At 48.0% G+C, this 144,179-nt stretch overlaps 2 protein-coding genes and 2 pseudogenes across 2 annotated transcripts; 1 reads left to right on the forward strand and 3 right to left on the reverse strand.

Annotated features, from left to right (window-relative positions):
* Window positions 1–6,615: 6,615 nt before the first annotated feature.
* On the forward strand, window positions 6,616–12,537 carry LOC149356733 (uncharacterized; annotated as a pseudogene).
* Window positions 12,538–40,808: 28,271 nt separating this feature from the next.
* Window positions 40,809–42,324, reverse strand: LOC149356734 (uncharacterized). Its single transcript, XM_089584294.1, has 3 exons — window positions 42,171–42,324; window positions 41,748–41,919; window positions 40,809–41,229 (listed from the first exon to the last, which is right to left on the reverse strand). The coding sequence occupies exons 1-3, from the start codon at window positions 42,322–42,324 to the stop codon at window positions 40,809–40,811; spliced, it is 747 nt and encodes a 248-aa protein (XP_089440420.1).
* Window positions 42,325–49,676: 7,352 nt separating this feature from the next.
* LOC149356735 (neprilysin-2-like) lies at window positions 49,677–88,106 on the reverse strand. Its single transcript, XM_089576423.1, has 5 exons — window positions 88,077–88,106; window positions 85,825–85,941; window positions 84,943–85,218; window positions 58,312–58,503; window positions 49,677–50,033 (listed from the first exon to the last, which is right to left on the reverse strand). The coding sequence occupies exons 1-5, from the start codon at window positions 88,104–88,106 to the stop codon at window positions 49,677–49,679; spliced, it is 972 nt and encodes a 323-aa protein (XP_089432549.1).
* Window positions 88,107–95,149: 7,043 nt separating this feature from the next.
* LOC149356736 (uncharacterized) lies at window positions 95,150–108,705 on the reverse strand (annotated as a pseudogene).
* Window positions 108,706–144,179: the final 35,474 nt, after the last annotated feature.

Genomic DNA, 144,179 nt, shown 5'->3' on the forward strand with positions numbered 1-144,179 from the left:
CGCGTAGGCAGGCTCGAGAGTGGTCCTCGGAAAAAGACCAGAGTTGACAGTTAGGCAATAAGTTTGTTGCTTTTATTTCATTTTTCCTGGCTTGGTCGCGCAGACACGGAACAGCGGTGTCCAGCGGTGCCGCGGCTTCAGCAGAATAAATGTGTACTGATAAGCGGCCGCTATAGTGGGCATTCCAGTACATTTCGACGCGTTGACCTCGTTACTAGGAGCACCATACAGCTCCGCATATGCGGTATTTGTCAGTAGAAAATGCTTGTGGCTCATGCCGTTATCATATTTATTTTACAGCCAAGTGTTTCATTCTGCTCATGTCATTGTGCAGGTTTGACCGTCTCGTAGAGCTGATAAGACCCCTGATCGAACCTCGTAGAAGTGCGGTAGTCAGTTTGTCGGCCGGAGAGAAGCTGGCATTCACATTAAGGTGGGCTAACGTTACATTTTTTTCATCATTTTGTACAGTGCCGTGAAGTATCGTGCCATGAACTGTGGATACTGTGTAGTGAAATCTTAAGACGAAATGCACATGTCGGGCCTTTCCTGTAGTGTACCACATGTAGGGAGTGACATGTTATTGTCAGTTTTTGGTCTGACAGTTTACAGTACACAATTTAATGTGTAAAATGCTTTGTCCTGCCTATGTGCTATATACACCTTGTGGTGTAGCCTTTCAATGACAGCCAGTATATGCTTAATAACTGCAGCTTTTTAAAACTTTTGCGATGTAAAAGTGCTCACAGTGTGATTCTAAACGGTCATGATTAGCTCCTGTGAGCTGCCCAAGTGTGCTCATTCTTTCAGCCTTCCAACGGCTTCAGCTCACAGCTAAGACTGCAGTAATGCTGTTTTCAATCGACTGCTTTCGTTTTATCTTATTTGCAAAGCAGTTCCTCGACTACTTTGCTTGCTGGTGCATTCCTAAGTGACATCATGTGAGGTGCAACATGTGGCTTCCTTTTCTTCACGTCTGCGGGTTGTATCTGCTTCAGTCAGGACACCTTATCGTCAGACACCTTAACCGAGACGAGATCTACTCTTTTTTTACGGAATATCGTTCTGCCTCCTTTACAAAAGACAACAGGGTGTATTATTTCCTTTTCAGTTTTTCTTTTTGATGTACTAAACACTGAAAAAGCTTATTGTAAGTGTACTGTGCCCAGCTCCCATTCCGGGCAGTCTTGGAATTCATGTCAGCCAAGTATTCTGTACGGAACTGAACCAATACCGAAATTGATGTTACAATCTTTAAAATTCTTCCACCAGTTCAAGCTAATGACAGAAAAAGTTGCTTTCACTGCATTTGTCTGGCACTTGGGTGGCATAACGCAAACACATCATGAAGCTGCTTTTTTAGTGCCTGCGGGTATTGCAGCAAGTCTGCCAGGATTTGTCTTCGCTTGAATGCATAGAGACATTTGTAGTATGAGTGGCCCTCACACTCAGGCTACCTGTGGGCAGAAGCAGGTACCACCTAGAGACAAGGGTATTGAACCTTGTGCGGCAAATCTAACTGCCAAACCTTGCTGGGTCCTCATACTCGACTGCTGAGCCCTTCTGCTCACTGGTTTGTACAACATACAACAGCAGACCACTTCTGTGATGTGAGGGAAGTGAAGCGGACAGAAGTGAGTTGCAAGAAGCCCAACAGATCAGTCCTATTACTGCAGCTCGTAAGAATGCTGAAGAAGTAGTCTGGTGAATACAAGAATAATGCTGTTGAAGGTCTATTTTATGCTCACTTGACCTGTTTCAGTCTGCACTGAAGGGTGGCACCATGCATGTGCTTGCATTTCTTGCTTATACCCTTCAACAACATAGACTGTGCTTGTTTATTCACTCAGTGACATTATTTGGGCTTCAGTGTGTGTTTAATATAGGTTCAGTGTTTTCGATTCATCCTTCTCACTAGGCTTTTTGTACTTGCAGGTACCTGGCACATGGTTCCACGATGAGGATCATAGCAAAGTCTTATAGGATCTCCGATAGCATGGCTGGTCGTATAGTGAGGCAAACCTGCCTTGCCTTGCGTCAAGTTCTCGAGCCCTTGTACCTTCCACACCCAACAGCTGCCGACTGGAGACGTATAGCTGCCGAGTTTGAAAGCCTGTGGAACTTCCCAAACTGTATTGGAGCAATTGATGGCAAACACATTGATATAGAGGCTCCTGCTAACTCTGGAAGTCTGTTCCATAACTACAAGGGCACCTTTAGCATAGTCTTACTTGCTGTGTGTGATGCCAAATATCGGTTCACTTTAGTCGATATTGGGGAGTGCGGTTCCCGTGGGGACACTGGCTTATTCAATGACTCTGACTTCGGGAAGAAGTTAAAAGCAGGCCGCCTGTCCATACCAGAGCCACGACTGCTCCCAGGCACTTCTATAACACTTCCCTATGTCATGGTCGGAGATGAGGCTTTCCCACTCTCTGAAAATCTCATGAGGCCTTTCCCAGGAGCAAACCTAAATTCAGAAAAAAGGATATTTAACTACAGGCTTTGTCGAGCAAGGCGAATTGTAGAGAACGCATTTGGTATTTTAGCTTACCGGTGGAGGATCCTTCGTCAAGACATCAGGGCATCTACAATATCATTGGATGCTATAGTGTATGCCGTTGTAGTTTTGCACAACTACCTGAGGACACTGGACGACGAAGAGGACACCATATTTCAGTACTGCTGTCCAGCTGATGTTGACAGGGTGGCGGAGGATGGGCAAGTGATTGATGGCCAGTGGAGAGCTGATGCAAACACAGGTCCCTCCTTTTCAGATCTCCGGCAGTGCAGCAGCAACAACTACACAGTTCGTCTTGAATAAACAGCGCGAACGAAGACGAGCACAAAAGACAAGAAAATGGACGACACAGCGCTGTGTCGTCCATTTTCTTGTCTTTTGTGCTCGTCTTCGTTCGCGCTGTTTATTCAAGATGCTTAACCAACTAGCCCGCCAAAACGTGTTTACACAGTTCGGGCAAAAGCAGTGCGAGAACAGTTCATGCGGTACTTTCTCAGTGGTCATGGGCGTGTACCATGGCAGGACAAAGTACTCGAATCTGGCTTTCTACGTCCTAAGTAGAAGGCTACATTTCCCTGGAACATGAACTCTGTGTTGCCTTTGCCATGTTCCGGCTTGCGGCTGGTTCAACGGGCCCTTTCAGAGGTCCTCGGATGGCCCAGGTTCAGACCGTTCGGCCACATTCAGTGCCCTGGCCTGGCTGCGCAGCTCGCACTGCATTGTAAATAACCATCTGCCTCTGTTCTGTGCGCTGCATTTAGGAATTCAAGCAATGTCTGGCTTGCAGTGGCAGCACAGCGCTAGGACGCTACATGTGTTGCGCACTTGTAGGCTGGGTTCCCATTTCTTGAATACTTAACGGTGTTGTCGTTCTGCTGCCGCTACCAGTTCTCGGCCTGGGCCTGGTTCAACGGGCCCTTTCAGAGGTCATCGGATGGCCCAGGTTCAGACCGTTCGGCCACATTGAGTGCCCTGGCATGGCTGCGCAGCTCGCATCACATGTACATGTGCATGTCATTCTGTTGTGTGAACGTTGCCTGTAGGTTTTCATCTTTTGCGTGTGCCATGTGCCTGATGACGTTTCATTTTTTTCGTTCCTTTGTCTCTTTGTGCCTGCGCCTGTCTGTCTGTGGCTTTGTTTCTTTTCAGGCTTGTGGCAAAGGTTGCTGTGAAGCTGTATGGAGGTGTTGCAGCCCACAGTGCGGTCGTGTGCATATCCTTTTCCGAGATTGTTGAATGTGTATGTGCCACTCCATGTGTTCTCTGGACTGTGTCGAGTATCACCTTGGCCAGCACCATTGTTTGTGTGCCCTGATTATGTGTTTGTGTGCTTCACGTTTCCACCTTGCTATCCTTTCAACGGCTGGGGAACCAGACCATGCAGTGGCACTCTCGGCAGAACCTGCCTGCTAGAGAGCGCGGTCCCCAGGTGGCGGATAGGGGGCCTGCTGTAGTGCAGTGCAGTGATAAGCACAGCCTACAGTAGTGGTGCTTGCACCTCGCGGACCAACAGGCAGATGCAGTTTCGCTGAGGAGCACCGCGGGCAACCGTCTAGTGGATTCCTTTCTTCTTACAAACTGAATAAACATGCAGTTTGAAACAACTATTGCTCATGTTGCAGATTGTTCATTCCTTATGCATGCAGCCTCATGCCGTGGTGCGCTTTACTGACATCCATGTAGTGTCATATGTCCATAAAAGCTCTGGAACACTTTGCATAGCAAAGGTTACTTATAATGGATATACAGGACAAACCAATTCAAGAGAACCTCACCAATGCAGGGCAACAAGCTGAACACTCCTGTGAGTGTATACTTAACAGAACATGTGTTCCAAGGTGCTGTGTTGTGGACTGGGCATTTTTGGCTTGAGCAGCACATTAACTTTTCAGTAACTTTGTTCTGACAGAACTGCTCGAGGCGATACTTGACAGTTGCATTCTAGGTGTACATAAAAGCATTGCAGTGACTTTGCACGATGCACATTTTCAAATGATGCCATGCTGCATGTGCTGCTGAACAGTAACACTACTTTGCTTTAGTTGCAGCACATTTCCAGCAATGCTGATTACGTGAAGTTATTTTAGTACAAAGGGATTTTGACACTCTATAGCATGAAGCTTCGTAGGCTGTTAATTTGTGCAACTGTAGGATCATGCCCTCCAAGCTGGGTGCTTTTGAAACCTACACTACACCCCTTCCCGATTTGTTGACAGTGCATCTTACAATAACGGAAAGTTGGGCTGGTTGGATTGAACTATACACCATAGTGCTAAACAACTAAGACAATGGAGAAGAGGCTTCTCTGGTGTTTGCGTTGTTTAGCGCTATGATGTATAGTTTACAGTGCATATTGAAAATAAATTGGCTTTGGTCTTAGTTGTCTCCACGCATGTATGAGGGTCACACTGATCAAATGAATGTTAACACAGTGGAAAGAAGAGGCGCATACAATATAAGTAGTTTTAAATTTGAGAGCAGCTTTAGCGTATGTCGACTGAAAGAGGTGGCTTGAGCACTGTAGTGAGCCTTGGGCCTTCCGTCCCATCATGTTGACATTGTGCAGACCGGTTCTGTTGCAACTGGGAATGAGTCGGCTGATTCTCATCCCCCTGTGCACCTCTTTGAGGTACAATTTGTACGTGGTATATGCACATGGTGCTTCCCTGCCCGTTTGGTGCAATTATTTTTGTATAAACTGAGTAAATGCTCATTAGCATCAATACAAGTGGGGGCATATTTGCCTGAAAGAAAAGGCTACACAGCGGTAGAGCTTTTGTTTGTAACATTAAGGCTGCACTTGGGTGGATGATTATGAGAAATTCATCTGTTATTACAAATGTACTCCACCGTGGGGGGATTCCCCTGAAACACTGCACAAATAATGGTTAGTATCATAATATTTCAAGCTGTTGACAATTGTACATAGGCTCATGTTGTCTTCTGGTTAGCATTATTACTGACTTCCTCAATGTGACGACTTAAACCTAGGCATGCCTACAGTTTTCGGCACATGCCTGCGTACGCTGCTTTATTTCAGGATCTGCATAGTGGTCTTGTCGGAACAGAGTTACAATTTGAGTGAGGAGGGGAGAAAAATAGCGGCAGCCCGCATGAGAAGTGCGCTGAGCTCCGTTACAGATGACAAATGACAGAGGATGAGAAACGCTTATACAAATGCAGTGAGTCAGTTATTTACTGTAACATAACATATAAAAAAATCACCTATAGTGTGCTCAGTCGAGCAAAACATGTGGAAGTAAATGTAATGAAACGATATGCAGGTAAGCATCAAGGAGCAATAAAAAACAGGAAAATGCACTACAGGGCAGCACAGGATATATTAACAATAACTGAAATGAACAATAGCACTTTGGAGAGATGACATACTAATATCAGGAAAGCTCTCCTTACGTGGAGTAAAACTATTCAGGAAAATCTGTGACTGGACTCCCAGCCTTTTCATGGCCGTGGTTACTTGTTGTCATGGGTGAAATTCAGTGTGGTTTGTAGAGGGACAGATATAGGGCCACTGAGTTTGATGCCAGTGATGAAATTGCATGTGCGGAAAATGTTGTCATCTTTGACCGCCGCCATTCATGGAGGCTACTCCTGCTAGCGAGGTTTCTCTCTGCACGGGATCCCCTCGAACAGCGAACGGCGAGAACAGCGGTAGAATCTGACATATTTCGGTCGGTTGCTTTTCTCCCGTTCGAGTGACAGTCTTGCTGCTGGCGAGTCTGACAGTGCAGTTACAGCCACATAACCGTGGCTGCGAACCATAAACTATCTCTGCGAACATAATCCCCGGGGTCCCAGATTTTCCAAACTCCCATGCCCGTTTCCTTGCGGAATTCGAAACCAGAACTAGAAGCAAACGTAGCGTGAACAAAATACAAAAGTCACAATAATAGCGAAGTTCGAGCCTTAGACAGATGCACTTTATAATAGTATTTTATTTTATTGTGGATAGTATGCACGCTACATATGCTCTAGTTTTTGAGTGCGTTGCTAGCGATGGTTGTCACGTGGTGTTTACGCTTGTGCGCGCGGGGGTTTTGTCTGCGCGGCAGGGTGAAGTGCCACACGTCGCCATGTCTTCCGCGTTGCACGGCGCTCATTGGCGACAGCCAAGTGAAATTTCTGAACGACACAAGAATGTATGTGCCGTGTAACGTGTGCACATTCAGTTTCGGCGGCGCCGACGCTCGGATCCTCCTGGACATAATCAGGAGGATGCCTTTGAAGCCGCTGGACTTCCTAGCAATTTATGTCGGCGGCAACGACCTCTGCACCCAACGGTCGCCGGAGGACATAGCCGATGATATAAAGGTATGTGATCATGAGGAGCTTGGGACTGTTGTGAGTAGCGGCTACGCGTGCGAAATGTGGTTTTCGCGGCAGGGAGCACGTGCTTCGCGCATAACAAACTGCGCGACAGATGTCACGATTGTAGCTCGTTTTCCTTGCTTTTTTCCATGGGTCGGTATAGAAAAGCCAATACCACAATAAGTATCCGGCATTGACGTGTGAAGCCTCGGTTTGCAGGAGGCAAAGACGCAGAAAAATTGCCCCTCAACTTCCAAGGGAGGAGAGAGGGAGTAGAAAGAAAGAGTGGGTGACTGATGACGAAAGGGACCACGCGTTCGCCTATCAGAATAGAGCAGTGGGGAGGGTGTACGTTATACTGTGATTACTTAGTGCATAGTCTGCCGCATGAATTGTCTCTGGCGTTTTTTTTCTTTTTTTCTGCACGTCAGATTTCCTCAATGTGCACATGTCTGCATGGTGCTTACAAAGTGCCAGAATGGCATGTAAGCTTGCAGATTTCTTGTTTCATCGTGCAGACAGAGAAGTTTGATGGATATATTGCTCTCATGTCTGCGACAGTCGCATACTTGGCCACTTTCCCCTCACATTGCTGTTTTGTATGCCACATTTATTAATGCTGCTTGTTTCTTCCATGCAGAAGGTGGTGCAGCAGGCAGCCTCTGTGGCCAGGAAAATATTTCTTTTCAGGCTGCCACCACGGCTGTCGGAGACCGAGGGGCAGAGGAAAAGGAGGAAAAGGGTTGACACTCTAATCATCAGAAGCCTCGCAGCCTCAGAGGATGTGGTGCTAGTCGGCGTGCAGGTAAAAATTCCGCACGCAGAGAGTCTTGCATGTGAGCAGTGCAGTTGCGATGAAACGATTGGGCACCTACTCTGTAACTGCCCTCGTTTTGAGCGAGAGTGCGCCTTCCTGGCTGCTACTCTCTACCGCTTGGACTCGCGCCCTCTAACAAAGCCCAAGGTTCTGGGGCCCTAGACACAACCTTCCTCACAAAGGAAAGCAGTGAAAGCGCTCCTGAGGTTCTTAAAGGACTCTGGGTTGTGTTTTCGTCTACAAGCTTTAAGCTTTCAGTGTGTGCCCTTTGTCCCCTTGACATAGTGGTCGATGGACACTTGGAAAACTCATCTCGTTGCCGCTAGTTTTGCTTTTTCCCCCTTTGTTCCCCTCCCCACATGTAGGGTAGCCTGCTGGGCATCGCCTGGTTTACCTCCCTGCCTTTCCGTCCTTCTTTGTCTATCTTTCTGATTTAAGCTTGTACTACGTTGTGTTACATCATAAATGACTAGTACGAATCCATGGACTTTCTGTTTCATCAAGGCAAGCAAAAGTATATGACGTGAAGAGAACAAAGTTGTATATAACTTGGAATACCACCTTGGCGCGGTCATGAAGTGGTAAATGTACCGGAAAGGCACTGCATGCATATCGGCCCTCTAACCTGGAATGCTGAAGTGACTGCGATTGAAATATAGTTTATATGGCCCGTGTCCTGTGTCTTCTTTTTCTTTGTGCCTTGTTTACTTTGCGACCACATATTTCCATCATGAAGTACACTTTGGTTGTTTGCGCATTTTGACTGTGTCGCATTATGTGAGACATTGCTGTAGTGTCCATATTATTCGTGCATTTGCAGGGGCGGTTTGTTGCAAAGGGACAAGCAAAACGTGCCCTGTACGCCGCAGATGGCTACCACGTCTCCCGAGGCTGTGGGGTGAAAGCCATGGCTAAATCGCTGTCACTAGCCCTGAGAACGACATTCAGGAACCACTGCGATTTCATGCCGCCACATCGCCACCACCGGCAGGTGTGGAAAGTATTGCAGTGTGAAGAATGTAGGGCGAAGGGCCATTCCAACGGCCATTGTCGCCAGTTCATGGCATGAAGGTATGATAGAGGCACTGCAGATGCGGTGTTTGTCTGTCGTAAACGATCTTTTTTTTTTTTGCTGTGTAGCGAGCAATTGGAAACAGAGGAATTTCATTGCTGTCATAATTGCTGCAGTGGAGGACAAAAAAAAACTGATGAAAAGTGGCAATTTGGGTTAGTTGGTTCAGAAGAGAAAACCAAAGCAGTGCAGTTTTTTCTCTGTTGTAGTTTGTTTGCCCTGCTTTGATTTTTCATATAAACCTAACTTCTATTTTCCACAAAATTTCATACTTCCTTCATCCCTCAAGCATGCTTATGCACACCATGGTTATAACACTGTACATGGCATTGCTTCAATTGACATTTCATGGTCTGATGAAGCCTCATTATGCATCATATTATTACGTGGCCCGAAGTCTATGTCGACACAAGGACGACCGGAGCACAGGGTACAGATCACAGTTTGGCCCGGGCGGCAAGCGCGCACACACCGGGAACTTCCTCTACGCCGTCTTCACGGAGATTATCCGTTGCAATATTTTGAATGCAGGGGCAATCTTTCACTAGACAATATCATTTGACTGAAGCCTGCGTTGCACTACTTGCACTAATGTTGTCCTGTATCATTCTATAGGTCATAATATGCAAGACAGCCCGGCAATGGTGGACCATCATCATCATCATCAGCCTGACTACGCCCACTGCAGGTCAAAGGCCTCTCCCATGTCTCTCCACTTAACCCTGTCCTTTGCGGCCACCATATCTCCGCAAACTTCTTAATCTCATCCACTCATCCGACTTTATGCCGCCCCCTGCTACACTTGCCGTCTCTTGGAATCCACTCCGTTACCCTTCAAGACCACCGGTTATCTCGCCTTCGCATTACACGCCCTGCCCAAGCCCATTTCTTCCTCTTGTTTTTGACTAAAATATCATTAACCCACGTTTGTTTCCTCACCCACTCCGTCCGCTTCCGATCTCTTAACGTTAAACCCACCATTTTTCTTTCCACAGCTCGCTGTGTTGTCTAAGTTAATGTGAACCCTCTGTTAACCTCCACGTTTCTGCCCCATAGGTGAGCACCAGTAACATACAGCTGTTGCATACTTTTCACTTGAAGGATAATGGTAAACTGCCATTCATGACTTTATAGAACCTGCCATATGTGCTCCACCCCATTCTTATTCTTCTAGTTATTTCCCTCTCATGATCTGGATCAGCTGTCACTACCTGCCCTAAATAGACATATTCTCTTACTACTTCCAGCACCTCGCTACCAATTGCAAACTGCTGCTCCCTTGCTAGACTGTTGAATGTTACTTTGGTTTTCTGCATGTTAATTTTTAGCCCCACCGTTCTGCTCTGCCGGTCTAACTCATTGATCATGCTTTGCAGTTCATGTCCTGAATGACTTTGCAAGGCAATGTCATCAGTGAATCGCAAATTACTTAGATATTCTCTATTAACTCTTATCCCCAACTGTTCCCATTTCAGGCCCTGGAACACCTCCTGTAAACAGGCAGTGAATAGCATAGGCGAGATCGTGTCTCCCTGCCTGACACATTTCCTTATTTCAATTTTATTGCTTACTTTACGTAGAACTATGGTAGCTGTGCAAGCGTTATAAATATCTTCCAAAATTTTCACATACATTCTTCTACACCCTGATTCCACGATGCCTGCATGACTGCTGAGGTTTCTACTGAGTCGAATGCTTTCTCGTAATCAATGAACGCTATATATAGGGGCTGGTTATATTCTGCGCATTTCTCTATCACCTGACTGATAGCGTGAATATGGTCTATTGTCAAGTACTTTTTACGAAAGTCTGCCTGATCATTTGATTGATTGAAGTCTAAGGTTGTCCTGACCCTCTTAGCGATTACCTTAATAAATACCTTATAGGCAACAGACAATAAGCTGATCAGTCTGCAATTCTTCGAAGTCCTTGACGTCTCCTTTCTTATGAATTAAGACAATGTTAGCATTTTTCCAAGCTCTAGGTGCGCTTGAGATCACAAGGCATTGCGTATACAGGGTGGCTCGAGCACAATCTCTCCTCCATCCTTAAACAAATCTGCTGTTATCGGATCCTCACCAGCTGCTTTCTCCCTTCTGCATTGCTCTTAAGGCTTTCTTTACTTCCTCCTTCGTAACTTGCGGGATGTCCCATTGCTGCGCTCTACTGCCTCTCTCAGTAACATTCCGATCGCAATCACTACAGTGTAGATTTGTGTAAAACTCTTTGGCAAGTTTAACTATCTTATCCATATTGCTAATGACATTGCCCTCTTTGTCTCTTATCGCATACATCTGGTTGTTACCTATGCCCTGTTTTCTATTCACTGCTTTTCGGCTACCTCCGCACTTTAGAGCATGCTCGATTTTCTCTATGTTAAACTTCCTGATGTCGGCTACCTTGCGCTTATTTATTAACTTCGACAGCTCTACTAGCTCTATTCTGTCTATGGAGTTAGACATCCTCATCCTTTACAGTTTCTTAATCAGATCTTTAGTCTCCTGAGATAACTTCCTAGTATCCTATCGAACCATCCTACCGCCTACTTCTACGGCGCACTCTGTAATGGTTTGATTGAAACAACGCAAGGCCGAAGGCCAAAGAAGAGAGCGGAAGAAAGGAAGCGGACAACACAGCGCTGAACTAACAACTGACATTTATTTGGCACGCTGCGCATATAAATACAATTAGGCACCAAAATAGGAAAACAACGCATAGAGCTCTATTTTCTATTTTGGTGACTAAATGTATTTATACCCGCAGTGTGCCAAATAAATGTCAGTTGTTAGTTCAGCGCTGTGTTGTCAGTTTCCTTTTTTCTTCCGCTCTCTTCTTTGGCCTTCGGCCTTGCGCTGTTACAATCATACCATGCACAACCAACTCGCCCATCAGTTCGTGCTTTCAAGACTCTGTAATGATATCTGTGAGACGATCGTTCATTGTTTCAACATTACGGTCGTCATTGCAGAATAAATTTTTTTCCACCGCCATTTATTTTGTATCTCTATCATTCCTAGCATTGACACATTACTCAATTATGAAACCTGATATTTTGATGCTCAGGAATACCTTCTCTTCAAAAACAAGCCAAGAGGATCACTGTAGCATTCAGCTTTCAGGAATTACCAAACATTCCACACACACCACGGGACTGTACAGAAACTGCATGACACACAGGGCTAGGATCATTACAGTGCTTTTATGTGCACCTAGAATGCAACTGTCAAGTATCGCCTCGAGCAGTTCTGTCAGAACAAAGTTACTGAAAAGTTAATGTGCTGCTCAAGCCAAAAATGCCCAGTCCACAACACAGCACCTTGGAACACATGTTCTGTTAAGTATACACTCACAGGAGTGTTCAGCTTGTTGCCCTGCATTGGTGAGGTTCTCTTGAATTGGTTTGTCCTGTATATCCATTATAAGTAACCTTTGCTATGCAAAGTGTTCCAGAGCTTTTATGGACATATGACACTACATGGATGTCAGTAAAGCGCACCACGGCATGAGGCTGCATGCATAAGGAATGAACAATCTGCAACATGAGCAATAGTTGTTTCAAACTGCATGTTTATTCAGTTTGTAAGAAGAAAGGAATCCACTAGACGGTTGCCCGCGGTGCTCCTCAGCGAAACTGCATCTGCCTGTTGGTCCGCGAGGTGCAAGCACCACTACTGTAGGCTGTGCTTATCACTGCACTGCACTACAGCAGGCCCCCTATCCGCCACCTGGGGACCGCGCTCTCTAGCAGGCAGGTTCTGCCGAGAGTGCCACTGCATGGTCTGGTTCCCCAGCCGTTGAAAGGATAGCAAGGTGGAAACGTGAAGCACACAAACACATAATCAGGGCACACAAACAATGGTGCTGGCCAAGGTGATACTCGACACAGTCCAGAAAACACATGGAGTGGCACATACACATTCAACAATCTCGGAAAAGGATATGCATACGACCGCACTGTGGGCTGCAACACCTCCATACAGCTTCACAGCAACCTTTGCCACAAGCCTGAAAAGAAACAAAGCCACAGACAGACAGGCGCAGGCACAAAGAGACAAAGGAACGAAAAAAATGAAACGTCATCAGGCACATGGCACACGCAAAAGATGAAAACCTACAGGCAACGTTCACACAACAGAATGACATGCACATGTACATGTGATGCGAGCTGCGCAGCCATGCCAGGGCACTCAATGTGGCCGAACGGTCTGAACCTGGGCCATCCGAGGACCTCTGAAAGGGCCCGTTGAACCAGGCCCAGGCCGAGAACTGGTAGCGGCAGCAGAACGACAACACCGTTAAGGATTCAAGAAATGGGAACCCAGCCTACAAGTGCGCAACACATGTAGCGTCCTAGCGCTGTGCTGCCACTGCAAGCCAGACATTGCTTGAATTCCTAAATGCAGCGCACAGAACAGAGGCAGATGGTTATTTACAATGCAGTGCGAGCTGCGCAGCCAGGCCAGGGCACTGAATGTGGCCGAACGGTCTGAACCTGGGCCATCCGAGGACCTCTGAAAGGGCCCGTTGAACCAGGCCCAGGCCGAGAACTGGTAGCGGCAGCAGAACGACAACACCGTTAAGTATTCAAGAAATTGGAACCCAGCGTACAAGTGCGCAACACATGTAGCGTCCTAGCGCTGTGCTGCCACTGCAAGCCAGACATTGCTTGAATTCCTAAATGCAGCGCACAGAACAGAGGCAGATGGTTATTTACAATGCAGTGCGAGCTGCGCACCCAGGCCAGGGCACTGAATGTGGCCGAACGGTCTGAACCTGGGCCATCCGAGGACCTCTGAAAGGGCCCGTTCAACCAGGCTCAGGCCAAAACCTGGTACAGGCAGTTTAACTACAGCACTGTTGCCTTTCATTCTGGTCCGTCCTGGTGGTCGGCAATGTCTTGCATGAACCGGGCCAAAAGCTGTGCGTGCCTCCTCTCCGTAACATTCTTCATTAGGTGGGCTGCATTTAACAAAATCAATTCAAGGTGATTAAGGTGAGAAATGCGCCTTTTCGTGCACATTTGTCTGTTTTGCTCTGTCTCTTGCACCATCTGCTTTGCACACAAGGCAAGCAGCATTTCTCCCTGGGTGGGCTCAGTGGTGTGCCGCTTCCTTTTTGGGACTCGCCGTCCAGGTGGACCACCTCCGGGTGGCAGCCTCCTTCCACCTTGTGGTGAGTTGGAGGGGCCATCGTCTGCCTCCAAGTGGTCCTGCTGAAAGTTATTGAATTACTTGGGCTCTTGGTTTTGGAGCAGGGTATGAATATACGGGCATGATTAAGAATACAGGTAACGAAACGCAGTATGTTATCCTGATGGCAGAGTTTCAATGAATAAAAGATTACTTATTAGTGGTTCTGTTACGCTTTTCTTTATGCAGGTGCTCACGATCCCCCAGCCCAACAGTTCTATCTCTTTCGTATTACTATTGCAGAGCTTTATATACAGAGAGGCAAATGTTTGTACATGCTGAATCAAATCTACTTACCGGTTCCTCCATGCAGTCTAAAGTGAGGTTACCCAAGTCATGGTCATCGCAGGTGACCTCTTGTTGGTTGTCGAAGCTGTTGTCCTCTTGTGGCTGGTCACTGCTGCAGTTGAGCTGTGAGGTATCCTGGCTCGACGGTTCACAGTCTGTGACCATGCCATGGAGAATAGCTGCAGAACAGTTAGAATAATATGCAAGCCTCACTAACAATGCAAACAAACATTGCATTGATACGTTGAGATTTGTAGGAAGGAAGCAATACATTACCTTCAGCACTGTGAATCATTTCTCCTGCTGAGGAAGCACTGAGGTCCACAGGGGCATGCCGCATGCTGCTTTCATACAAATCTCTCCTGAACGAAACGTGAGGTGGCCATGTTAGCTGTCTTTGGAGTGCAGAACTGACTTGTGCAACAGGTGCTATTATCATGCTGCATTTATATTCTGTGTATGATGTAGACACTAACACACAACTGCCTAAAAATGACAACCGCATTGCTATGAGCATGGTACAGACATTGCCAAAGGAACCAGGCTGCACGGCTGAATTGCTTCTCAGTCATATATTAAAGCTATTACGCCAGGCCTCAAGCTCTAAATCTCTGTATGGTAAGGAGAACCCCTGTCCTTAATTTGAAAGAAGTTTTTCATCTTCAGGGACGCTGTGAGGGCTGTACAATACGAATGAGAAGCAAACCATGCAGCCTGGTTACTTTTGGCAAAGACTGTACATGTTGTATACGCAGGGATATGTTTGTATTGTGTGTATGCGTCATTTTTTTCTGAGCTGTCACTAAATAAAGATTACCTAGAAATGTTAGACGCCATGCCGCTTTTACTTACGTACCTCCGACCCGTGGCGTGGTCAAGCAGAAAAGACATGAGCTGGAGGTATGCCCAGCACTTTGTCGAACTGCCACCAGCTGAGCCACTCTTCGGCTTTTTGTTTGCAACTTTTAGAAACTTGTCCCGCAGATAAGTTCACTTCCTTTTGCACACATCACCTAAAAAGAAGGCAGCAGAAAAAATACACGATTAATAAATCCAAGATTCTTGTCTTTCCCTGCACCCAGCTGTCACGCGCGAAGATAAAGCAATAGCTGGCGCTGCGCGTAGGTATGTTAATGCTAGTGTTTTGTTTGAAACATGTGTCAAACAGAACACTACCTACTTGATTTACCACGCTGCGTAACAAAGTTCGGCCGAAGCGCCTCGCGAAACGCATGGCTATAGTATGGCTGTGTTCCATCCAAGCCGGCAGCCCTTGCGTTTTTTTTTTTTTCGCTGACACAAACCCCGCGAATTTGAAAGCGGCTACATGAAAGGTCGCCCGAATGTGACGCAGTGACATCGCGTGCAACTTCAGTACCCCCGAAAAATATTAATGTGGTGCTTTTTGCACTTTCTAGGATAGATGAGCTGCGATGCAAAAGCGCATGTGGCTGGCAAGGGCGCGCGCTCCGCGAGGCAACAGAACGTTCAGCTGGCCCAAATGTGCCCAAAGGATGGGTGTATTGGGTCTTTTTTTGAAGCGAAAAGCTTCACTAGGCTAGTCAACACAGGGTCTGCCATGCGCCGTGATCAATTTTAGCCACATCTGCGCGTGCGCGAGTTCGCCGCGTCAGGTCACTGGAGAGGCGCAAGTGGTCGGCGGAGCTACTGCCGAGCGCGGCTTCGTCGGTCGACCTTCGCCGTCGTACATGACGCTCGCCGAAGCTTTTCGCTGATATCCAGGCTGAACCTAAGCTAAGCCATAGCCAGTTTTTTTTTCTACCGAATCACGGCATGTATCAGCTTAGATGGCTAGCAAAGAATAATGTGCAGCGTTATTGTGAAGGTATGCACACGACGTGTAGATGTGCTCCCGCATTCGTTGCCGTGCTGGACATGTCATCGCCTGTAGGGCAAATATTTTGCTGTCAGCAGCGTGCCGGAGACGTACGGCACAATTGCAGAAGCACCATGCGAAGACAGACTGCAAGCACTTAAACACGTGGCGACTGCCGCAATTAAAGCACGTGGGATACCTTTTCCATACCAAGGCTATATCTTTTCCACGTCTCCTGTACGTTACCTGAGTTGTTCACAGAAAAGGGTCAGGTGCGATGGGTAGCTGTGCATCTGGCCGACAGTTATCCGAGGTTTTCAGTTACCTAATCTCATCAGAGAATGACTAAAGAAAGGACCAAAAAATGAACTTACCGTCGATGCTCAATTCATTTCCAATCGCAGCCCACATGAGTATCCTCTTCCCCTTGTCCTTGTACTAGGGAAGTGTCATATCGTACAGCGCAGGGTTGGCCTGAACAAGGCCAATTAATCTCTCAATCTCGTCGTCTGACCACACGTGGGAGTCGGTCAGCGAAGAGGATTGACTACCGCCAGCCATGTCGATATCACCTTGCAGATGCAAGAGAGTTGCACGTGCTTGGTCGGTCCTATATATACAGAAGGTTGTGTTGTGGGGTGTGTAATCCTCTCCCTCGCGAGCTCACCCCCCTCCCCCTCCCCTCCCCCCGCCTCAGCGCGGCGCAGCGACCATGACCTCATCAGAGAGAGATTATTGCTTCCCTTCGTCCCCCTTTCTCCCGTCGTCACCAAGAACCTCATTTCCGCACGTACAGTACCGCTAAAAAATTCGTCTGCTATACAGGCAGCCGTTGGAGAACATGCGCAGGCGCTGCTGCGTATGGCACGAAGGCGCTGCGATTTGCGTTTTTGAGATCACAAGCGCGAAAAGACAACCACATATTTAACAAAAACCACACTTTCTCCGGCAACAGGACGAAGAACTTTGCACACGCAAAGGTGACGCCACGCGGCGAACCACGGAGATGCGAACCGGTTTCAAAGCGAATCGTCTCGTGGGTTGATGCCTTGATTCCCCGCTGTGCCCGCGCATTGAGCCGCTGCGAAAGAGCTTCCGTACTACTGGGGCACGAGATGGAGGGCGAAGAAACGGGCGCATGTACAGTATGGTAGCACTCGAAATTAAGGCAGGCTGTGGCCTCTACATTTCCGCGTGAGCGAATTCGGAAGGACATAGTTGCGGAATCTGTAACGCGTACCAATCCCACGGATGCCGGGATGGATGCGCGCAATGTCAAGACCGCATACTAGGGGTATTTAAAATGAAGGATGTCAAACTTTCAGAAAGGAATGCTGCGACGGTCAACAATGACAAAGGATAACAAATTAACTGACAAAAGAGATTATGAAGTCTGCATTTATTGGGAGAAGCCCAAAAAACAACTAAGACAGGTGGAAAATGACATTATGGAGGAATATGTACCAGTGAACAGCCTCAAGAGGGAACAGTTATTGATGGATGAACTGAGGGGGCTAATTAGAAGCACTGTCCCCATAATGGGACAGAGGTGTGAAAAGGCCAAGGGAAAGTACCTGAAGGCATTCCTGAGGTTATAATTGAAAAGCAGGATTAATGATAGCCATCACGGGTGAACTGCTGACACCTACTGGGAATTCTTGTATGCAGTGCTGTACAGTTGGATACTAATTACCGCACATGCATTTGAGCATTGATCTTGTATAGTGATGGAAATGGGGCAATAGCTGCTGGGTGGTAACTGGCAAAGGCCAGCATTCTGAAGTAAGAAACAGTACGTGCAGCATGCACTCTATACATGCGTAGACACAGTGGTTCCTGTACTCTGTCGTCTGTTGCCACAAAATTGTTGCATAGGGTTCTCTGTGCTGCTGAATGATAGCAGTGATGTCGGGTGAATATAGCTGTTATTATTTTCAACTGGTAACCGTCTGTGCAATCAAACACATGCTTTTAGTGAGTTTCCATTGTTTGCAGAAGCAAACCGACATCCTGAGTGGAGTACTTTAACACAGACGTTGGCTGCCTACCTACTACATAACTGCAAGTAAAAAAATAATGGTGCATTTCATGACAATGGTTTGCTGGATTTGAGGATGGTGACCTTGTGGAACACACATCAAACATCTGAACAAGATGAAATCGCTGTGACTGAAATTTTATGATTCTGGTTCACATACCGCGTACCTCATGTATAGTAGGATAAAACTTAAAAGAAACAGCACTTGTTAGCACTCGGTCATGGCCCGAGGCATCCTGTATTACTCCACTAACCAATAACAGTAAAAAGAATAAGTTGTTCGATGTTTGACTTTATTAATCCATCCAGGTATCAGAATTCTAGAGCTTATCATTTTTTCTTGTAATAAGCTTCTTATGGTAGTATACAATAAAAGTTTTAACAGCGGACTACTTTTTTTGGCGCGGAAGAATTCTCTGCGGCGGTCCAGATGGCAGAGCTTCACTGCAGACTTAAATTGAATCTGACTATAGTGTTCGGTGATAACATGTTCTGACAGCCAAAAACCAAAACTGAACATTGGTTGTTGGCTGAGCTTAGATGCCAATTCAATGCAAACAAAAATATTTGTTGTAGGAATAGATACGCATAGTTAACATGAAACAAAAAGAGACAACCGGCAACAAACACCTCACTGATACTGCCAACTGTCCAAAGCGATATCACGAACAGTGTACGCTGGACTGTCCTACACAAGAGGTGACGTAGAGCAGATGCCTCTGTGTGCTCTTAGATAAAAGGGAATAGTACTGAGGCTTAGTCCATGCTACTGCTTCTGACGTCAAGGTGACCTTGACAAGATTAGTTGTTGCATCTGTAGAGAGGGCATCTGCTGCTGCTGATGTGGACTGCTTGTTCACAGCCTTTAACAATGCTCTGTCATAGCACGTTAAAGAACCCCAGGTGGTCGAAATTTCCGGAGCCCTCCACTACGGCGTCTCTCATAGCCTGAGTCGCTTTGGGACGTTAAACCCCATAAACCAAACCAGATCATTTTTGCCCAGCTTGGTTCTTCAGCTGTGGGAAATCCACCATCACCTGTATAACATTCTTTTTGTGTCCCTGTTCACTCCCGCCGCACTTCAACTCTATCCACATCATAGTATGTGTGGTCAAATGACATCAAACACGCCACTGTCTCTTATTAAAGAAAAGGTGTATGTGTATGTGTGTATTATGCATGCATGAAAAAATCAGCATATTTTAGCATGTTACCATCAGATATGAATGCATCTATACGTGAGGAAATTACCATGTTCCCAACCTTTACTAATATGGAAGATCAGTGTTAACTGCAGGTGTTTACAATATCACAGAAAAATGACGACGCAATAATACTGATTTCTTTTCTGATTTTTTTTCGTCATGTTTTTCACACAATTACGAAAATCGAAATAGAAATACCACTCAGTGGCTTCAAAGCGGATATGGTGCGCATCACTGTACTAAAGTGCACGCTTTTGTTCTGCAGTGACAGTGGGCAGGCCGCTTCCTTTTACCAGTGCTTCCTGAGGTGACATTGCAGTGAACATTGTGCAAACCAGTATGCAGCATAGTAAACAAGTGTTGAAAGTTCTGTTCAGGGCCAATCAATGTTGACATGCACAGAAACAAGGTGGCGTATTGTGCGTATGACCACAAAGCATTCTTAACTGTCCCATGAATTTAAAACAAAGTGGTTGCTCCGTATTTCAGAACAGTATACCTGTGCCATCCCCATTAATCCATACATAATTAGATAAGGGAGTAAGTACACTGGCCTAGAGGTTAAGTAAATGCAAGAACCGATTTGGAAAGTTTACATAGCAAATATTGGCGGAGACTAGGATAGAATGCTTTGTATAGTCAAGGGAACGGGAACTGCTTCATATTTTGCAGTTACCTCAAACAAACACAATCATATGAAGCATAATGCAAAAAAGTTAATTTTCAGAAATAAGAGCTACGATGTCTCAGGACAGAATGAATTGAAAAATAAGCCATTGAAGTATGTGTGGGTCATAGATGCTTAAGTTCTCCAGTAAAGCTCTATTGAAGGTACGTCCTTTCTGATCAGTAAAAAATGATATGAGAAATTTTAAGGGCAACTCTGATTCCAAAAAGCAGCAAGCAAAAGAGAGAATCTGTATTTGTTAATCGATATCCGCACCACTTGTTATATGTAGAATAATGTCGTACTAGTTACTAACTACCAATTTCTTAGCAAAATAACCTTATTCCACTGCCAGTCTGGGTTGCAAGGAAACGAATTAACTGAGCCATCACTAGTCATAAGGAAGTTGGAAAAAAACCAAGTTGAAGTCAGGCCGAAGGATGACGAAGAAAAACAGAAAGGCAGTGATGACTTTTGTCTTTTATATCTATCTCTTTGCTGCAATCTGATGATGAGAGCTTTTAAGCTGAACCAATTGCCCAGTTAATACTATCCTTAGTACATGTGACTATATACAAGTTACATGCATAAGCATACACATGTAGAATTCTCACTAAGCCACATCATGAAGTCAGTGTGTTGCTCAGCTGAGCAGAACAGACAAGCACAAAGAGAAGCCTGGCCAACAACAGGTTGGTGCACTAATGCATGTTTAGCTTTGCAGTGAGCGAATGTAGGTAGCTAGAGCTAGCTTGTGCAAAGTTAGCCCAAATGCTACTATTGTGTAAATCTGCCCCGATATAGTTTGAAATAAATTATGAACAAAGTTCTCAATGAACACGTTATGCATAAGAGAGCATTGTACTGGTTTGCCGAGGTGACCGAGTGACTGAGCACTATATCAGATCTATTTGTTTTCATATTTATCACACCTCAGTGGTCCTAAATGACGTTAGTTTAGTAGCGAGCTTTAAAATGGTGTGCCAGGTAGGAGCTCAGTGAGTTCGTAATTTATAGCATGATTTCTGTAGTAACCACTTCGATGGACAGTAAGATACACAGCCTTGTGGGATGCAAGACCGTTACAGCCTTCTGTGGCACGAACAAAAACGAATCTTGAAATTCAGTGGCATATGAGCTAAATGAGGCACAAGAGTGTTAATGCACCTAGTGCACGAGAGACTACAAGTTGGGACTGATTAGTTGGGGACGTGTTGGTAAGGAGCAAAAAAAAACCTGCATAAGATGAAGACATTCAAATATGCACTTTCAGTGCTGTCACATTGGACCTTCAAAACTGGCCTGAGAAAATAAAACAAGCGGCTCAGGACTGAACTAATTCAAGGATTCTAGTTAAATTAGATTTGTCCCATGTGCCATTAGAATACCCAAGTTGATGACACACAGAGGAATTGAATGCAAGTAACTTGGAAGACGGTGATACTAACAACACGTCATGGTGTAAATATCCTAGGTTGTGGGTGGGTTTATGAGGATTATTAGGTATTTGAACCAGTATACAGTGAATATACCTTTATCGGAAGGCCTTATAAGTTGGCAAAATGTAATGCTGACAATAAAAAACAATATTACTGCATTCTTAGTAACATTAGCAAACAGGACAATCCAGGGCATGCTAATTGTTGTTTTGAACAACTGAAATGCTGGTATTGATTGCAATATGGCACACCCCATATGGCTGTCAGTGAAGGCATATGACAAAACACTGAAGGGACAGTAATAATGCAAGTAATGAAAAGCTGAGGCCCAAAGGAGTGCCTTGGCGGACGTCCGAGATTGCAGGAAAAGGCAAGATACATAAGAATTGGCAAGGGAAATCTGCCGAAGGCTGGCTGTTTAAGCTTGGATCCAGTTTAGAGCTATTGGATGCAAGTTAAAGCACGAGAAAACCAGCCTCACATAAATAGGGGAATCGCATGCTTTTTCAAAGCAAAGAACAAAAGCATCATAGGGGGATGTTGCGGTCAAGGTGCATGTCGTGAAGAACAAGAAAAAGTTGGCTATTGCAGAAATGTCTTCTAAAAGCCTGCCGATTTGAATCAAACAACTTAATGGGCCAAAACAATCTAGCAGGGTGAAGAGTATGAAATGTGTTTGGTGATTTGCAGCACATGCCAATAACACAAATAAGGCCATAGGTGCTGGGTGATGAAGGGTTAAAAACAGAGAGGCCAGGCTATAATAAGGCAGGAAGCTATCTGCACAGCATGCACTAGATATACCTATACAACCTACTTCCTCTCCCGTTGTTGCTTTCTGTAAATTTCACAGAACTTGACCACAGCGTACTGTGGGGTGCACCGGTGGCAAGTTGGCATGTCGAAACTGTGCTAAGGGACGACAACAGAGCAAGAATTGCTACCCTGTGCAGTGATGTTGTTACCATCGTCTTTGTTCCTAGCGTAGCTTTACCAGCTCCACAGGGCTTATTTTGCAGTCTGCAAGTAGTCATGTCTGTAGCAAGCAGTCACAGGCAAATGAAGGTGGTAGCAGACAGACATATGCAAGTGCATCGACGAGATCTTCTCAAAGCTTCGAGAATGGCTTGTTAAACAAAGTGCTGCGGCTGACCCAGGAAGCGCCGCTGAACAACCGCTTAACACCAATAAGGCCGATTTGGCGAGCAGCTCTGCAACAATAGCATTGCTTAGTGCAACAATAGCATTGCTTAATTGCTTAGCGAGGGCCTCGGTTCTGGCAGCCTTGACTCCATAGGAAGCATAAGAGGGTTCTCACGCAGCTTCCACCCTCTCCATTCGATGACGTTCTACGTCACTACCTGCGGTAACTCAGGACGTTCTACGTCCGCCGCTTATGAACGTGGGTGGCGCTGATGAACACTCTCAAGGTTAGGTTACTTGTAAACATAAATACCCCCGAAAGCAGAAGATTTGACAGCCGTCGCCGTAGCTCAGAGGTAGAGCACCGGACGCGTAATTCGGAGGTCGTGGGTTCGGATCCCACCGGCGGCAGTGGTTGTTTTTTCTTCTGCTTTTCTAATCAATTAGGTTTAAGCGATAACATGTTTAGTAATATTCTAAATTGATCAACACCACAAAATAAATAAATTAATTTTTAAAAAAATCCCCTGTGCCACTTGGTTTCTGTGGCTGTTGGCTTCTTTCATATTTATAACGAGCCCCTCATTCCCCTTCCCTTGTTTGCTTAATTGCTTAGCGAGGGCCTCGGTTCTGGCAGCCTTGACTCCATAGGAAGCATAAGAGGGTTCTCACGCAGCTTCCACCCTCTCCGTTCGATGACGTTCTACGTCACTACCTGCGGTAACTCAGGACGTTCTACGTCCGCCGCTTATGAACGTGGGTGGCGCTCATGAACACTCTCAAGGTTAGGTTACTTGCTTGTAAACATAAATACCCCCGAAAGCAGAAGATTTGACAGCCGTCGCCGTAGCTCAGAGGTAGAGCACCGGACGCGTAATTCGGAGGTCGTGGGTTCGGATCCCACCGGCGGCAGTGGTTGTTTTTCTTCTGCTTTTCTAATCAATTAGGTTTAAGCGATAACATGTTTAGTAATATTGTAAATTGATCAACACCACAAAATAAATAAATTAATTTAAAAAAAAATCCCCTGTGCCCCTTGGTTTCTGTGGCTGTTGGCTTCTTTTGTATCCAGTTTGCATCATTGGGTTGCTTATTCCCTCCAGAATTTTCCATCGCGTGCTGAAATGTATAACTTTCTTGCCTTGCGTCGATTTGGATCAAAGATTGAAGAAGTGCGCCCGCGTATGTGTGTGTGTGCATGCGTGCGTGTCCACGCGCGCGTACCTGGAAACTGTAGGAACAGCTGCTATTTTCACACCGTCTATTGTCAGGAAACTATAGCCTCGTTTACATGAACCCGACTTCGGCGGGTCGAGCCAGGAGATCGAGTTGAGCAAGGTCAGCCCAACTTGACTGCATGTTTACATGAACTCGATTTTAGCGAGTCGCGACCGGTTCAACAGCAGCGGCACCAAGCGTCGAACAGCGCAGCGGGAAAGGGAAGATTGCGGGCCGGGAAGATTGCCGGGAGGATTGCCGGGGAAGGCAGCCGGGAAGATTGCGGCATGCACGGCTGCCTCGCAGGCGCTACGGCGCAAGCGAATAACAGTTTCGCATTTATCACCTCTCCTTCCACTAACCCGACTCAGACCGGTTTACGTGCTATCTGCTGTTGGGGTCGAGTGAGTCAACCCACCCCCTGCAGCGGAGTTGACTGGACCCGCTCCCTCGACTCCCGGACCCGACTCGTTTACATGAACCCAGTAACCGGTTTTCAGCTCAAATCCTCCACTCAACCCGTCATGTAAACACCGCTTATAACGTGCTTGTAATCATTTTCCGAGAATTCCTTTTCCTGCGGCGCTAGTCTACCCCGCCTTCAGGAGGGGCGCGCAGCAAGGGGAGGGGGCGGTCCTTTGTGCCAGTTCCCGAAAAGGGGACTTCTCAGCACTATAGTCGGTTACAACAAAAGAACGAAGCGGCACACGCAACTCAGAGGGAGCTCTCCAGCCAATCACGTCGATTTGTGTGGCTGTGCATGCAGCCAAGCCTGCGAAAGAGAACGAAGGAGTCGGCGCTTTGTCCCCGTGTTGCCGACGGTGGATGTCCTTTGTTCGGGATAAGACTAAAAGAATAATAACGCAAAAAGAAAGGACAAGATTTTGCTGCCCCGGCATCCGCTATCGTCTCTAGGAGCACCTGAGCTGGAGCAGGGGAAAAGACAGGGAGAAAGGCGAAGGTACTAGTAGGTGTGGTGCCCCCGTTTATTGTCTCAGCTGCACTGGCCACTAAAGGGGGAGGGGGGGGGAGAGGGCTGGGCTGCTCACCTTTCGCATAGATCCGCGTGAGAGCGTCTTTTTCGAAAAAGCGCTGAATGTTACAGGTGGGGTCATATTCGGCAACAGACGGTCGTGGCAGCTTCAGTCTCCACTGCTGTCGCGGCGCACCTGTGGAGACCGAACAGAAAACTGCTCGGTCGACGCGCTTGGCTGGCCGGTCTCCTTTGATGGGCATGTGCTGCTTCGTTCTTGAGTTGTACCCGACTTATATACCACATAGATTCATTTCAGCGGTGGAACATGGCGCCCTCTGAACCACGGCATTCGTTTGAAAGAAGTGCGAGTCTAGTTCAGGAAAACTGCACCTGCTCCATGGTTAGTGCTGAAATAGTGCAGCTGCAGCCGCCCTGGAAGCAGATGATGGTTTGCGGGTTGTGATAAACGGCGGAGACTCAAGTAACTTTCACTCGTCGACAAGCTAGAACGCTGCTCGAGTTCTCCAAAGAAACGGATCGAGGCTGGTTCATGGCAGCATGTTATTGTGATGTGCTGTTTGCACATTTCTTCATGAGGTACGAGAGGTTGGCTGCCGCTGATGTAGGCTGTAAACAGCTTACTGCAATTCATTGGCATCGCAAAGGCTAGCGACGACCAGGCCTGCACTCGACCATCCGTTTTGGAAGCAGACAGTGCCAAACTGCGCTCAAAGTGCCGGAACTAGCGGTACACACCCGCCGCACCGCCGCAGAACTTTGCCGAACTGGTGCATTGAGTGCAGGCGAATCGAGCGCTCTCCAACTTCCCCTCCACAGCGCTAGCCGGAACAACGAACAACCGGCAGCACGAAGCGAAGGCCTGTCTCTTTCCTTTCCTGTCGCTTTAGCAATGCCAAAGCTGTCCTCGAAAAATAATACGACGCCCAGAATGCGTTTCGTAGCGTCAGGTGAAAAAAATTGGCAGTGGCTTAGCTCTGCTATGCCTGGATATACGTAGCGTAAAGTGCTCCGGTGTTTCGGCCGCACGTTTCGCCTTGGCTGCTCGACGGCGAACTGCCAGGCGACAACCTCGGGATCGGAAGAATTTACATTTTCCAGTCTTCTGCGCCGTTTGGCAGCGGCTCGACTCTCCTTAGCTTACCAGAGCTTACATGTTGAGCGCGACCGTCATTTCTCCGCGCACCCTCCTCGCGCATGCGCAGTAGCGCGCGGCGCAACTGTTGTAAACACGAGGTCACGCGTCGGAGAGGAGCGCACGCCGGCGGCGCCGGCAGCGAGGAGCTCGCACCGGCTGTGGCGAGGAGGCGACGCACCTGCGGACCTGCGCCTCTCGTGATGTCACGCGGTTCTCGCGCATGCGCATAACAGGCGGCGCACACTCGCGCAAAACTCGGCTCTGACCCGCGTAGTGTGGCTTTACTAGCTTTACGCTACAAAACAATCCAGCAAAGCAATATGGCGGAAATCTGCTTAGAAGTTCGAATAGGTCAAAATCGAGGGAAACGTGCAAACATCGTAGAGGTATCGTTCCTTCTCGTGAACACCTCCTGATTGTAAATGTTTAGCAGCGCCACACTCGTTATTTTTTTGAACTGTGATTATTTAGTACATGTGCATGTGTGTAGATGGCGCTACTTACTACATTTATCTACATTTATCGCATGTCGCTGCGTTATTGCTATTATTGTTTGTATTCTGTGGACTTTGTTCTTGGCAATTGTTACAAGTTGATTAAAAGAATGAGAGACCGACATTTTAAGAGTATATTTGCCAGAAAAAAAGAAGCCGCGGAACGTTTCAAGAGCTTGTGTCCTTCATGAGGAGAACAAAAAAGGTAGCTAAAATCAACTAGACATTGCGAATTCCTCAAAAGCCGTAGAGTAAAGGCGATGCTTAGCCGCGTAGAGCGAAGTATTAAATTTCTTCACGCAAAATGTCAAAACTGCCACGCGCTGGTTACCTGAACAGTATTGCATTCCGTTTCTAACTATTTCGAAAAAACGCTAACTTTGATCAGGAATAACTTTTAAACTAAACAAGGCAGACGGATGAAATTTTCAGAATGGAAGCGCGATTAGACGATCTCAAACTGTACAAAAAGGCGCCGCAGTGCAATGCATATCCCAAAAGTTATTGCAGATTACATTGTTCTGTTTTCTATGCTTTTCAAACATGCGTGGCTAATAAACTAATCTATACACGTACTTCTAAATGCTTAAATATGTTCACTAGCATCCGATCTGAAAGTATCTCGAAAGATATTTCTCTAGGTGCAAGAGGTTTTTCACAATTTTGCATTTCCTGAGACAAGTTGAGCTCAACTGCCAGTTTTCATCTTTGCGTTTTCTTTTACAGTTGAAACAAATTTGCAGCTACCGTTAAACAAAATGCATCTTTTGAAACCAGAGAAACGTAGCTTTTCGGAAATATTATAACCATATTTATGAAGCGAACGAGCGAGGTGCAGTCGACGTACAAATATCACCAAAAATGGTTCCCGCTCACCGTCAGAGTGGGACCGCCACCTTAAAGGTGAACTGCCAACTAACCCAAGAAATAGCGTTGTTGCTTTTGCAGGCGATTTGCCTCTGTGTGTCTCCCAGAAAGCTCGGAGTAACCGCAGTCATAGTCATGCTGAGCGCACGCGCAGCCCGTGCGAGGTATGCAGCTGATACTGCGGTTTGATGCGCGCTTCATCACGAGAGACAGTCGCTCGCGCAGAGCACATGCGACAACCGCGCAAGGCGCGCAACTGCTGCTGCAGCACAGTGCGCGCTTCGCACTAGGGTGTGCAGTACGCTGGCTCGAACGACAGACAGTGTAGGCAAAGTAGTTGAAGAAACAGGCAAAAGATTTGTTGGTGCATACAATGCATTTTTTTCCTGTTTAGCTACTTACCAGCGGTTCCATCGAGGCCCATCCCCTTGGCGACAGCCGTCCAGCTTGCATATCGCCGGTCGATATCCTTCTACAAGGGGAAGCCGCCGCGGTGGCTCAGTGGCTATGGTGCTCGGCTGCTGGCCCGAAAGACGCGGGTTCGATCCCGGCCGCGGCGGTTGAATTTCTTTGGAGGAGAAATTCGAGGCCCGTGTACTGTGCGATGTCAGTGCACGTTAAAGAACCCCAGGTGGTCGAAATTTCCGGAGCCCTTCACTACGGCGTCTCTCATAGCTTTAGTTGCTTTGGGACGTTAAACCCCTTAAACCAAACCAACCAAACCTTCTACAAGGAGCTCCTCTGATCCCAAATCGCTGGATGCCTTCGCACCAGCGATATTAACAATTCATTCTCGTTTATGCGGGACTGTTTAAATCCATTCATGGTGGCAATTGGCACGAACTCGCGTTTCACAGAGATGGCACGGCTTATCAGGTCGGCAGTCACTGATAAACAGGCTACCACCATGTTAGTGTTAGCGAAGCTGACATCATCATGACGCTGCCGCTCTCCGCACTCTTATTGGCTGCCGCTTCCCGTCGTTGCGTTCGCCGCAAGCGGCCCGTCGTTGACATCCAGCAGGTTGGACGCATGCGACGAGCTGCGAGCGGTCGTTGCGACGACGGTCGCAACGACGCGCCGCAGCGAATCGCACGCACTTTTCGCACATGTGTCCCCGCCTTAAGACTGGGCTCCATGTACGCGAAAAAGTAAGCGACGCGACGAAGAAGAGTCACATTATTTGCAAGGATTAAAACTTTGAACAAAAAAAATGCAAAATAAAATGTATGTACAGCTTTTCATTGAATATAAACTGTTTAACTGACCGCTTACGTAAACTTTCGGTACTCGGTTGTGGAGTTTTGGTTTTGGCGCTTTTCCCCGTGCGCTCTTCTCCCGCGCATTTCCCCCGCGCTTTTCCCCGTCCGTAATGGAGCGGCAGCAGAAACTCGCAGGTCTGCGGTTGCGTTTGATTTTAAAGAGAAAGCAGGCTCTTGCCCGTAAGTGGTGGGTGCGGCCAGTCTGGAAGCGGCGCGCTGAGGACAGCGAATTCTTCACAGCGGTAAGTTGTTCCTGGCGAAGAAATGAAAGCAGCGCAACTGCATATGCTTCAACGCATTCTTGCAGATGAAGGTGATGCAAAACGGCGATCCATCGCTGTTCCACAAGTTTTACCGGATGTCGCCGGAGACATTTCACTCCCTGCACGCAATGGTAGAAAGTCGTCTCACGAAAGAGTGGCTGTGCAGAGAGCCCATATCGTCTGGCGAGCGCCTCGCCCTGACGCTGCGGTAAGGACGTACAGGCGCGGCCATAAGTAAACGGAGCATGCTATTGCGTTCGGAGTGCAATCACGCTTTCTCCATTGGTAATGAAGAAGCGTTGTTTGTCTACAAGAAAGCCCACCAACCTCCGCTGCCAGCATGCGCGCACCACTGCTGGTAATTCCAATTAGGTGGCGCGTGAAAAATATTCGAAGACAGTTGCGTGCTCCGTTTACTTTTGTCCGCGCCTGTACATACTGTTTCTGGGGGGACGCTGTGTGGCTACTGCGGTTTAAGAATTTATGGCCGACAAGTGGCTCTGAGGAGCCGACGCTTGTCTGGGGACATTGTACTGGATATTTCTTGGCTGTAATAATCCACAGAGTAGCACAGCGCGCGCGCGTGTGCGTGCGTTTTGGAATTTAATGAAATTCTTGTTATTGTCCATATTTTCAGGTACCTTTCATCAGGAATGCTGATTAAAGATGCCGCAATGGCGTTCAGGGTGGGGATCAATTGAAACAGCCAGACGGGCAATCCATCTGACATGCATGGTGCTCTGGGAGGTGCTGGCTCCAATTTACATGAAGGTGCGTCAACACTACCCTCTGGTACAGTGCTTTTCATTACGCACTAGTCGTCTGTATTGCAGGCTCCAACAGAGGATGAGTGGAAGGAGATTGCTTCAGACTTTTGGACCCTGTGGCAATTTGCTAACTGCCTGGGAGCGGTGGATGGCAAACACATCGAAATAAAATGCCCCAAGAATGCTGGAAGCCTTTATTTCAACTATAAGGTATGAAAGCAAAGCATTTGTATGTTGTGATGTAAAAAAGAGAGTAATCCATTTGTTGCACTGCTGCCAAGGCCCAACGAGCATTGTGTAAAGGGCCACATATGACTGTGAACATATGACTGTGAAACAGTCACACTGAGCTAGTGCAAGAAAAACAGGACCTTAACAGGTACGAAAACATCAGTTATGGAAATGTGACATGAAGAACGTGCTTGAACAGACAAGGGTAGAGAAATTAGGGGTTTGTTATGACATGCATTTTAAGGAAGCCTGCAATAGCTGAAACCACGGATAGCATAGGCGAATAGCAGAATGTTGAGCTGGGCGAGGTGATAAAGATTCATAATGATTGAAGAGGGGAAAAAAAACTACAGACCCAAAGAAAGGTCGACACAGGACAAACGCTGTCCTGTTTCAATATATATTTTCAATGTGTGGTATTGATAAGTGGGAAATTAGTAGTGTAATCATGTTATGACAGAAAGATAATTGTTTTGGAAGTTTTGCAACCTTGAGGAGGGAAGGCAGTTGTGCTTTTTTGTGTGTGTGTGTTTAGGCAAGAGGCCTACAGCCCCTGAAACTGTTGGAAATAAAAGTTTTATAATCCAAATCAGTGCGTGTGAAAAAAGAAAAAAATTGTGCAGTAGTGGGAAACGCCAAATTCCAAACTTAACGCTACAGTGCAATGAATTTGTGAATGGTCTGAACTGGTGTTTTGTGTGGCATGATTGCAAGTGTGTATTCTGAGGAGGCAAAGCAGTTTCCTTTTTTTGCAAAAACCACTAGGTTACAATAATTGTAACGCACTGCAAGAACAAAGTTCATGACACTCCAGCACTACGGGGGGGGGGGGGGGGCGGAGCGTTGCCAACTGCTGTGGGTACAGAGCGAGCATTAGGACGTTGTAGAGGGTAGGATGACACGCCAGGTCACTGCATTGGGTACTGTTCGCTGTAGTGACACCTGTGGACTCCAGCCTTCAGTGTTTGTATTCGCACTTATTTCCAGGGTACCCATTCCATCGTGCTGCTGGCCGTTATAGACAGCAGGTACCTTTTTCGGCTGGTCGACGTGGGTGCACCTGGGAGGCTCAGTGATGGGGGCATCTTTAAGGATTCCCCCATTGGCCAACGTCTGCATCAGGGCAAGCTTAATCTGCCTCGTGCAGCTCGACTGCCAAAGTCAGAGGTGTGCCCTCATGTATTCGTTGGCGATGAGGCCTTCCAGTTGCGCCCAGATTTCATGAGGCCACTGCCAGGGAGCCGCACAGATGCCAGAGAGGTGGTGTTCAACTACCACCTCAGCCGTGCACGGTATGTATCACTGAAGTGAGAACTTAACAGTAAATTTAACTGTGCTTCAGGTCACTCAGTTGGCACAGACTTGCAGGCATACGATATATTATAAGTGCTAGAACCAGTGTATTGAGTCACAAAAGGGCATTGCTTGGTGTGAAAAGAGTGACACACACATCAGTTTTGCAAGCAAAATTGTGATTGTTTCTTTTACAGAAGATGCGTTGAAATTGCATTTGGCATCTTGATATCTCGATGGCGCATTTTTGAACGGCAAATCAACCTGGAGCCGAAAAACGTCGACAACATAGTGAAGGCAACATGCGTGCTGCACAACTTCTTTTGCAAGCAGAGCAGCTCAGCTAGCCACTACTGCCCTCCTGGCTACGCTGACTGCACAGACACATTCGGAAATGTTCGGGAGGGCTCCTGGCGAGAGGCAGCGTCTAGCCCTGCAATGTTCCAACTGCAGAGGACGGGGGCACGCGACTGTGCACAGAATGCCACTGTTGTGCGAAGCACATTTTTGGATTTTTTTAGCGCTGAAGGGCAAGTCCACTGGCAGTGGAGCCTGCCTGGTGTCAGTACGCCATAAGGTTTGGGCAGTGGCTCAACTATGTGTGCGTTGAGCACAGACCGCTAATTGTAGTTGCTCGTTTCCCTCTCATCCATTATATTAGACGACAACCTATCGTCATCTTGAATTAAGTTTTATGGTTTTATGAGGGTTGAAAGGGGTAGAGACACCAAATTTTTGTGTTGTACCTCTGGGTTGTAAATAATGCGTAGCGATTCAGTGAGCATGTAACACCATCTTAGAAGCATTAACTCGCATTAAATAATTAATAATCGCATTATTTGTACCCAGCAGTTTCGGTTTCGGTTCGTAGTTGCCAGGTTTTGCCAGGCTCTTGCATGACGTCAAAAACCAGACAATGCATGTGTTGTCACGTGGGTCCGGAAAGCCGTGACGTCGTGTAGGCATGTCGTCTACTTGACACGCACGTGGTGCGCGTAAAAACGAAGAGCCGGGCAGAGGGCAAGTCGCAATGCCGAATAGCTCCGAGTCGGAAAGAAAAGTTTTATTTCGGCGAAGGCACCGATTATGAGGAATCGCGGGATGACGCAGACGAGGAAGGAGACGCCGCGGTTCGAACCCCGACAACCACTTCATTTTTGATCCGCTGGCCAGCGATTCCGAAGAGGAGGCAGGCGTCAGGCCCGACGTAGCTCAGATTGTGCCAGCGAACGCCGAGCGTGTAGGCAACGTCAAATGGTAAAGGCGCGTTCACACTAGGCCGACGATCGGCCGATTTCAGTCTGGCGATGGTCGGCGGCAGCGAATTTCGTGCCGTCGACGCGTCTGTCACACTGCGCAGACGCCGGCCGAGCGCCGGTCGTCGCCCGACCCGTGTGTCACACTCTGCCGACAATAGCGCCGACCTCACGCCGACGTTGTCCTATCCCGACAGCTCGACGCTGCTGCTTCGTGCGCGCTGCTCGTCTGCTAGCTCCGTTGATGAAGGCGTCGTGGAAATCGAACTTATCTTCTATTATGGTACGAGTTCGCACTACAGCGATGTGAAGAGTAGGCCTTTTATTATAGCACAGTCGACTTCCAAACGGCGTCAACTGCTGCTTCGAAGCGAAATCACCTAGGCCTAGCGACGACTAGGGCAGCCTGGGACCAGCGCGCAGTTCAGGCGCGTTCACACTAGGCCGACGGGACTCCGATGCCGACGGTCGCGTCGGCCAACCTGGTCGTTCCCCGACTAGCCAGTCACACTGCACCGACGACGACGACGACGCCTCCAACGACCAAGCGTCGTCCTAGTGTGACAACGTCGCCGAGCAAAGATGCCGACGAGACCCGTCGGCCGACGCGTCTTGGGCAGATCGGTGGCCGAGCGAAAACATTCGCCGACCAAAAGCGAGTGCCGAGTTCAGAGCGCAAAATCCAATCATTATGTAGACAAATAATGCACGCGCAGCAACATTCAAACCATATGGCCACTTGGCCGACGCGCCGCACCGATCGTCGCTTACGAACTGCCGTCCCACTGCAAGCAGGCACACACGGAGCGGTGAGCATCGCTGCGCCGCTGTACCCAAGCTCTGCCCACAATCGGTGTCGCACTTCGCCGCCGTGCAGCAGTGCCTGAGCGCTGCTTGGGATGGTGTACAAATGTCACAAGAAAAGACAAGATCGCCTTGTTATCAGAAAGACTGCTCGAGCAGCGATAAAGCATGCCTGCTTATGTTTCGAGCTTTCGGCAACGGCACCGCTCGCGGGCGCTCCGGGCGGCGAGCTCTGCTGCTGCCTGGCTGCCGTGGTCGTCGGTAGGCCTACAGCCTCTGTCGCATTAGAGCCGCAGCGGCCGGCGTTTCGGAAGTCGCCTTAGCTATAATAAGAGGCCTACTCTACACATCGATTTACTGTCAACAGCATCATCTCACAATAAAATAATAGTATGGTAAATCTCCGCGATGCCTTCAGTAGCGAAGCGAGCGGGCGCCAGGCGAGTCGGACCCGAACGTCGGGCCAGCGGCAGCTGCGAGGCGGTTGTGGCAAGAAGTTTGCTCGTATCACAGTCGTTACCTTTGCCAGCAGCTCAGTATTGGTTAGCGATCCTCAAGAATGACACATTTTTCACATTTCATATCCCAGGGTTTATCATTTACGTCAAGAACACACGTTAGCTCGTTGTTATGACGCCGGCAGACGGGATCCAGGCTGGCCAGCCGGCCGGCATGGTCGGCGTACTTCACGTTCGCACAAGAAAATACATAACACCCATGATACCAGAGAATGCTTCCTAGTTTAGAGCACCGGCAATATTCCTCTGCAAAAGTGGATCTTTCGGCAACGACATCGCCTGCGACAACGCCAGGCGTAAAGCACCATCGCACTCGCGAGCGTGCAGAAAAAGACTCGTGAGCACTCGTAACCAAGGTTGCTAGGCCGCGAAACCGCAAAACTTGGTCCCGTACGTCAGAAAACTGTGCAATGACGTAGAAAATACTTGCTTGTGTTTTCTTCTCTGTTCCTACGTCACATTGATGCAATAGCGATGGCTCAGACTTCAAGAGCGAGCATTTTCACAAACTTTAAAATGAAATTAAAATATGTTCTAGACATCCCTTAAATTTAATTCTTCGCTCTGCTGGTCCTCACATACAAAGGAAACGTATGGTAGTCTTTTGTACAACCTTGGAATTTGATGTCTCTACCCCTTTAACATCCCAAAGCGACTCAGGCTCTGAGGGACGCCGTAGTGAAGAGCTGCAGATAATTTCGACCACCTGGGGTTATTCAACGTGCACTGGCATCGCACAGTATGCGAGCCTCTAGAATTTTGCCTCAATTGAGATTCGATCGCCACGGCCGGGATCGAGCCCTCGTCTTTCGGGTCGGCAGCCGAGTGTCATAACCACTCAGCCACTGCAGCGGCCTTTCTTCCATTAGGTGATGATCAGGATGCCAATGTTAGATTATCGAACTGTACAGTAACTGCAGGAATATATTGGTTTTTCAGGTTCACTAAAACAAATCCCTTTTGGCATTAACCATGCTAAATAAATAAGTACCTCGGAAACTTGCGACAAATTGTGCAAGTTTGCCATTAATGCTTGAAAATGGGTTTTCAGAAAAGGAGATGGCACAGTAACTGTCTCACATATATCGGTGGACATCCGAATTGCGCCGTAAGGGAAGGGATAAAGGGGGGAGTGAAAGAAGAAACAGAGAAAGAGGTGCTGTAGTGGAGGCCTCAGGAATAAATTCGACCACCTGGGGATCTTTAGCGTGCACTGACATCACAGGGGCGCCTATTACATTTTGCTTCCATCGAAATGTGGCCGCTACGGGCAGGTTCGAACCCAGGTACTCCGGCTCGGTAGATGAGAGCCTTAACCACTAAGCCACTGCGAAGGGTATCACTAGTGCTTTCAGGGTTTGATCTGCCATAATCTGCAATTATTTTTCTAGAAGGTGGTCTCCTTTTCATTGATAATGAAATAGAGATGTGGAGGAGGTCGTTATCGCTGATGCCAGGTATCAGACTTATACTTACTACATTATCAGGGGTTGATGTCAACAGGAGGGCCATATCATTATCCCTTGAAGGTAGTGATCCTGTTCTAGGCTCAAAAATTGTCTGTATTGTGCTCATGTACTGCACAGGCAAAAGGGAGAAGGTGATAGGGTAACTGAAGTCACCGCAGAAGATGGGTACCAGTGCCATGCACCAATGCACCTGCATTCTCTGTACTGGACGCCTTTTTTTTTCTTTAGCGCACCTGTTCGATGTCAATAATTTACAGCCTCAAGTGCGTGTTTGTGTGAATATCTCAAATTTGTTTTGTTGCCTTTGAAGACTTTCTTTTATTTTCCATGTGAGCTTCTACATTCAGATTAATGTACATTTACTTCATATGAATATGTCCTTGGGTATTTAATTTTCGTACTGTAAAAGCTCTGCATATTTTATTCTTTGCATTGTCATGTACTGTGCGGTGGATTGTGCCTTGATTTTTCAGCCAATTCTGCCAATTATCATCAGCCATTATATCTTCCAACTTCAGTAGTCAGGGGATTTGAAAGCAGTAACTTGCAAGACACCATGACTAGCCAAGCTGCTGTTGGAGCATTTTGCTTCGCCTCGTATTTCTGATAGAAATAAATGAATTTGTAAGCAGGCTGTCTCTTTGTGATTGTGACTGGTCACTGTATTCACAGACTAAAATGAGAAACTTTAAAGAAGCCTTCTATTTCACAGAAATGCAGACATGTAAGCATTGAAAACGATCATTGCAGCTGCAATGTGTACAGTGGCAAAGCTGGCTGTAAAATAAAAAAAGCATAAAGGAACGTAACCTTGATTATTGCACAAAAGTGTAAAAGTTGCAGCATTCAGAGTTATCACAGTATCACTCTAGTCGGATATCACTAATCACAGACTGTAATGAGAAAACTTAGACACCTCTTACTTCACAAAAATGCAGACACTTGAGTAATCAAAACGATCACTACAGTTGCAATGTCAAAGTTGACTGTAAAATAAAAATATGCATTCAGGAACCTAACATTGATTATTGCACAAAAGTGTAAAAAATGCTGTGTTCAAAGTTATCACAGAATCACTATAGTCGGATATCACTAATCACAGACTGTAATGAGAAAACTTAGACACCTCTTACTTCACAAAAAAGCAGGCACCTGAGTATTCAAAACAATCACTGCAGCTGCAGTGTCAAAGTTCAGGAACCTAACATTGATTATTGCACAAAAGTGTAAAAGCTGCTGCATTCAGAGTTATCACAGCATCACTATGGTCGGATACCACTAATCACAGACTATAATGAGAAACACCTCTTACTTCACAAAAATTCACGCACCCGAGTATTCAAAACAATCACTGCAGCTGCGATGTTAAAGGGGTGGAGACACCAAATTTGTGGTTCACGCGTTCTTAGTTTCAAACGCTTCTTATGGCTCCAGGAAGCATGATACACACTCAAATATTCATATATTCATAGTGAATAACTTATTATCGCATTTTTAGGTGAACAATTTTCGGTTTCGGTTTCGGAACGCCGAGTTGTACAGTGACGTCACAGAGGGGGAAGATCAACTACTTCGCCTGGTCACGTGGGCCCACTAAAGTTTTGACGCACCTACTGCTGCATCGTCTGCTTTCTCACACACGTGCTGACCAGCGCATGAAAAAAACAACGGATGGCTAGCAGCTCGGATTCTGACGGATCTGATTCAAATGAGTGAGGACATCGACTTTTTTTTTTATCACACGCTAATATCGCCTTCGCGGGTTCGCGTGAGGATGCGAAAAACTTTGCAAAATGCCAGTAAGCATCGCTGCGCCGCTCTACCCAAGCTGCGCCCACAACCGGTGTCACACTTCACCGCCGTGCAGCAGTATCTGAGCGCTGCTTGGGATGGTGTACAACTAAGTATCACAAGAAAAGACAAGATCACCTTGTTATCAGAACTGCCAGCTATACTCGAGCAGCGACAAAGCATGCCTGCTTATGTTGGGAGCTTTCGGCAACGGCACCGCTCGCGGGCGCTCCGGGCGACGAGCTCTGCTGCTGCCTGGCTGCCGTGGTCGTCGCTAGGCCTATAGCCTGTTTCGCAAGCGGCCGGCGCTTCGGAAGAGGCCTACTTTTCACAAATAGCTTTAGTGTCAACAGCATCATCTCACAATAAAAATAATAGTATGGTCAATCTCCTCGACGCCTTCGGCAGCAGAGCTAGCGGGCGCCAGGCGAGCCGGACCCGAACGTCGGGCCAGCGGCAGCTGCGAGGCGGTTGTGGCAAGAAATTTGCTCATATCACAGTTGTTACCTCTACCAGCAGCTTATTAGTCAGCGATCCTCAAAAATGACACTTTTTTCACATTTCTTGTCCCATGGTTTATTATTTACGTCAAGAACACTCTTTAGCTCGCTTTTATGACGTCGGCAGATGGTATCCAGGCTGGCCGACCGGCCGGCAGGCTCGGCGTACTTCACGTCCGCACAAGAAAATACAAAACGGCCATGCTACCAGAAAGGATGCTTCCTAGATTCGAGATACGACAGCATGACTGTGCTAAAAGTGGATCTTTCGGCAACGACACTGCCTGCGGCAACGCCGGGCGACGACCTGCGCGCTGGTCCCAGACTGCCCTAGTCGTCGCTAGGCCTAGATGATTTCGCATCGACTCCGCAGCTGAGGGCGCTTCGGGACTGGCCAGCGCTCAGAAACGTGCTCCGCTCGGCACCCCTTTACTGTGAACTCGTCCCATAATAAAAGATATGTTCGATTTCCACGATGTCTTCAGCAACGCAACTAGCAGACGGCAGGCGAACCGCACCAGGTAGCAGCAGCACAAAACCGGCTATGGGATGAAATTTGCTTGCATCGCAGTCATCACTTCTACCAGGAACTCGGTATTTGCCAACGATCGTCAGAAACGATGCATTTTTGATATTCATATATCCCAGGGTTTGCTATGAACGTGAACAAACAATTGTGAAGTTCCGTGCGCGAAATACCAGGGCCCATATCTTCGGCGGAATCTTCTCTGTGCTCAACCGTCCTACTCCCTTGTCTCCCCTTAAACGGTCCGCGTTCGGCGGCGCCGCCTAGACGGAGCCCCCAGCGGCGGCAAAGCCACTGAAGGGGTACGGTCCGCGTTCGGCGGCGCCGCGTTGACGGAGCCCCCAGCGGCAGCAAGCCACTGAAGGGGTACAATGGTACAAAGGCGCCGGCGGGAGGGATAGCCAGCCCAATTAGGCTGCCTGGCCGTACAAGGACACAGGAGAGGCTGACAACCCGACAAGAGAAGAAAGCTGCCGGCGGGAGACAAACGACATTCCAACGAGGGAGGTCGGGGGTGCCGCGGCGCCGCCGTGGAAAGGAGGAAGAAAGAAACAATCCAGCCGGGGAGACAGGAGATCGGGCGTGGCCGGCGGAGCAGATATAGCTGGCGAGTGCGGACGAAAGGCACGCGGAGGACGACATCGTTCACAAAAAGGGTCCTTGAGCGCCGAAGCTGGACGGCGCGCGGTTTCTGCCAGCCACCGACGGATCGCAACTCCGGTGGAGCCCCTCCATCGCCCCCATGACGGCGTCACCACGTAAGCTCGGACACCCCAGCCTCTGATGTACCATGTATAATTATTGATTACATCATTTTGTTTAAACTGAGCCATACGGTGTCTTCTTGCCTCTCCGTCCCGTGTGGACCTGCGCATTATGTGGGGTCGTCACACAATACTATCGCGTTCTTCAGATGCCGGCGGTCGGCACGAAGACTGGCGCAGGCCGCCCGGCTCCAAGGAGTGCGCCCTATGTCATCATGACGCTGCCGCTCTCCGCGCTCGCATTGGCTGCCGCTTCCCGACGTTGCGTTTGCCGCGAGCGGCCCGCCGTTGACATCTAGCAGGCCGGACGCAGGCAGCGAGCTGCAATCGGACGTTGCGACGCTGTTCGCAACGGCGCGCCGCAAACCGAGCGAGGGGCGGTTAGCAGCAAATGCGGCTCGCTGGTGCGTCGACTGCGCTCACGCGGCTGTGCCCCGCTCATCGTACGTCACTGTATTTTGGTATGACGTCACTGAAACTTTAATTTTTCTTCCCACCTTGTGACGACAGCGTTGATGGCGCTAGCGATGGGTCTAGATCGTGAGAGTGAGCATTTAGGTAATCTTTGGAACCGAATTAAAATATTTTTTAAACGTTTGTTGTGTCCAACACCTGGCTGTGAGTGCCCTTTCATACATAGGAATCCCATAGCAGGCTTTATATAGCTTCAAAATTTGGTGTCTCCACCCCTTTAAAGTTGACTGTAAAATAAAGATATGCAAGGAATGTAACCTCGATTATTCCACAATAATGTGCATACTGCAGGATCATCATTATCACAGCATCACTATAGTTGGATACAACTCAAGAATATAGCGGCTGCGTGGTTTGCTTCTCATGCGTATAGTAGAACCTCCATGGCGTCCCTAAACACCAAAAAGTTCTCGGAAGGTGAGGACAGGGGTTCTCCTTACCATACAGAGATTTAGAGCTTGAAGACTGGCATGATAGCGTTGTAATGCTCAACAGTCTAGCAAGGAACAGCGGTTTGCAATTGGTAGCAAGGTGCTGGAAGTAGTAAGAAAATATGTCTACTTAGGGCAGGTAGTGACCACTGATCCGAATCATGAGAGGGAAATAACTAGAAGAATAAGAATGGCATGGAGCGCATATGGCAGGTTCTCTCAGATCATGAATGGCAGTTTGCCAATATAAGAGAAAAGTCTACAACAGCTGTATTTTACCGGCACTCTCCTATGGGGCAAAAACATGGAGGCTAACAAAGAGGGTTCAGCTTAAGTTAAGGACAACGCAGCAAGCTATGGAAAGAAAAATGATAGGTGTAACATTAAGAGATCGGAAGCGGGCAGAGTGGGTGAGGGAACAAACACGGGTTAATGACATCCTAGTCGAAATCAAGAAGAAGAAATGGGCTTGGGCGGGGCATGTAATGCGAAGGCAAGATAACCGGTGGTCCTTAAGGGTAACGCACTGGATTCCAAGAGAAGGCGAACGTAGCAGGGTGTGGCAGAAAGTTAGGTGGGCGGATGAGAAGTTTGTGGGTATACGGTGGCCGCAACTGGCAGAGGACAGGGTTAATTGGAGAGACATGGAAGAGGCCTTTGCCCTACAGTGGGCGTAGTCAGGTTGATGATGATGATGACCGAGAAGCAAACCGTGCAGCCTGGTTACTTTTGGCAAAGACTGCACAGCTAGAAGCAATATAAGAGGAAGCATTGGAGCATGTGTCCTCCTCTCTTCGCAAAGTGCCGCGACGGACAGAAGACGAGAATCATCAGTTTAAGGCGCATGCAAAGTAAGCATGGCCGACTACTCTTCCCAAGCATGACCCTGATGCTACCTGTTCTCGTCTATTGGGGGGAGAGAGAAACAACTTTATTGCCATAGATTGGCGGGATTTAGGCCAAGCCCACCTGCCCTAAATCCCGCCAATCTATGGCAATATAGTTGTTTCTCTCTCCCCCCAATAGACGAGAACGGGTAGCATCAGGGTAATGCTTGGGAAGAGTAGTCGGCCATGCTTACTTTGCATGCGCCTTACACTGATGATTCACTTTGCGAAGCACGGAGACCTTATGCTCCTGTGTTCCCTCTCATACTGCTTCTAGCAGTTCTAGCAGTTCTAGTAGTGCTTCTAGCAAATAAATCATTTTTCTGGTATAAATCCTACTACATCCTGCAGCACCTTTATCTGCATCGCACTCTGCAGGCTTTCTGGCACTTCCCGCATCTTCTCCACAAGAAATGCCCCAAAGTGATCCAGGGCATCTTGCTTCTTCTGTAGTATTTCCCCTAGCATATCGATTTCTTTATCATATTTATCTGTTTTGCTTCTTTTGCGTGGACCTGCGCTGGGCGTTTCAGGTGCAGGCTCAACTGTGGCATTTGGGGCTGGAGCTGAGCTTTGCGTAGGACTGGACGGCGAGGCATACTCATTGCAGTACGTCTGCTCGAAAAGCTGCTCAGCACTTTCTTGTGCCGTGTCGTCACAGTTGTATTCGGGCAGGGGCACAATATACGCAGGTTCCGCAGGGTTGTGCGGCAGTGCCTCCGCGTTGCCAGAGGTCCTACAGTAAGGTAAAAGATAAGTAAGTACCTCTAGTTTCAATCAGGGAAATGAGGCCCTTGAAAGTTTAAATGCACTTGAAGACAATGGCCTGCTCGAATTATTTAAAACGCAGTAAATACAAATAATTCGCAACAATAATTTTCAACATGGCAGACAAGAAATAACCAATATCGGGCCCTGGTTTTCTTGTTCTGTGAAAAAAAAATCTGTAAATCGTAGAGGACTGCCGAAACCGCACATGGTTTGGTTTATGGGGGTTTAAGTGTCCCAAAGTGAAGGCCTCCTGAAATTTCGACCACCTGGGGTTTTAATGTGCGTGCACTGACGTCACTCAGTACACGGGCCTCTAGCATTTCGCCTCCATCGAAATGCGACCGCCGCGGCCGCGATCGAACCCGTGTCTCGTTCGGGTCAGCAGCCAAGCGCCATACCCACTGAGCCACCACGGCGGCGCGAAACTGCACATGACAGCATACCTTTAAGTGAAATGCAATGATAACCTCCAAATGGACTTACGGTCTACTGCGAATTGTGTCCCGCAGGAAGAGCAGCCTTTCGTAGAAAGGCCAGGTTGACGTCTCTTCAATTTCTTCCGCTCCAGCACCGCTCTTGCTCGCCTGCATGCGCCCTTTGAACACCCTCCATAATGTGTCGCGCAGATTCTTCCATCTGCTTTTTACATCAGGAACTGCGTAGGCATGAAAATCGCAGTAAATTGGTTATCAGGTGAAAGCCTGCATCGAAATTAATCATGCATTTGGCATGCAAATCTGCTGCCCGGCGGAGCGCATATTCTAGCGAACGATTACGATCGCTCGACGTTACACAGCTTGCCACGTCCTAAAACACAGCACTTGCGAAAAGCCGCACTCGGCGTACGGTCAGCATTTCGTATAGTCAATGGCACCAACTGAGTTCTTTGTTTACAAAACCACTCACCTGTTGCACCGACGGCTGCGGCTACTCGGCGCCACGCCGCTTCTGACACGTTGCGCGCTTTGTAGTTTTTTTGTTGTAGGTCCCAAAGAACCCGCTCGCACTCCACGGCGTCGATGAGCGTCTCGTTGAAGACTTCGGCTTGAGCGTGTGCCATGGTAGTGCGAAGAACCTTGCCAACGCAAAATGCAGCACTTTCGAGAAAGCGCGCGAAATTACCGGCAGTGACGTACGCTGCCGGATTAGCTGCTATTGGCTAATCGCGTAGGCAACTTCCGGGCGACGAGCGAAATTTTCTGTCAGCGCAGATCCGAGCGACACGCCAAGCGACACGGGCATTTCGCTTCGCGCGACGGCGTCGCTCGTCGCTTGCCGCTGTCGCGTTCGCGTTCGCGTGAGTTTTCGTGTACATGGAGTTCAGCCTTTAATGTGGCAATAGGCCAAAGCAAGTGGTGTGATCTTCAACGCTTGACCGACGTTTCATGTAAAAGGTCTATTTCTGCCAGGAGAGCCTTAACCGTTTGTCACACTAGTGAGTTGTTTAGACGACAGCTGCTCTCTATGGCATTGCGTCTATATGAATATGGCTAAGCACAGGGAAGGAGCTTGCGCAAGAACGGACTCGACATAGGCAGTACAACAAACAAGCAAGGACACACGCAAAATTTTTAGTACAATATGCAAGGCATCAGGTCAGAAATAATAAGTTCAAGAAAAGATTCAAATCAACAATGCAGATCATCATAAAGCTACTTAACGAACGATGAGACCTACGGCAAATAACGTCACGGATGGATGTGTTGTGATTCTCTTTTCTTTATTTCCACAAACAATATTATAGAAGGTTGCAAGGAGGAATTAGAAAAAGCTTCTCAAGACAACCTGAGGGGCCCCAGGCTCCCAGCATCCATTTAAGTGGTTGTAGCAGGACGGAACACTTTAATACAAAAGTATGATACCAGAAGACAGCGCCACGGCAAAATAACGAATAACGCGTTTTGCAATTCTAGCGCAGAATGAAGATCTTGGCTTTAATTTTCTCCCATTTGATCACACCGTTTGCTGACAGACTACCGAGGCAAGCCAAACATGGGGAATGAAGATTTTGGATGCACTTTTTGCGTGATCAATGTGTTCGGTCCAATCAATGGCTGTAGTTTGAAAGCTCTGAGATTCTCATTTTCAAACCAATAATAAGGCGGATTTTTTACCAAGGTATTTTCCCGGATACTATTTGGAAGTTATCAGACACGCATCCGCCAGGCGTCACACCAGGCGATGACTTTCTAGATAGCCCCATTCAGAATTAACTGATCTGACGTATTTTTAATGTCTGTATAAAGGACACAATCAACCTATAGAAAGCTGTGTGATGTGATATTAGCTGTCGGTTACGCAAATCATTCAAAACAGTCATATTCCTGGTTATTCATGTCTAGAGCGGTTTCACTTCGGTTTCACTTGGGAGGATTTCTGTGTATATAGTCTAGTTGCCAGTCTACCCGCCCTGCTCCCAGAAATTAAGTTTTGAAAGTTTGGAGGATACGTTCAGCTTCATGGAAGGATCCGGATTGGAACCTAGATTTGTGGCCTCACCAAACACTGGCAAATCGCTACTTTCGTTGCGCCAGTCTCCTTCAACTACGTCTCCGTTCCAAGTTTCCGCGTCCACTAGAGTTGAAGGGCAGTAGTACCACTGATCCTCATTGCGGCCGATGAGAAAATTATGCAACGCAATGCTTGCAATGACATATGTGTTAACATTTTCATCGCTAGCTTTAAATCTTCTCCGCAAGATGCGCCATCGGCTTGTAAGAATGCCAAAAGCATTTTCAATGACGCGTCTTCCTCGTGAAAGCTCGTAGTTAAATATTCCTCTGCGTCTGTTTTCAAAAACCGTTTTGCATAAGGCCGCATTAGATACGGCTTCAAAGGGAACGCCTCGTCTCCAAGAATTACGTACGGTGTAATATTACCCCCTGGAAGTACGGCAGGCTCGGGAACACCCAAGAGCCCAGGTTCAAGGGCTCGGTATAGCTGCGACCTCCCAAATACGCCACCGTCGCTCTCTCCTCCACACCGGCCAACATCAACATACAAAAATCTATATGCTGAATCGCACATTGCTTGAAGAATCTTACTAAAGGTTCCTTGTAATTGAAGTTTTCTGACCCAGAGTTACTAGGAGCCTCCACGGTAACGCGCTTCCCGTAATGGAGATAAATTATTCTTTGCCCGCCGTATCTAAAAACAATACGCAGCCTTTTCTCCGCGGATGCTTGAAAACAACTGTATTGCCGAGATCTCGTCACATTATATTTGTCATTTCTTATTAGGTGCACACATGCTTACATGCACACCCAAACACCCCGAAATTTCCCATGACATTTTCCCGTAGCACTGCAACCTAAGACACTCCAAATCAGGAAAAGCCTGGGAGGTTGAAACGGTGAGGAACATGTGGCTCAACAGTTCAGAGGCGAGCCATAAGGTAGAAAAAACCTTGAAAAAAAAAAAACACGGCCCGTGGGCCATGACGAACAGAGGGAGTTCGGGAGGGTAACGAAGTGGGGGACGGAAAGGCTGTTGCCACGATGGTTCCAAGGGGAACCATCCAGGTGAAGAACGGAGAAAGGGGCGAGAGAGGTAACTGCGGAGATAACGAAAAGAGCAGAAAAACACTCAAATAAAGAACAAAACATAAAAACAAGGAAAGAAAAGAGGAGCAAGAAAGCATAACAAGGGAAGAGGGGAAAACAACGGAATAACGAAAAAGCCTATCAAAAGAATAACATTGGAAGAAGGCCGCCACCAACCCGCCGATGTGACGCTCCCTGCAATAAAAGCTGCAATGAAATTCCGTTCACCCGTTGCTAGCTCTCTTGAGGCCTCATTGTTTTTATGAGCCGGTACTGGTAAAAAAATTGTTTAAATTGTTTCGTTAGCTTAATTCTTGAATGGCTGTATAAAGACCAATCTCGCAAGCCATTGATAACAGAGTTCATTACCATCCTACATATGTTCAATTTCGTGCATATTGGCCTGAATACTGTGACTGCAGCACTCATTCCTGCAGCGGCTTTAAAAGTAGCTCGTTTTATTCATATATATTTGTTTTGGTGCTTTACGCGTGGTGTTTTGCTGCAAAAACTCGGGGGTTGCGTAGAGTTATTAAACTAACTTCAAACTTTTTCCACCGCTTGCGAGATCGCATCGTTTTTTTTTTTCTGCGATAAGAGAACAGTCGGCATATCCTTCGGACACCGCCGAGCAGCGTTTTTTTTTTTTTTTTTCGAGCGGAAGAAAAAAAGGCACTGACGTAGAGTCACGTGGGAGCAGCGAGCGCCCGCCCAAACTGGTTTGCCGGTGTCCGGTGCCTCTTTCGATGAAAACACCACTCCGTTCCGTTGCGGCCGAGGTTTCTCGCCTCCGTCGACGCCGCGCCTAGAGTTACTGTATATGCTACCAAAGCATATACAGTAACTCTAGCCGCGCCGTAGAGGAGACCGGGGTATAGCACTATAACCGGGGGTTGAGCAGCGTGGCCGTCGGTGTAACCGAGCGCGAGGGCAGGGCAGTAGAGCAAGCGCGCTTCCTACGATACCGGTTGCGCCGAGCGAGCTAAAGTACCACCGCTCGCTCATAGATGGCGCCAGAGCAGTTTACAACACAGTTAATTAAAAATAAAGAAAAAAAAGCTGAGCATGGTGGCAACTGCGCATCACCGCGTTTCAAAGGGAACTCTCCTATCTTACATCCGTCTGTGCGCGCAGTCGTCCATCATATTCACCATTGCATGTGCGGAGGTAGCTGGCTAGGGGCGTTGAGGTTTTTCTGCTTCGGCACGCGCACCCACGCGCTGCCTCCTCGAAGTCACACCACGATCCGCTCCATTGCAGGGCGGTGCTGTGGAATGCGCTGCACGCGACAGATTGTCCGCGCCGCCCACGCCACGCACAGCGTCGTTTTCCCAGTATAAACTGTGTACTTATGGGTGCAGTAGGTTGAACATAACTCCATCGATTTCTCGGACCTCCGAGGAACCATGAAAATCAAAGTATGGGAGAGGATTTTTACTCGAAGAAAGAGTGTCCGTTGAAAATACAGTGGTTTGTGACTGTACACCTATTTACCTCGATATATAGCAAAATCAAAGCACCTGCAGAGATGCGCTCAAATTATACATTAGGGAGTATTATAATGGTTCTGAGAATTTTGAGCTGTTTGTGTTCCGGGCGACTATATTACTCCGTTTCATGTAAGTAATTTGTAGGCCAGTTAATGCTGGCTTCAATACGATTTTTAGTGCCCTTTGTATGACTATTTTTTTTTGTTAGTGTACCTTATTGGCATTTTAGTGCCCTCCCAGGTACGCGCTAGTGTGTGTGTATGTACAGGGCGTTTCGCCTAAGACTTGACGCAATTTTAAAAAATAGGTTTTTTGAGTTATAAGAGCGCTTTTTGGGGGCATAGCATATCAGTGGTGTAGAACATCAGAAAACAACAAAGACGTGCTAACTACCAAGCTGGTTACCTAAATTGAATAGTTAACTTTTTAAATATTACTGAACTCGCATGGCAGTTTTCGCAGCTAGCCGAGAAGCTTGAGGTCTTGCTATTTCCCTCCTTTCATTTTCTCTCCGCTTTGTCTTCTTTCCCCCTTGGCTATATTTCATGTACAGCGCGACGAACGGGGCATAGAAGGAGGAAGCAGTCAGGGACACAACACAGCGCTTACTCACAACTGAAATCTTTATTGGCTGACCAGCCGGAATAAGTACCCAAAGTGGTGGCCAGAAATGGAAAGTAATGCACAAAAGTCATGCAGCGGAAACAAAAAGTATATAAAAGTAAAGCAGACACATGTCAACATTCGCATTCGAGGTAACATGTTTCTTTTTGGACAGCAATACACAGTGTGCGCTAATACGTTCTTCCGGGATCCTTGCTATCATGTGTGCTTCTATGATTTCTCTTGCCAGCGAGTCGCGGTTCCAGCCTATCACTATGTGCTCGTTGTACAATGGCTCACAGACATTGCTATCGTTTTCATCTTCGTCGCTTTTGCACTTTCTGCAGTGTTTCGCCACATGACCTGTGATGGATGCACGTATGGCATTATAATCACGCTCTTTTAATCTTTCGTTGATACACCGGCCAGTTTAGCCGATGTATTGCTTCCCACACGCAAAGCGTAGATTACTGCCTCCTGGCAGGAGACAAATTTTCGCTTGCCTTTTCAAGCAGCCGCTTGGTTCACTGTTTTGCAGAAATAACTTTCATCAGGCTGGACAATCGGTTAGGCACCGAAAATACAACGTCGAACCCCGCATGCATTCTAATTCTCTTCAGGCTCTGCGAACCCTGATGCAGGTATGGCACCACGGCAACCTTTTTTTCTTTTTCTTAGTTTCGCAGTTGACATCAGACCTCAACATTTGAAGCGAAAAGCTACGCTACGCTAGTCAACACCACGCTTCGCGTGAGCCGGCGTATGTCGAAGCACGAGTGACGTCACGCACGGCGCAGGCTACTGCGCATGTGCGCCGCCGCTTCTCCTCCTCGCCACTGTTGACCTTTCGCCGCAGCCGTGCGCAGTGCGCATTTGAAAGGAGGGGTATATAAGGCGCGCTTGCCCATAGAACAGCGAGTTATGCGTCATCGTTTGACGTTCGCCGTAAGCGCGTGCTTATCGCGGATCACCGCCGCTTTTCGCTTCGAGATATCCAGGCTGGAACCTTAGCTAAGCCCCAGCCAATTTTGTTCTGCAGTTTTTCAGCGACAGTTCTGAAGGGTAACTGGCCTGTCTCAAACGATCTACTTGGTTGTGGAAACTTTGCTCAAACCTGTGCTAGCATTTTTCTTTACAACACGGTCAAAAACAGAATGCACACTCGCTTTTCACAAGCTTCGAATGGGCTGGTGAGTATCGCAGAATGGGTTTTTGACCACGTGGCTCAAAAGCGCAACATACATGGGATGGGAAGTGAAGTGAGAGATCTAAAAACCTGATAAAATCATTAAGCGGTACTTGGTGTGCTAAAAGCATCGGTTATATATTCTGCCTGCCAATGTCATGACGGAAGCAATACGTCGGACAAACTGGATGACATATCAAAGAAAGATTAAAAGAGCATGATTATAATGCCACACGTGGCCCCCTCGCAGTTCATGTAGCGAAACACTGCAGAAACTGCAGAAGTGATGAAGACGAAGATGACATCAATGCCTGCGGGCCATTGTAAAGCGAGTGCATAGTGATAAGAACGGCGACTCGCTGGCAAGGGAAACTATAGAAGTACATAGAAGTACCCATGAGAGCAATGATCCCGGAAGAATGTATTAGCGCACCCTCTATATCGCTGTCAGAAAAAGAAAAATGTTACCTCGAATGCGAATGTTGACAGGTGTCTGCTTCACTCAGCCCATAAAGATTTCAGTTCAGTCAGCGCTGTGTTCTGTCCCTGCGTGTTCTTTTTCCTGTGTCCCGTTCGACGCCCTGCAGTCATGGAATATCGTCACCAACTCGCCCAACAACTCACCTTGTCCCTTGGCCACCTATCTTCTTTTTTGGCTTCGCTCTCCTTTCTCTTTTATCTCTCATTTCAATCTTTCGGTTGGAAACAACGTCTCTCTCCCCATATTTCTTCCCTTCATTCTCTCTTTGCCGCCCCTCCATTCGTTATCTCATCTTTCTCTACTCTCCACTTCGATCGGTGACCTCGTATATGGGCTTCATCTTAGCGACGGCTCGGGTTGGGCTCCGAATAATGGCTCACGCCATAAATACATATGGATGCACAAAGCAAAGCGACGAAGCGCTACCCGTGTTAACATTTCGCCCTATCAACCCGGAAATCATTCGCACTGCCATCATCAGCCTGACTACGCCCATTGCAGGACAAAGGCTAATGCCGCATCTCCCCAATTAATGTCCTATGTCATCCGCGGCCACGTTGTCCCCGCAGAATAAAGTACACCTAAGCCGACAAGGTGGCTCAGTGGTTATGGTGCTCGGCTGCTGACCCGAAAGACGTGGTTTCGATCCTGGCCGCGACGGTCGAATTTCGATCGAGGCGAAATTCTAGAGGCCCGTGTACTGTGTGATGTGAGCGCACATTAAAGAATCCCCGGTGGTCGAAATTTCGGGAGTCCTTCACTACGGCGTCCCTCATAGCCTGAGTCTCTTTAGCACGTTAAACCCTTAAACCAAACCACTATACTACATCTTAAAGATAGCCTGGACAGCACAGCCATGTGTTCGAACGTTGTTTTCTTGGGCGGGAATCAAAGCGCTGAAGAGAAGTATACAATTCGCATCATCTAAGAACAATGTCGCGCTGTCACAGCGTCCAACAAAAAAAAAATGCGCGCTGCCGTTCACGGTGGCTTATTTAGGCAGCAGAGAGTTCCAGCGGTGATAAACAACGGCCACGCGCCAGCACCACTGCTCATATACGCTTCCGCGCGAACGCTTCGATCGTCACATCTTGTAGCGTAAGAGCGGAATCAGTGGAAGTTGCAGCGCATTATGGGGTTCATAGGCGCACCCTGGGCGCATCTGAAAGCGGCACCAAAGTCGCGCGTGTTCATCACGGGCGTGTTGCAGCGCAGGAATGCCGGAGGGTACACGGCTTCCCGATCGAACCTATAGCCCTGGAAGGCGCAGAACGAGAAGCAGCCGCTAACGAAGAACAGCTGCTCGGCCGTGTAGCCCAGCGAGCTTGCGGGCCCGCCGCTCAGTTGCGGGTCGGATTGGAGAAGCGCCCGGAAGGCTAGGTAGGCCTTCTGGAGGCCCGCGTTGTCTGCGAACGCCTCGGAGATGGTGTTATAGCCCAGCGTGTCGCTTCCCGAACCGTCGTTGACCTGCCAACATGCAATTCGAACCTGAAGACACACACACAACCACGACCTAGAATTCATATAGTTTGAAGAAAAATAGCAGACATGTATTCGCTGGTGTTAAGAATATGTTCAACAAAAGTATAAGTTTGGCGGGCGATGAAACAATACATCTTTTCAAAATGCCTTATTCTTATGGTGATATACTTTTTTCATTTCAAGCGCTAAATAAATGACCGAGAACTTGAATGTAATGCGGCACAAAATGCACGCGGTATTGTTATACCTATTGAAAACTATTGCGTTGCTGTATTGGTGAGCATTGGTAGGATACATGACATCCATGAAAAGTAACATCCGTCAGTGATACTTTCGCTGCCATTGGTCAGTCCCGAAATCGGTAGCAGAGCCAAAGGCTGGCCTTGCATGCTGATTATTAGATTTAACGTAACGGGTGACAGCCATCAGTGACAAAAGCCCAGAAGGAGTAAATCGAGACTACACAGTAAATCAACTTGCATCCTTAAAGGGACCCTGAGAAGATTTGGATGGTAATACTCTAGTGCAATAGATCTGTCGAGGTGGTCTTAATGAGCATTCGCGTCAAAATTAAAGACTTTACATAGACTCTATAATTTGCACACACCTTTTAATAATGGCTGCTCGCATTCGCTCGCAACCGATTAGGGCGGCTCCTCTAAGCGCGTTCTTAGCCGCTCTTAGCCCAATGACGCCAGCAGGCAATCTGGGCAAGCCTTCTCAATGGGCGTGCCCAAGTAGCGTGGACGGGATTGGGCTAGATGGGGCATGGACGGGTGCAGTCCCGACCTGTTTTTTTTTTCTGGCGCGTCGGCGTGTATGAGTTGAGGAGGTGAGGAGGAGCATTATTTTTAATTGGCTATATCTTCAGTCTTAATGAAGGTAGCTTAAAAATTCGTGTGACGTGGTGACGAATGATGGAATACCGGTAGCTCGTGTGCTTTTCCTAACCTCAGTAAATATCATTTCATGGCCTCTTTAAGTGCAGAATGTCATCTATACCACCCTTACAACACCCATGATTTCCGTGAAAAGGGTATTGTCATAAGGTAACTCACACTTCGCAGTCCGCATTATATCTTGGGTGCTAAATAGGGAGGTTTACTTAAATATACCCCCAAAAATCGAAGGGGCGCAAGGCTGTAATTCTTTCATCTGTGCCAACAATAAATATTGCAGCCGCTTAAGCTCACGTTACAAACAGTTAATGATGATTTAAGGATTTAACGATGAGTTAATGATTTACACAATGATGATGCCGACCATCACTGTTAGGCACTGTCAGTGACCTCCTCCACCGCTTCTCTTTAACTGCCTCAGAACAAGCACATATAGGCGATGTGTACTCTCCACGTCTTGAATGGTCTGGGTTAGGGCCTGTGATTCAGATTCAGTTGCCCAAGATTGCCGGCGAGAAAACACCTGGGTATACCCTCCATCCGGCAGCTTTGTATGTGTGTACTGGGCTGCGCTGGGCCCTTTTCTTTTCAAAATATATGTGAATGATATAACGCAGGTAGACAAGGAAACGAAACTGGTTATATATGAAGACATCACTTTACTTTTTGCCGCCTCATGCGCTTCCAACATGATTATCGGAGCATATTTAACCTTTAGGCAACTTGAGAAGTCCAAAGTTTTGGAAGTGTTAAAATTAACACTTACGAAACAAAAGGCATTATTTACCGTCCAAAAATCAAGGATGCGAACGTTAATGATCATATTATGCTTTATAATCTGAAAGCAAAAATAGTGAATTCTTTTGAAGTACTGGGTGTGTTTTTCAATGAGAAAATGAATTGGGATAATCACACAAATTGCATAGCATCTAAGCTGTCACGAATCATTGGATTGATATACGCTCGTAAACAAATGCTCCCTATAAAAGTTAAAATACGGCTTCACAATTCATTGTTCTGTTCACAGCTGCACTTGGTATGGGGAAAAAACATCACTCGCAAACCTGCGGAAATTACACATCCAAGAGAAAAGAGTACTTAGAATAATATACAATGTAGCGTATGACCATCCTTCTGAACCACTTTTTGAGAAAGACACCATAATCAGAAATCATAATATGTACATATACCGCTTAGCTTCAAAATATATAACCGAGCTGAATAACTATAGCTCGTTCATTGCACAAATGGCTTCGCTACGCAGAAGAAACAACACGTATTATCAGCGTCAATTGAAACGCGAACAAGCCAATTGAAACGCGAACAGCACAACTCGCAGATATTATACTAGGGAGGCAAAATACATGAGCAGTTGATTTTCCCATCGAAGCCGAAAAGATCGCTCTTCTGAAGTGCTAATAGGCCGCGCCTGTATTTCATCTCCAGCCTCTAATATGCTTGATTTTTTGTGCTCGTGTTTCAGGTGTTTTGTTCGCATTTCATTTGACGCTGATAGTACACATCCAGGAACACTGATATTTGGCTCATGCACTCATTCGGAACAGGTTATGAACAACATATGCTTAGACACACTCTTTCACACGTTCGCAACCTCTGCCAAAGTCACATTTTCTTTCTCGAACGCATACGACAAAGCCCCGCCGCGGTGGGTCAGTGGTTACGGCGCTCGGCTGCTGACCCGAAAGACGTGGGTTCGATCCCGGCCGCGGCGGCTGAATTTCAATGAAGGCGAAATTCTAGAGGCCCGTGTACTGTGCGATGTCAGTGCAGGTTACAGAACCCCAGGTGGCCGAAATTTCCGGAGCCCTTAACTACGGCGTCTCTCATAGCCTGAGTCGCTTTGGGACGTTAAACCCCAATAAACCAAACCAAGCATACGACAAAGAGATTTGCGCCATTTTGTCGGAGTTGTGTTTTTTATCAGTTATACATAAGCGAGTATAGCATACTGTGTGAAATGTGTATAATTATATCATGACTATTGTTTTTTTTTTGTTACGAAAATCTATATTTCTGCAAAAATTGATGTTTTTTCTGCAAGGTTATTTTCTTTCATTGTTCTGGTACTGAATTTTTGCTGCTGTGCTTATGCTGTTAGCCTTTTTTTTGACGTATCATGTAGTTTTGTTTCGCGGAGACGAGAGATTGTCAAGCTAGAATCCTATAGCTTTTTCTCTCCGCCTCCCACATCCTTGTGATAGTAGTAGTATGTGTTAATCAATGGTGCCGCTAGGTGTGGGAAGGCGTTTGTCTTTAACATGCACCACCACAAAGTGGATGCCACTAGTGATGGGTCGTATGTCAACGCAACATCGCATGAGCCCCCGTTAAAGCCGCCGTCCCACTGGGTGGAGTAACCGTGCGCTCTGCTTTCAAGCTGACCACGACACGAGATCATGGCATAGGCACCAGTCACCTAAATACATTTACAGTTGCCTATGTGCCATAAAACCAAACACAACACACCTAAAAAATTACGAGGAACTTTAGCGGCTCAAGTGGTGAAAGGCGAAAGCCTGAGTGCTGCATTCTGCTTCGCGATTGTTCACTTCACATTCTGTTGGTGCATTAATTAACTGCCAATTAATGACGCTTAAGCTTCGCCTTTAGGAGTGGAACGCGACAGCGTGTTGTAGCGCTGCCAGGCGGTCCACGGAACGCCACCACCCGTTCGGCGCGATGAGTTGCCCTTTGAATGCAAAGCTTTTTGAGGAAAGGTTATACGCAAAGGAAATGTATCTGTATCTCATATCTCGGTGGACACCTAAACCTCGCCGTAACGGGAAGGGAGGAAGATGGAAGTGAACGAAGACACCGTATTCACTAGACGCGCCTTTGTTCATTCCAAACCATCGAGCTGGCATGGCGGAGTGGTAGCGTGCTCGTCTCGCACACCGGAGACCGGGGTTCGGTTCCCGAGCTCGGCCAATTTCCTACTCTGTTTTATTTATTTATCTGGTCTGACTAGAAAGGTTAATTAGGTTAATTGGTTAAGTAAGTCCCACTAACATGGAGCATCACTATACGATCCCTTTAATTGGTTGCATGGTTAGTAGCCAAAGTACAATTGGCCCCGTTTGAAATTCGCGCACTGTGAGGTCACGACCATTTCGACCAATTGAAAACCGTGACATTTCTGTCGACAACTTCTGCTTACAACGATGAGGCATTAAAGGCTTCCGCCTTAATACATTTACTTATGCGTTCCGCTATGTTAAATGCGTCATCGACAAGGTCAGTCAGTATGATGTCCACCTAAATGCTGTACTGCGTCAACAAACGTTTGCGCGCCATAACCAACAGCTACCTCGTGGTGTTTGGCGGTAGCAACGTAATCCTAAGTGGGGAGATCTGCACTGGCTACTTCGAGCCCGTCAGGATTCAGGACTCAGCGGTGGCAGCGGCTGAAGAGGGAGCAACGCGGAAAAGCCGCTAAGATCCAACGCTGCGAGCAGCAGAAGTTAAACGAAGGCGTAGAAAACGCGAAGCGCAAACGGAGGCGAGGTAGTTGACACCCTCCTGTTGCAGGTTTGTTCCATTACATTGGGGCGATCACCTATGAAGTTTTTCATCGTCATCTCGTCTCATGAACTGTACTGGGATAAACTCAAAAACGCAACGACTTTTCCCTGTCAAAGGACCACTTCCCGCCAATGAATCCCGGCCGCGGCAGTCGAATTTCAATCGAGGCGAAATTCTAGAGGCCCGTGTACTGTGTGATGTGAGCGCACGTTAAAGAACCCCAGGTGGTCGAAATTTCTGGAGCCCTTCACTACGGCGTCCCTCATAGCCTGAGTTGCTTTCGGACGTTAAACCCCAATAAACCAACCAAACCCATGGATTCAGAAATTTTTCCTGAAAAAAAAATGAAAACAGCAAAAGTCTCTGTTTTCGACAAAGAAGGTGCTGTGAATGATGTGGGTAATTAGAGGCCTACATCAATTCTACCACGCTTTCCCAAAAATGGTAGAGAAAGCTACTAACAGAATTACTGAGCGTCTAAATAATCATCTTGCATATATGAGCACCGATATGGAGATCAAAAAGGTAAATGGTCTGTGTCTGCACTGCTAAAGATTTGAGAAAGACTGTCAAAAAAATTGAGCAACTATACAATATTGCCATCTTTTTAGACTTCAAAAAGGGGTTTTATTCGATAAAGCATGAAATTTTATCCGTCAGATTGCCTTAATACGGCATAAGAGGCCTTCAGCTTAAACTATTGCGCAGTTATTTATCGAATCGTACACAGTTTGTCGCAGTAAATAACACCGTCTCAGATGCAGGTTCAATAAAATTCGGTGTTCCAAAAGGCTCAATTTTCGGTCCTATAATATTCCTTTATATAAAAAAACATTGTCTTTTTATATAATACTCAGGACATCATCCTTAACGCAGACGATACGAATGATTTTTTCTTCTTCCGATGACTTATCATCCCTGTTCGCAGCCGGAAATCCGTGGCTCTAGAATCTATCCCGCTGGATTAATGCTGCTGATGATGATGCTTCGTTTTTTTGGTGCCAGGACACCTAAGACCAAAGAGCACCAAACACAATGTTTGAGGCTCCGGCTCAAATATGTGAAACGTGTTAAAATCAACACCAGGTGTATAGGGTCTAGCAGTAGTGAGTATGTGAATGATTATAGTGGGTCAAGGCGGTGCATAAGTTAGGTGGAAGGGCCTAAAGGGGTGTATAGCGACTACAAACTGTGTTAGGAATTGTTACATATAAAAGAAGCCAGGTAGCCTCAACCTCAGCCCTTGCTTGAGCAAGAAGGTCGGGGCATCTGGCATCTACGGCTAAGCTCAGCCTTCTCCTCAGCAATGAGGAGGGCTGAGGTTACTTGGAATAAGAGATATCTTGTAAAAAGCCGACATGAGTTAAAACTTTAAAAAGCCCTATATGGAGTTGGTATTCCGCGAGTATATCATATATGTCATCCAGGTTCTTAAGAAGCCTTCGGCAGTTCCAGTGGATAATGCTCTCGACAGCCATAGTTCTTAGTGAGGAAGCGAAGATTAGTGGGAGTTATTCAAATATCGCCGCCTTTATCAGGCGGCTTCACTGGCAGATGTGTTTTCGGTTTTGGGCGGTCTAAGAAACTCCGCCTCTCTTAGGGGGACTCCCTCATCGTCTCTGACGCTGGCAATCCCGGGGTCACTTCCACTGCTTCCGGTGGAGACGTAGAAGAAGATGAGGATTTGACAATAGGGAGAGACTCCCTCTCACTGGTCTGTGCTTTCCCAGATGTCTGTGCAAAGTTGACCTCTGGGACATGGAATGATGGTGCATCCCCTGGCTGCTTGCCGCGGGGCCGAGATGGGCGCTTTTAGCGATGCTGCACTGCGTGCCCATCGTGACGAGACGCCGCCCGGCCCCCCGGCGGGCTGCGTCAGCGTAGGATCTTCCAGAGAAAAATGAGAACTTCGTACGGGCTTCAGAGAACGTTATGTTCTCTATAACTTTACTTTTAATTTTTTTCTTATTCTGGAACATCTGACGTGTTAGGGAGTATGCAGCGTGTGGCGCGTGGGAGTTGGGACATTCTCTTTGAGTGGCACTGCAGTTTTCAGTTCGGTGCTCATGGACACCGCACTTTGCACGGGTGAGTTTTCCGTGAAATGTTTTGGAACCATGCCCGTACTTCTGGCAGTTAAATCATCTTCTCGGGTTGGGGACATATGGACGGACTTTGCAGTGGATGAATTCTGCTTTCACAGCTTGCAGGACAATGTTGGGAGTCACCACCTCTTCATCGTTCCGCCTTACGGTAATAAGGCGGAGGGCAGTGACACCTTGATCTCGGAAGCCTTCAAGGAGTTCCCAGGCGGTCGAAATTTCCAGAGCCCTTCACTACGGCGTCCCTCATAGCCTGAGTTGCTTTGGGACGTTAAACCCCAATAAACCAAACCATACTTCTTGAAACCTTTGATTAGAATGAGTCACGGTCTGCAACTACTTAACTGCCGAATTCCTACCTGTCTATCAGTGTTCTCAGCTTTAAATGAAATCTGATGTCCTCCCTCCCTGCTTTCTTTCAAGAAAAAGGCTAAGGCTTATTATCTGCATAACATGAAACATTGCCAAACATTTTGTTCCATGGCGGCACATGTCATAATATCCCACAAGGGATCATTGAGGAATAAGAAACAAATAAATAAATTTTTATCAGAATGTCATCTCATAAATTTGTTCGTTTATGCATCGTTAATTTCTAGTGTGTGAAATGTTCCCAATGATTGTTTTGTTATCTTCAAGGCCATATTGTTAATATCAACTGAATACGGGCTGTTATATCATTGTATAATTAGAATAATTTGTGCTGCTTCTGATGTTGCTTATTTTTATTTCCGTAAACGGTACCGATTCACCCTTTCATGTTGAATTTTGCGTTATATGCAGTGTTTTTTAGCTTAAGGTCCGCAGTTAGCTCTGAAGAATATGTCCACGGTTCAATGTATAATCAACTTGATACTTTTGAGGAATCATGTCCGCATGTGATGCCCTTTCTGCTTTCTTGTTCTTGCTAAATGTAGACGTTCAGTCTGCTGTGTAAGTGTCGCTGCCTGCTTGTGCTGCAAGTTTTTGCTGGGACAAGGGCCTAATCAGGCGATCACTATTATCGCCTTTTGCGTCTACCCCATGACAGTACTTTTGTAATGTCTAAAGTACAATAAACAAATAAAATGGATACTGCATCAAGTTCCGGGGCACGGCTGGCTCTTGTACACCGCCTGGCTACAATTATAACTTTTCGCAGTCCTTTTCAGTGCGAAAGCAGTACTTCTCTAGAAATCCTGAAAAATTCGATGGGTCTCTGAAGCTTCGACCTTTGACTCTTGTCTCCTCACCCTTGATCTTTGACCTTTGGGATGAAATGACTAGGGTACGGTGTGGCTAGGGGAAAGTCAGGTAGCAAGAAAGTTCAAAATAAATTATCTTGGAGAACAATGTAAGGCAATCTCTAAGCAAGTCAAACGAAGCGAAGCTAATTCGAAACCAAGTTCTTTCGCGCGTCATACTCGGTGTCACGGCGTTAAAACTCTCAGTTTTTTAGGCTACAGAATCTTGAATCTCACCTTTAAGGGTGTTAGTTGTTAATAAAACTTTCCAGCCGCAGGTGTAGGCAAGCGAACAGTTTTTGTTTTTTAGTACAGGTATCATCCTCTGTTCATTTTAGGTGCGATGCATCTGCCGAAGAAACCTATTAGCTAAAATTTCCCGTTCTTTTGGAAGATGATGCGCCCTAATGATGAAGAAGAAACTAGAGCCACGCTGCTGTGGTTCGCCACGGTGCCTGAACCATCAAAGCGCCCTTCAGCACCTGCGCCATCGCACCTGTTTGACGAGGCAGGCGAGGCGGGCGAGCAACTCCTTCCGCGAGGCTGCGCTGTACAGCGTGGACGGCTGCGCGTGCTGATCGATGGAGGAGGCTCCCAGGTCGAACGCGTGCGACAGCTCGTGGCCGATGACCCGACCCAGGCTGCCGAAATTTATGGCCGGCACATCCACGTCCAACACGAAAGGGGCCTGCGTCGTTGGAGGAAAGGCTGAAAAGATTCTGTCCACTGAAACTAGTCGGGGCTGCAGCGCTAGGTTTGTATTGCGGCCTACACAGTGCACCAAAACTTCAGGGCCGTCCTTTTAGAAGGGCAGCGTCTTTAAGGTAGGCAGAAAGTTATTTTAAAAGGGCTTTATGCTCAGCTGAACAATGCAATTGGCTTCTTCCAGGGTTCACCGCAATGGTCCCTGTCGCTGAAGGCACCGCTCGCGCGACCGTCAGCCTCTGGTAATGTTTGATGAGGAAAGGCAGGCAGTGCTTTCTAAAACGTTTAGCGGTACCAGCTTCCTAAATTCATGACTACTAGCGGCTTAAAAGACATACATGGCAGTAGCGTTGCCCTCTCTCTGTGTGTCTCACGTTGGTGTCTTAATCCTCTAGTAATCATGAATTTAGCAAGAGGCATAAAGGGGGTTGATTACCATCCACCCAAGCGGCTAAAATGGAAAGAGCGTTTGCAGTTGAAGAGGCGAGGTTTGAACTGCCGTCGGTCCGATGCCTAAGCGGAGGCAGGCCTGGGTTTATGCTCAGGTTGGACCCACGAAATCTGGCACGGAAGGCATGTCCAAAATGAAAAAGGTTTTCAAATACATGCTACTTCCCTCCGCACGCGGGGGCGTGCAGGTCTGACTGCGGACGCGCCGGTTTCTGGTTCCGGAGAAACCAGGTCCGCGCGGGTAAGTAGCCAGGCTCTAAAACGACACCTCGGGGAAACGGCCTCACGGCCGGCCGCGGGGCTGTAATGGCCATTGCGGGATGCCGAGGTAGGGGGGGGGGGGGGGGGGGGGGGAACTACGACTTTGAAACGTCCAGTGAAAACCGTCGATGTTGTGCAGTACCGGCATAGTAGGCCCGGGTCATCTCACCCAAAGCCACGTTCTTGGTTTATGGCCTGGTCAGCCCAGCCATGAACACTCCCTCCTCAGTAGGAGAGGAGCAAGCTAGGGGAGAAAATAAGTGCTTGGTTGGTTGGAAGCACAGGTGGGTGTCCACATAGGTTGGGTCATGGTGCCGAGGGCCGGTGGGTCAATAGGCTGATGACTTTAATTTCTATTGGCAGTATCACACCACACATACTTCCGGAGTATGAAAAACCGCGAAAAGCCCTCGACGGACCGTGCTGGCTGGTCGGAAACAAACCCCATGTAGTGGAGGGGCCCCAAGTAGCCCTGACCCCGTGTTAGGTTCTCCTTTCTCCGGCGGTAGGAGCCCGTTGCGTTTGGTGGGTGGTCGGGCATCCCGTGAGCGGGGCCGCAATCTCGATGCTTTCCCTGTCCTGGCCAGGCAGGCCAGAAATGAAGTCGAGATAAATGAAGGATCAGATAAAACAACTCGCTATCCCCATTCCCACCGTAAATCCCATAACCCATTCCATGACAACCATTTACCCCATCCATTTTGCCCATCCTTTCCGCTACTTCCCAGGGGAGATCAGGGGAGTCTCCCCGGGCCCGCACCCCTGGGTGTGGGTCGCTACAGTAACTAACCCCTCCCCCCCATTTTTTTCCTTTTTTCCCACCCACGGGTGGTAAAGTTAACATTGCCCTCGGGCCTTTTCTTTTATCTTCAAATTGGATTAAGCCTTTTGTACGTATGTGGTGCAGGCAGGGGCTTATTATTTTTATTTCTTTTAAGGTTGCCCCAACGTAATGTATATCCGCCACTGCACCAACTGGTATGGCGAGGTCGAATCGAACAACTCGAAGGCGCAGTAACTGTCTCGAACTCTCGAACCGCGCTGCGAGCCAACATATAAAGGAGGAATCGAAATGAGCTGGAAGGCTCTGGATAAACCACTTGCGCACTGAAATATCCGTTCTATGCATTGCGCGTTCATTTAGTATATGCGATCCGCGCGCGCAGAAATTTAGGAGCGGTAGCAGGTGGCCTCTCCTTGCCGCACCTGTGTTTCAATTTGAACGATGTCCCCATTCTGAACAATCCGGACCGCTCGTGGACAAGTGTGTTGCGATGTACTACAGTTTCGGAGTGCTTTTTACGCCAGCCGCATGAGGAAATATCTTTAAAGTTCTCACGAAGGCCGTCAACACGGAGCGATCGTGCAAGCTTGTCGTCCAAGGTGGCGTCCTGTTACCCCACTGACCCTGCTCAGCAGCGGCAGTGTTCTCGCGGTGTCGCAGCATTGACACTTGGCTCTCAAGTTAAAGTGGCAGCTTCATGCGAAAATATGACGTCCAGTCGTCTTATTTCAGTGCGGACAAAGATGATCGATCCTCCCAATCCGGACTATCGAGAGGTGCCCGTTTGTAACCTTAGTTTCCGCCGTTGCCGAGGAGATTCACTGCTTTCAGGGCCTCTCTGAAGGTACCGGACATGTTCTGGGTGGTTCAGTAACACCAGCTGAGTAGCGGACCTAGTTATCGGCAAGATTACCCGGCGTCCACTTTTGCACTGCACTGCCGAGTATAGGCCAAAGCGCTGCGCATGAGCAATTGACATTTTTTTTCCTTCTGACCAGAAAGTTTACCATGAAGAGGTGTGCAACTCTGAACACTCATTGTTGGCGTAGAACGCACAAAACGTATATTCTAGATTCTTTATTGTCTTATTTTTGGAGTGGATATGTCTTTTTTTTTAGTTTTCTGCGAGTGTCTCAAATTTTGCAAAAGAGTGCTTCAAGCAACTTATACTGCTTTCATCTTTGTATCATTGAACGGGAAATTCTATCAGCCGCACTACGACGTGCTATAATAAAGAAACAATGTTAACTTAATGGGTGAAGAAAAAATCAATGCACACAGTCCGGAAATGCCTCTGTTCCCCGCGGTACCCGCGATGTGGAAGGCGTTAAAGCTGCACTAAAGAGGAATCTAAACTCGTCTTTTTGCCGTGCGAAATGATCTACATGTCCCCAGCATTCTTAGAAACTTCGATTAATTGCCCTGTGCGTCCGATTTCCCTAATTAAATCGGATTAACGTACAGCTCCCGGCTTTTTTTTTATTGCCCGCATACGGTGCGAGGCGTCGACCAACGCATGAAGTTCCTTTCAGGCAGTCACGTGGCGACTTTGCTTTCGCTTTTATTTTCTTTTTTGAGGTTTCCGTGAATAAATACGTCTAGTCAGAGGCTACATAGCTGCAAATTAGGCCCACGGAAATAAAAATACGCGTAGACTCTTTGCTCTCGCTGATCACTACGTACAACTCCGCCGATGGCAGAGCGGCAAGCCGCCACGGCACTGGGTGAAAGGTTGGTCGACTCCTCCCACCGTTTGCGGGGAATTACAAAAAAAAAGCGGAAGCCTGTCGTTAATACGATTTAAATTAGAGAAATCGGCCGCACAGGGCAATAATTCGAAGTTTCTAAGAATGCTCGGAGTGTGCAGCTCGAGTTCCGACGGTAAAAATAGAAGTTCAGATTCCTCTTCAGTGCACCTTTAAGCTACCACAGCTATTGCCGGACGTTGCAAAGGTGCAGGCGCAAGCCGTGGCGTGCCTGCATTATGGCTGCGGGGACTACCATCACGTGGAAGACGGGCATGTAGGCGGCGTTCACCGACAGGATCTGCAGCGACACCTCGCCGCGTCGCTTGATCTTCTCCGAGTCGGCGTACATCAGGCGACGGCGCTTCGCGAAGCGGAGCCGGCGGGCCTGCAGGAGCTGCCGCCCGAAAGGGCCCGCCGCCGCCGAGAAGGTGGGGAGGAAGTCGTAGGCCCTGTCGGCAGCCGCCCGGTCCAGCAAGTGCGTCGGAACGCCGTCCACGCTCACCACGCTGGAGATCCGCTCCTGGGCATGGGATGCTCGCCACTGGCAACAGGTACTTTGTGAATATGAAATGGGCAAGGTCAGCGCCCACAGTGTATCAGTCTGGCACCACACTTACCAGTAGCGTGCAAGCCCTATCTTCTCAGCCCAGGTTAAGTGTCACTGAAAGGACTTCTGTTCGAACGTACACAACCTCAGACGCTACGCAAAAAAGACCACTTCTGAGGTTTTTATGCGAAGCATATTACTCGCACAACCGAGCTCTTCCTTGCTGCGCCGCGCACGGCCGCGTAGCTACCACTTGACCTTCATCGGCGCACCACGTGATATGACGTCACAACAGCTGTGAAAGCTGGGGCCTCGTGCGCTCGCTTGCGGACGCGCAGCCTCCGCCGGCGGCCTAACTCCCGCTCCTACCGCTAGGAGATACTGACGTCACGCAAAAGGCGATGCACTCGTTGAGTCAGTTGAGCAGCGAAATGTCGGCCAGGGAGAGGGCGGCTCGCCAGACCGCAAAACTATGCTTCGCATCCTAGGCTTAACCATAAGCTAAGCCAGGCCATTTTTTGCTATCGCGGTAGAATTGCATGTGTCCCTCGTTAAACTGCAATAATTTTTTGTTTACCGCGAATCCGAACGAGTAACTCGGTCCACTGATATGCACCTTTAAAAGCAAACCGGCTCAGTACAATAGACCGATTTCACAAAGCCTACTGCGCATGCGCGCGTTTACCGGAAGTAGCCAGCCGCCATCTTGGCTGTAGTCCTTCGTGGCGTCGTCTGCACGACAGCCTACATTACTTTGCGCCTTGACTGGCATTATACCCGGCCACAGTAGCTTTCCGCCGTTTCGTTTATTGTGTTGAGCTCTATAAAGGAAACAGAGGCTCCACGGCGGAGTTTCGAGGGGTGCAATGCTAATCCCGGTAGGAGCAGCGCAGAGAGGGTGGTCAGTTGCCGCATGAGGTGGAGTGGCCGCGGTGGCGACGCTGCGTTTGTTCCTCGAACCTTGCTTTGGAAAATGCTGTAGGTGGCGATAAAAACGCGCTTGACGGCCGCTTTCGTTAATTTTGTCAGCAGAACATTTGAACGCATAGCGATGCACGTGATTTAATTAACGTCTTCAGACAGTATTTACATATCTTGCCACCTCATTTTGATGTTTCAGTATTCGCTGTATTCATCTAGGCATTCGCTATAGACGTGTCACACAGCGTTTGTTGCCTTTTTTTTTTCATCATAGCCCTTGATCAAAACCGGCCATGCGATTGTTTTTTTTTTATGCACGTAAACACATACATGTATTCACGACGTGCTCGGCGGGTCACCAGCAGGAAAGGTGAGCGATTCGAGCGAGCTATGCCTTCTTTTTCTAAATGGAGATGTGACAAATTCTTGTGTTCAGTACAAAATGAGAAAAGGAGAAGCCAATCGGGGAGCTTTTGAGTACGCCTAATTAGGGTTTAGTGGATTTTAATTTCGTGACGTATAGTTTTGTTTTGATTATTGATACACTAATGACTTTTTTATTTAGGTTAATATTGATACATGCATTCGAAGAAGAGACAGAAGTAGTGCATGCGCTAGAAGAGGAAGAAGTTAGTTGGCTCTCTCGCGCGCGCTCGAACCACTGGGTGACCGCCGCAGGTTTTTTCGTCTCTGCGCGGGTGTTCTTTTTGGCGTTGCACGCTACAGTTAGGTGGAGGTGCTGGGTACGCTTCCCGACCTGCAAACTCCGTACAGCGTCACTACGGACCTCACACCGGTTCACCAGCGACCCAGCCGCCGTCTCCGCGGAGAGTCGCCTGAATTTGGGCCCCTTCCCCCGCCAACAAGGACGACGCAGCCTCGACCGCCGAGTCCAACTGACATGGCCACTGACACCAGGACCCAGCCGCCGATCCAGCCTCTACCGTCGAGTCCAACTGCCATGGCCGCTGACACCAGGCCCCTGGCGCCGATCCTTTGCCACCCACCGCGAACACCGCCATCTTTTCACGGTGACGTGTTCGAAGACGCTGAGGACTGGCTGGAGACGTTCGAGCGGGTCGCACGCTACAACGGCTGGTGTGACGAGCGCAAGCTGAATAACGTCTACTTTGCCCTGGAAGAGTCTGCTCGGACGTGGTTTGAAAACCACGAGGCTACACTTCCCACCTGGGAGACGTTTTGCCGGAGTCTCCTGGCTACGTTCCCCAACGCTGACCGCCGGGAGAAGGCTGAAGCTGCGCTGCACTCCCGAAATCAGCGCACGAGCGAAAGCGTGCGCATGTACACCGAAGACATGGCCCGTCTTTTCAAGCGCGCCGACCCCAACATGACAGAGGAGAAGAAGCTGCGCCATCTCATGCGTGGGGTTAAGCAGGAGCTGTTCGCGGGCCTCGTGCGCAGCCCACCCCGCACGGTGGCGGAATTTCTAACCGAGGCGACCACGATGGAGACGACGCTGCAACAACGGGCCCGCCAGTACAACCGGGACATCAACTGCATGGTGCCCGAAGGCTTTTCGTCATGTCTCGGCGGCAGTGCAGACACCTTGCGTGAACTAATTCGCTCCGTTGTCCGGGAGGAACTGCAACGGATCTATCTGCCTCAGGTTGCACCTGCGCCGCTGGCAGCGCTGTCCGAAGTTGTCAGGGACGAGGTGCGACAGGCTGCGCAGGCACCTCCTGTCCCCGAAGCGCCATCCCGGTTCGATGACCGACCCACGTACGCATCTGTTGTACGTCGCACGACAGGCTACGGTCCCATTACTCCAACGCCTGGCGTGAGCAACATCGGCACATGTCACGCAAGCGTGCCTGGCTACGGTGTGACCCCGTCGACCTCCGTGAGTAACATCGCCACGTATTCTGCAACCGCATCTGCTACAGCTGGGCCACGCCCTCGCAAGTCGGATTTGTGGCGTACACCGGACCGCAGGCCTCTCTGCTACCACTGTGGGGAGCCTGGTCACCTCTACCGCGCCTGTCCGTACCGCCAAGTGGGCCTTCGCGGTTTCCATCCCGACGCACCCTGCCCTCAGAACGGCGAACGACCGCATGAGATTGCACAGCATCTCTGGGCACGCCAGAACCCTGCCTACTCTGGAAGGCGCGAGTCCCGTTCCCCTTCGCCTCTCCGTTATCGCTCTTCCAGCCCTGGCCGCCAGAGTAGCTCTGCTGGCCGTCGCTCGCCGAGTCCGCGTCGGGAAAACTAACACCAGCGACCTCTGGAGGCAAGGCCGCTGACGTCGGGACGTGTCAAGATCCTCCATCGCGGAACCCTCGAGCCGACGATACCCGGACAGAGATAGGCAGCGACAGTATCAGATACGCTGCATCCGATTTGCGTGTGACAATTGATGGCACTGACATTACCGCGCTGCTCGATACCGGTGCTGATTACTCTGTTATGAGCCGTGCCTTCGCTGGAGAACTTAAGAAGGTTCTGACACCGTGGACGGGGACCCCCATTCGCACCGCTGGTGGTCACCTAATTTCCCCTGTGGGCAAGTGCACGGCTAGAGTTGGGATTAGTGGTTTTACGTACGTTGGTGAATTTGTCGTACTCCCCGAGTGTTCCAGAGACTTGATTCTGGGGATCGACTTCCTGCAGTCGAACGGCGCTGTGATTGACTTTCAGGAGGCACGTGTCACGTTCTCGACCAAACAGGCCGTGGCGCGCTTTGACTCCCGCGATCCCTGCAGCAACGCTCTGCGCATTGTCGAGAACGACGTCACGGTGCCGCCGCGGTGCAGTGTTCTGGTGCTCGTGCGGAACGACCTCTTTCATGAATACGAGGGCCTAGCGGACAGCCATAGTCCACTGCTGCTTAAGCGGGGACTTGCCGTTGCAAGAGGTCTCGTCCAACTACGTGACGGCCGCACCCACGTCCTCCTGACTAACTTTGCCAACGAATATCAGCACCTGGCCAAAGGCATGGCTATTGCCTTCCTCCACGACGTTGCTGAGGTTCCAGGTTTGTGCACCGTGGGAGGACCCTCTCCGGAGTATGCTGGCCCACATCACGTTCTTCAGTCAGTCAGAATAAATCCTGCCTTGCCGTCGGTTCAGGGGGATCTTCTGTCGGCCCTCTTGGCAGAATTTGCGGACTGTTTCGCTACGTGCTCGAAGGTCGGCCGAACTCCACTCGCCAAGCATCGTATCATCACTGACGAGACTACGCGACCCGTCTGCCAGCGCCCATATCGTGTTTCCCCGGTGGAGAGAGAAGCCATTCAGAATCAGGTTGCCGAGATGCTTGCAGACGATGTCATTCAGCCGTCCACCAGTCCGTGGGCATCGCCTGTGGTTCTTGTCAAAAAGAAGGACAATACTCTGCTTTTCTGCGTGGACTACAGGAAACTTAACAGCGTGACCAAAAAGGACGTTTACCCGCTGCCCAGGATAGATGACGCGCTCGACCGATTGCGGAACGCCAGATACTTCTCGTCATTGGATCTTAAAAGCGGGTACTGGCAAATCGAAGTGGACGAGAGAGACCGGGAGAAGACGGCTTTCGTGACGCCTGACGGCCTCTATGAGTTTAAAGTGCTCCCATTTGGTCTGTGCTCAGCACCGGCCACTTTCCAACGCATGATGGACACTGTCCTCTCCGGCTTGAAATGGCAGTCCTGCCTGGTGTACCTGGACGATGTCGTTATATTTTCGCCCACCTTTGAACAACACTTGGAGCGGTTGCGCATTGTGCTACAAGCGCTCAAATCCGCGCAACTCACCATCAAAGCCGAGAAATGCCATTTTGGCTTTGAGGAACTTCGCTTTCTTGGTCACGTTGTCAGCGCACAAGGTGTTCGCCCGGACCCTGACAAGACTGCTGCCGTCTCAGGTTTTCCACGCCCAACTGACAAGAAGGCCGTTCGCCGGTTTTTAGGCCTGTGCTCCTATTATAGGCGCTTTATTCAAGATTTCTCGAAAATCGCGGAACCGCTGAACGCACTGACCCGTGACGACACGCCGTTCCTGTGGGGGACCGACGAAGAGGCTGCATTTGTCTAGCTTCGCAGCCGTCTGCAAAGCACTCCGATACTCGGCCATTTCGACGAGCATGCTGCCACGGACATCCACACTGACGCCAGCAATGTTGGCCTTGGTGCAGTACTGATCCAGTGGCAAGACGGTGCAGAACGGGTCATCAGTTATGCTAGTCGGACACTTACGCGCTCCGAGACCAATTATTCTACGACGGAGAAAGAATGTCTTGCAGTGATATGGGCCATCTGCAAGTTCCGACCGTACCTCTACGGACGACCCTTCCGTGTGGTAAGCGACCACCACTCCTTATGCTGGCTGGCGAGCCTCAAAGACCCCTCAGGACGCTTGGCTAGATGGAGCTTACGCTTGCAAGAATACGACTTAACAGTAGTTTACAAGTCTGGCCGCAAGCATCAGGATGCGGATTGTCTGTCGCGCGCGCCTATCCCAATCAATACCGAAGAAACCACCGATGATTTTCCTTTCCTGGGCTCTGTTAGTACCACCCAAATGGCGCAGCTTCAGAGGGCGGACACGGAGTTGGCGCCGCTCATCGATTACCTCGAAGGCAGTGAAGCTCCCATTCCGCGTGTTTTTCTTCGAGGGCTTCACACCTTCACTTTTCGGTCTGGTGTTCTCTACAAGCGCAACTTTGCCAACAGCGAAGAAGTGTTCCTACTTGTCGTAGCATCACAGCTGCGGTCTGAGATCTTGAGTGCCTGTCATGATGCACCATCCGCCGGCCACCTTGGAGTCATCCGTACACTCGCGCGGATTAGACAAAAGTATTATTGGCCCAGGTTACTCCCATCGGTGCGGGCCTACGTCAAAACATGCCGTGAATGCCAACGTCGGAAGACTCCTCCATTGAAACCGGCCGGATTTCTTCACCCCGTCGATCCACCGAAGACCCCTTTCCATCAAGTGGGCATGGACCTCCTTGGCCCATTTCCGAAGTCTTCGTCTGGAAAGCGTTGGATAGTCGTTGCGACTGACTACCTCACACGGTACGCTGAGACCACGTCTCTTGCCAAAGGCACTGCTGCTGCAGTGGCGCAGTTCTTCGTCCACAACATTGTCTTGCGTCATGGAGCACCCGCCGTTGTTGTTACTGACCGGGGAACTGCTTTCACGGCCCGCTTAACCCAGTCCGTGATGACTCTGACGCACACGAGCCACCGACGTGCTACGGCGTATCACCCGCAGACAAACGGGTTGGTAGAGCGACTCAACCGCACACTAGCCGACATTCTATCAATGTACGTTGACGTCGAGCATCGAACTTGGGACGCCATTCTGCCGTACGTAACGTTTGCGTACAACACCGCCCTGCAGGAAACAACCCGACTGACCCCCTTTCAGCTTGTCTTCGGTCGCCAGGTGACCACTCCGTTGGATGCTATGTTGCCCGTCGACCCTTACTGCGACTCTGACGCTGACATCGACGTAGATACCTTCGTTCAGCGTGCTGAGGAAGCGCGTCAACTGGCCCGCCTGCGCATCCACCGTCAACAGGAGGCTGACGCCACTAAGTACAACTGCGGACGCCGTTTCGTCAGTTATGCTCCCGGCGACCTTGTGTGGATTTGGATACCTGTTCGTCGCCGCGGGCTCTCTGAAAAGCTGCTGCGCCGATACTTCGGCCCTTACGAAGTAGTGCGCCGCATCAGTGATGTGACTTATGCAGTTGCTCCCGCCCCGACAGCTTGTTCATCGCGCCGGTCGCACCGAACTGAAGTCGTACACGTTGTTCGCATGAAGCCTTACCACGACCGGCTACCTGACTGAACTGCGGTCCACTGCAGCTGTGTTCTACCCTTTCCCTGACTTTTCTCTCCTCGCCGCATCGTGTCGATGCTGCAGAAGAGGGGGGCAGTGATACATGCATTCGAAGAAGAGACAGAAGTAGTGCATGCGCTAGAAGAGGAAGAAGTTAGTTGGCTCTCTCGCGCGCGCTCGAACCACTGGGTGACCGCCGCAGGTTTTTTCGTCTCTGCGCGGGTGTTCTTTTTGGCGTTGCACGCTACAATATAATCTTCTGCCAGGGCGTCTCCCGTACGACTCATTTTCGCTATTTTCGTAGTACGAGTCTGAACAGGTTGACTGATTGGTAAACACTAGATGGCCTTTTTTATCCAAAACAACGGACAAAATGTGGGTGATATCCTGGCATAAATGGCATGTGGCTGTTACTGGACTACCATGTATACTCAACGACCAGTGAGCAACAAAACGTTGGAAATTATTCCACATTTCGACAGTTTTATAGCCCGCTTTCTCATTCCGTGAAATAGAGAAAGCATTATCGCTAGTATGGGAGCTCGAGACATCAGGAGTGAATACGTGCATCAAGCTAACATTGTGGATTCCTGAATATAACAATAAATCTTAGCACACTTGTTGCCTTACAACCTTGCACCGGGCAGAAATCGCTGCAAAGAAGGCTTGACGACGCAGCACGAAGGCAAATCCGATTGCCTTCTTTTTAACGATTTAAGGGACTGCCTTAAAGCTGAGCGCCGCGTAAAGGGCATTTAATACAGTTCAGAACTTGAAAATTTGCTATTTGTCATTGTCCGCTGATCAACAGGGACAGTACGGCTAAATGTACTGAACAGCACTTCTTCAGCTGTCTCTCGTGAACAGCTTCTATGCAATGTCTTGGCTACTTTTTCTCTTGAAAACGGAAAATCCGGGACGCTCTGCTTCGCACAGTTGTCGGAGCTCACGACACTCCTCAGTTGAACGCACTTGTCTCGCAAATACAGCATTCACGCAGAGAAACACCGCGTGGCGACGCAAACAGGGCTGCTTCTCGCGCGTGCGCCACGCACCGCGCTGACGCGGCCGCCGGCCGGAGTACCACAACTCCCAGAGTGCATCGCGGCGGCGGTGGCGTAGCGCAACTGCTTGTGAAATCGGTCTATTGATTCGGCAAAGACCTTCGTTCACGGATGAGCAGGATCAAAATACTGCAGAGCGACCCCCCCCCCCAAGCGCTCTATTTAGCACAGCAGAAAAATTAGGGGGACACTTAAGCTCCGCCTTTAAGGGTATGGAGCGATAGCATTAATGGATCTCTACAGCGATTTATCTTTACAGTCATTGTTCTTTGTTCACATTCACACATTTATCACAACTCAGTTGCCAATTCTTGTCTTTCAACTCTTCGACACTGCGTTTACGTACATAATGTTGCGCCCCGCCGCGGTGGCTCAGTGGTTATGGCGCTCGGCTGCTGACCCGAAAGAAGCGGGTTCGATCCCGGCCGCGGCGGCCGAATTTCGAAGAAGGCGAAATTCTAGAGGCCCGTGTGCTGTGCGTTGTCAGTGCGCGTTAAAGAACCCCAGGTGGTCGAAATTTCTGGAGCCCTTCACTGCAGCGTCCCTCATAGCCCGAGTTGCTTCGGGACGTTAAACCCCAATAAACCAAACCAAACCAAACATAATGTTGCTTCTATATGCACGCACACTGAGTAGTACTCAGTGCACTGCACACACAAACACATGCCACAAAGGAACATTCCACCTAGACGAAGTCTCCGCGCTAAGGAAACTTTATCATCATCCCGCCGTCTGTTAGGGCAGCGGCGTACGTGAGATAGCCAGGGTTTTCCGGTGCCCGGCGCATGCCAGCGCAGTTATTCCACTTCAAGCAAAAATGGTATGAAATGCCAACATGCACCTGGCTACTCGTTTAATTACTATTTCCGTAAATGGAACTTTTCTAATTACACACATACTCATTAGCATACACTTGTAAGATACCATTTTACGTGAAAGACCACACCGGATACATGTAAAAACCAACTTGAATCTACGCCGTACAAGCGCGCGTGCGTGGCCTAATCGGTAGAGTACCTTTTACCGGTAGAGAGAGAGAGAGATGTCTTTTTTCTCAATTATTTTTATTGAAGGCATGCAAGCGTGGCATGGCTTTCTCTACACCACCTTACCCGCTGCACGGGAACCTTAAAGCTGTCTCTTTAGTATGTGTATTTTAGAGACGGCGAAACACTGTCTGCTGTACAACTTAAAAAAAAAACAGCAGTTCTGAACACTGGGCCAAAGGCCCGCGGTGTCTTGTATTACTCCGCCAGCCAATCGCAACAGTAAACGACATCAGCTTCTTAGGTTTTTTTTTATTAAACAAACTGCTTGTCAAACTTCTAGAGCACGATTTTTTTTTCTTGTGATTGCCTTTTTTTTTAGGTAAAGAGACAAATTTTAATAACCGACTACTTTTCTATCGTGGAGGCTGTTTGTGCGGCGGTCCTGAATGTGGGCGGAGCTTCACTGCAGACTTCTACCTGTGCGACACGGATACGTTAGGATGGGATTCGAGTCGAACGGCATTCTAAACTTCGAATGGCATTCGGAATGGACGGACGCACGTGGTGCTACATGACCGTTTCCAAACGCATTGGAAAGCTTCAGTATTCTGTCGCCATGCTTCAGGGGCGCTGCTGCCGTCAAGTTTTGTTTTGAAAAATATAGCAGCAACATTTAATTTGTATAGTTGTAATCCGTTAGAAAACTGAACTTTTGAGCAATAAAACGTCTTTTCCAAGAAAATTTTGTATTCTTCTATTACTAAACGCCTCTGTGTTAGAAAAGAGGCAAGGGCCCACAGGCGTGACGTCATATTTTTTTGCGGTCTGTTGGCTACACTGGTCTTCAACTACGTTGCTCGAGCGGGTAGCTCGCTATTTTCTGCAACCTTGCGACAATGAGTGACAACGAAGATTTTTAGATAGCTTTAGGGGTGGTTAACATCATGCAGCTAGACTCTGAAATAGAAGCGGCAAAAGCGGAAGCCGGCGAAATTGAGGAGCGGATACATTTCCCCAACGATATGATCATCGGAGCTGCCATGGCATCTGCACGAGTAGAAAGGAAAGTGAGGATGCTCCCTCGCAACGAAGGATGGTTTGAGCGAATTGGGCCCCAGCTCAGCGAACTGGAGTTTAAAAGGCACTTTCGTGTGACACGCGCTACGTTTCGATATATAGTTGACAAGTGCCGTCGGATGCTGCAGCGCATGGACACTAATATGCGCGAGGCTATATCTGTCGAGAAGCGGTTTGCCATCGGACATTTCAAGTTATGCTCCTCGGCGGAAGACAGGACTGTCGCCCTGGTTTTCGATGTCGGGTGGTCGTCGGTAAATTCAATGTTCCACGAGTTTTGTTTGGTCGTCGTTGAAGTTCTGGATGCCGACTGGATCCGGACGCCCACTGCGCAAAGCATGGAGGAGCACATGAAAGAGTTTTTTGCCGTGTCTGCATTCCCGCACGCAGTGGGTGCCTTGGACGGGTGTCACATCCATGTGTCGCCACCGGGAGAACACGCTAGCGACTGCATGAACTACAAGGGGTGGTAAGCAGTTTCTATAATTTCATCACATGTTAAAAAGTATGACATTCGTTTTAGGAGACTGTGATTGGATATGCAGCAGAGGCAAACTTTTATGCCGCGCGGCTTCCTACTGAGTACCTGAATTAAAATCTGTGTTTTATTGCCGCTATTTTGTGTAGTAAAAAAACAGCGACAGCGCGTACAAACAACCATGCTTTTAGCCTCTTCAGTTCTTTCACTTAAGCTAGTTTACTCCCAACCCATTTTGATTTCTGTGGCAGTGCTGACCCATGGCGTGCTTAAGGGGCACTCTTGGAGGAAGCAGTGGAGTAAAGAATGGTAGGAGGGTGAATTTAACTCTGTATGAAATTATTTAATTCAAAGAAATGGGGCTAATGTGGTGTCCTCGTACAGGTAGGGGGATGACGTCCCTCCCTCCCGTCATCTACTGGCCGTATATGTTTCATTTTCCCTTTTGGAAGTTGTCATATTTGCACTGTATTCATGTCACCTGCTCGCTTGTCCTAAAACTCTGCAGGTACAGCATAATCCTTCTGGCCCTGGTGGATCACCGATACAAGTTCATGTTTTTCAGCGTTGGTTGGCCAGGACGGTGCCATGACTCCTATGTGTATCACAGGTCAAGTCTATCGGACATCGTCGATGGACCTCTGTTTCAGTCACCAGTTGCCATGATGAGTGGCACAGCAGTGCCACCGCTCATTCTGTGCGACCAGGCATTCCCCCTGACTGCCAACCTAATCAAGCCATTTAGCCACCGAGAGCAGCTGAACGAGGCAAAAAAGACGTTCAACTATCACCTGTCCAAGTCCAGGCGGATAGTGAAAAAGGCATTGGGCAGGGTGAAGGCGAGGTTCCGCTTTGTTATGAAGCGCATGGAGTGCACAGTTGAGAATGCTCGCCTTGTCATCCATGCAAGTTGTGTCTTGCGCAACGTATGCGAGCATCTCCGAGATGGGCTCCCACAGTGGCATGCTGAAGCTAACAGCATGGTCCTTGAACGGCCAGCGCACACCACTGACGTTGCGCTAGGCACTGGACAAGCTGTTCGGGAAGCAATTGTAGAGATTTACCGACAGCAGTAAATATGTTGTGCCGGAAACAAAACGTACAAAACGTGTGTACTCAGGCTATGAGGGACGCCGTAGTGAAGGTCTCGGGAAATTTCGACCGCCTGGGGTTCTTTAACGTGCACTGACATCGCACAGTCCACGGGCCTCTAGATTTTCACCTCCATCGATATTCGACCGCCGCGGCCGGGATCGAACCAGAGTCTTTCGGGACAGCAGCCGAGCGCCGTAACCGCTGAGCCACCATGGCGGCTTGTTAGTGTGTGTGTGCTATCAGTATACCGGGGAAAGACAGGATTCATCGGCATGCTGTGAACACCCTTGTGTGTGTGTATGTATGCGGCAAGATTTAAATATCTCTGTATGCTTCGGTCTGCCAAGGAGAGACAAGACTCGTCTTGCCTTCACGTTACATGCCCTGCCAGTGCCCATTATTTATTGATTTCGACCAGGATATCATTAACCCAGTCCATTTGTATTTTCATGGCTACGAGGAAGGTTGAATGTACGTCTGATTCCTAGCTAGGATGAATCTTGTTCCGCGTGGAAGGCCTGTTTGCAATGTTTTCGTCCTGCATGAAGGGGTGAAGTGCTCATACAACAGAAGTGGGGGCAGGTAACGTTCTTGCTTCACTGACAGATCTTCTTTGGCACTGCACTGGTAGTAAGACATTTCTGTCCCAGCGTCGCATTGTGGCTCCGCAGAACGGGGACACTTTCTTGCACTGGTGCTCTCGAGTACGAAAACTGTTTGAATTGTTCCCCATTTCCGACAATTGCGGCTCATCTCGTATGCTTTTGAAATAGTGCGCAGCTTTGATAACCTGAGCTTTCTTCTTGCATTATTCGTTGTGAAGCTTGTCGCACTTTTCTATAATTTTGTCTTAACTTCCACTTCACTGTTGACCGCTATGTACAGAAGAAAAGTTGAAGCATAAACTGTTTATTTCTGCGGAAAATGTTTTTCCTCACGATTCGTTATTGGATGGCTTGCTTTATGGACACGTTTGCTGTGGAACAAACATGTTCAGATTAACGAGGCACCACTGTGCTGATAACCTGTTGTGTCCCTTCAACCACTGCTGTGCTCTGTCGTCATGCCTGTCCTAAATACCCTGTAATTTTTATTGCACTTCGAGCCATGCACAGATTATTGTTCTTTAAATAAATCATTCCTTGCAACACCGTAGGGTCCACATTCTTTATTTTCTTTTTTTTCATTCTTTGTTGGCCCTTTCAAAATATTTCGTCATCGCGCTATACAGTTTCTCCTGCATTTGAAGCTGGCGCCCCCGCAGGTCGAACTCTTTTTGTCTCACTGCCCGGAGGTCCTCTCGTAAACTCTTCTGCTCCTCCAGTAAGGAAGCAAAATCAACAGAGGCTGGCCTCTTGCGGCCTCGTGCTGGCTGCCGTTGCCTACACTGCTGCTTTTTCTGCGCACCTCCAGCTCAGTGGACAGCAGCAGGGTCTGCAGAAGGTAGCCGTGAGCAGCTCTCTTCCCCCTCCAGGTCGCTGCGGTCGTGGACTGCAGCTGAGCACTGCGGTTCGTCATCTGTGGCGCTGTGTTCTCGAGACTCCATGCCCCGAATGATCTGCACAATGCAATAAAATGGATGCACAGTGAAAAACCTGACCTCAAGTTTTAAAAAGACCTTTCACCATATATAAAGCTTCCCTTGAAGAGCAGCTCTAGCACAACATGAAACCTTGCATGTAACTGTAAGCGTAACCTGTGTTACGCTGAAAAAAACTGTTAAGGAACAGGAAGGATACAACAGCGTCCTTATGACTCACATACCTGTTCTACGGAAGCAGTGCTTTCAGGCACAGGCGAGGCGTCGTTCATAGGAAGGCGCCCCAGAAATGTTGCCAGGCGGTGGAAGTGCGGCCACGGGATGGCGCCGGACCCTGTGGTCTGTTTGTTTTGCCAGAAACTGAAATAAAGGACAAGAGTACTGTTTGAAAATTGAACAAGCCTTCTCGTTTGACAGAAAACTACCTGAGCAGCTTAGTGCTGCAAAAGGTAGGATGAGGTGGTTTAAAAGGAAAGGATGCATGCCACAAAACAATAAGCATATGGAGTGTTGCACATTTTGTGTCCTGCACCTAACCAAGCCTATCTTCTTAAAACACTTTTTAACTGTCATTGCACATTATAGGCCCCCATGACCGCGTTTTGGTAATAACAGCGTATTAACTTCCATCACAGTTCATTCTCTACAACCACCATAAATGAGTGCAATTGGCAGTAGAAAGTAGTTATTTTGGATTAGTACAGTTTGCTTTGAAATGCCTTTTTTTTTTACTTCCACCTGTAATCCTTGTACTTCTAATCCGCAATGTGTGAAAGGATGCATGCCACAAAGCAAAGCAAAGTGAATTCACAAGCGCGGTAGTACAAAGTCTGGATGATGAACGCGTCGAGACCCTCTGCACTCTCTCTCCTAAGAATATAAAAAAACAAAAGCACCTGTATAAACGGCGCGGTGTCGCACTGGGCAAGGAGTTCAGCTGCTGAAAGCAAAAGCGAACCTCAGAAGCGGCGGCTGCATTTATATGGTGCCTAGATGATAAAACACCAGCTTGATGTGCGTTTGACACAGTAGACCACTGCAGCGTCCTAACCAGCGACTTTACGCATTCACGCGAGTGATCGCCTTTGCAATAAAAATTTCCAAAAATGTATCACCGCTCCCCTTGCTTTGCATGCCTGCCTCTGATCTGCGCGATTCGTAAACGGGGCCGCAAGTGCTGGTAGCAATGCAGCAAGTCTGCCGCTAAACAAGGGACAGACGACTACACCGTGCCGATCACAATTTTGGCCTCCTCTGCGGCGGCAGCGGCGCGCAATGTATAAAAAAGTTCTTACCCGAATTTGTTGGACAAATTCTCTATCTTTGTGTGAACTTGCTGCTTTGTCCTTTGGAAGCCAGCAGCTCGAAGCTCAGCAACAATTTCTTCATAAATGTTGCTGTTACGCCTTCGGCGACGCAGGTCGGCCAGCCTCTCCTCTCAAGAGTCAATAAAGAGGCTTGTTTCTCGCTCTGTCTAAACCTGCCGCGGTTGGGAAGGCTGCCCTCGTTGTTTTGATTGTGCCTCGTTTTCTGGTTCCATTTCATTCATTAAAGCACGTCAAAAATAAAAAAAATGAAACGAAAAAGTGCAATAAACTTCACTTAATTAAAAAAAAGGCTCCATAAACGCAAGCACACACACACGCACACAGACGCACACACGAACAAAATTACAAAAAGTACAACAAAAACAAAGCAATCGCAACAACACCACAAAGAGAAAAACTGACATCTCCAATATGGTTTCCTCTCGATTCTACATTGGGTTCTAGAGTATGCGGTCAATTTGCTTGCAAACAACACTTTTAGCAAGGATTTGGGCATTATATGTAAAAAATATTTAAAATTTCGTTTTTAACGAACCTATTTGCTCTTCAATAGTTGTGCTCCAACTTAAGGCGCGAGACGCTGCGCTCGAAAGTACACGCGCTTGGGCCTCGAAGGCATTCCACAATCTCGAATATCTTCGTGGACCTGTATCGACTCGAATGTCATTCCAACCGAATGCCGTTCAAAAACACCGTGTAGCAGCGCACGTTTCGCAGTCGAGTCGAATGGCATTCGGTTGGAAGACATTCGAAACGCCCGTGTAGCAGGGATATTACGTTGTATCCGACTGTAGAACGCGGCAGCTGCGTGTTCCGGGCCGCTCTGGGGTATATGCGCGCGACATCTAGCGATAAAATCTGGTTCCAGACGAGCTGTGTATGAGCATGCGCTGCCAAAGTGATAGCGTCGCCCGTTTTTTCGCGGCTTGGTGGCTTGGGCATCTCCTTTCGCTGACAGAAGCGCTGTCAGCGCTACCGGCAGCGAAAAGAAAACTGAGCGGCTATGCGCCTAATGCTTGGCTTCTCTTTTTTTTTGCTTTTTTCACTTGCGGATTCTCCGGCGCGACACATTTCATCGCGTCATGGTTTCACCAATGCACTAGCACGCACCTGAAGTTTGTGTGCAGCGCTTTGCGTCCTCCGGCGAGCACAAGGTTGGCGAGCACAGAAATACGCGTGTCATTATCGAAGGCTGCATGGCGACTCAGAGATGCACAAACAGCACTACTGACAACGGAGGCAGGTGCGAAACCCGCGGCAGCGAGGGAGCCGCGAAAAAACCATGCTGAGAGCCAAGCAACAGTTTTGTTGCGAAAGCAACACTACGCGAGTCGCCGAGCCATTGATTGATTGTAAAACGTTTTATTCGCCGGAAAGAGCTTGGCAAGAGGTCGCGTTAAGTGGTCGAGAGTACATAGCCCTCGACGACTTTGTCAGCCCACTCCACCGCCAAAACTTCCGTTCTGGCCGAGCCATTTCGCGGAGCTGAGGAAAAGCCAAACTGCGCGAGCACGAGGAGCAGGGACGTCACGCGGCGCACAGCTGGCGCGCCGCCGCCGTCCCTGCGCGGGTGCGCCGCCGCTCTCGCCAGTTGCGCATGCGCAGTAGCGGCGCATAGCTTGCGTGCCGGGGCCGCCGCCGCTGCCGCGCGCTCTCCGTCGCCTCTCTCTCTCTCTCCTCGTTGCTTTCGCAATCCTCCAGCTTTAACCAGAGCTAAACCACTGCCAATTTCTAGATAGGGGCAGTTAGAAAACAGCCGCGGCTCGCCAGGGAGCGGCGCACACCCATGCGATCGCCTCCTAGGCGGTGGCGCCGTATGTGGCGTGTCTTCTTCTACTTCGCGGAGTGCAACGGACGGTGGCTGGCGTGCATACAAAAACATATTAAGGCGAAAGCCTTTAATGCCTCATCGTTGTCGACAGAAGGTTGTCGACAGAAGGTTGTCAGCGGAGGTGTCACGCTTTTTCTAGTCAGACCAGAAAAAAAAACTTTGTGCACGACGGAATTCAAACCACCATCCTTCCGTTCCGCAGCCGAGCGTGCTAATGGCTACGCTATACTTCCGACCAACGCATATGTAGTTCTCCTTGTCTGGGACGCTGGAGAGTGTTTGCAGAAAGGCGCCGAATCAGACGGATGCCTCCCAAGCGCCCTCCAGTGTCTCCAGCATTTAAGGTTCACCAACAATTGTGTCTTAACCACACATCAGTGACACAAGCAGCAACACCGCGCTTCAGGCTTTCGCCTGACCGCACTTTGGGTCAACAAAGTGCCCCCTGATTTTGTTTAAGGAACACAGACGTAGTTCGCCTTGATCGCTGTTGTATTATTGCAACAAGATGGTTTAGCAGCATTTATAACCATAACTATAGCCCGGCACGTTAAATAAGACTTGACAAACGGCGGCTCGTCTTGTTGTGACAACCTATCTGTGCAACTTTCAGAGAGCCGGTATAGTGAGGGAATGCTGTGTTCCGTTATGGAAGCTTACAAGCTCGTTGTTCGGGCTTCTTTAACCGCACCTGCATGCATGCCGGGGCAAGTTATACCCGTGTTACACGGGCGTTTTCAACGACAGTTCAGTTAACCCTCAGTTGAGTATTTCAACTCTCGTTGAACTCAATTGGATTGACTTGCTGTTACACGAGCACTTCGCGTTCAGTTCAGTTAGCACACTAACCACGTGACATCGCATCTAGAACGAAGTGAAAATAAAGAAAAATAGTGTATACGTTTTTTTTTGTGTAGTGAATGATTGTCTTGTACATATTCTTTCCTATAGCGACAAATTTTGTATATATTTTTTTTGCTTTTGGGTAAAAATTTGCGTGACAATGTCGGTTCGTAGCCGAGACTATCCGATGTGGGTCGGTTCGCTGGTCGTCGTCATTTTTTTGTTTGTTTCCTCCCTTCGACTGCTCGACGCACGCGCTATGTCTACGTGTGTTTAATGCGTCTCCAGTTTTATTTGGACTGTTTTCTTAGTTCGCTGCTTTGCGCATGCCGCAGTACACTGAGCCAAGACAATCCACTACGGGAAATTTTTTTATCCGTAGGACACCATCTTGTCAGTTGGCCGTTCAACTGGGACCCCCTATCTCAGTCGAACTCAGCTGACGGTCAATTGAACTGCCGTCGAAAACGCCCGTGTAACAGGGGTATAACACTGCTAACTGCCGTTCAGTTCAACTGACGGTCAATTGAACTGCCGTTGAAAACGCCCGTGTACAGGGGTATCAGTCTCTTTAGCCTCCTAGAAACTGCTTTTGGCGACTTCTAAACGTCATATTTCACATTTAACGAGGTGATTTTACGAAGGATATGGAAGTTTGCACCTAGGCCGAGGCTGCGGAATTGAGTAGGTGTTGCAGTTACGTCTGAGAATGTCCATCTTTTATTCCTTGACACAGCTGTTAAAAGAAGCCAAGGGAAAATCTCCTAATAAGGTGCTTTCCTGCTGCAGTTGGTGCTGCAAGGTGATCGAGAACTAAGCATTTCTCACTTCGCGCAATTTAGTGCTGTTACTTCGAATTCATCCATGAAGAAGCGGACCTGCAAACTACACTTGCAGAGCCGCATATTACCCTCGTGAAGAATTTTATCAGCCCAAACTATACGAGGGTGCAAGCGGCACGTCGTGTTTCTTCGATTTTTCCATGTCGAACCACGGAAACAAGGGCTTTCAGTTTCGGCCGAGTCCTACACCAATAAGTTGAACCCCCGAGCATTCTGCCCTCTAGCACCCCCGGTGTAGAGCGGACTCGAACTTAAATACGTAGACGAAATCTGAGCAGTGAACATCAATAGCGACGCGCGGCTAGCGGCAGCCGCATCCGGCGCAGACGATGCGAGGCGCGAGCCACCGTACACCAGTTATGCAGCAAACTGGCCACGTGACCCAGCGCAGCCACTGGGCGTGGTACAGTGGAAGTGGCACTGTCACAGCCCTGGAGATGGCGCTCGCGTCTCTTTGAGATTAAAGCGGCAACGAAAGAGAGAGCTCGGTTTCAGAAGTGGTGGTATCACTTCCGAGGCTGACGATGATTTGGCTGCGGCTTGTCACTAAACCCACGCTTCTCCATGAAGAACGTTTCGACGTCCTTGAGATGCTGCACAGCAGTGGCCCTTTTCTGCCGTGACTTTCTGTACCTCCGCAAGCAGAACCTGAACATGCCTGGTCTTGAATGTGGTGTTCAGCACTACCACTCCACTCTTAATCTGAACCCAAATAAGTTCTATGGGGTTAAATTCACAGTGGTAAGGAGGCAGCCTCAACACAGCACACCCAGCACTTTCAGCAAGTACATCAACCCAGTACTTCATAAACTTAGGGCTTGGTTTGGTTTATGGGGTTTAACGTCCCAAAGCGACTAAGGCTATGAGAGACGCCGTAGTGGAGGACTTCATAAACTTAGTCTAGACGGTTGCCACACTGTCAAGCAGCTGCTTCTTCGTCATGTTGGCGTGGAAAATATCGCCTTCGAGGCCAACCAGCCTTGGATGTCTGCCTTACGCCACGAGAGTGACGGGACTTCTCCACGCGTCTGGATTGGTGGAACGCATTGTCCATGACAATGACGCTTCGCGGTGGCAGCTTATCGAGGACAGAGCTATACCATGCCTCAAAACGGTCGCCGTCCATCTCACCGTGGTAGCCGCCTGTTTTATTTCCCAGGAACACATCCAGGTAACCATCAAGAAATCAGTCCTCACTGCCGATGTGAGTCACGATCAGTAAAATATTTTACGGCCTTCTTCCCTGCAGCGGGCGATCTCGTAGAGGTACTGATGCTCCCATCGCAACAAGTCCTCGCGCTCGATTAGCTAAGAGTTCCGCCCACGTGTCTTGTTCTTGAAGCCGATGTCCAGGAGGAGACGGCGGATGGCCCATGGCTGAAGTGTCGGCAGCTCGTTTGTGGCGTCCACGGATACTAATTCTGCAGCAATCTTCTGCACTGTTTGGATCCCGTTACGCCGGAAATCCGTGCACTCCGTTTTTTAATGCGGTCACTTCGAAGTTCTCATAAGTATGTATGTGCCTCTTCCAGCCTTCACGTCTAGGCCGCTTCCGCGAAGGCGTCCGTAGCTCTTCGTCCATGTTTTTCGCAGTGCTCCTGACATCAAAAACTTTGCGTAAGCTCACACCGGCTAGGTGGCACCTCGCGGAGGAACAGTGTCTGGCGGTAATGAGGGTGTGGGCGGAGCTTCACTGCAGACTTAAGTTGTACCCTACTATAAGCTGCTCGTTTGCCTCCTCATGCCAGGGCACAATAGCAAACGCAACCTAATCCGCTACATACACAGCCCCAGATAGCATAACATTGCTCAATGTTCAATGATATGTCAAGGAAAACTGCATCACCAAAAGTGGCTTCATTTATCCACGTCAGCATGCACTACTGCTGTATGTGTGTACAGTCGGGAACAAAAGTCTCTGGACCACGTGCTCCTCTAACGAAGCCGACGGTTCTGCAATTAGACAGCGGCTGGAGATCACACTTGCGGAGATGAAGCAACACAATTTTGACTTTCCCACCCACAAGTGTGGTCTTCAGCCGCCGGCTTACTGAGCAGCTATCGGCTTCGTTTGAGGAACACGTGGTCCAGAGACTTTTGTCCCCCACTGTACGTCGCGTCAAGTGTTTAACGAAGACGTAAAGCTACGCTTCTTCCACACAAAAACCTGTCTGGATAACAGGGGCAAACATCGGATGTCGTGCGATGAAATGCTCGCACACGCAGAAAAATATCGTCGAATTTTTCTTACCGGTGCGGCTCCAGAAAAAACAGTCTTCCGCGAAATGTGTGCTGCAGGCTGACATCTCCCGTGTGAAAGCTTTGCCGATTTGCAGCTTCACTGCCCATTCTTTCTTCAAACAAGGCTACTTCGGAAATGAATGGAGGCTTATTTAGTTGTGAACGGCCCTGTTCGGGCACTGTGGCACACTGCACATGCGGTTGCTCCGGTATTTCCTGTTGACTGCAAGAAAAGGAGCAGGAAGCGCCACGAAGAGCAAGCAATGCGGCGCAAAGGCACGAACGGAAACACCCTGCGCTGCCAGCGACCACCGCTGTCGTGTGGCGCCAACGTCTGTGGAACTTGCGAGGGTCGGATGTGGGCTACCCGTCGGGAGGCATCTGACACGACTCATTTGCCGCTTTCTGCAGTCTACTCGACAGCGCAGCTTCTATTCGGTTCGCGCCAGTTAACGCAAAAAGGCTAAACGAAATGGGGACCTCGATAGACAGCAAAACGTGTGATCTGGGCCTTCTCCAATTCGCGGACAGTCTGTAGTCAGACAACACACACACACAAAAAAAAACAATTATACCCCTGTCACACAAGAAGTTTCAATGCCCATTGAGTCAATGAACATCGAACTCAATGGGGATCGGCCAGTGCCACACGGCGGTTTTCAATGACCATTGAACTCGATGGACATTTAGAGATGTGAAGGCCTGAAAAAAACACTGCAATTTTGAAAAAAAAACGTTTTTTTTTTCGTTTTTTTCAGACGAGGGAAAATGAAAAAAAACATTGAAAATTTCACAATGCAATTTCAAGGTTTTACGATTGCTTGCTTTTAGTTTAGGATTTAGTTTTTGCTTTGAAAACAATTACAGCGTGAATCATTGAACGATTGGAGGGCAGTCGTCATTGCCGGTGCCAGGTAGTGCTTTTTAAAACGTTCGTGCTACGAGTACGCGGGTTGAAGGCCAGGTCACATATAAGATCGAGGATTGACTTAAAAATACACTAATACTTGAACTCACGGCTGAAGTAGAACAAAACGGTTGCAAATTCTACAGCGCTACACACGCTGCATAAATAACATAGGCTGCTCTGCATGTAAGCGGTTTTAGCCAAATACAAGCCTAGCTTCTTGATTTCCAACGTAGCAGAGTACAGGACATCCGCAGGAATTTGGTACAGGACAGAGGTCTTCAGCGAAGCACGTGACCTCATCTACCTGGTGGCAAGGCCTTTACCCCAACCAGCCGATAACTCGTCTGGCTTGCCGACTGCTGCAGATACCACCATCATCCGCCAGCTGCGAACAAACTGGTTACGTTTCAGAAACGTCCATACAAGGATTCGCAACAGGCTTTCAGGGGAACGCGTTCGAAAGCTTGTGTATGTGCAGTCGAACCTAGCTGTGGACTCAGCTTCAATCCATGCTGCTGCGCGTAGTGCAGCATCCAGCGACAGTGACTCTGAGTCCCATATGGAGTGACTTATAGATAAATTTTCATGTTCCTTTTCTCGGTGCAATAGAACAAGAAGTTCATTCCACAAATATGATATTTATACCTCCATATTCGCATGAAGTGCAAATCATTATTTTCTCGGTGCAATAGAACAAGAAGTTCGTTTCACAATATGACATCTATAACTACATATTCGACTGAACTTCGGAGCATTATTATTGATTGGTGTGCTATTGCAAATAAATCTGTTTTTGTCATGTTTTGCAAAATTTCCAATTTTTCATGAAAAAAACCCTGAAAGAAACGTTTTTTTTTCACGCCATTCAAAATTTCTTGAAATTTTACATCTCTATGGACATTGACTCAATGGAAGTTCGCGAATGGCCATTGGAGCAACCTCGCACTCACCATACCTTGAAAAAACAATATAAACAACTCGAAATAAACAACAATTTCTTTTTGATATAGTGGGGAAAATTTTCGACTGCATTGGCCAGTTCGTAAACTACTTTTTATTCGGGAGTAAAAATAACAGCTCCGCAGAAAGTCCGGCAGTCAGATGTAAACAAACCGACGCTGGCCTAGTTGAGCGCGTCGCGGCGTTCTTCCTCGTCTCTCTTTCTTTTTTTAACCTCTTGGCACAGTTTGTGACAACCGAGACCGAGAACTGCCACAGAACGACATTGGCTGCAACGACAAGCTATGAACACAACAAAGACGGTCACTGATTTGTGGCAGCTTCGCCGGTGCAAAGTGAATGCTTCTGAGACGAAGGGCACATGGCTGCCCATCGTTGCCCCGTCCTCGCGTCTCTAGGTTGTGTTGAACTGTGAAGTATTTGAACAGCTTCTTCTGAAAAAAATTTCAATTACACTAGCACTAACATTCCGCTCGTTTTACTCAACTTCGTATTTTCTTTTTCAGTGTTGCTACCCCTATCGCGAACTGTCGGATCGCATACTAACTACTCACTCAATAATCATTGAAATTTGCAGCGGTGCATCTGGATGGCCCTCGAAAATTTCGATGGCCATTGACTCAATGGGCTTTGAGATTGTCTGTGTGACAGGAATATAACGTGCCCAAAATTACGCATTACCCATTCAGGAGAATAGATTGCCTTGCTAGAAAAGACAAAACGCACCACGCTTGCCCGGGAAGTGTTTGCGTCCATCCAGGCGGAGCTCTGAAAGGAGCGCACCGAAGCGTTCCGGATATGTCCGACCAGCATGGCCGAGCGCTTGATGGCTTCCGCGCGTCCGAGGGCGCCCACAAGCACGTGACCCATGGCTGCCGGGGCCAGCGCCAGCATGGCGTGCACGCAGATCTCGGCGCTCAGCACTGGCCACTCCTGGAAGCGGGCCTTCTTGGAGCACGTGGCCAGCGACGCCGAGAAGGCGTACCCTTCGTCCATAAGAACCTTGGAGGGAACAATGTTTGTGAAATTGGATACTTCTGGTTCGAGAAAAGTGCACTCCTTTATTGAGGCTCACTATCTCCGTGCCAGGGTGCTCGCATGACATGTTATGCGCTGACTGATAGCGTGAATGTCCATGCTATCAAAACACTTTGCTGTTGTGGCCCCTGTGCGCGCTTTCAACCCAAGTTTTAAGGAGGCGGCAATCCAGACGCATTCGCGTCATCAGGGAAAAAAAAAACTCTCACCAGTCTCTTTCAAAAGAGCCCTACTGTTCTAGCCGACTGTTAGCGAGATACGGTGCGGGCAGGGCATTTTTTTTCTTATTTATTTTTAAGCCCACACTAATATCTGTTAGCGCAGAAGTATTTCGCTACAAATAATTTATTGACCAAACGTTTAGGGGAATCCCCCAAGGTGGAGTAGAACTTTTCTTTAACTGCGAACTTTCTGAGAAAGCTGTATAGCTTTCCTTTGTAGCCGTATGGCTGCACTTGGGTGGACGTGAATAAATAATTTATTTCATTTACCTCCTGAAATTTCCTGCATTTCTCTAGCCACGTCATCCATAGTATCCCTACTGTTCTTACGCCGTGACGACATGCTTACCTTCCATCCCAAATAGAGCAGCAAGTCAGGCATGGAATTTTCGTAGTGGCTCATTACAGCCGACAGAAGGAACAATGGCCTCTGGCTGAACACCAGGATGAGGTCATCAGGGCCAACCTGCGAGAAGCGAGAATGCGAGAATCCACCACTAGTGAGCGACGTAAATCCTCTAGCAAAGAGCGGTACTGGGAAGACCGCCGAATGTGCTCTAAGGCAGCCTCAGTCCTGCCGCGATGCTGAGCCGCCAGTGCCGGCGGAAGTTGCATCATGTGTGCTGATTGTAATTCTAGTAATACCAGGTCCTTCATTTCTAGTGTAGACCAGCGCCTATTGGCGGGATGTTCCACTTGTAGAGCACACTGCTGAGATGCACCTATGATAGAATAGGATTGTCTAGCGGCTTCCAGGCATCTACCCGCAAAGTCTAAAGACCGCGAGGATTCACTGCTCGCCGTACCTGCTGTTCATTATCAGCCGCTAGGGGCACTTACTTCTGTTAAGTAGGTTTCTTCATAGAGTGCCTTAGCGTCATGCTTAAGCGGCACAAAAAAAAGTGTTCTTTTCGGTCTTCCGCAATGGTCCAGCGGCAGTTCTATTCTTGCATTCTCCAAGCAGATCACAAAAACCGTAAAGTTTAACCCACTTGTCAAACACAACTTAACTGTGCAGTAAAGCTGCGCCTACATTTAGAATCGTCACACAAAATTCCTGCGTGGTGTTAAGAACTTCGTTGTCAAATATTTTCTTGCTACCTGAAGAGAAACCTAATCACAAGACGTACTGATAAGCTCAATAATTTTGATGCCTATGACTTGTTTTGTATAATGAAAATTTAAAAGATGATTTTGTTTGCTGTTGTGATTCGCCAGCGGAGCAATACAGAACATCATAGACCATGACCGGCTCTTCGCTGTTTTTTTTAAGTTCTATCCTAACATAACAAACAATCTTCATTTCGTTTCAACACCGCACCGGTGACGAATGAGTACAGAGGGACTCCCCGCGATCTATGAATGCGTTTAAGAGGTTTATGACATCAACACCACAGGGCTTCCAGTGGACCATTCATAATGGGTTTATTGGGGTTTAACGTCCCGAAGCAACTCAGGCTATGAGAGACGCCGTAGTGAAGGGCTCCGGAAGTTTCGACCACCTGGGGATCTTTAACATGCACTGACATCGCACAGTACACGGGCGTCTAGAATTTCGCCTTCATCGAAATTCTGCGGCCGCGGCCGGGATCGAACCCGCGTCTGTCGGGTCAGCAGCCGAGCGCCGTAACCAATGGGCCACCGCGGCGGGGTGCACCATTCATAGGGCACCGCGAAATTTGAAAATCTGAGGACCCCCAAAATTTGGAAGTTGGCCCATCCCCAAACTTCCAATGAATCCCCAAATTTTTTAATAGGCCCACCCTTGGAAATAAATTAAGGTGGATTAGTTGCGTCGCATTACTATAATTCCAATAGAAGGTACTCGAACATTCTACAAGGTGATCACTCGTGCATACCATATAAGGATAATGGAACCGGTTCCAACCAGAGTTTTGGCGGGAAAATCGCGATAACAACATTAGGCACTCATTGTAGGCAACCATAGCAGGCAACCTGAAGGCTATCGTATTTTCTTCCTTAAGAAAGGGGTTGAGGAGGCCTTCAAGATTTTGGTTTGCAGTGTTGTTGTTTCAAGTTGGGTTTTCTTGGCGCTATTTCGAACCTTGCTCAAGATAGAGTGACTATTTTTTCCCTTTTCACACTGATTTAATTATATGCCCCGCCTAATCTTTAGATATTGCGTGTGTAATTTTTTTTGGTGTGTTACAGAACTTCCTGCGGGCAAGTCAATGTTTCGACCCATATAGATGCCGCTGTTAGCCATGTGACAAATTTGCCGTTTATTTTGTTGCTGTACTACACTGAAAGACATTTAAGTGCCAGTTTATGTATGAAGCTTTGACGGCTATGAAACATCATAGCTTGAGTAATTTTGCAGTGTAGATAGAATGCAAATCGTTCTGCCTGCATAACTGTGAGGGCGCCATTCTTGTTTGCCTCTTGTGTACAAACTTTCATTGTTTTGTAACTAATATTCGCTGCAGCGATCCTGCTGCTCATGATAAGCATACTAAACCGTAACAGTGGAGCGGTATCACTCTTACTTACTCTGATAAGTTTCCGGGATGAAATCATCCGGCTCGCTACTTGTTATTTCCATGTTTCATGTGTAACAGCAGATGGAGTGCAGAACCTGACCGTTTCTGTCCTAAGGATGAGTGTGACCATTCATTCAAGCCACTTTGTAACGGGGATATTTGCGAGCTGACTCATTCTTTTCGTCCAATTTGTACCTTTGTTCACTACATGATGCTTGTATGCTTCAAGAAAAAGGAACCAGCAACTTTCTTTTACCCCTGACATTGTGGTGTCCCAGCTGGCATTTGTGATCTCCTTGAAACGCACCCTTTTATGTTCCAAGGGCGGGTGGAGAAAAGGAACGTCAACTTGGAGGCAATTGTGATTATTTTCCAGATCTAGACTTTACCTTTTAAGAATGTGTGAAAAGTGATCGAAAAAGGTGTGTCTGGGTCGGGATGCAACTTGAAGTGCGAAATGAACTTCAACCAAGTTCTTGTAAGAAAACACGTCGTTCCGAAACCTATTCGGCTTCTTCGTCGAGGTGTGACTCAGGGCGAGTTGCAGCTTGGCTTTTAAACACACGCATAGTCGACCGCCGGGTCTCCGAACTTAAACCGTGAATGTAGGAAGAGGAAAGGGTTCCGAGGGAGCGATAATATTCCCTGGCGGCTGCTGAATGTGTCATGACTACTGCACGAGCCTTCTGCGCGGCTTTGGCTTGATCCAACTCAATAGTTCCCTCAAACTCAAACCTGAGGTCATACATGCTTCGCAGTGCTCGACCGCTGCACTTCGTTCACTGTTCCTTTGACGTCAGGTTTGTGCTGCTTCTCTCCTTCCGTGAAATTCTTTCACATACATACAACACCGGCCACTCAGAGCAGGGTATTTTGCACACAACGCCTTAGGCCTTTTTTTTTAGGCTGAATCCTTCGGGCGGGATAGGAAGAGTCAGATGATGGTGATCGGCTAGAGTATTGTTCAAATTCCGAGAATACGGTTCAAGGTTTCCCTGACGACTTTTACGCATGGGATGCATACGCGTCTTTCCCGCTGTCGTTTACTTGGACTTGGAACAAAAACAATTTATTTATTTATTTATTTATTTATTTTATTTATAAATACTGCTGTCTCTGAGGAGAGACATAGCAGGAGTGGGTGAATACATGAGTAAAAACAAATAACATGGGTAGCATAGAAATAGATAACACAGAAATATTAAAAACAGATCAACGGGTCAAATTGTCAGGCAACTGAACAACAAACTCTTCAATTGGCAATGAACGAAGTGAGCCATCCAATCCATTCCAAATTTCAACGGTTAGAGGGAAAAAAGAAAATTTAAAACAATCTATATGTGGTTTGAAGGGAACAATGTTTAATGGGTGGTTCCGTCGGGTTGCACGTGCGCTTGATGACACAAATGTGAAGGGTGCCTGAATGCCAGATGATGTGTGAACGATCTTGTGCAGCATAATGATGCGTTCACGTGTGCGCCTATGTTCTAATGTTTGTAAAGATAAACTGTGCATATGGGAAGAAGGTGAAAACTTGCGATCATACCGGCTGAAGATGAATCTTATTGCTTTTTTTTTTTAACTGATTCTAAACGGTCAATGTCGCGCGCGTAATGAGGGGACCAGACAATTGAGGCGTACTCCAGGAGTACGCCTCAATCTACGCCGTCTTTTTTTTTCGGATCATACGTCGAGTGGGAGCTGGGGTATCCATTTCTTTCGAGGCTAGCGAAAAAATAGTCCCCATAATCGCTTTTATAAAACCGCGGAAAGCTGCGATCTGCACGCAACGCAGCGCCGGATCCACATCGGCAGCTTCTCCTACCTCGACGTGAAGGCCTCTTGACTTAACACAGGCGGCGGCGCGAGCCGTGGTGAGCTCCGTGGCGCCGGCTGCACAATTAGCGCTCGTTTTGAAGCGATAAGCTTCACTGGGCTAGTCAGCACCGGGTCTGGCGTGCGCCGTGATCAATAGACCCTTTAGAAAATTCAGCGCCATCTGGTGTGTGGTGCGCAAACCGCGGTGCCTCCGCCATTACTTGGGCATACGCCTGCCGGTATGCGCTCGGGCCAGATTGAAAAGTACGCGCGCCCGGCGAAGCCACAACAAGCGCAATTTTCTTGTTTCTGTGTCCTAGCCATGTTCCTTGACATTGGCTATCTGCACCAAGCTATAGTCGCGATGCCGGCATGCTGCTGTGTGCCTTTCTGCAGCCAGCGCGGCGAAGAGACGCGCACGGAAACAAGCTGTGTTTCCAGAGCACGGAGCGCATGGAGTAGCTGCATGCTTATTTCTTCTCGTCCGTGACCTGTTCGTTTTCACATTAAAATAAATGATATAAGTATTGAAAGAGCCGCTGTGAAATGTTCCTTCTACCGTGTAACCGCTCCGCTGTATAGTGAGCACAAAAATAAAGGTGCCACCTTCGGCGCACTCGAGGACATGCATTCCGATGCTGGCGACTGTTTCGGCTCGTCACAAAATCAAAACGTAGCTCAAACGCGCTTGTTTTGGATTTTCAAGAATCCACGTCCATTCATAGAGAGTTCCGTGTGCGCGAAAAAGAGCACGACGATGCGGCGCGGCGAGGAGCGCCGTCGTTCTCTCCGTTGCGAACATGCAGCAAACGACGGCGACATAGGCGGAGTGCAGCAGCAGCAGCAGCTGTGTGTTTTCGTTCGGTCAGGGCCTGTGCACTCTGGCTAAGGCAGGAGACACATGTCCGGCAACACGTCCGTCGCGCCGCTTCCGAACTGCCACACCACAGCAAGCAGGGACACACGCAGCGGCAAGCACTGCTGCGCCGCTCTACCCAAGCTCCGCCGACAACCGGTGTCGCACTTCACCGCAGCGCAGCAGTGCCTGAGCGCTGCTTGGCGTGGTGTACAAATATTGCAAGAAAAGACGGCATCGCCTTGTTATCGGAAAGACTGCCAGCTATACTCGAGCGGCGACAAAGCATGCCAGCTGATGTTGCGAGCTTTGGGCAACGGCACCGCTCGCGGGCGCTCCGGGCGAAGAGCTCTGCGGCTGCCTGTCTGCCGTGGTCGTCGCTAGGCCTATAGCCTGCTTCGCATCGAAGCGGCAGGGGCCGGCGCTTCGGAAGTCGCCTGCGCTATAATTGGAGGCCTATTCTTCACTCCGCTTTGCTGTTAACAGCATCATCTCACAATAAAATAACAGTATGGTCAATTTCTACGGCGCCTTCAGCAGCGGAGCTAGCGGGCGCCAGTCGAGCCGGACCCCAGCGTCGGGCCAGCGGCAGCTTCGAGGCGGTTCTCGCAACAAATTCGCTCGTACCACAGTTGTCACTTTTACCAGCAACTCGGTATTGACCAATGACCCAGAAAAATGATGTATTTTCTCATTTCCCTATCACAGGGCTTATTATTTACGTCGAGAACACTCATTAGCTCGTTTTTATGACGCCGGCAGGGGATCCAGGCTGACCGGCCGTCAGGCTCAGCTTACTTCACGTTCGCACAAGAAAATACAAAACGGCCATGCTACCAGAAAGGATGCTTGCTAGATTCTAGCAACGACAGCATGCCTGTGCTAGAGTGGAGCTTTCGGCAACGACACCGCCCGCGGCGACGCCGGGCGACGAGCTGCGCGCTGGTCCCCGACTGCCCTAGTCGTCGCTAGGCCTAGATCGCTGATCGAGCGCCCGTATCCGGATCCACACGCATTTCGCCCTGCAGTGCGCCTGCTCGTAGTCGAGTCCGGTCCAAGTGTTGTTAGCCCTCCTTTATCGACAGTAGATTCGACCTGCAGGGTAACACGGCAACGCGCACTGTCGACGGATCGCAGTGATACCGGCTTGTAGCTTCGCTGAGAGGTGCGGCCGGACGATAGGAGTCCAAAAGCCTTTCTGAAAATCCGCCCGGGATGACAGTCAGGTCCCTCGACCTCTGCAAATTTTCCGCCATCGCTTTCACAAACGCAACCAGACATGCCACAAGGTGGAAACTAGTGCAAAGGCTGTGCAGAGCGCTATAGCTGCGCGTCTTCCAGCCAAAGGTGCCCAAAATATGGCGCACGACGCCGACGAAAGTTGCTGATGATGATGCCTGCCGAGTTGCCAGACTGAATTTTCTAAAGGGTCTATTTTAGCCACTGCGGCGCATGCGCGAGTTCGCCGCGCGACGTCACTGGAGAGGCGCAGGTGGGCGGCGGAGCCGCCGCCGGTCGACCTTCGCCGTCGTTCGCGCTCTCTGCGCGTGTTTACCGAGTGTGCATCGGCGCGCGCTCGGCTTACTCATATGACGCTACTTGCAGCCGCATGTTTACCACAGTTACTACGCATGCGGCAGGAGGGCTATATAACGCGCTTGCCTACACCGTTATCGTGGTGCTACCAGTGCATTGTGCGCGAACTGCGACAGCCATGACGTCAAACAAAGCATAACTGCAGCTTTTCGCTTGTATATCCAGACTTAACCAGAGCTAAGCCACTGCCAATTTTTTTGCCTAGTTTCGGTTCAATATTCGAGTTCGCAGCATGAAAAACTGTAGGATGCCGCTGCGAGACCAATTGCCGCAAAAGGTGCCTCAGTGTCTCTTTAAAGCTGTTGAGCAGGAAAGAGAAAGCAATGAGGGGCTCCTTATGTAATACGAAGGAGGCAAACAATCACCGACACCAAGGAGCACAGGGAAAATTTTTCGTTTTCTTTTAACTTGTGTTGTTTATCAGTGGCAAACTGATTTATAGCTGAAAGAACATCGATTAGAAAGCAGGAGAAAAAGCACCCACATGCCGCCGGTGGGATCCGAACCCACGACCTCCGAATTTTGCGTACGCTGCTCTACCAACTGAGCTACGGAGCGGCTGTCGGGTTTGAACCTGGGTTCTCCAGCTCAGTAGCCGAACGTTTAACAACTGAGCCATCTCGCTGGGCGGTGCCCAGTGCTATTATGCAGCCAAACTAGCAAACACCATCGTTTGCGGGGCCTTCTACAGAACGGCGGGCTTCCAAAGCCTCCGGGCTTTCCTCTAGGAACCGCTACATTCGCTAGTTGTAGCCTAAACGAGTTTCAAAAAATTTGTTAGCCATTTATACTGAGTGTCCTTTCACGTTATCTCCGAAGTTAGCTTTGCCAACTTCGCATAAGTTTAATACCATAACAACGGCATTGCGAACATAAATATACGGAGAACAACTTATGCGAATGCAGTGCTGAGAAAGTCAGTCATAGTCAGCCTTGAAGATTTCAAAAGACTCAGAAGAGTGTGACGAGGAAAACAATGAAGGAAGGAACGAAAGAAAAAAATGGCCTGGCTTAGCTTATGGTTAAGCCTAGGATGCGAAGCATAGTTTTGCGGTCTGGCGAGCAGCCCTCTCCCTGGCCGACATCTCGCTGCTCAACTGACTCAACGAGTGCGTCGCCTTTTGCGTGACGTCAGTATCTCCTAGCGGTAGGAGCGGGAGTTAGGCCGCCGGCGGAGGCTGCGCGTCCACAAGCGAGCGCACGAGGCCCCAGCTTTTACAGCTGTTGTGACGTCATATCACGTGGTGCGCCGATGAAGGTCAAGTGGTAGCTACGTGGCCGTGCGCGGCGCAGCAAGGAAGAGCTCGGTTGTGCGAGTAATACCACTGTCACACGGGACGTTGCATTCGCAGGAAATGACATTCACACCGAATGTCATTGAGAACTGGCGTTCCCGTTCTACACGGGTACACAAAATGGCATTTGCTATTGATGGCGATGTCCATTGGAGAACTGCTATGACAACAAAACGTTATAAGTCATGGTTTTCATATACATATGTTCTGTTTATTTTTAGTAGCACACTGTTAAACATGAATAGACTCTTTAAAAATTCGTTGCAACGCCATGCGACAGCAATAGTCAACAATCAATCCACTGAAATATCCAAAGCAAGACAGGCTCAAAGCCACTCACGATCGTCCCTCCCCTGCCCTCCCGCCCGGTATTCCTTCATAGTCGGCATTGTGGAGGGCTGCGACATCAGTGCCGAATTTTTTACAGTCGCTAATGAGCAACAATGTAAGCGAGCATTACTCCTTCTGCAGCTATTAAGGATGAAGCGCCGGAACCGGCTGCAGCGGCTGAAGCTTGCAATTCAAGAACGCGCCAAGACGACGAGAGATTTAGAGCTGCGTCTGCTGGCGAATACGTTCACGTCGGCCGCTGTTTGGGCGTCCACTTCGTCAGGGATTATCCGCGAGCGGTGGGCCTTCCCAAGAAATGAGAATTGGTTCGAAGACACGTTGCCTAACCTCGGGGAAACCCATTTCAAGCAGGCGTTCCGCGTGAGTCCTGCCACGTTCAGGTACCTTGTAGAATCGCTGCAGTGCGTTTTGCAGCGTCAGGTGACCAACATGCGGAAGCCGATTTCCCTGGAGAAAGGTGTAGCCGTTGGATTATATCGCCTGTGTTCCAGCGCCGAGGACCGGACAATAGCGCATCTTTTTGTCATCGGCCGCTCGACTGTGAACATTGTGTACCGGGAGCTTGCCGAGTGATCGTCGACGTTCTCGAAGGCGCCTGGGTACACTCTTAGAAAAAAAGGATGAAAAGGGGTAGGGAGGTTAGTCCTTTTGGGGAGTAACTGACCTGCCACTGGCAATCGTCCTTTTGGGGACTAACTTCAATGGGAAGAACAGTTACTCCCCTCCATAAAGGACTAACAGTTCATCTGTGCAGATACTCCCCAGGAGACTAACCATTGCTCCTTACAAATGATCTGTGGAAGAGCAACTGCTACTCTGTAGAGATTAACTCTTAATCTCAGCAGATGTACCGCAGGAGACTAATTGTTATTCCCCAAAAATGATCCCTGGTAGAGCAAATATTACTCTTCAGGGAGTAACTCTTAATCTTAGCAGACACTCCCCAGAAGACTAACTGTTGATCCTTACAAATGATCCCTGGAAGAGCAAATATTACTCTATAGAGATTAACTCTTCATCTTAGCAGACACTCCCCAGAAGACGAACTGTTAATCTGCCAAATGATCCTTGGTGCAGGTAATTTTACTCTGCAGAGGTTAACTGTTATTCCAATTTTCCCCCAGCGGGATGAACTGCTGATCTGTACAATATATGCCCACACAAGCCAGTTCAGAGCAGCTGCACTGTGCTTACTACAGCATGAACGTGTGTAAGGTAAGAAAACTGACAAGAAAAGTAATTTATGTCTGAAAATGTTTATTTTGACAGAAATGTATGCGCCATGCGACAATTGGTGTTGACCTCAATCCACTATCTACTTTGACGAGCTGGCATAGCAGGTCCAACGACCGTTGTGCTTTGGCTGTATATACGATATTGCACGCCCAGTACAGCGACATCTGCGTGGCCAGCGCAGAAAGCAGGCTGGCCTCCTTGACGACCACGGACTCTAAACACACCGAAAATTCGGTACAGCTGAAGATGTTCCCCTCAAACACCACGGTCGGATATAAATGCACAGCTGCAGGGTCCTGAAAAAAAAACATATATGCATACAAACAAATCAGTTCTACAGGCATCGTTTCGTAAAACATAGAAACCAATGCATGAACCTGCAGCTCGTCAATGTTAAATTCATCTGTACCTCCCCATGTCAGCTCATGACCGCTAGTCAGCTGCAACAGCCAACCTAAGCAAAATTGTTGCATGGAAAGCAAATCAGCAATCCTGCATAAGGTTCCCCAAAAGTACCCTTTTAGAAAATAATCTGAAGCCAGTAATGATAATGAAATCTTGGAAAGCAAACTGAGTGGTTCTGGTCCAATAAATGGCAAACGAAAGCGAAAATGCATCATTGGCCAGACAATTCCTTGCATGTATATCAGCGCTGTAGACCTCTGAATGGCTGTCGAAAAAAAAACTGCCCTTTTCGACAATACTACAGATCTGTTTTCTTCAACATGTCACAATGTTTAACTGTTCAAAAGAATGAAAGTATTATAAACACTATCCACGAGTACAAAAACCTGCATACTATAAGCATCTTACAGAGTACTGCTCACACAAGAAACTTAAGAGACTTACAACATGGCAGATAAAGGCTTCCTTCCTTTCTTTCACAAGACTCGGAAGAACACACACTGCTGCCGAAATTGTTGCCTCTGAAAGAGTAACAAATCAATATAAAATGTGATGTCACCATGCATTTTAAACAGAATAAATCTAATTCTGCTCTTTAACATGCCATCTTCAATATAAAAATCTGCTCTAGACATGCATAAAATATCAGCCTTCAAAGAGATTGTGGAAAATGCATAATGTCCTGTAATAACTGCACCACAGGTAGCTGTTAGGGCTGTTCCCTACCTATTAGCCAAGCAATCGGTTCAAAGAACTATCACAGCTAACTAAAAGCCTGAAATCTATGGAGTAAACTTGCACATCAAACCAATTCTCACAACCAGAAAAACAGCAAAAAGCCTTTGCAACACCACAAAAAATTTAGCATACAGGAAACAAGTGCTGTCAACTACTGTTTTTCCTTAAACTAGTTGATATTCTGTGCAATTATACCAATTGAAGCTCCAAGCTACAAACATGCAATTAGTACGACCGACGCAGCAGACCACACACTGGAGCAGTGGCCGTGCTGTCAGAAGCACCTCACCACACCTGCTCCCTGCTGCTTTCCCCAGTGTAACAGTTATTGCCTACATCAAATTATCACTGTAGCTCAGTTTTAACACCAGAGCGTTAAAGGCCCTGCTCTGCCGAAAGTCCCGGCATTGAGAGTGAAGCTTTAGAGGCATGCCTCTGACAGGTGGTAGTTAGCAGGGGAAATGGCTAATTACTGACTGATCAGCGGGTTATGCGATGTCACGAGACCACATGACATAGCAGGAGCTGCCACCTTCTCATTTGGTTTGGTTTATTAGGGTTTAACGTCCCAAAGCGACTCAGGCTATAAGGGACACCGTAGTGAAGGGCTCCGGAAATTTCAACCTCCTGGGGTTCTTTAACGTGCACTGACATTGCACAGTACACGAGCCTCTTGAATTTCGCCTTCATCGAAATTCGGCCGCCGCGACCGGGATCGAACCCGCGTCTTTCATGTCAGTAGCCGAGCACCGTAACCACGGAGCTACCGCGGCGGGTCCTACTGATTTCAGATGGGATAGTGAGATAGGAATTGAAGCTTCCAGGACTCTTGGGTGACATGCTACTCCTAGGCTATGCAGGCACATCTGTACAGCTTGATTAAAGCAGGGCTTCATAGGTATCTATGTCAGGGGGTGTTGCTGGCTTACAATTGCATGCTAATGAATATGCACGAGACAACAATAGAGAAACAAATTAAAGGGTTAGTGATTAAGAGAGTAGCAAAGTGCATGTACACAAGCAAGGATCTGCAAAGGGCCAGCAGATGGGAGCCATTAACTCTATTGCATCATACCCTTAATTAAAGGCAGAGCTTAAGTGTTCTCCCAATTTCTCTTTAATGCATATTTTACACAGAATTACAAAGCATATCGCAGAAAACATCAGAAATAAGAAAACTATTTCTCGTCAAGTATGGTCAACATGGTCAATTTTGAGGAGGAAAAAAAATCCTGCTGATGGTCCAAGCAAAAACAATACATGGCATTAAAAGCCCGAGCCTTTCTCTAGGCAAGTTTCAAAGGATATAATTTTTTAAACGTGCGTAAAAAGTTTTAAAAATTGTCAAACATTTTAAGTTTGGCCAAAGCACCAGTTTTGAGGAGTGCCAAATGCCTCTTGGTGCTCCAAGATATCAAATAACTACCATTATGCGCCTTTGCCTCGGCCCTGCAAGTATGGAACGCAGCAAAATGGCTTAGTTTTTTTTTTTAACGCACAATCTTTATTTTAAATGGGTTACAGTACAGACAAGTGCCTCCCCTGATTTTCATCAGCTCTCTCCGCAGTGCGGTTTGCTTGAGGTGCACAGTGAGTTCGCTAATTCCAACAAATGACTGCTCGCATTCAAAAAGCAACGCCATTTTGGAACTTGTATTCGCAGAGCTGAGGAAAATATGTAACGGTAGTTACTTGATACTTTTTTGAGACACCAAGAGGCATTCTGTGCTCCTCAAAACTGGCATTTTTGCCACATTTACAATGCCTGACAATTTCAAAAAAATTTTTGCACCAGTTTACAAAAATAGCCAGGTGAAATTTGCCTGATAAGGTTTGAGTATTTTCATCACACGTATTCTTTTTGCTTGGACCACCAGCGGGAGTTTTTTTCTTCTCAAAATTTCGTCCTCCGCAAAATAAAGGCCAATGTGTCCTTTATTTCTAGCGACCATGTTGACTGTACCTGACCTGAAATATTTTCCTTGTGTTGTCTGTGGTATGCCCTGTAACCCTGTTTAAAACATGTGCCTTTAAGCTTCGATGCTTTCTCACCAAAAGATTTCACATTCCCCACTTTTTTATGTAAGCCCTATTTTCTCTATCATACGTGAATTTGAAAAGAATTTTTTTTTGGCTACTCTACATACTCAAACTTCCCATAAGCATCATCAAAAGCATTCGTCTGCAATAAAGTACATTTATAAGGATATTTTTCATTCCAATCTTTTCCCTTTTCACCTGAGAATTATTTTCATGACATGAAAATAATTGTTACGAAAAAATATGAGACAAATGGAACGTTCAGGTGCAAATACCTGCGAAATATTTTTCAATGAAATCTATGAGGGTTGAGAAAATGTTACATCATTTGACATGGAGTGGCCCCATGTTTTTGGTAAAACTATTGGCCTAGATTTCAACAAATATGGCACTGCATAACGAAAGCTGCCTGCTGAACATGGTACACACAGCAGACGATGATGTATCACGGCTTTCACATCTCACAGAAGCAATATTGCATACAAGGTTCATCACAATGCAGCAATACCTTCCTGCAGGCCACTGCAAAATCAAAATTAGCACAAGTCAGCACTTGCCTGACTGGCAATAATTCATTGTAAACTATGGGTTGTTAGCAAAAAGACTATAAGCTGAGTTCAACTAAGTCTGAAAACAGACAAATGCGACGCATTCATGTTCAATCCCTATCCAGTCAGTTTCTAAAAGTGAGGTCTCTGTGCGAGTGAATAAGACAAGCCACAACCAGCTGATAATATACAATATACGCACCACATACTGCTGACTCTGAGGCACCATTTGAGAAGATATCAAACTCCTCAAAAAAGGATTCCAGGTGGCGCTTCGTACGTGCCGCCTGTACAATCTTGTATTTGGCATGGTCGAAGACACATTCAAAATCTTCCAAACTTTTCACCTTTGTGATGAGCTCAAACTCCAGCCGAGTCTGCAAAATTGAGGTAAATAAGGAACATAAAGAAATGCACACTAGGTGCCTTAAGCATAAAATGGAACGTGATAGCTCAGCTGTGGTGCATGTGTAGCAAACACCAAAGCAAAATTTTCAGTTGTACCCACCTAAGTGCAAGAGCACAGGGGAAAAAAAAAGGGGCTAGAACTGTTATATAAACTACAGTAAAACACAGACGTTGTATTGCATACATACAGCCTTCTTTACGAGTCATTTTTTCCACAATTCATGGAGTTAAAATGAAATGTGAGGAGCAATCAGATCATTCAGAAAAAAGATCCATGATTTGGGTTTCCCACGGGTAATTTATTTTCCAGGAAAATTAAATTTGCTACAACTGCTATATTCTGCTCTACATCAAATGCCCTACTGTCTTCATTATTTTGCAGTCAACATGAAAATGGCAGGCTGCACGAAAATATGTCACAAAAGATATTTTGTATTCTTGTTAAAACTATACATCGTTGGACGAAGCAAGAAGACTACACAGACGAGCGCTGACTCGAAACTGAATTTTTTATTGAAAAGAGAAAACACATATACATAATAATCACGTGAACAAACAGAGCAAAGAGCATTGGTCCAGCAAAATCAAGATCAACAATCGCAACATATGCCACGTGGCAAAGTCCGATCAAAGGCACCCCTGAGAACCCAAATGAAAAAAGTCGTGAATTATCCAAAAATGATACTTCTTTATCAACTAACGCCAGTGAAGGCTGGCTGACACACTGTGACTTCTTCTTCCTTATGAAGTAAGCTTCCATTATTTCCCTGATCATTTTATCCCAGTGACGAAACAAAATTTTAGTTTTTGTGACCAAGGGGCGGCACTTTTTGCGTTTCTTTTTATCGTTTTATTTCCCACAATCGTGGCAGTGATCTTTAAAATGTGAATATCTGGTGTCTGAAAGTGAGTTCAGGTGTTCCCGCAGGTGAACTTAATACAGCGGCCTGTTTGACCAATGTAAACTTTTTTTGCACGAGAGTGGAAGTTCATAAACTACAGAACATGCGCATTCCTCCAACAGTGACCTGTGAGTAACACAGCATTTGAATGGTACTCCTAATACCTTTCCCCTACGGTTCCTGGTGGCCTGGCAAAGCCCCCTCAACTTATAGGGTGCCAAAAAAACAACATCAACTTCAAACCCTCCAGCTTCATTTTTCAGATTATGTGCTACTTTGTGTATGTAAGGAGTGACCGCGATTTCCTTACGTGCTTTGTCCCTCTTTGATTTTACGAAATCCGTCCTCACCAGCCGCACCAACTTTTCACACGTTGCCGAAATAACCAAATTGGGGAACCCTGCGGTTTTCAGCCTGCTGACCTGTAACAATACACTCTCTTCGATACAGTGAAAACACGAATTCTATGCGCTCGAGCGGAGGGCGGACACAGCAATTCCATTTTTTACATTTTTGAGTGTCCGGAAGAATAGTGTAATGCCTGTTTCTGGGACCTTGGGGGAGTAAAGCCAACAAATATGGTCGTTCTTGAATAACAACTTAATACTCGAAAGCAGGAGAGAATCCTTCAAGGGCACTTTAGATGTAAATGACAGACCGTCTGCTCAATCCCGAAACAACTTCAAAATGTCTATCATCCTCCTGCAGATTAAAAGAGACAACTTCAACAGGTGGATGATAGACATTTTAAAGTTGTTTAGGGATTAAGCAGACAGTCTGTCGTTTACATCTAAAGTGCCCTTGAAGGATTCTCTCCAGATTTTGAGTATTAAGTTGTTATTCAAGAACGACCATATTTGTAGGCTTTACTCCCCAAGGTCCCAGAAACAGGCGTTACACTATTCTTCAGGACACTCAAAAAATGTAAAAAATGGAATTGCTGTGTCCGCCCTCCGCTCGAGCGCATAGAACTCGTGTTTTCACTGTATCGAAGAGAGTGTATTGTTACAGGTCAGCAGGCTGAAAACCGCAGGGTTCCCCAATTTGGTTATTTCGGCAACGTGTGAAAAGTTGGTGCGGCTGGTGAGGACGGATTTCGTAAAATCAAAGAGGGACAAAGCACGTAAAAAAATCGCGGTCACTCCTTACATACACAAAGTAGCACATAATCTGAAAAATGTAGCTGGAGGGTTTGAAGTTGATGTTGTTTTTTTGGCACCCTATAAGTTGAGGGGGCTTTGCCAGGCCATCAGGAACCGTAGGGGAAAGGTATTAGGAGTACCATTCAAATGCCGTGTTACTCACAGGTCACTGTTGGAGGAATGCGCATGTTCTGTAGTTTATGAACTTCCACTCTCGTGCAAAAAAAGTTTACATTGGTCAAACAGGCCGCTGTATTAAGTTCACCTGCGGGAACACCTGAACTCACTTTCAGACACCAGATATTCACATCTTAAAGATCACTGCCACGATTGTGGGAAATAAAACGATAAAAAGAAACGCAAAAACTGCCGCCCCTTGGTCACAAAAACTAAAATTTTGTTTCGTCACTGGGATAAAATGACCAGGGAAATAATGGAAGCTTACTTCATAAGGAAGAAGAAGTCACAGTGTGTCAGCCAGCCTTCACTGGCGTTAGTTAATAAAGAAGTATCATTTTTGGATAATTCACGACTTTTTTCATTTGGGTTCTCAGGGGTGCCTTTGATCGGACTTTGCCACGTGGCATATGTTGCGACTGTTGATCTTGATTTTGCTGGACCAATGCTCTTTGCTCTGTTTGTTCACGTGATTATTATGTATATGTGTTTTCTCTTTTCAATAAAAAATTCAGTTTTGAGTCAGCGCTCGTCTGTGTAGTCTTCTTGCTTCGTCTTGTTCGAATGTACCCCCCACGATTATTATTACAAACTCGCCCAGCTAACCGACCTTCTTGTTAAACCTATCTCATCCACACATTACCAGCCTCCAATGAAACTTGTCTTTGCAAAACATGCTTGCCTTTTTTCTCCACCACAACAATATTCATAGTCACAGCAGCCATTTTGAACATGTGGAAGCCTTGAAGCTGGATGTCATTGCCAGGATTTCAATAAGACACCTGGTCATACCCATGTTTTGGCCTGTCACATCTCAAGTGCCTTTCTCAAACATTTTGTGGTTACAATGAATCATAAATAGTGCAGACTAAATTAGGTTTAGGCACATCTAGAAAATCTGCAATGCACTCAAATTTTGGTTTCATCCCCTGCGACAGTATAGCAGAAACGAATGTTTCCTAAAGCAGAATTTCTAAGTACAAATCAAGCCCAACTCAATTTATTAAATTTATTATTGAAGACTACTGCTATTCTAAAAAATCTGTTCAGCATTGGACGGGATCTAATTTGATGCAAAAATATGCAGGGCCCTAAATGTACATACACCCTTGTGTTTTCGAGTGAAACGAGATTTTACCTGATTTCTACTTGGAAAATAGAGTTTTCAGTGCAAAAACTAGAGAATGCAAGAAAACTGCCGGATCTCGTGCTTAAAATGGAGGGGTGATTTCAGTCAACTGATGTACACCTCTGTTTTTATTTTTCATGTTCCTTAATTTGAGACCAAGTTTGCAAAATGGGTCTCACAAGCGAGAGGCCAAAAACATCAGCAGCAGCCAGGTGCCTTACAGACATATTTGTATCACATGGCATTCAGATTCAAGAGCCTGTTGGAGGCTCTCTTGTGCTCAGAATATTAGTTGTGATGTTGAATGAATGCCTCCAGAGCACACAAACAAAAGCAGGCTGGTCATGGATGGATACTGCAGCACTAGGGAGAAGGTAATAAAATGCATGGCAGAACGACTGTCATCAATGTCAGTAGGTATCTCAGTAGAAGTTTTAGTGTTATCTGCCAATTCCATAATGTTTTACACAAAACATGCACAAGTACTTAATGGCCCTCTGCTGTAGAGAGGCCCATTAAAACACAAGTTAAGAAATTTTTAGCAGAAAAACTAAATTCCAAAACTTCAGAGAAAAAAAAAATTACCCAAAATCCCCCGCCCTGAATAAAAAATAAACATGAAAACAGAAGGCTTAGGCATACAGATATTCTTCCATCGCACCACCATCAAAGAAGTGTGCAAAATATTGCCACAGCAGCTGAAAAAAAGAAAAAAGAAAACAACAGAAAACTTACAATTGAGCTGATGGATAGTGCTGGATATTTTTCCATTATGGCTTCTACTGAAGGGTTTTCAGTGCCAATCCAAAGCCTTCGGCTGGAATATGTCCGACGCATGCAATCAGCTATGTAAGCCATGTCTGGCCGTGCCTTGGACACCTCCTTTTTCATAGCTTCAATGTGGCCAGCAATGCTGTCTTCATCTTCATCGTCGCCGCTACCATCACCCTGCGGGCAAAATTAAGTTTTTTGTCTCCTGACACCAGATGCTTTTGCTGCAAAGGGCGCAATCAAAATTTTAAATGCATACCACACATGGCCTCGCGACTCGCTGTGGGGTAGTGCTGCCCACAGTCTCCTTCACAGCAATCTGCTTGTTTTTTTTTTTGCCGAAGCACCATCTGTTTCATCATCTTGGTGGAGCCTGATTTTTCGGCGTTCGTACTTGGCCTTGAACCTCAGCGATTCTCGCTAGGAGTCCTGCATATAAAATATTACACATAATGCAGGCACTGCTACTTGAATTGATGACTGCAGTTCAGAGCACTTATCAGCAATGGTGGTACCGATAAGCTAGAAATAAACTCAGACGTGTAGTTAGAACAGCACCTTTTTTGGTACCTTAAAAACACTTAATTCTTTATGAAACAATGGGAAATGAAAATTGTATATTTCTGTGCACTGAAAACTACAAATTAACCAACAAACCATTCAGCATGTTTACACCTCTGGTGCAAGGAGCGTTTCTTCATGTGCAGGTGCATAATTAGACAAGGATCATTGCAGTAGGAAAAATCTTTTTAAACTTCGACTACAATTCTTAAATTCTCATTTTTTTCATGTTTGGCTAGACCACCTGACTCATTGCATCACAATTAAAATTCCCTATTTTCAGCACTGACAAGCAGCATGCAGTTCTGGTTCATCTTGCTTCCTCTAGGTAGGCTACCACTCAAGTGAAAGGGTTTCTGGGGTTTACTGCCCCAAAGCAACTCTGGCTGTGAGATACTCTATAGTAAATTTAGACCACCTGGGCTTCTGTAACATGCACTGACCACTCAAGTTGATGATGATGATGCTAGCTTTATTTCGCGCAAGAGCACCTAAGGCCAAAGACCGCCAAACACGAGGTTTCTCGTCTGCTCAGGCTGAAATATGTAAACATGTTAAAATCATCACAGGGTGTGTAGGGCCTAAAAGAGTAGTGAGTATGTGCATGATTAGAGTGTGTCAAAGGGTGCATAAGTCAGGTGGAATGGCCTAAAGTGGCGTATAGTGCCTAAAAATGGTGGTAAGAGGTGTTATGTATACAAGACGAAGCCAGGTAGCCCCAGCCACAGTCCTTGCTAGAGCAAGAAGGGTGAGGCCTCTGGCAGCTACGGCTAAGCTCAGCCTTCTCCTCAGCAATGAGGAAGGGCTGAGGTTACTTGGAATAAGAGATCTCTTGTAAGAAGCCTACATGAGTTAAAAATTTAAAAACCCTATCCAATGAAAACATGCAGTCACTGACCACTCAAGTAAAAGTTGTGTTAACTTCCATGCTAGCTTGGTAGTTTACCGAGACAAAGCAATATTGCATCACAAGATCAAATGCTGCACAAGCTTTTTGTTTTAGCCCTTCAGTGCTGCAGACAATGCGCAAGATGAAATAATTGTAGCCCCGCTGCGGTGGCACAGTGGTTATGGTGCTCGGCTGCTGGCCCGAAAGACGCGGGTTCGATCCTGACCGCGGCGGCTGAATTTCGATGGAGGCGAAATTCTAGAGGCCCGTGTGCTGTTCAACGTCAGTGCACGCTAAAGAACCCCAGGTGGTCGAAATTTCCGGAGCCCTTCACTACATCTCACATAGCCTGAGTCGCTTTGGGACGTTAAACCCTAAAAACCAAACCAAATAATTGGAATAGAATCGAGCAGAAGCTTTACTCAAACATAATATTACAAGAAAGAGATCAACCTCCACCTTATATGCTAAATTACATCATGGAAACTGCAGCCAGCCGTCCGAGTGAGAGAAGCACATGGTGAATTTAGTAATGCAACACTTCAGCTGGCTAACGATATGGCCAGCAGTACATCATAATCTTAATGCTAGCACAGCTGGGTTTTGCAAATCAAGGACTTGTACAATCATTTCCAAGAGTGAATTTATGGGCAACTCTTAGAGTGGGTGATCTACTTTACAGTTTTTTTTTACTCTTCTGAGCAAAAATATATAAGGATTATCATGCCCCCCACCTTCCTCGTGTTTGCCTATTCGGTAGCCTTCATGCGTCTTCTAATCGAACAGTAAGAAAGCACCTCATATCTGACTCACCAACCTGCTCTCCAAAAGATTGGTTTCAATGGCTGTATACTTACGTAGCCAGTGCCAGTGGCATCTGCCAGGTTGGGGTACTTGGCAATCAAAGCACGTGCCGCCTCAGTGTACAGTCTTCCAGGGTACCTAACAGGTTATAAAAGCATTTTAATGTAGACGCAGGAAGCTAGCAGCAAAGTGGTTACAACAGCTGTTATAGTTCATGATTGAAAAATTTGCAAACAAATTGTCATAATACCTGTAGTCCACACAAATGTATTGAAAATGCACTCTAAGCACTTTTGCATTATTGTGGACTACAAACAATTGTGCAGCTTTGAAACAACTGCTTTAGCACCCCACCTGGCTGGTTTATCAAAACAGCCTATGGTCACGCAAGTTTCTGACCCTAATTGCCGTCTCATCCCATAGTCCAAAAGTTTTCTTGAAAAGAACTCACATGTCATGTAAGCACAAGTCATGGTAAAGCCACTGAAGGACCCTGCTTCGGCCTCTGAAACACTGACCAGCGCGGTGGCGCCCTATAAGTAGCTGAACATCATGAGGCACAACTGGGAGGCAATAGGCATCAGCTCCACCAGTCTGTTGAGAGATATTGGAGTGTTGTGCGCCTTCAAGCACATCTGCAATCCTATAATGTCAGATGAAAAAGGAAAACAAAAAGAGAAGAACAAATAAAATGACTTCATGAGTGCAGGCTATAACTAGCACTTCCATAAATTTTAGCTGCGACTATTGTTGAGTCAAATGAAAGACAACCCATTCTTGCATGCAAGGGTCAGGAAAAGCTCAGATACTGTTCTTGCTATAGGATACTCTTGTTGCATTACTTATAACTGTTAACATGACTTATTGATCATTCTTAGTAAAAAAAAAAGTACGCACCGAACATGGCTGTTCTCAACAACTTTTATTTTAGTTCTGTCCTGCATGATATAATTTTCGTCCATTTCTACAAAAACTTGAAAATCGTCCTCAAACACCTAAGAACACAAGAGTACATTAAAATGGTATGTAAGCAGTTAAGCACATTAAAACAGGCATTGCTTTTTTATCTAAACAAAATTTGCTCTTTTGCTATACAGAAAGATCTGAATGTTACATGCAGAACAAAAGTCCTCTAGCTACAGAAACCAAGCAGCCAACTACCCCGCATTACAGAAACTCGACAGGTCGTCTGTTTTGCAAGTGAGCAAATTTGGTCGGTTCAGCATGTTCCTGCCCAGTGTCGTGATAACAGAAGTTCTCTGCTGCGACACTACCGCACATACCAAGCTGCGGCTAACACCATGTGCTTGCAGGCCAACAGGCTTACAACAAAAGTCTGCAGCGACGCAGTTACAATGATGTACACAGCGCGGTTACACAAACAAAAAGTTCAAAAAACAGCGTTTTCTCTCAGTTTGCCTAGCTATTTTTCAACTTTTTGTTCATGTAACCGCGCTGAGTACATCATTGTAACCGGAAAAAAATATGTAGAATCAAGTGCTGCCAATTTGTAGCCTCTAGCACAATTAACTCACAAACTATTTTTCGAGTTTTCTACACATTGTAGCACATTGGTACTACGCTCTTTTCGTTTTGGAGCCAAACAGCAGGCCTGAGAATGTTAACTGGTTTATGGTTTATGAGGATCTAACGTCCCAAAGCAACTCAGGCCATGAGGGACGCCGTAGTGAAGGGCTCCGGAAATTTCGACCACCTGGGGTTCTTTAACGTGCACTGACATTGCACAGTACACGGGCCTCTAGAATCTAGCTGATGTTATGGTGCTTGGCGCCACCGCAAACCCTAAGCTGTCATGTGGACTGTGGCGATAGGTTGTAAAGTGAAGGGCAGAAACCATGAACAGTGGCGGTCGGGACCAGGAAAAAGAATCCCCGACCGAAGAGCTCCCTGTCTATCAGATATGGGACTCCGGGACCGTCCTGTGACTAAGACTGAAAAAGAGCGTTTTCTCTCATTTTGCCCCGCAATGAGTAAGCAAAAACACGAGTTCAGATATTTCTGCAAATAACTCAGCTAAATAAACGTAAAACTCGAAACAAAACGTGCCCCTACCCACCGCAGTGTCTCAAGGTTAGGGCGCTCGGCTACTGATCCGGAGTACCAGGGTTCGAACCCGACCGCAGCGGCCGCGTTTCGATGGAGGCGAAACGCAAAAGGCGCCCGTGTGCTATGCGATGTCAATGCACATTAAAGATCCCCAGGTGGTCGAAATTATCCCGAAATTATCCCTCTCTTCCTTGCTTCCCTTAGACCCTCCTTTATCCCTTCCCTTAAGCGCTAACCGCATGAGGCGATAATTAGCGGCGACACGCCGCGCGATGGCATCGCGCGATGAGCTGGGGGCCGCCGAACCACTGTCGCTCATCGCGTCGCCCGGTTTCTGGGTTTGCAGAAAATTTCACCCATCGCCCGGAAGTGCCGCGCGAGACTAGCCAATGACGGTAGGTATTGCGGGTGCGCAACTTCCGAGCCGTTTTGCGCGCGAAAGTCGTTTCTTTTTTCTTTTTTTTTTTCACCGGAGCAGCAGCCGACGTATCCCTGAAAGACTGGGGTTAAAGATATAAAACAAACTGCAAAATGACCGGAATTAGATCGCGAACCCTCGACAAGAACTTTTGGATGGGTAAGAGGGTGATAAGAAAGCAAAACGAGCTTTTTTTTCTGCCTAGCACGTTGCAAGCCTTTGTTTACAGCTAGTGAGAAGTGGAAAAGATCTTATAGCTTAAAAACTGTCGGTCATACAAAGCTGAAATTTGGATATGGTGTGCGCGGGCACTTTATAAATGAGGGGTGTAAAGCTAAAGCCGGAAAAAGGCAACAGAATTGTCGTGCTTCGACACTGTAGACATACCCTGTGTGGGCATGTGCCATTGCGTGAGGGTAACAACAACAATCACTCACCGTGATGCTGAGGGTAGCAACATCGATTCCTCGGAAAACCGCGTTGTCCTTCATGCGTTCAAGAAGGCTGTGCCGTGTCAGAGTGCCGTCGAATGGCACAAGATTTTTCTCGCGAAAAGTGATCAGACATTTGGCTGTCATGGCAGCGTGCTGATCTTTACTGGCGCCAACTGGCGCGCTGACTGCAGGGTTGCCAGATGGCTCCGACCTCAGGTAGCCAAATTGGCCTCCGTAGTAGCCCAAACGTAGCCAAAAGCGAAATTTTTGCGTAGCCCAAAAGTAGCCAAAAATATTTGTTTTTGTGACGACATTCCTTAAGCATATCAATTAATTTTCGGCAGGAATATTTACTTATTAGGTTTCTTTCCCACACATGAGGTCTAAGGGGGTGCGCACGGCGTGTTCTTTCCGTTGTTACGTTTCGCACCCGTCATGCGCGCTAACCAGTGCGGCTAACCAGGTGCGCTAACCAGGTTCTAAAGATGGGGCCGCAGTTCCGCTTTGCAGGCGCGGCAGTGGGCCATATCACCTAAGGCAGGCGACGACAGCCACTCTGCACGCGGAAAAGAACGGCGGCGCTATATAACGCAATCGCAGCTCTAGTTTCGGAATATTTCACCTTTTAAATGTTCGCGCGCAGATTTGACACATCAACAGTGAAAAAAACGTTACTGTATACTTAAGCAGCCACACATTTGAATTTTATGCTTTAAGAGAAAGATTCTCACTGAGAGCGTCACCTCAAAGCATCTAGCATGCGCCTTCTTGAAGCTACATTCTATACGATATGCATGAGCTCAGAATAAATCAAGGATATATGCCATTAGATGATCTATGTCGATTTTGTCTTCAGTCTAACAGCACGCTCACAATAATGAGAAAAACATATTACCCTTTAATTCCGGCTCCTTTCACGTAGTGTCCACTCTTTATAAAAGAAATCGAAAGGTCATGATCCTTGACCGCCTGAAACGCATGTGTTCTCGAACACAGCGTTTACAAATTGTCATTTTGTAGCAGACGCACTCAATTTCTTTAACCTGCTATAGCCTGCATTTTGAGTCCAGCATGCCTTTTATTTCTCTCACTGTATAATTGTAACAGAGCACATTATAACTACATTAACCTTTTTTTTCACGCATGAAAAAGATATAGCCCAAAAGTAGCACCATAGCCAAAACGAAATTTCTGACGCCAACTCGGACAAAAAGTAGCCCAATTTGGCTATAAATAGCCCAATCTGGCAACCCTGACTCACTGTTCTGAACACGGTGCACTGCCAGGGTTGCCAGATTGCTCTGACCAGAGGTAGCCAAATTAGCCTCCGCAGTAGCCAAATGTAGCCAGAAGCGAAATTTTTGAGTAGCCCAAAAGTAGCCAGAAATCTTTACTCTTTGTGAGGTAACTCCTGAGGTATAATAATTTAATTTTATGCGAGGATGTTTGCATATTATTTTTTTTTCCATATCAACACACGACCTCTGAGGTGGATGTTCCAGCCCCGTGCGCACCATCATTGAGGCTATGCGCTATGGAAAGCAGACACTGCACCAGTTTAAATACTGCAACCACGCAGGCATGCAAGCTAATTCACGATAAGGCAAAAGCAGTCTTTATCAAAAAATGTCGTGTTTTATTTTCTAAGTGCAAAAAAAAATACCACAAATAGCTATCGCTACAATAGCACCCCACAGTAAAGTCACCGAGGAATGGTATGCACTCAGCCCCAGAGTGTAGTTCAAGGTCACGACAATTTCCCAGAACACAGATAAAAATTAAAGACTTCAATTAATTGCAAGATAAAGTATAGAACAATAAATGGCGGTTTGTACAAAATCTAGCACAACAGATAACAGAAAGTGGGCTTAAGAGGGATCTCAGGCATCACGAGTTGATTGGGAAGCGGAACTGTTTGATCCATATGGAATATGTTGGAGCTCAAGCGGTACAGACATTACTGGCCAGGTATAAAATCCTTGCAGCAGCCCCCGTTCCTGGCGAGGCCAAACGTCACGCGGAGGAGCGTCTCCATAGTCTAGTTAGACGTTCTATTTCGCATGTTGGTTTTAATGAGCGAGAACCGGCTGAACACTCGTTCGACGGCGGCGTCTTACGGGTATTGATAACAAAGAGAGCGTGAGCTCAGGCATCAGCGGGAACGTTGTTTTGCCTGCAACATTGTTTTGTATTCCTCGCGCTTAGCCATGATTCATTCATCGACCATGTGCCCTCTGCCAGATCGTCAGCTTTCATTTCGACCAGACGATATTCAGATTCTAGTGCAGAGATTTAAGTGGCCGCTAAAGTACCGAATGAGCGACGGACAAAACTAAAGGCGTACTTAATTACGTTTTTATAGTTCGAGAAGCTTCAGGTCGCTCGGAAGCTTGAGGCTCGCAGGAAGCTGCTTGCAGACCTTTCCAAGAGAAATATTTATCAGAGTCACAGAGGGAAGACTTCTCAAGGTTGCCGAGAAAAATAAATCTCATACCGCATTCAAAGTCACAGAGAAAGGACTTCTCGAGGTTACCGAGAAAAAGAAATCCGATACCCCATTCCTTGACAAGTAATGTATGTGCTGCTCCCGCTCCGCTTTGTCACGCTCTGCGTAGCCAGTCATTACAAATTTTGTTCTTAGCGTTTTACAAAAAGAACTAAATTCCTCGTTTAGCCTGACAGGGCCCGGGTCCTCGCACTGAAGCCTGTTATTAGAAATTCAACGAAAAGTAAATTTTGGTCATGAGGGTACATTTCGCTTAATACTCTTGCTGCATTGAAGCGTTCACAGCTTTTCGCTGTTTCAAAGGAACTTGCAAGGTAGCCCACTTATTCACGATTGATTGCAAGGTAGGGGCAACTCTGAGCCATTTTGTCACACAGAAGCTGGTCTTGGCAAGATTGCCAGCACTACTAGCACTGCTGCCATCATCTAATTATTCGGGACATCGACCGAGATGATAGTGTTTCCCTGCATTACTGTTGCTTTTTTGGGGACTGTTTCGCGTACAACAGGTAGCCAAGGTCGGTGGTAAGCAGCGCATCAATCGACTCCATACAGGCTAGCGGTAGGAAAATGCACACACACTTTACAAGCACGCATCTTCTGATTTCATTTTTGCGCAACGGCTGTTTGGGCTGCCCACACATGACAGTCGTCACGTCTGTCCCGAGGTTCACACGATATTTCACTGCTATCTGCTAACAGCGTCTTCAGCTGAGGAAATAGCCCCTCCGCAGATGCATCGGTCACTGCAGCACAAAGCCGATAAAGGCTGTAACAAAATCACTAAAGATATGCGTTACAGAGAGATTTTAATGGCTTTTACTTTTATTTTGTACATATATGCACAGGAAAGACTGCAGCCCAAAAGTAGCCACATAGCCAAAGGCAATTTTTTGACGCTAGCTCGAACAAAATGTAGCCCAATTTGGCTATTAATAGCCCAATCTGGCACTGGAAGCGCTGCACATTAGTTATGGGATGGAGTATAAAGTACTTGGTTAGCTAGATCGCTAAGCGCAGGTAGAAACGTTTTCTCTTCTCCTCTGTCTTTCGTGAAAGAATCTCCCGGACCATAGAAATGTGCTAGCAGATCAATTGTTTAATCATTGCCCTTGGAGACCGTCGGCCAAGGAGGAAAAAAAAACTAAGAAGGGAGCGTGACGTCACATGGCCAGCGTTCGCAAGCCGAGTGTTTATGAAGTCGTTTTCTCCCTCAGTCTTTCGCTCTCCGAGTCTGTCCTTTATGTTTTGATTCCGGTATGTTTTAGTGCGCACGTAAGCGCGACCCGCGGCGCGGGCGTCTACAGCAAGGAAGTTGATTTACAGTCAGTCGGCCGCGCTAATCGGCGCATGCGCGCGCGCAGCGAGGCTAGACTACTTTACCGCACGCTATCAAGTGGTGCGATCACGGGGGGGAAACATTCTCTCTTTTTTTCTATATATTTACTTGTTAAAACTAGGCTTCAAGGTTGTCGCCGGACGCTCCCTCCTCAGTTTTTTTTCCTCCATGCCGTCGGAATATTCTAGAGCACTGTACCGTCGGCTTCGTATATGCCGCCATTGGCGGCCAGCTTGGCTTGGCTGGCTTGGCGCCAAAAAAGATTGACATCGGCTTTTTTTTTTTTTAATGCATCATTTCAAGATAACAACACATCTCGTGTACGTCCTTTCTTCCTGTGTGATGTTTATTTGTCGGCTGTATTTCTGGTTATAGTTAGGGACAAGCCTTTAACAACTTTTATGGGGTTTTCAACCTTAAGCTTTGAAAATAATTCCCGTTGTCTCGAAATCGTTGGCTTCGAAATTCGTGGAGTACGCGGACAACGTGGGTGCGCAATTTCTTGCCGTTGCCGGCATCGCTGGCGTATGTGAAGTGATTCTGAAGTATATTTTCTCAGTATTTTGCGATTTGTGACAACAAAGATAGACGTGAAGTACTGTCCAAGGTGCCCATTTTTCTCGTGCCATCTAATCAAAGTGATCAATCACATTGGGCTAGTGCATAGTGCAGAGACGAATTTCAGCGTTTTTTGCGGCATCGGAGGCTGTGCTAACACGTACGCAAATTTTTCGTCTTACCGATCGCATCTGTATCGTTGCCATCGAAGTGTGCTGGAAGAAAACGGCAGCTCGCTCGGGCAGGAAGCAGGCAGGAGCCGAATGGTCGTGGCAGCTGCGGCGAATTGAACGACGAGCCTTTTCCTCATGAAACAGAGTGCTGCGACGCAGCCGAGCTCTGCAGCGGCCACCTTCAGGAAGAACAGCCGTCCCACCAAAGAACACACCGTGATCGGTTCGGAAGCTTCTTAGCAGAGGTGAAATCGGCTCTTTGGAACTTCTTTTTCTACATTACTGAAGAACACAGCTTACCACATGTAGTGGCCGAAGAGATGTTTTCAAAGTTGCAACTATTGTTGGAGCTAGTGCTGAAGTCCTATGGTAAAGAGATTGCACATGCAGCACAAGGATCAACAACAATAGAACAATTGCTGGACTGCTCGTTTCTGCCGGATCTTTTCAGTGGCATTTAGAGCAAGTATAAGCAATATGCAAAAGAGAGTTTTCCTTTTGTGTCACCGGAGGAGCAGTCTTTGGATGGCACTGCAAGATATCATTATGTTCCTGTGCCCAAGCTGCTCAGTGCACTTTGTGAAATCCCTGACATTGCAGCTCATTTAGCAACACCCAAATCTGATAGTCATACGCCTTCAGCCTAGAGTGACTACACAGACGGTGCAGTGTACAGAGAACACCTTCAAGGTGTAATCCCTGAGGGCAGCACACACATCATAATTCTTCTGTTCTATACCGATGAAATTGAAGTCGTCAATCCTCTCGGAGCGAAAAGAGGAAAAAACAAGTTGCTTGCTATCTACTGCAGCTTGCTCAACCTTCATGTCAAGCACAGATCAAAACTTGAAAACATTTATTTGATAATGCTTGTCCGCTACATCTATGTGAAGAAACATGGTTTGGAGAAAGTGCTGCAACCACTGCTAGATGATATGGAGCAGCTGTACACAGAAGGCCACAGCTTTTGCTTCGAAGGACAGATGACGTGTGCCAAAGTCATTGTATTTGGCTTTTGTGGCGACAACCTGTCGATGAACCGATTGGGCGGGTTCTCTTGCTGTTTTAGCAAGGGACGAGTGTGTAGATACTGCATGGTATCTGTGAAGGATCTCTCAAAAAAAACCAGTGAGTCAATGTGCCAGCCACGAACATTAAGCAGCCACCTCTCACATCTTCGGGCGGTTGCACTGAATCCTGCCAACAGGCGTTTGTATGGTGTGAATTATGCCTCGCCTCTTTTGCAATTGCCATATTTTGCTGTCACCCGACAGTTACCCCCAGATTTGATGCATGACATTTTGGAAGGTGGGGCAGAATGTGTTTTGCGGCATGTTCTGAAAGCATTGCTTTCCAGTGGTTTGCTCTCTAGGCAGAACCTTGATCAGGTGTCTTCCTTCGAATATGGACCAAATGATGTCAAAAACACACCTCCACCCATCAACTTGGCCTTCATTAACAGCAACTCTACTTTAATTGGGACTGCTGCTAGCAAGTGGTGCCTCATAAGATTTTTCCCTATGATTTTTGGTGCAAGGATTCCAATAGGAAATGAGGATTGGGAATTGCTTATACAATTTCGTGAAATTGTTGACATCGTTTTTTCATCAAAACTGACATCTCAGCGCCTTGTCTACTTAGACATGCTCGTGCAAACGTTCTTGACAAAGTTCGCTGAAAAATATGGCTCTGATGCAATAACCCCTAAGCTACACTACATGGTGCATTATGGAAGGTTTGTGCGTGAGGTGGGGCCTTTAAGACATTTCTGGTCAATGCGATTTGAGGCAAAACATCAAAGCCTCAAGAAGTTGGCTGCCTCTGTCAAGAACTTCAAGAATATTACATATACTCTGGCAAAAAGGCACCAGTTGCGCCAAAGTTATCAACTGCACACCTTTCGGCTCTACGAAGAATTGAAAACATCAAAAAGTAAGCCTGCCGATTGGAACGCACTCCCTGCCTGTGCCAGGAAAGTGCTGCCAGCCACAGTATATGAGGTCAAAACTGCAACTCTTGATAGATGCACGTACAAGTCTGGAAGTGTTTTGGTCGCCACAGGAGAGGATGACCCCGAGTTTTATGAGATTGAGCTTTTGTTAGTAGCAAGAGGAGTTCTGTACATCCTTGCAAGAACACTGCTGGTCAAGCAATTTGACCGCCATAAGTACTGCTACTACGTCGAAAGGTCAAGTGAGCAAAAAATCTATGAACCCAGCGATAAGTTTGAGCACTACCTTTTGGATTTATATGAAAGTTCCAAAGCTTGTTCCAAAGTGGGAGACTTTGGAGTAAACAAACACAGCCTTGAGAGAACTCTAGTTGAGCACTGTCTGATCCATTGCTCTTAACCATAGGGTACGGTGCAGCATGCTTTCCAAAGCGATGGGATGTCGAACACCAAGTTAAATTCCAGCATTTTCGAATATGAAGGCTGGTGTGAATGAACGCTTCAAAAGTTTTAATGGTGATTACCGATGCCAGTTAGAAAGTGCTGTTGCCATTGTGCTGATTCATCCTGCCTCTTGGTACAATTCTGCAAAATCCTCATCGCCACTATATTACATCTTTATCCAAGACTGATTTAGCAGTAGATGCGTTCATGCTACGCGCATCACACTGAGAGTGTTAGCTGGCGAACCCACTAGCCTGCACACCACAGGAGCTATCACAGGACTGACACCTGATATGCTGCCCCCTGGCTAGCGTTGAACTATCTCCACTATCTACCAAATTCATGTGTGGCACTCCCCCATGCACTGGTAATATGCTTGTTGTTAAAAGCACTGAACTCCTTCCTTTCTTTATGGCCCCCTTCCGATCACTCATAGAGGCAATCACTGGGTGCTAGCAGCAGTAGTTACTTCTCACATGCTTTGCAGAAACCAAACAATTGTCAACAACCTCTGCTCCCGACTTTAGCTCTTTTGCACTCCGTCATTTTGTTCTTTGCCATTGGTTACCGCGAGAAGTGCCAATCAGATACCATAGAACCACTCCTTAAGCACTGCTGGATTGCTCGTCACTCTACAGCAGTCCACCACCCTCAAACCAGTGGCATAACAGAACGCTTCAAGCACTCATTCAGCGACATGCTGGCGGCCATGAACATCATGAGCGACCACTTAAATTGGGATAACGTCCTACCATTATGGCCATGGGCCTACGTGCATCATGAATACCATGATTCCGTATTGCCCTGAAGTCTGTGAGTCGACTCTCTGAAGCCACCCTATATCCTGAATAGTGCAGCCAACTTGCCTGATAGTTGACTACTCAGAACCACTGTCACCAGATGCACCTTCGCACCTCCATCAGTTCTGAAGCTCTTCCCTGTTCCACAGATTCCCTCATCTGGCTTAGGGCCCCATCAACCAGCCATGTCTCAACAAAGCTCCCTACCAAAGTACCATGGAACATACCGCGTTATCTGCCTGACCTCCCCCCCCCCCAAGCCATCTAATTGAAGCCCTTGCGCCATCCTGAGACGTGAGCTGTAGAGGGTGTCAAGCTGTACATTCCAACCACCTCAAGCCATACGACAGCCCATCTGTTGTGCATGCTCCTTAAGTCAGCTGGATGCCCTTTTTCCCACTAAGGGTAATTAAAGCAGGGTGACCAAGCTGAAGCTAGCCTTTGTTGAAGACAGCAAACCCATGCCACAGCAAGGCTCACTGTTGAACTGAACATTTGAGCTACCTAAGTCTCTTCTTGTGAGAATAAACATTTTCGGTGCGTGTGTTGTGACCAAATACCGTTTCATTGTTATACTTACAGTAACCTATTAAAAAGCCTGTGTTGTCTTGGAATGTTCACATGACAGCTATTCACATAGTGTATGCCTCCTTCCCCCTCTCCCAGGGGAATACATTACGTGCGGATGATAGTGGGTTGCCGAGCAAGTGGGCTTCGCCACGTGTGTATCCATACATGGCATTTAGCTGTTTTGCAGGAAAAAGGCAATCTGGCAGTTGCGATCAGATTGGTAGTAAGCAACCAGACTGACGCTAAGGGCCAGATACTACAATATTATCTTCAGTGCCATGGGCTTAATGATTTCAGGAAAGGCCATATATTCCTGTGCCAGCTCAAAAAAATGGCTTGTCATTTACCTTTTACGCCTTCATTTCTTTTTAATGATCTTAAATGAGATGTTTTAAATGAACCTCAAGGCAATAATCTCTTCCAGTATTTGTAAAGTTGACATCCAAATAATATGACGATGCTGGAAAAATCTAGCATATTACTGAAGCATAGTTTGTTGGGCCAGTTGGTACACAATGCAGCAGTAAAAACCAGTGAAAAAAAGGGATGAATTCAAAAAGAGTGGGACAGTTTCCTGCCAGTCTTCTCTTTTGTGAATGCGTCCCTGTTTTCGCTGGTTTTCACTGCTACATCTGGCATATTAATCGCTGCTTACAAGAAAAGGTACATCCGATAAATTTTGTGGGGAGCTGTGCACTGGTGATAAATCAAAGGATTACCACTAGCGTAATTTTTGCAGCAGCACTGGCTATTCCTCAAACATTATGACATATGCGAATAAAGTAGCATGTTTAGTGGACGTAGCAAAAGAACACCAAAACAAGGCATAGGGTGCTTTTCATATGCGCCCTAAAGCAGAGAACCTACTTTATCAAAAAGGCTAAGACTGAAGCCTGTTATATGCATTGCAATGCGGTGAAAGCTTGTGGAAGAAATATGTATCTTCAATAAACAGTTTGGTACACTGAAAGAAATTATGACTGTAGCTGTGAAAACTCAAAGGCAGCTATCCAACTTCCACATTTCTCTGACACTCAGTACGCAGGCAGCTTTAGAAAAACAGACTGACATATCGAACAAACAACTTGATGCTGTCTCAAACCCCTCCAACTGTACTGGCTGATCCCTAAAATGCTAAACCACAGTAAAAAAAAAACTCCCCCATGGCAGTCATCAACAAAAATTATAAGATAATTGCCCTGCAGGAGCTAATTAGATTATTATCTCCCTCTGAACATATGGCACCGAAAATACCTCAACCAGGAGAAACCATCATAACTTTTTGAAACCCGAAAGACCATTATCATCAAGTTGAGCTGACTGCAGAAAAACAGAGAACTGCTGCCTTATAAAAACATTCCAGTCTGTTTTGAATATCCAACTGGCATTTGATCATGAATCATGTCAGCTTCTTAATATGCATTAGCATGATTTCCAATGCCACGCCTGACAATGGACCATCTCGTTCATATGAAAAATACAGTTTGGGAGGTGTTCACACACTGGCAGCCCCGTGTTGCAGTTTCCTTTGACATGTATAAGGCATACAACACCACATGAAGGTCTGGTATCCTGTGCGACCCAGTAGTAGACTTGGGTATTTACTAAAGGATGTAGAACCACTTGAGCTACTTCCTTGCTTCCCACTCATTTCAAGTACTCCTAGGTGTAACTCTATGAGTAAACATAGCTCAGGAAAATGATGTACCAGAGGAATGTATTTTAAGCACTGCGCTTTTCATAGTGAATGTGAATTCGTTAGGAAACATAATCCCCAAAGTCAATTACACATTTACTTGATGCAGCTGGCGTTCAAATTGCCTGCAGATTTACCAGCGTATCAGCATGCAAGAGATAGGTACAGATGATTACATATAAACTAATTGGACTGAATGGACAGAGTTAGATGCTAGATGTATGAAGTGAGTAAGCGCCAAGACACGGAAGAGCGCTGCGAACAGCAGCTTTTCTTTACCTTCTGCTTGTTTCTATATATTTTGTGTTTCTGTCATCTTTATGGGGACCTTGCCATACAAGGCGATGGTGGATGGCCCGCCATCTCTGCTGCCTACTGTGGGTAGCAATGTGGACCCAGCAAGTCAACACGGTTCCAGCGTGAATGTCCCCATAGAGTAATGTGACCATATTTTATGAACCTCAAAGTGGGACCGCGACGGGGGGTAGGAGCAACGAGATTATTTATACATGACACATTTATTTTATCCATTATTAATGCCATTTCCTTGTTTTATCCCAACCAGTGCAATCCTTGTTCAACCCTCAATACTTCTGAATGCATTTTCTTTAGCATCTCTGTCGCCGACAGTGTGACACACTTCAAAACTAAAACAAAGTCACCATGGAGCATTGTCAACAAACGTGGCCAAGCTATATTTGAACACGGCTATGGGTCTTGGACAACACAAGTAAAGTGAATTAGAAAGTGAATTGGTAATTGGTAATTGGTAATTGGGAATTGGTAAGTAAATTATAAAGTGAATTCGAGATGCAAGCAGGCCTGAGTTTTGGGAGGTCATGGATATGTGATGCTGCCGCAGTGTGATGAATTTAGTGATGGACAAGTGAGAGACACAAGATTTTTTTTGGAACCTTTTGAACTATATACAGAAAGAGGAAAAAAAAAGAAACTGAGGTTAGTGGTGTTCATGACCATCCTGTTTCTTAGGAGATGACTCTAAAATCTGGTTGTTTATCAAAGCTTCAGTCTAGAAAGCCAAAGCAGGACAAATCGTTTTCCCACAGGCAAGCTGGTGGGGTGCTGGAATTGTAGCTGAAAAAGCGGGACTGTCCCACCTAAATCGAGATGTCTGGTCACTTTACCTTAAATTTACCAGGGTCATCTAGTTTCTCCAATACAGATAACATGGCATATGATGGTGGTTACACCGCAATGGTGAGTCGACACGTGAAAAGGAAGTTCTGCAAGACTTCAACAGAGTGTGGGCACAGTACGAGTATGAACCAGTCTAACCAGCCCAGTTCAAACACGAAGAGAGTTAGTGAGGCAAGTGTGAGTGCAAGACCACTGACTTACATGATTTCATACATGCCTACCGAATATAAGGATAACATGAATACCATCAACAGGCAGACTCTCACTCTTGCTCTTGAACAGCTGGTTCCGGGCCAAATCAAAGAAGTGCATATTGTCACAGATGGGTCCTTAATCACACAGGCTAGGCACAGGCCGCAAACAGAGAAGCAGTCTCAGCTCCGAGAGCACGCGAGTTCCACACTTCGTCCTTTCGGCGCCGCCCGGGGACACCTGGCGGCATTATTCCCCCTCCCCCCAAAAAGAAAGCAAAAACGTGGGCGCACATTGAGTGAACGGGAGGAAGTAAGCAAGTGAACGGTCACATGCCGCTCAACGGCTGCAGGTACAAATAAAAAGAACACGCGGAAGAGGCTACGCCCCTTACTGCGTACAGTAAGGCTTCATGCGCAGTACGTGCACGACCTCAGGCTGAGGTTGACGGCGCGAACTCGGTAGAGTGCCATCGGGGAGAACTTCATACGTCACATCCGTGATACGGCGCAACACTGTGTACGGTCCAAAGTAGCGGCTCAGGAGCTTCTCCGACAGGCCTGGGCGACGTACTGGGGTCCATACCCACACTTTGTCGTCGGGGTGGTACTCTACGTGTCGATGTCGTTGGTTGTAGCGTTGTGCATCCGTGACCTGCTGCCGTCGGATGTGCATACGGGCAGTTGCCGGGCTTCCTCTGCGTGCCGGGTAAACTCCTCGGCGTCCGACGTGAGCTCCTGGTCGTCAGGGGCGCACGGAAGCATGGCGTCGAGCATTGTCTGTACGTCACGCCCGTAGACGAGGCGAAACGGCGTAAAGCGAGTCGTTTCCTGAAGCGCCGTGTTATAGGCAAACGTCACGTATGGGAGGATCTCGTCCCAGGTCTTGTGCTGTACATCGACGTACATGGCGAGCATGTCCGCTAAGGTTTTGTTGAGGCGCTCCGTGAGCCCGTTTGACTGCGGGTGGTATGCAGTAGTCTTGCGGTGGGTCGTGTGACTCAGCTGGAACACCTCGTGCATGAGCTGTGCAGTAAACGCAGTGCCCCTGTCGGTGATTACGGAAGACGGGGCGCCGTGTCGTAAAACGATGTCGTGTATGAAGAAATGCGCGATTTCCGAGGATGTACTGCGCGGCACCGCCTTGGTTTCCGCATAGCGCGTCAAATAATCAGTCGCAACTATAATCCACTTATTGCCAGATGCTGATACAGGAAATGGGCCCAGAAGATCAATGCCGACTTGGTCAAAAGGTGTGCGAGGTGGTTCAATTGGATGGAGCAAACCTGCAGGCTTTAGCGGTGGCGACTTACGACGCTGGCACTCACGGCAACCTCTGACGTAGCGATGGATGGTCGCTGCAAGTTTAGGCCAATAATAGGCCTGACGCACTCGGGCGAGCGTGCGGGCAAATCCCAAGTGGCCAGATGTGGGCTCATCATGACACGCTGAAAGAATGTCGTCGCGGAGGTCTGATGGCACGACTAGGAGGTTGGTCCGGTCACCATTACGTGAGTTTTTCTTGTAGAGTACGCCATTGCGAATACAAAAAGAGGACAGGTGGCGGGAAAAGGGTCGAGGTACGTTGGAAGCATGGCCCCCTAGGTGATCCATGACAGACCGCAGGTCAGCGTCAGCACGCTGCCTTGCCACCAAGTCCGAACTGCTGACCACACCTAGGAAACGATTGTCGTCCTCTGTGCTGTCATCAGCTTGCTCGACGGGTGCGCGCGAGAGCGTGTCGGCATCTTCGTGTTTACGTCCGGACTTATAGACAATTGTATAATCAAATTCCTGAAGGCGAAGGCTCCAGCGTGCCAGGCGGCCTGATGGGTCCCGGAGATTTGTCAGCCAGCACAAGGAATGGTGGTCTGTGACGACTTTGAAAGGGCGACCGTAGATATAAGGCCGAAATTTCATCGTGGCCCAGATGACGGCGAGGCACTCCTTTTCTGAGGTGGAATAGTTGATTTCGGTGCGCGAGAGTGTGCGACTCGCATACGCGATCACACGTTCCACGCCTTCTTGATGCTGAACGAGGACGGCACCAAGCCCAATATTGCTAGCGTCGGTGTGTATCTCGGTAGCAGCCTCCTCATCAAAGTGAGCAAGCACAGGGGTAGTGTGCAGCCGTCGTCGCAGCTCTGTGAAAGCAGCCTCTTGCGCGGCAGTCCAGACGAACGGTGTATCTTCACGCGTTAAGCGGTTCAAGGGTTCAGCGATGCTGGAGAAGTCTGCGATAAAACGGCGTTAGTAGGCGCACAAACCCAAGAAGCGCTTGAGCGCTTTCTTTGTAGTAGGACGGGGAAACTCGGCTACGGCGGCTGTTTTCTCGGGGTCGGGTTTTACACCGTCGGCGCTCACAACATGGCCAAGAAACTTGAGCTCTTTGTAGCCAAAGTGGCACTTCTCGGGTTTAAGTGTTAAGTCGGCCAATCGCAGGGCATCCAGCACGGTCCGCAGGCGTTCAAGGTGTTGGTCGAAGGTTTCTGAGAACACCACCACGTCATCTAGATAAACTAAACAGGTTTGCCATTTGAGGCCAGCCAGGACAGTGTCCATCATGCGCTGAAACGTCGCAGGCGCTGAACAAAGGCCGAAGGGCAACACCTTAAATTCATATAGGCCGTCGGGTGTGATGAAGGCAGTTTTTTCGCGGTCACGTTCATCAACCTCAATCTGCCAATATCCGCTCTTGAGGTCGATCGATGAAAAATACTTGGCGCGGCGAAGTCTGTCGAGTGAGTCGTCGATGCGAGGCAGCGGGTAGACGTCCTTTTTCGTTATGGCGTTCAGCTTACGGTAATCAACGCAAAAGCGCAAAGTCCCATCCTTCTTATTTACCAGAACAACAGGCCACGACCACGGGCTCTTAGAAGGCTGAATTATGCCGTCTGTAAGCATCTCCTTCACCTGCGTTTGGATGGCGTCGCGTTCCTTCGGGGAAATGCGGTATGGCTGCTGTCGTATGGGGCGAGCATCATCGGAAGTGATGATTCGATGCTTTGTGACCGCCGTTTGCCGCACTTTCGAGGAGGATGCGAAGCAGGTTTGGTATTGAAGCAGTAGGGCGCGTAGGTCGCGCTGCTGAGTCGCTGATAGCCCGGAGCTAATATCGATGCGATCCAGGGACGTGTCCGGTTGTACCATGCCCTCGGACGCAAAATACTCAGTAACATCTGCCAATTGGTACGCCCACGCGATGGCAGTAGCTCGGAAAAGGCGACGAGGTTCGTTGGTAAAATTAGTAATCAGGAGCTCCGACCGACCGTTAGGGAGGTGGACAAGGCTTCGGGCCGAGCAAATTCCGTGTGTCAGTAGCAAGGAAAGGTTACCCTCGGCGACTGCAGGTCCATCACGTAGCCTATCATCGCATTCAACTCTTGCAAAAACACTGGCGCGCGGCGAGATCAAAACACTCTCAGTGCAAATACGAAGGGCGGAGCTGCGTTGACGAACATCGGAGGTGTCGTCGGCTTTCGCTGTAGAAAACGTAACGGTTCTGTTCCGCAGGTCGATAACGGCCCCATTCTCACGGAGAAAATCTACGCCCAAAATCAGGTCCCGAGAACAGTCGCGGAGCACCAGGCAGCTCACCACGAACGTCGAATCGATGATCTGGACCCTAGCCGTGCACTGTCCAAGCGGAGTAATGATATGGCCCCACGCCGTCCGGATCTGGAGGCCAGAGCAGGGAGTCGTGACTTTCTTGAGAAGCGCTGCCAATTTGCCACTAATAATTGAAAACTCTGCTCCTGTGTCCACCAACGCGCTAATGCTGTGACCGTCGAGAAGCACGGGTATGTCGAGTGAGAATCGCTCCTTTAGATCACCTGCTGTCGTCGACGTCGACAAAGCTCTATCATCGGATGTCGGCGTCGTCAGGGGGTCCTTACGGCATCGATATCCAGCGACCACGCCCCCGGAGGTCGCTGTCTTCAGTTTTCCCGGCGAGGACTGGGCGAGCGGTCCGCTGTCGCTCGCGAAAAGTTCTGCGGATTCGGTGAAAATGATGACCGGCGAGGGGACGGTGATCGGGACTGACGGCGCGCCATGGACCACATAGGCTGCTGCGTCACGTACGCTTCAATCGCAGGGGGCCGTTGACCAAATCGGGGTCTTGGCGCATCGGGGGAAAAACCCTGCAGGCCAAGTTCACGATATGGGCACCGCCGGAACAGGTGATCGGGCTCCCCACAATGGAAACACAAACGTCGTCGGTCTGGGCCACGCCAGACGTCCGCTCTGCGCAGGGATCGTCGGTCACTCGGGATGTGCTGCACTGGCTGCACCGAGGATAGCGGGACGTCGTGATTGGCTTGAACAAACGCCGTTGCATTTGGGGCAGGGCGTCGTAAAGCGTCAGCATACGTCGGGCGGCAGTAGTCCGTCTCGATAGGCTGTGTAAATGCCGCTGGATTCGGGGCAGGGCGTCGCAGAGCTTCAGCGTACGTCGGGCGGTAGTAATCTGGCTGTACTGGCTGTGGTTCGCCGCGTAGCAACTGTGGCCTGATAGCCTGCTGCACCTCGTCGCGGATAACGCCCATAAAGGAGCTGGCCGTGGTCTGCGACGTACCACAGAGCTTCTTCAGCTCCTCGCGGACGACAGTGCGGATCATGTCACGGAGGAAGTCGGTATGGGTGTTGAACGCCGGGAGAGGCTCCGTAACAGAAGCAGCAAGGACTGGCCGGTCGTACGCGGTGGAACGCTGCCGGAGAACCTGCTCCATCGTGATAGCCTCTGCTAGAAACTCGGCAACAGTGCTTGGGGGGCTGCGCACGAGGCCGGCGAAAAGCTGTTCTTTCACACCACGCATTAGGTGGCGCAGCTTTTTGGCTTCCGACATGGCTGGGTCAGCTCGTCGGAAGAGTCGCGTCATGTCTTCGACGTACATGGTAACCGTTTCATTGGGCATCTGCATGCGGGACTGCAGGGCGCGTTCAGCTCGCTCCCGACGATCAGCGCTGACATACGCGGCGAGCAATTGACGTCGGAACTCATGCCATGACAAAAGAGCGTCCTCACGATTTTCGTACCACGTCCGAGCACCGTCCTCCAAGCTGAAGAAAACGTTCCTCAGTTTGGCGGCGTCATCCCACTGGTTAAATGTGGCGACACGTTCAAACTGGAGGAGCCAATCTTCCACGTCCTCCAGCTGAGTCCCGTGAAAGGATTTTGGTAGCCGTGGGTTGTGGAGGGTGTAGTACGCGGTGCCTTGCATGACTGGTTGAGGGGCAGGCGCCGAGGTAGTGTCAAATGGCCTGAGCTCAGGAGAAAGCCGGCCAGGTGTCGAGGTAGTCTCCAACAGCCCATGCTCAGGGGGCAGTCCTAGATTGCCGCGACTGACCCGATGCACTGGCGTGTCGATAGGGAGAGGTCTGGGGTCCTCGGTGTTAGGAGGGGTGTGCGACATATTCCAGGGCGATGTACCCAGCACCTCCACCACAAATGTCACAGATGGGTCCTTAATCACACAGGCTAGGCACAGGCCGCAAACAGAGAAGCAGTCTCAGCTCCGAGAGCACGCGAGTTCCACACTTCTTCGTCCTTTCGGCGCCGCCCGGGGACACCTGGCGGCATTATTAATGCGAGAAGGAATATCCTCACCACCGACATCTCCAACTGGGCCACCGTAGACAAGTTGAAGGCTGTGGCACAGCTTGGCAACATGCAAGTGCGCTCGTTCTTTGCTCATGGGGGAGAAATTTCTTATGTAGACGTCAAGAAAAATGATAAGAAACTTGGTGCACCTATTATTTCACTTTGTTCACTGATTCGAATCACTGCGTTCACCAGTATGGGCAACCAAGGTAAGTGAAACTGGTGTTTGAAGGCAACAGTTTACCACTGCATGCGAAAATGGGATTTGTGAGGCATCCAGTGCGACCTTATTTACCCCGTCCTCTACAGTGGAAAAAAAGTCATAAGCTGGTACAAGTGAGCACTGCATGCATGAGCAAGAAAACGTGCTTGTGTTGTAGTGGAGACTATGACAGACCTGCATGTAAAGTTGAAGTGCCGAATTGTGCAAAAGGCAAAGGACCTCATGAGGCAACCTCAAGGGAGTGTCCGAAATTAAGATCAGATATGAAGATCTTGAAGAAAATGGTGAGAGATCATTCTTCTCACAGAGAAGCAGCAAATGTAGTTCACCGCTAGAGAAGGCATACATGGAACTGGCGAAAGAGCTTGAACACAGCAAACGAAGCGACAACGCATCATCAGGAACAAGGGCACTCTGCTGTGCAGAAGCCATCGCCCACCTGCGCAAGTGCCAAATATGCTGACCCCTCGGGAGGACTCTGCAGCGTGGCCACCTCTATACTGACGCGCACTGTAACCACTGAGGCGTGTCCACCTGTGCATCTGCCGGATGTGTCTGCCACATGCCCGTTGCTAGGGCAGCTGTCCAAATTTTAGATGCTGTTGAGCCGGTCCTTCTGACCTTTCTGTGCAGAACAAGGTGTTATTTCATTCCCATTGTGTTTTCTATAAGTCAAGATAGGTAAGCATACAGGCTGAGATGTGACTGCTTTGATGAAGTTGAGATGAGTACCGTTTAGAAATTTCACATAGGTACCACGTGGCTGTGCAGGTCAGGCGAACTTCAGTATGGACAGAGTTTTTTGTTTCATTTTTATAGTCTCCAACGAAATGATCAGCTTATTGTTTAATCACAGTGTGCACAAGATTATTTCAGCTATGGTTGAAAGTCTTAGTGGGGCTGTAATTGTCAAGGAAAGTTTGCATTTATTCACTGCCCTTAGGCTCTTGTGGTGTCATCTGGCTAACATGGCCACTGGCGGGTTGTCTAGCTGCCACATTAATCCACAATATAATTTCTCCTGAGAACATTCAGCATACCTTCAAGCGGCTACACATAATTACCAATATTCAGCAGCTACACTTCGCCTTTTGCCTTGAATTCTATTATCTTGCAGCTTCTTTGCAGTGCACTTCACTGTAACCCTAGCAGACATGTGTACAGTGGCTGAATGATTATTATGCATAGAGATTTTTCACAGCAGGCCACTGTCATCGCAGTTTTCCTGCCCTTATCGGTCCTTTCAGCTATACTGATCGACCCTGTCCAGAAAGCTTTGATAACTAAGGCAGCTGTTTCATCAGATTGTGGCCTATCGCAGCAATAATGCTATCATAACCACAAAGTGGAACCACGTCGCACGCTCGCAACTACACATAGAAAAAACAACAATATATTTCAGTATATTACTTCGAATACGCATCATGCAATGGTCGAACTCGCGGCAGTAAGAGCAAAGACCGCTTTACATATCCAAACTGCCATTCTTTTTGTTAACCAAACGCAACAAGTGTTACATACAGCACCAGTGTTTTGATTATAGAGGTAACTGTAGGCTAACTTGTAAGCTATACATGAAAATGGAATTTCACCGCCTAGATCTGTCGATACAGAGTACATGACATTTAATCGCGTGCACTTCTCTATTTTGATGCTCTGTTTTAATATATATGCGTATCCTCCGTGAATTATGTATGCCGCTAAGATCCACACGCCAGCGCGCAACCGCATTAAGAGGTACGGAATGCAGTCGTGCGAGGTGGTCGGCCAATCGATGAAACGACTGCGTTCAGCACTCGCACGAGGTCCAGGAGCGATATCCAATTTCTTTCTCGAAAATCACTGCATCACTGTTCACTTCTCATGCGCCGTACGCTACACGCGCTATCCGGCGAAACGGCTGCGTTCTGCGTTTGTGCGAGGCCCAGGAGCGGTATCCAAATTAAAACAGACGAAGCAGCGGTGAATCGATCGAGTCACTGATAACCTGTCGCAGATGCTTCGGAATCGCAGAATTTGCGGCACGTGGTACACAAACATCAGCTCACTGAAGGGTACGAAGCACAAATACGACACAGTTCTTCGTGTGTCAAGTATGCTTGCAGCGGAACGACCGATGCCTCCTTCGCTTCAGGAATCGGGGGACGGGGGGGAGGAGGGAAGGGGTACGCGCCATGGTTGCCTGGGGAGTAAGTACGCAGTTCGTCTGCACGGTCGTAGTGCCGGGTGTCACATTCGAGACAGAGCTTAACATTTAGTCCCTCAAATTTGCACACGGCACGCATCTTGCCCCACTTGGTCCCGAGGAGGCTTAACGGCGTGTTTTTAGGACTAACCGTAACATTACTCCCCCTTTCAACCGGTTTTTTCTTAGAGTATACACATGCCGAGTGAGGCGGAGATGGCCGAGCACATGCGCGCGTTTTACGCCGTCACTGGTTTCCCGCAGGCCATCGGCGCACTGGACGGCTGCCACTTCGCGATCTCACCGCCCAAGAAAGACGCAGCTGACTACTACGACTACAAGGGATGGTAGGTCTTTTATGTTGCTTTTAAATTTGTGAGTAGCAGTGCAGGGCAATGACAAAACAGCAGATGACCGAAAACTGCGTTGTTCTTTTATGCACAAATCATTAACTAGGACTTAATGAAAGCAGGTGCCAGAGAATTAATCTTTATCCAAAAAAAAGTGGCGATTTCGGATATTGAGGCATATGTAGCTTGGCCACTAAAATGCACGGTGTTGTATCGGCACTTTCATTGGCAGGTGCGGGCGTTTAGTTTTCTCTGTGCATGCTAAGTAGCACACGAGAACTTTTCTTGCACAGTGAACAGCATGCAAGTTCTAGCATCCGTGACTAATATTTCTTCCTGCACACTAGTGCAGTAGGTATTTTCTTATGTGCCCAATTTTAAGTGTCAGTTTAAAATTATGCTCACAAAAGAGTCAACGTAAAAAGCATCATTAACCAGTGTTTTGTTTTTAGGCAACAACATGACCTACGAATCCTGTATAAGTGGAAATATTTCTGTATATAATCCGTTCGTATTTTTAAGCTCAATGTTCACAGAATGCTTCAGACATGGCAATTGCGCGAAACACACACACACAAGACAGGTTACGGGACGAGCGCAAACTTACAACTGATTTTATTCAAAATACAAGGCACATATATAAAGGAAGAAAAATAGAATGCACTTTGAGCATGCGCATCGAGATTATACATAATGTAGCAATCAGAAGCATACCAAGGTCTGAACTTACATCGTCTTATCGAGAAAGGCTACCTCACTATTGTACAGTGCAACCGAAGAATCGCTGATACATGCTTGTCCTTTTTTCTTTATGAAATACGCTTCCATCACTTCACGTGCAATTGAATCTCGACTTTTGCCCAGAACTCTGATCTCATTAAGCCGTGGCCGACAGTGACTGCAGGACAGGCAATGCTTTGCCAAATTTGATCCCTCCCCCGTTGTTAACGATAACCCATGTTCCCGTGCGCGATCGTTCAAGCAGCGTCCAGTCTGGCCTACGTACGTTTTTCCACAAGTCAGTGGTATTTCGTAGACAACTCCGACGGCGCATTCTGCAAAGGGCCTAGCGTGCTTCTTGTCACAACCACTTTTCTTTGTCCCTTGATTGGTGATGCGGGGGCATAGCTTTGCCAGTTTGGACGGTGCTGTAAACACCATTGGCACATTGTACTTTCCCGCCACCTTCTTCAGGTTGTGTGACACCTTGTGCACGTACGGCATGACTACTGGTCTTGCTTTGCTTTTCGCCCTTTGCCGCGCTTTCCCTTTCATCTTTTGCAGTAGCGTCTCAGCCACAGCCGCCACGATCGCACGGGGGAACCCGGCAGATAAAAGCCTGCCGACCTGATCATTAAAACTTTCCTGCACTCTGTGAGGACACGATTTCATGAGGGCAGACTCTAGACACAGAGCAGCAATCCCTCTCTTCACAGTTTTGGAGTGCTCCGAACTATAGGGCAACAGACCTTTTTGGGCTCTGGGACGGTACAACCAGCACACACCATTGTTCGAAAAGATAATGTGGATATCTAAAAACTGCAGGCAGTCCCCCGAAGGCATTTCATGAGTAAAAGTTACACCTTTACCATGTTGCCTGAACTGAAATAAAACCTCATTCACCATATCGTGGGTCGTCATAGCGTGGTGGTTGCTCAAAAGAACTAAAAAATCATCCACATACCTAAAAACTTTTAAAACCTTACTGCCATCTAGGGCAGTTGTCAGTGACTGGTCAATACGTGATAAAAAGATGTTGGTTAGTACAGGTGCTACACATGAACCAATGCATATGCCACGGCGTTGCAGATAATGATCTTTGTCAAATGAAATAAAAGTGGTACTAAGGTAAAACTCCAGAAGTGTCATAAAATCATCTAGGGACATGGCTGCAGAATTCTGGAACGACACTTCTCCGTGTTCTTCCACACATTCCCTTACCGATGCGAACAATTCCGCGTGTGGTACTGAGTAGAAAAGGTCTTCTACATCCACAGAAAACGCGTACCCAATTGAGTGGTTGTGGCCCAGATACTCTGTGACATCTTTTGAACTCTTTGTGCCGAAAGGGTCGTTTACACTCAGTTTGTTCAAATGCTTAAGAAGGAACTTGCTAACCTGGATCTGCCAAGAGCCCTTTTCACTAACAATTGTCCGGAATGGTATGTCAGGTTTATGAGTCTTTGCAGTAAAGAACACATTTAACGAGTTGGATTTGCACTTGCCGATCGCTGCAGCCAATTGTGGGAGGCCCAAGTCCTTGCATAACCGCTCCGCCTTGCTCTTCACCCTTGTAACGCTGCTCCTGACCTGGTTGAAGTTCTTTCTTAGTGCTTGGGCTGCCTTCTCATTGTAGGTACCTGTGGGCATAACGACAAATCCTCCCTCCTTGTCGGCCTGCAACAGTTTTAGGTCGTTCTGCCTGAAGAAACGGACCACAGCTCCCATTTCTTGATGCATTTTTGCGGAACAAGGCTTGCCAACCGATCTCGACAGAGTATCCACGCCTTCTAAAAGGCATCTCTGCTGGTTCTCGGGGAGTGGCCAAAAAAACAGATGTCGAGAACCAGCAGAGATGCCTTTTAGAAGGCGTGGATACTCTGTCGAGATCGGTTGGCAAGCCTTGTTCCGCAAAAATGCATCAAGAAATGGGAGCTGTGGTCCGTTTCTTCAGGCAGAACGACCTAAAACTGTTGCAGGCCGACAAGGAGGGAGGATTTGTCGTTATGCCCACCGGTACCTACAATGAGAAGGCAGCCCAAGCACTAAGAAAGAACTTCAACCAGGTCAGGAGCAGCGTTACAAGGGTGAAGAGCAAGGCGGAGCGGTTATGCAAGGACTTGGGCCTCCCACAATTGGCTGCAGCGATCGGCAAGTGCAAATCCAACTCGTTAAATGTGTTCTTTACTGCAAAGACTCATAAACCTGACATACCATTCCGGACAATTGTTAGTGAAAAGGGCTCTTGGCAGATCCAGGTTAGCAAGTTCCTTCTTAAGCATTTGAACAAACTGAGTGTAAACGACCCTTTCGGCACAAAGAGTTCAAAAGATGTCACAGAGTATCTGGGCCACAACCACTCAATTGGGTACGCGTTTTCTGTGGATGTAGAAGACCTTTTCTACTCAGTACCACACGCGGAATTGTTCGCATCGGTAAGGGAATGTGTGGAACAACACGGAGAAGTGTCGTTCCAGAATTCTGCAGGCATGTCCCTAGATGATTTTATGACACTTCTGGAGTTTTACCTTAGTACCACTTTTATTTCATTTGACAAAGATCATTATCTGCAACGCCGTGGCATATGCATTGGTTCATGTGTAGCACCTGTACTAACCAACATCTTTTTATCACGTATTGACCAGTCACTGACAACTGCCCTAGATGGCAGTAAGGTTTTAAAAGTTTTTAGGTATGTGGATGATTTTTTAGTTCTTTTGAGCAACCACCACGCTATGACGACCCACGATATGGTGAATGAGGTTTTATTTCAGTTCAGGCAACATGGTAAAGGTGTAACTTTTACTCATGAAATGCCTTCGGGGGACTGCCTGCAGTTTTTAGATATCCACATTATCTTTTCGAACAATGGTGTGTGCTGGTTGTACCGTCCCAGAGCCCAAAAAGGTCTGTTGCCCTATAGTTCGGAGCACTCCAAAACTGTGAAGAGAGGGATTGCTGCTCTGTGTCTAGAGTCTGCCCTCATGAAATCGTGTCCTCACAGAGTGCAGGAAAGTTTTAATGATCAGGTCGGCAGGCTTTTATCTGCCGGGTTCCCCCGTGCGATCGTGGCGGCTGTGGCTGAGACGCTACTGCAAAAGATGAAAGGGAAAGCGCGGCAAAGGGCGAAAAGCAAAGCAAGACCAGTAGTCATGCCGTACGTGCACAAGGTGTCACACAACCTGAAGAAGGTGGCGGGAAAGTACAATGTGCCAATGGTGTTTACAGCACCGTCCAAACTGGCAAAGCTATGCCCCCGCATCACCAATCAAGGAACAAAGAAAAGTGGTTGTGACAAGAAGCACGCTAGGCCCTTTGCAGAATGCGCCGTCGGAGTTGTCTACGAAATACCACTGACTTGTGGAAAAACGTACGTAGGCCAGACTGGACGCTGCTTGAACGATCGCGCACGGGAACATGGGTTATCGTTAACAACGGGGGAGGGATCAAATTTGGCAAAGCATTGCCTGTCCTGCAGTCACTGTCGGCCACGGCTTAATGAGATCAGAGTTCTGGGCAAAAGTCGAGATTCAATTGCACGTGAAGTGATGGAAGCGTATTTCATAAAGAAAAGAGGACAAGCATGTATCAGCGATTCTTCGGTTGCACTGTACAATAGTGAGGTAGCCTTTCTCGATAAGACGATGTAAGTTCAGACCTTGGTATGCTTCTGATTGCTACATTATGTATAATCTCGATGCGCATGCTCAAAGTGCATTCTATTTTTCTTCCTTTAAATATGTGCCTTGTATTTTGAATAAAATCAGTTGTAAGTTTGCGCTCGTCCTGTAACCTGTCTTGTGTGTGTGTGTTTCGCGCAATTGCCATGTCTGAAGTATTCAACCAACTAGCCCGACAACACGTTCTACTTATTCACAGAATGCTTCAATTTTTTATTTCACTTCAGACAGTGTCTTCATCGTGCTGGTAACCTCTTCTTACATGCAGGTACAGCATCATACTGCTGGCAATCGTCGACCACCGCTACCGTTTCCTCTACCTGAACGTGGGGAGCCCGGGCAGGTGCCACGACGCCCGTGTCTACTGCCGGTCACGGCTGAAGAATTTTGTGGAGAGTGACCGCTTCAAGTCACCTGTGTCAGTGATTGAAGGCACTCCAGTGGCACGACTCATACTCTGTGACCAGGCATTCCCACTGACGCCGCATTTACTCAAGCCGTATCCTAATGCCCCGAGCGGTACCAAGCAGGCAATATTCAACTATAACCTGTCAAGGTCAAGGCGAATTGTGGAGAATGGGTTCGGTCGTGTGAAGGCCCGCTTCAGGTTCATCATGAAGCGGATGGAATGCAAACTGCTGAACGCAAAGCAGGCTATTAGGGCGTCCTGCATTCTGCACAACATATGTGAAGCCTTTAGAGATAATGTGGAGGAGCAGTGGGTGCAGGACGTGCACAACTACAATGCTTTGTACGAGCAGCCTTCGCACAACGCTTGTACTTGCATTGGTGAAGGCCAAGATGTAAGGGCTGCACTTGCCGAATACTTCTGGAAACTGGCCCAGTAATTTCGGTGCTACACATGTAGCTCAGGGAAATGCTGAAACCGGATGACGCAACCGGACGACGCAGTTACAGACGTCTTGCCCATTGAGAGCGGAGCAGAGTTGGAGGAAATTGGATCTCCTAGCGTGTCAAAAGCAGGAGTTGTAGGGAATGGCAGAGAGGATGTTCGGCTGGACATTAATGAAAAGGCCAGTGCCAGTTCTAGCGAAGTCAAAGAGGATGAAACACTGTGTTGTGCATCGCTTCGGCAGAAACGCAGGCCAGTGCCTGTTCTAGCGAAGTCAAAGAGGATGAAACACTGTGTTGTGCATCGCGTTCGGCAGAAACGCAGGCCAGTGCCAGTTCTAGCGAAGTCAAAGAGGATGAAACACTGTGTTGTGCATCGGGTTCGGCAGAAACGCAGGCCAGTGCCAGTTCTAGCGAAGTCAAAGAGGATGAAACACTGTGTTGTGCATCGCGTTCAGCAGAAACGCAGGCCAGTGCCAGTTCTAGTGAAGTCAAAGAGGATGAAACACTGTGTTGTGCATCGCGTTCGGCAGAAACGCAGGCCAGTGCCAGTTCTAGCGAAGTCAAACAGGATGAAACACTGTGTTGTGCACCGGGCAAGCCACCAACACGTGACACATGGTAACTCAGGGTTGCTTGGCCCTAAAGATTGTCCCGCTATAACACTCCTCCCCCCTACGTCACGAAGTCCTTCAGATACGCAGGGCGGCTGCGTTGGCGCTGTGGTCGCTGGACTTGAAGGGAAGCACTCGCTTCACGGTCCTCACCACAGGAAGAAGATTCGGTACTGGGCGCTGCAGCCTCCTCCAGTCTTTCTCCTTGGTCCCGTCTTCCAGGGTCCTCTGGGCTTGAAGGAATGCCAAGCCCGGAACACCCTGCCGGGTAAGCAACCAGCGGTTCCTCCTCTTCACACATCCCAGAAGCGGAACTGTCCAAGACTTGTGTCGATATCGCCTCCAACCATTTGCTTGAGTACTTCCTTGGTTTCGCGCACCATGCGTTCTGCTTGACCATTCGAAGAAGGGTGATATGGGGCAACGGTCACATGTCGGATTTGATTTCGGTACATGAGGTCTCTGAACTCCTCCGAACAAAAGGCAGTTCCATTACCAGAAACAACAGTTTCTGGAATGCCATTGGTAGCAAAAAGGAAACGAAGCTTCGCACAAACTGCAGCTGCCGACATGGAATTCATCCGGCACACTTCCAACCACTTTGAGTGAGAGTCCACCACAATGAGGAAGACTTTGCCTTGGAAGGGCACAGCAAAATCGATGTGCAGTCTTGTCCAAGGACGCTTGGTGAATTCCCAAGGGTGAATCTTTGCAGCTGCTGGCGCAGACCTGGATTCCTGACAACGTGCACAGTCTCTCACCTTCTGCTCAACATCTCTGTCGAATCTGGCCACCACACGGCTCCTCTGGCAAGCCCCTTCATTTTGACAATTCCTGGATGAGCTGTGTGAAGAATCTCCATGACATACGGTCGAGCTGGCTCTGGAATGACCACACGACTGCCCCACAGCAAACAACCTTGGTACACCGACAGTTCATGCTTGCGGCTCACAAACGCTGCAAACTCTTCTGGCAGCTTGCCCTCTGGCCACCCATGCTGCACCCAATTGCAGACTCTAGCCAACAGCTTATCCCTTGACGTGAATCTTGCCACCTTCCTAGAGTTCCATGCTACTTCCGGCGCCATTTCCAGCATCCCTACTTCCCAAAGACGCTGCTCCTCTTCGTCTGCCCTACTGGCTCTCAGTGGTAAACGACTGAATGCATCAGCATTGGAAAGCTTCTCCGCTGGTCGATACTCAATTTTATAGTCATCAGCCGATAACATGAGAGTCCAACGCATCATCCGTGGTGATAGCACCTGGGGAATGGGCTTGGCATGGTGCAACAGTCCTAAGAGAGGTTAGTGGTCCGTCACAATTTTGAAATGTCTCCCATATAGAAACTGATGATACTTCTTTATGCCAAAGCCGATGGCCAGCGCTTCTCGGTCTGTCTGGGCATAATTGGTTTGGTTTTGTTTGGTTTTGTGGGGTTTAACGTCCCAAAGCGACTAAGGCTATGAGAGACGCCGTAGTGAAGGGCTCCGGAAATTTCGACCACCTGGGGTTCTTTAACGTGCACTGACATCGCACAGTACACGGGCCTCAAGAATTTCTCCTCCAAAGAAATTCTAGCCGCCGCGGCCGGGATCGAACCCGCGTCTTTTGGGTCAGCAGCCGAGCACCATAGCCACTTAGCCACCGCGGCGGCCTGGGCATAATTCCGTTCTGCCGCACTCGTAGTTCTCGACGCATAAGCAAACGGTCTCTCGCTGCCATCTTCGCACACATGACTCAACACAGCACCCAGTCCGTACGGGGATGCGTCACAGGCCAGCACTAGGGGCTTGTTGACATCATAGTGCACCAGAACATGTGATGACTGCAGCAGACCTTTCGCCCGGCAAAATGCTTCTGCCTCAGCTTCCATCCAACGCCACTCGCGACCCTTGCCCAACAGCCGGTACAGTGGCTCTAAGGCATGAGCTGCTCCTTTAAGAAACTTGTAAAAGTTCAGAGCTCCTAAAAAGGCTTGAAGTTCCTTTTTGCATGTCGGCTCTGGGGCCTTGTGAATAGCACGCACCTTGTCTTCTGTCGGCTGCACACCTGCAGAGTTCACACGGAATCCCAAGTAACACACTTCCTCAACACAAAATTGACATTTGTCAAACTTTAGTCGCAGACAGTCTTCATGAATTCTTTTGAACACTTCTTGTAAACGAGCATTGTGCTGCGCCTCATCCTTTCCACCGACCAAGATGTCATTCAAGAACACCATCAATTCCATATGCAACAGTTCTTCCATGTACCTCTAAAAATAGCCACTGCCACGCCAAATTGAAGACGGGTTACGCGGAACAGTCCCCGATGTGTTGTAACCGTCAACAAGTCAGCTGTTTCTTCATCAACAGTCTTCTGTTGATACGCCTGTCCGAGGTCTAGCCTTGAAAACTTCGAGCAACCTGCCAGCCTGGCAAACAGCTGCTCTGGTGTCGGCAGGGGATACGTTTCCCACTGCACTACACGATTGACTGTGCTCTTGTAGTCCCCGCAGATCCTTATCGATCCATCTTTTTTGACAACTGGAACGACAGGTGTTGCCCACTTCGAGTGCCGCACAGGCTGGAAAATGCCTTGGCTCAACAACTTGTCCAGTGCTTCGTCGACCTTTGGTCTCAATGCAAACGGTACTTGTCGTGGCTTCAGAAATCGCGGCGGAGCTGCCGGGTTCACCTCTATGCGTACAGGAGGCCCTTTTCTTGTCCCAAGTCCAGGCTCAAAGACTGAAGAATACTTCTTGAGCAAGGCTGTTGTTCCCCTACTGCCAGTTCGACTCGGCTCGTACACACTGTGAACACCACTGAGACTTATTCCCAAGGACTTGAACCAGTCCCGACCGAGAAGTCCGATAATAGCACCCTTAACCACCACCAATCGCATGCGATATTCCTGCCCCTTGAATTCCACCTTCACGGTCAGTTCACCCAACACTCGTAGTTCCTTGTTATTGTAAGCTTGGAGATGAAGATTACTTGGGCGCAACGCCCTTTTCGATATTCGCAGCTTCCTAGTCCGGTCGTTGATGACTGAACACACTGCACCAGAGTCCACCTCCATCTCTAGGGGACTTCCGTTGACGCGCACTTCCACTCTCACGGCTGGCTCTTCACCAGACAGCACGAACACGTCGTAAACGTCCGACGCAGCATTCTTGTGACGGCCTCCACTGGCCCGTTTTTTGATCTGAGAGTTGGGTTCAGCCGAAGCGCGAGCTGCAACCTTCCTCCTGCATGTTCTCACTATGTGCCCTCGTTGCTTGCAGAAGTGGCACTGCATATTAATGAATGGGCAACTGCTTGGCGAATGCGCACCCTTGCAGCGGAAACATCCGCTTGTGCTCCCAGGCGAACCAGCCTGCTTCTGGGTACCCTCCTTGGCTGTCACTGGCGCAGAGACCTTCGCAATGCACGGGTCGAAACGCTTCCCGCTCACGCTGCCAACTTCACACGATGTGGCACTGCCGCGAATTTGCTCGGTCTGTCGCTGCGCAGATTCCATTGCAATGGCTTTCTCCCGAGCTCTCGCAAACGTAAGCTCCGGCTCCGCCAGCAACCGACGCTGAAGAGTCTCGCTTCGCACCCCGCACGCTAGCCGGTCGCGCAACATGTCATCGAGCGACGCACCGAAATCGCAATGTTCCGAGAGATGTCGCAATTCTGCGATGTAGTTGGCAATTGACTCACCGGGCTGCTGTTGACGTGTGCCAAACTTGAAACGCTGTACTGTCACCGACGGTCGCGGCGAGAAGTGGTTTGAGAGACGCCTGACGATCTCATCGTAGGCCACGGCCGACGGCGCATCCGGAGAACAAAGGGAGCGAACGATGGCATACGTTGCTGGGCCGCAAACGCTGCAGTGCGTTGCTCGCTTCTTCTCGTTACCGTCGATGTCGTTTGCTTGAAAGAAAAATTCGAGGCGCTCCAAATACAAGGGCCAAGACGTCGCCTCCGTCGGAATGAATTCCCCAATTGTGCCCAGCGCAGTTGCCATTTTTACCTCGTTGCCAATTGCGCACAATTTGCCACCAGCAATAAAGGACATAACACATGTAGCTCAGGGAAATGCTTTATTTTTCGAGATACTTAACTAGCGCCTCAGTGAGACGTTTCTCTGTTGCGGCTGATTCACGGAGAACCTCTAACTCCATTCTTCTCAGTTCTATTTCTTCTTTTCGGCTCTCATTGATGTCGGAGCATAACTGCCTGTTCGTGTTGACTAGCTCGGCCAGCAGACTCTTTTGCGTGGCATGCTGGCTTTGTTTTGCTGCTTGGCGGCCTGCTTCCACTGGTGGAGCCCTGCTGCTGTCCTCTGTGTCCGCTACTGGTGAAGAGGTTGAGGGCACTGCAGCAGACTCCAACAGCACTTCATGTGGTGGTGCCAGAGGCGTCAGACCAGCACTGCCATCCATTGCACAGTCTTCATCAGCTGCTCCTCCATATTGCATGCTATCAATTATCTGAGAAAGCAAAAATATACCGCATGTAAACATATTTGTGCTTCCAAGAATACACATGCAGCTCAAGCGACACTATTTTTGTAGGTACTTGAGAAATAATTACCTGTTGCATGCAGCCTTCAAAATCTGAACAGGCGCATTAAACCCATTCCTATATTGAATGTTTTGCACTACTTTAGCATTTTGTGGTGAATGCGACATTTCTCATGAGCAACTTTCATTACATGATTTAAACTCAGTCTTCCAGCGCAACGGCACACGGCCAAAGAAAAAAAGCAGGAAGAGAAGAAGGACGAACACAGCGCTGTTCGTCCTTCTTCTCTTCCTGCTTCTTTTCTTTGGCCGTGTGCTGTTGCGCTCAAAAACTATGAGTTCAAATCAAGTATACCAAATAGCCCAAGAACTCTACTGAAGTTCATGTATAAATTTTTACTCACCCGCAAGAGGCGCTGTGGGTATTGAATCAATAAATATGCAAAGTTTCCATGTGTCATGCCATAGAGGATCAATGTGTCTGGTTTCTGATAAGTTGTACAAAAAGAAAGAGGTCTTTCTCACGCTGGGCCCACAGCTAGGAGCCCTGCATTGGGCTATAGAAGCGTACTTACCATTTCAACAGTGGCACCATCGCCACCCATGGTCTCCTCCACAAGGCTGCTGTCATTGACAGGCAGGCGGCCAAGAAACCTGGCAATTTCTTTATAGAAACGCGATGTGATGGCGCCTTGCCCTGTCGTTTTTCGGCTCAGCAACCTGCATGAAACGTATGACTTTGTAGCAGTGGTGTTTATAAGCTGCAGAGGACTCTACATGACTGCTGCTAGGAAAACCGTCGCCTCTTCTCAACATGCAATCACTGCTTATCTGCCCAGCAATGTGTTGCATGTATGTACTTTCAGTGCTTACACTAGGACCAGTCAAGGGGAGTGAATACCAAGTAAATATTTCGGCACCGCAATGCTTCTGCGCAAAACTAATACATGTGCACATGTATTATGCACCAAGTAGTCGCTGCGGGGAACGGTTTAGAAAAAGTTTGGCATCCGAGACACAAGGTAAAACCAAGATGCCTTGCAAAAAGAATCAGAAAATTAAAATAAAGTGGAAGTCGTGCGATAAAAATTACGCACAAATACATGAAGCATTTACAAACCTGGCTGAAGTAAACGCAGATATCACTACTACGTTGCGGTGTATGTTGAATCACGACTAAAGGCATGAATATAGAATGACACATTACTTATAATTACCGCCGAGTGAACGGCGAAACACAAAATGACGACTGTTTTCCGTACTATTTTAAAACGTGGCGCTATAGCACAAGCTGCTCAATACCCACAGAGATTCGGCACGCGAAAAAAATCAACCGCCACTTGCGTCTATCGGTGTGTACTCTGCGCTAAACAGCGTGCGACGATGCAGGAGTGCGATCTCGCATCTGAAAACAGCACGGTAAATGAGCAGCGCAATGTAAGGCAAAATGAAAAGGAAAGGCGCCACTTACCGGTATCTGTTTCCAAGGTTTTCAATCTTCGATTTGATCTTCTTTACGGTCTTATCAACACCTTGCGCACGCAGGCACTCACAGATTGCAACGTATACGCTCATGTTGCGATTCGCGCGGCGCAAATCGCTGAGGTGGTCTTCCCACACTTTAATCAGCGCCCGCGTTTCGTCGTCGGTCCAGTGAGTCTTCTGCTGGGCTGACGAAGCTGCGGAGCTGCGGAGCTGTCTTCCATGATATGGTAATCAATGACCACGCTGCTCAACGAAGGATGGAGGACGGCGAGGATGGTTTGTAAATAAACATGGCCGTCTCTATGGTAGCCGTCGGCGACTGGGAAGAAGAGTATTGTTGCGCAAAATCGCTTCAAACACCCTGTTTTACATCGAAAAACGATTCAAAAGTTCATTACAGCAATTAATAAAAGCGTTTACTTTGATTATATTTTGTGTTTACTTGTAAATTTTCTAAAATTTGACCAAGCCGCTGTCGTCGAGATTACACAGGTCACGCTTGCATGAGTTCGGGAAACTCATTCACTGGGCGAATGTCGTTAGCTGTGAATGTCATTGACTGTGACCGTGTAGCAGCAAAAAAAAACGCCATTAACACGTAATGTCATTCGCTGCGAATGACATTACATGTACCGTGTGACAGGGGTATAATATGCTTCGCATAAAAAGGAGAAAGAGGTGCCGTAGTGGAAGGCGCTGCCGGATAGCCTCGGCACCTCTTCTTTCACTCCCAACTTCCTGCCCCCCCCCCCCCCCCCCTTCTATCCTCCCGGCGCTGTTCTGCGTCTTTCCTCCCTGTCCTCTTCGCACACCAGCTGTTGCTGCGGTTCAGTGCCCACAGAGATTTTAGACAGCTACTGCACCATTTCCTTTCCTCAAAAGGTGCAGCTGCGAAGTTCAGTGTCACGTTGACAATGTTCGCGAAATGTGTGCGCCGTGGGATGCTCTTAAATTCGCCATGCCGGCGGAAGTGGACATTCTCCATTTCGACGGAAATGTCGAAATCGTGTTGATATCCGAGCTGAACGTCCAAGACCACACCGCTAGCTGTGGTGCCGGCTCATAAAGCGCCAGTGGCCAAATGAGTTCGAAACAGAGAGGCTAATCCAAGTACCTAAACGTGCTCAAAACATAGGCGAAGCAAGTAGTTATTCCTGTGTCAAGTTGGCTCATCAGGTGAATAAAATGTCTAAATATGCTTGTGGCAGCGTTACCATCCTGGTTCCATGCATGCACCAGATCGACCTTACCTGTCGGAAACACCGCTCCTACAAATCAGCTTTGGCTGAATAAAGGGCTGAGCCAGTAAGCTTAACTGTACTACTCGACAATTTTGTGCTGGCACGCTGTTTTTTAGCACTTGGTTTATACGCAGCCTTTAGCTGCAAGGTCAACGAGAAGCTCTAACGCCGACTTTTAAAGGGCGACTGGGGGTTTTTGGAATATTTTGAGCTGATCACATCTCATTCTTTAGAGTCCCCTGTCAGCAGCACTAAAAACCGTTTTTCAAAGCACCGAGCGGAAGTATTTTAAAACAGCCGAAACCCGGAAACCGAAAGTGGGTTTCGGCTCAATTATGACGTCACGACATACCAACCTATAACGTAATGGATGTCATCCCAAAACTTATCGCGGGAACATTGTTTGGCTGAACTGGCGACAGCTTGAGTCAATATGGTTTGAAGTGACCGAAAACAAGCCCGATGTTTCGTCCTTCAGCAAGCGCACAGCGAATATCAACGAGCGTGCCAGCCTGTGACGTTACACATGAAAGGATGCCCGTAGAAATCACCCCGATTGAGGCTTAAGTCATTTTCGCTGCATTAAGACGTCACCCAGCTGCAAAATTTGGCAATAAATCACCAGAAAGCGGCAGATAAATTATCCTGAAAGTTTCTGTAAAATGCGTGGAAATGCGACAAACGTCGGAGTTGCCCTTTAGACTGTACTGCCCCTGTACGAGCATGGCAAGAATGCAAACGGTAACCAAAGTGTGGCAAGCCCTCCTGGAATTTGAGCCGCTGTGAGCGCTCGCCCACCTGCACGTCCGGTTGGAGGACGTTGTTGAAGGCGTCCAGCCACCTGGTGACGTTCACGCGATGGCGCGTGAACTCGGCCAGCTGCAGGATCTTGTAGTAGTGAGGCGAGTACGGGTACTGGAGGCGCCCGCTCGACTCCAGCGAGCGCACTTCATTGCGTACGCGCGTGATCCTCTCGGTGGCCTCTTTTCCGGCGAGTGCACGCAAGCAGTCGGAAGGTACATCGGTGGCCCGCCAGAGCTGACGGTCGGCCTCATCCAGTGCCAGCGAGTAGCCCTCGTCGGTGAGCAGGTACGGGACTAGGACGACCTTGAACAGTGGATGGATGTCGTACCTGCCAGCGCACGTGAACAAAATGACGATTGAAGTGCACCTCACCTCGTCTGTCTGACACTCTGAAGCGGGAGTGGCGCACTCACAGCGGACGGAGACGTGAGCACGTAAGCGAGCGAAAAGCGAGCGAGCGCTGTGCTCCACTGCGGGATTCTACGGCCGTATTGTGTGTGCGCAGGCTATGATCTGATAACTCTGACTGCCAGTTTTGGCCCCCGGTTCAACGCGCGTAGGCACATTTTAGAGCGATTTCGCCTCGTACCGTAGCGCCAGGCCGACGAGGAAATGGAGCAGGTCGAACTCCTTGCGTGGCGACGTGAGCGACGGCCAGTCTAGGTGGAACTCGGCGAGCAGCCCGCGCAGATCAGCCATGTTCTCCTGTTGTTGGCCCATGACGGCCAAGCAGTTCTGGTAGCCTGCCCTCATCTTGGCACCAGCCACAAACGGCGAGGATTCCGGACTCTCCTCCAGCGCCTGGAGCAGCAGCAGCCTGCGACGAGCACCGGCTGTTGCAGGTCGGCTATAAACATTCGACAGATGTGTACACGATCAGTCGGACCGGTAATTTCCGTCAGACAGTGCCCACTAGGCTAGAAGAGCAATTGTGACTTAAATGTTCCTGGGCAACGGAAAAAAAATTGTTTACCTTAGGTTCATCGTGTCCAGGATGAAGGTAGGCTCCTTTGACACGTCCTTTGAGCTTGTCGAAGTGGATATTTCGCGAAATTTCTAGCGTGCATCCAAAATCATGCTGTTAATCAAGAACGCTTGTAGCCATTTTTGCTTTTCCAGGAACATGGTTAATTAGCATGAGCAACACCAGCCAGCATAAATGCTGTCGCAAACAAAACCATTCTTTTGCATTCACTCTTTCCTCGAGTTGCGCAAGGAAAATAGAAAAGTTTGCTGCCTTCATATGCGCAACCATATAAGCTACATAAGTACCTAACGCCTCCCTTTATTTCTCGCTAAGCGATGTGTGAGAGAAACCGTCGCAGTGGCTCAGTGGTTACGGCGCTCGGCTGCTGGCCCGAAAGACGCGGGTTCGACCGCGGCGGCCGAATTTCGATGGAGGCGAAATTCTAGAGGCCCGTGTACTGTGCGATGTCAGTGCACGTTAAAGAACCCCAGGGGGGGGGGGGGGGGCGAAATTTCCGGAGAACTTCACTACGGCATCCCTCATAGCCTGAGTCGCTTTGGGACGTTAAGCACCAATAAACCAAACCAAACCGATGTGCGAGTTGTGTGACCGCCGAAGCGACGGCGCCCATACTTTCCAACCCACGAAAACGCTTGCCCTCGCCACGTGCCTCGTGCGGGACTCTAGAAGCTCAAACTGGTTCCTGGTGCTGCCATGGCTGCCATTCCAGAATCCGCACACGTGCTCGTAGAAGTTGTCGCACGGGTCCACGCGGCGGTCTACACTGGCCGCCAGCTCGGTGCCAAAGTCAAAGCAGTGCGACGGGTGGTCGCACCACGGGTACATCCAGTCCGCCAGCCACATGAAGGACACGCGCAGCACGCAGAAGACGCACGAAAGTGCCAGCTGGACTGCGGGCCTCAATAACATGAACGATTCTGCTCCCATACGATTGATAGGAAAAGGCGCAGTTAGTGGAACACTCCTCAGAAGCTCATGTTGTCGCTACCTAAGAGCT

The sequence above is a fragment of the Amblyomma mixtum genome, chromosome 3 (assembly GCF_055824585.1).
Source record: "Amblyomma mixtum isolate Tamu chromosome 3, ASM5582458v1, whole genome shotgun sequence".
In the NCBI taxonomy this organism is placed as follows: Eukaryota; Metazoa; Arthropoda; class Arachnida; order Ixodida; family Ixodidae; genus Amblyomma; species Amblyomma mixtum.

What these genes read in the sequence shown, in the direction of transcription:
- LOC149356734 (XM_089584294.1), bottom strand. Translation starts at nt 42,324, where the DNA reads ATGGCACACGCTCAAGCCGAAGTCTTCAACGAGACGCTCATCGACGCC. An exon ending in CGCAGCCGTCGGTGCAACAG is followed by an intron (nt 41,920 to 42,170) that starts GTGAGTGGTTTT and finishes ATGCCTACGCAG; the next exon opens with TTCCTGATGTAAAAAGCAGA. An exon ending in GACACAATTCGCAGTAGACC is followed by an intron (nt 41,230 to 41,747) that starts GTAAGTCCATTT and finishes ACCTTACTGTAG; the next exon opens with GACCTCTGGCAACGCGGAGG.
- LOC149356735 (XM_089576423.1), bottom strand. Translation starts at nt 88,106, where the DNA reads ATGGTCACACTCATCCTTAGGACAGAAACG. An exon ending in TCATCCTTAGGACAGAAACG is followed by an intron (nt 85,942 to 88,076) that starts GTCAGGTTCTGC and finishes CGCTTCTCGCAG; the next exon opens with GTTGGCCCTGATGACCTCAT. An exon ending in ACACTTCCCGGGCAAGCGTG is followed by an intron (nt 58,504 to 84,942) that starts GTGCGTTTTGTC and finishes CCAACGACGCAG; the next exon opens with GCCCCTTTCGTGTTGGACGT.